This window comes from Neopsephotus bourkii, unplaced genomic scaffold (assembly GCF_033783945.1).
Source record: "Neopsephotus bourkii isolate Nb327-2 ecotype Australia unplaced genomic scaffold, CSIRO-AGI_Nbou_v1 NB_1417, whole genome shotgun sequence".
NCBI lineage: Eukaryota > Metazoa > Chordata > Aves > Psittaciformes > Psittacidae > Neopsephotus > Neopsephotus bourkii.
Window position 1 is genome coordinate 466833 of NW_026901894.1, and position 141108 is coordinate 607940.

The window sequence follows — 141108 nt, forward strand, 5'->3', positions numbered from 1 at the left end:
AAGTTAGAAAACTAAATACAATTTGGGGCCTCAGTGACGTGGCTGACTCAAGCTCCTTGTGTCTTCCCAAAACCTACCATGACAAATGAGGTGAGTGAGCTCTGGTTTAGGGTAAAAGAGGCAATATTCTTTGCAATTTATTTTTCTAGATTTCAAAATAAAAGGAAAATAAGTGTGTCTTTCATGCACAGAGAGCTCCCCACAGGAATCTGCATTGCAGCAAGTTCAGAAACTCACATGAAGTCCAAGTGTGACAGATGCACCTGGAAGACCACATGCTTCTGATCATCACATTTCTAGTTTTTGTTGGTCTAATACTCAAGGCTAATCACCGTTAAACATCAAGGTGATGATGCTTAGGGTGGTTGCATTACCACAGGGTGCCCAGAGAAGCTGTGGCTGCCCTATTCCTGGCAGTGTTCAGTGCCAGGTTGGATGGGGTTTGGAGCACTCTAGTGGAAGGTGTCCCAATGCAGTGGTAATGCTTGATAGCAGCCTCTGAAGCTATCCAAGGACATGATCTCTGAGCAGTTCAGGGCCCTTTTGTCATGGATATTTTGCATGTACTCTGAGACATAAACCAACCCAAACTAAACTTCATATCCCCTTTTTTACTGCTTCCCTCTTGATCTTAAGGTCAAATGCTGCAACATAAGACATGTGGGATAAATGCTTTCCTGGTTATGTTGCAATGGGGAGAAGGGAGAGACCGAACCAGACTGTAATGCAGAAACCTTTTATTGCCACCATTGGCTGGTAAGAATTAAACCTTTGCTTTCAAGTGGTATTGTACAGCCCCATCTCCACACAGCACAACTGCCCAGCAGTTCCAGGCAGGCATGAAAAAGAGCTGTGAAGCTGTAGCTTCTTTGATGTGGCATAGGCTCATTTTTAAAACAGCTTTGAGCCCTCATCCATATTTCCTAGTGTTGTTTTAGCGGGTCAGTAGTTTCCAGATCTCAGGGATGGATGGTACCTCGGTGGGCTGCCTAACCCATCTCTGCTGCCCCACCGCTGGGTCAGCTCTATCCACATTATTCCTGGTTGGTGCTTAACCAGTCTGCTCCTACCAGCCTCCAAAACTGAAGACCTCACTTCTTGCTTTGCTTCCCATGCTCTTAGGAGTGCCCTAGCTGATGAGTAGCACACAGTCATTGGTCTTACCCTGTGGGCTTTGAAAAACGATCATTCCCTTCACCACTGCAGCAGCCTCTCATGGTTTGGAAACCTGTGATGTCCCTGCTTAGCCATCCCTTTTTCACAACTGAATTCAATCTGTCTTCAAAGACTGTGTTTTCTGCTTCTGCTCTTTGTCATTTGCTGCTCTGGACTCTTTCCAAGTAGTTATGTCCTTCTAAATGTGCAGTCCCCCCCCCGGCTAGACACAGAGCTGAAGCTGCGGCTGTGCTGTGACACAGTGGTTGGATTTTTCCATCCGTGTGCCTTATAGGTCACTCTCCTGTTTATACAGCCCAGTTTTTGCTTTTCTTGTAGCTCTACAACTTTGTTGACTCATGTTCAGCTTGTCGTCCATTTCCTACTGCTGTGCTGCCTGGCTAGCTGTTACTCAGTGTCTGCGCACCCCACACGTTTCCCTGCTGAAAAGGGCTTTGTTTGCATCTTGTTTCTGTAATATAGTTCCAATCTGGCAAGATTTCCTTGAATTCTGACCTTGCCCTCCTCTCCAGCTTGGTGTCATGTGCAAGTTCAATGCAATGCTTTATCATCAGGTCACACATGTAACGCTGCCTTGTATCAATTAAACCCCTGTGAAACCCTCCTTGCTGCATCCCTCTGACTTTGCGGGTGATGCCATTTTCTAGTAGCTTCTCCTCTCCCAAATGCTTATTTCATCTTGACCAATCTTCATTCCTCAGCTTATTTATGAGCGTTATATGAGACATGGCTAAGGTGTATGACACCTACTGCTTTTGCTTTACTCACATAGCCTATGACAGGAGGAAATGCAGTCGGTGTGAACGGTAACCAGTTAGACCTTCTGCAGAAGGACTATCTGCACTGCTATGTCAGGTTGGAAGTGAACTGAATTCCCAGTCATGGACCCTGACAGTAAGTAGCCAATTTTCGGCTCAGTGGCTGCAGACCACCCTCAGTGGACCATCAGCCAGGCTTAAATAAGGTCATTTGAACACTCACACACAAATGCAAGGAGGTTATTGCAGCACATCTTGAAGTGGGACAGGGCTGGCAGTGACAGAGAAGAGGGTAAGTGCTCTGGCAGTCACATTTTTGACATTTGTGGATTTTATGCATGTGCATGAGCCAAAATGAAACCACTTGAAGTGTCTTAGATGCTGGTAGCTGTTGTGGCACAAACAGGTCACGAAACCCCAAACCCCAGAACCCAAGTCTTGTTTACCCAGTAGTAGACACATCTGGTTTTGAAAGGTTTTGATGCTGGATTTTTGGTGAAAGCCCAAAGTACCAGAAACACGACACTTCTCTTCAAACATTCGGCTATAAGTGATGCTTAATTGGGCAAAGAAAATGTTCCCAGGGCTTCATTAACCACAAGTCAATGTGGATAGAGAGGCTGCATTCCTCGTTTTGATGGAGCACTCTGCGTTTGAAGCTACAAGTGTTTTCCTCACTCATTCACTTTACAGGCATCCTTTATAATGTAGCAGAATGAATTTATTTTGCCCTATATGGACAAGCAGCTTTCTTAAGCTCACCTTTCCCATGGATCAAGGGAGCAGAGGGTTTCTTGGAGCACCAAGGCTAGGTCCTTTTGTTACCACGCTTCCCTTTCACAAGCACAGGGTTGCTCCATCTTTAAAGTACTCACGTTGGTTTGCCTCCTGCTGCTCCTATGAATAGGATGTTGCAAGGTCTCCCTGCTCCAAGAGTTAGACACCTTCTACTTGAATTTATTCATGCCTACTTTACCCTCCTGTGCTGTATCTTGTCACAGAGCACTAGCTCAGCTGTGGGGGCCCATATTGCATGAGTCTGTCAGTGCAAGCATCCTTTCTGCTTCCACTTCGGCCCTACAAAGAATTGATATTTGGTGAAGTAAACCCATGGGGAAAGCCACAAGGGTTGTGCTGGGATCTTGCGAGCACTGAACGTAACATTAACCGAGCAATGTCTGAGTCAGTGAAGCAAAGCATTCACCCTAGCACTGATTATCTTTCCCATCAGTGTCAGCCACTGAAGCTCTCTCCCAGAAATTCATCCAGCTTGGTTAGAGTTTCTGGGAAAGGAAGGTTTGCTCCGTTGCCTGTCCAAGTCCACAGCTCTAGGAGTGGAAAACAGAAGGACAAGTCACTTTCAGAAGATGGGCAATAAAAGTTGTGTTTGGTTTTGATTCTGTAAAACCTTTTTTTCTCCCATATGGGGTTCACATGCACTGTGCTATCATCATGACCATGGTGTGTTAGCACCCTTCTATGTCTTTCCCTTCTTAAATACAACTCCTTAGGTCAATAGGGAGAATCAATAGGTCTCCACTAACCCTCCTGAAGACACCCTTCCCCTGGGCAGTCAAGAGTAACAGTGATATGAGACCAGAGGGAGGCATGAATGACCCAAAGGCAGGGGAACTCTTTGAGTGTCTGTGCTCTAATGCTGCCCAAGCCTTCAGTTGGATGGCGCTGCCTGGCTTGGCTGCTTAGGCCATACAACCTGTCAGCATCATGTGCAGGACCTCAGCCTGGCCTCCTGGGGGCAGGAGGAAGTTACCAAGGTAAGGTCATCACCTTGGAGGCTTTCAAGACCCAAGTGGACAGAGCCCTGTGGACACAGCCTTCTGCAGCGTGGTCTGAACTCAGCTCTGGCTCTTCTTGGGCCAGAGACCTCCTGAGGTCCCTTCCTGCCTGAGGGACCCTGTGAACCCACATATATAGAAGACATAGATAGGTGATTTAATCCATGACCAGCTCACTGGCTCATATCCTTCATAAATATAAGCTTCCAGGTGTTAGCCGCTAACAAGCCCTCCAACTGAGAGCTGGAGATGAAGGAAGGTAGGTGATCCAGCACTGGAAATATAGAAAGCAAGATGAAACAGCCATGGTTGCTCCAAAGCAGGTATCAGGCACTGGAAAACATCATCATGCTGAAAAGCTGTATGAAATAAGTTGGCCTCTACCTATGGTTCTAGAAAATATGCCTTCAGAGCCCCCGACTGAGATTCTGGCAGGCATTGCTCCTGGACATCACCTATTGGAAAATGATTGAGTCCTCTTTGACACAGCATCAGAGCATCCTTGGAATCTGAGTTTCCTTATGTTTGGCAAGCGCTTCGGATTATTAAGAAATGGAAACATCATAATGGAAGTGTTCAGTACTCAGTTTTATGACTACATTGCCCAAGTAACAGATCTGTGCAAGATTAGAGACCTGTTAACGCTGTCTATTTTTAAGCCTAGAAAAGCATTTTCTTTCCTCACACTGCTATTGTTCTCTGCCAAGTTACCCAACAGAATGTCTCGAGATTCCAGACTTCTCCAAAAAGCTCTTTTCACATGCTGCATGGCCAGTTCTGAAGCTCGTCATTTCTCTGATCACTTTGGCACAGCAGCACTTACATAAATTACTGCAGAATTATTCCTTCATTGCATTCAGTCGTGCAATCAGAAAGCGAAGCCTAATAGGGTGTATGTACAGTGAGTGGCCCTTGCTTAAACATGCAGCCTGCTAGCAAAAGGCAATGCACATCATTACAACACAGTGCATTTGCAACACTCCTTTGGTTTGTTCCAAAACTCTCATGCTAATGCCTCCTCTGAGCAGAATGGCTGATGTCTTATTCTGCATTGGTTTCATACAATTCATCTTGGTATGTTGATGAGGCATAAATATTTAATGAGGGTAGGCTATTTCCCTCAAACAAAAAGCAAATAAAAAAGATCCAGAAAATGCATTGCCTTCCCAAACTAAACATCACACCATTGTCTGTCTTTGCTATCTCCGTTAAAGACTTCAGACTATAATGTTATGGAGCTTTTAAGCCTCTCACATGCCTGTGAATGAATAAAGATTGCATATTTGTTTCTGATTGTAATGAGTTACCTCCATTTATTGTATAAGGGGTATCGAAATATTTGGTTCAAAGTTCTTGTTTGGATAGAAATGATCTATTTCCAGTCCTTCTTAAGTCTCTATTTGGGAGGTCTCAGTTACGCTTTCCATCACCAGCCTTCAGTCCATAAGCACACTTCCCTGCAAGGCTGTTGCAAATTAGGCTTCCTCAATTACTCCTCCACTGAAAACCTGCCAGAAGCCTGTTTTCCTCTTTCTTTCACTCAAGCCAAACACTGTTTTGTCCTGCCCTTGACTTCTCCAAGCAGTTAACTCCACCAGTCACCACTGGATCTTACTTCAGGCCATTTCCACTCTCAGTCCCAAGCCCTCCTCCTGGGCCAGCACTGGGAGACCCTTTACAATGCCTTGTATTCCTGAATTGTTTCCCTCAAACCACACACCAGCTGGAGGGCACAGGACTGTCTCAGCCTCACAGGGTCACCATTGCTGCCCACAGCACAAAGACTATGAAGACACTCAAGCACAGAGGGTAAGTCCTAGGATAATCTGGCTCTGCCACAGCAGTGTGTTTGTCTCAGTTGACTTCTCTGATGTGTATGTTCTCTGGTGGCTGAGCAAACTTGTGGTGTGAATAGCAACACACCTTTCTGGAGCTTTATTTAGGAAGGTATTTATTGACCCTCCTTGTCTCTTCTTTGGGTGCCAGCAAGACGACAGCTTGCATGTGGCTGCTCCTATTGCATCCTGTCTTTTCACTACAGCTGGGTTCATATGAAACACTGCTTTTCGTTCTTCAGGCATTAATTGTGCAATCAAATTAATCTCTGGTACTTCTTTAGCTGCAAAAAGCCTGTCTACGGATTTTAAAAGTGCAGCTGCAGAAGAAGCACATTTTCCCACTAGGGAAAATCCCATTAGGATTTACTTACATACCCAAACTTCAAAAGAAAAGCTTTTAAAGAGCTTTACTTATAAGGTACAAAACTCATCCATAGCATGGCAGGACATGTATCTCAAGGAAGTGCCTCAAGGGAGGTGATAGTGGTGGTGTAGATTTCTTGTTGGCAGCTGGAGAATGAAGAAGTTTCAGTTGTAAATAACCTCCAGGCTTCATGTCCTAGCAGCAATATTGTCCTTCTTCAAGTAAAACCAGATTTAACATATAAATCATACCTTATCACTTATTCAGTCAGTCTGATTTATAGGAACTGCTCTGCTTGATGCTGGTCATTCTGACTGCATCCTTTCTACTTCATATGTTACTAACACTGTCTCGCATTGTGGCAATAACACATGTTGGGGTCTAACACTTCTATTAGGCTTTCCCCCTTTATTGGGGAAAAGCTGATTATAACTAGTCCCTTGAAATCACATTCTCTATCATGGATGGCTGCTCGTCGGAAACATGTTTATGTAGATTAGCCATTAACTTCTACAGTACTGCACATTACCTGTTCTTTCTATGCATCCACATATCGGTTAGACGAAAACAGAATAAATGCCACTTTGTCATCATCATCCTTTCCTTGGGCAAAAACTTCCAGGGATAATATAGTTTCCTGGACGGACTAAGTGGGTTGATCCAGCCCTAGTATGAGATTTTACATACAGTACTGGTTGCCAGGCAGTGTAGATTGCCAGCCTGTAATCCAGTTATGGGAATCTTATTTTTTCCCACCTCTTCTTCCAAGAAGGTGGAGTACCCCTGTGTACACAAGGAGGATTTCAACCCAGCTGTATTCCCAGTAGTCCGGGCCTCATTCTTGTCATGTGCTGCTGAAGAAGCAGCGATCATGTGCTTAGTTTGTCTGGGAAAAGCACTGAAGCACAGGGCCTGGGAGAGATGGGATGTTTTGGAATCTCTGGAAAAGGACAGTGGTTTGATTTGCATAGTTTTGCTGCTGACTGATGGCATGAAATTCAGACAGCATCTGTTTTATTGCATCACTGTTACTGGACATCACGTGATGTGATAAGACTGACCCACCCTGGCATGACTAATCCAGTGGGATGCTTGAAAAGGTTTTTTTTTTCTCTTTTACAACCCTCAATTAGAGAAACCACATTTTCCAGGGGAAAAACAGTAACTTTTAAGCATGTGTGAATGTGTGTGTGCGTTGTGCTTTTTGTTTTTTAACAAAGAACACTCTCCTGCCCACCGAAGAACCTGGTCAGGGAGCCTTCTTGTTTTTAAACCTGTCGTGAATCAACATGAATCATCTAATTTTAACCAGCACCTTCATAGTTTGAAGCAAAAAGTAAGACTTACCCCCTAGGCAAGGCAAAAATGGATTTCCTGGCTCATGCAGCTTGTCGCCCCATTTGCTGTGAGATATACAACTGCGTCCCATTCCCTCTTGCAGCCATCGGAACTGCAGCTGCGCCGTATCCCAAGAATATGCTCGGTGCGTCAGCTAACCTTTAAATATTAAAAATGGAGAGTGGCTTTGCAAGCTTATGCCAAAAGGGAAAGGTGTAAGGAAACCGCAGTCTGGAACACGAGAACTTGACGTTCCTCATGCTGAGGCCCCTCTGCATCTTTCAGCACTTGAGGCCATGGGTGGTTTCTAGAAATAATATTGTGTTTGCAGCTGTGCACTGCTAGAAAATGGTTTTCAGACCTACCTGTTTATGAGAGAGCCCCCAGCCATAAGCAACAAGCAACTGTCTTTTTCTTTCCTCCTGCTGAACTTGGCATGATTGATCCCTCAGTAAGGGCTATGCCACATTCTGCCCCTCTGTCCCCTTGCAGGATATGTTCTACTGACCTTGGTAGGGCACGCAGCAGACTGAGTGTGGGCACCCACCATTCATTTGAGATGTTCAGCTCTATTTACATCTCTTTGGTAGTTTTCTAAGTGTTTTAGAGTGAAAGGTGCCATGCATCACAGTTGAGGTGGGGCTCATCCATCCCCTGTATAAGTTTATCACGGAGCAGATGGAAAAGACATCCTACTGGCCACCACAGTGTAATAATAGCTATCATTTCAGCCTGGCTGCTGGCTGTGTAGGCAAAGTAGAGCCTTTGGTAGAACAGGCAAACCATTGCTGACCCAGCTTTTGGACTGCTGAGTTTGGGGGAGATAACTGTCTAGCAGGCATCCTATGGAGAACTCCCAGTCTTCCACAGAGATTGAGATGTCCAACATCAGATATGGCAGAATCCGTGGTATCTGGCCACATCCATAAAGAAGTGCTGGGCTTTACAAAATATGTTCATATGTGGCATGCATGGTTGGGTTGGAGGGGTTTTGTGTTATTATTTCTTTCTCTTCAATGAGGTTTCAATCTACCCAAAATGGGGATGTGGGGGAGAGATGTTTCTTCATTTAGAGCATCTATCCACTATGACTGCAAAGACACATCTCCATTATAGTTATCTGCCTATTGTAGGAGCTTCAAGACTTTTCCTACATGTTTTGGGAAAAGAAAGAGCTTTTAGCAGTAGTGTGACAATGGCCTCTGTGCTCACAGCCTCCTCAGCCTTTCTCTGCTTGAACGTACTGGGATGACAGAATGTGGCATTGGGGTCTTGCATTTTCCACCGAACAAAGTGAAGGAATGGTCTTCTTCCTGTTCAAACGTATCTTAAATTCCTTCTAGCTGTGTTTTTTAGGAAGTGTTCTTGGAAGTGAAAACAGAAACCTGAGAGAGCTTCAGGGATGAAACACCCTTTCTATCATTTCCCAGCCTGCCTCATGCACTCTTTCTTGATATTTATGGGGTGGCAAAATAGATTTTCTGCCTCTTATGGTACCCAAGACCTCTTATGGTACCCAAGTTACTTTAAAGGAGTACAAAAGACCCTCCCCTCCTCTGAAAACTTCTCCCTCTAGATACCCCAGAGGTGAAGGCTGCAGCTGGAGATGCTGCCATCACCTCTAGGGATGCCAAAATGCGAGCAAGCTCCTCCAGGCAAATCCTGGGTAGAAAAACCTCCTCTGAAATGCAGGACAGAAGCTGGGAAAGCACAGCCAGGGCCTCCAACGCTTGTATTCCCGTCAGGTACATGCTCTAACGCAGTGGAGAGGGGTTGTGGTTTGCAGCTTGTAGTGAACTGGTGGATTTGAGCTGCCTTCAGGGCCCCACAGGCCGTCAAAAGAAAACAAACGGTTGCTGCTGCGGCTGCAGCCCAGGGAATCCCTTGGGCCTCTGGTCACGGTCTTCACGCCCCGAGCTTCAAACTCCCAGCAGCTAAAGAAAACACTGCTAGGAACTTCAGGAGACAGCAGCTCCCAGCCCAGAGCGCTGAAGTGAGACAGGTCCTATAAAAGCATCCCGATACGTTATGGGAAGGATCCCAGCCCGTTGCAAAGGTACCAGTCTGTCCGCAAAATCCACTGGTATTTTAGGGAGTTTTCCTGCTCCTTTTGGATGCACACAGCCAGGGCTGACAGGGAGCAGAGCAAGTGTGGGTCACCTTCCATCTCCTCCTGCTCCAGATGCATCTTCTTTCCAAGGTGCACCTTCCACCAAGTTGGGGATTTTAAGGAGGCAGTCATAAAAACATCCCAAGCCTTTATTCATTTATTGAAAAGGACTGAGCTCCAGGAAAATAGCTAAAATACCCCCAGAGCAACCTGCAGACAAAGCACAGGTTATTGAGCAAACCCTCCCCTCTTCCTTTGCTTCCATAGAACACATGGTGCAGCTGAGATTGTAGCTGGAAGGTTATAAAGAACTCAAGGAGAGCTACATAACCTCTCTTCTTGCTGCCTAAGCCTGCAGAATAGTCTGAATTCTAAAGCCTGGGGGATGAGTCAATGTTTTAGGACAACTGAAAGACCAGTCTGTGCCTTAGCACCCTGCCTTGATGGGCCAAGCAGGCAAAGTCCTGCGTCCAGGTCTACCCACAGGACATGGGGCTGCTGCTGTCCCTCTGCTCCTGGTGACACCGATGCTCTTCAGGTCTCAGTGGGACAAGCAGGCTGGGCTGCACTTCCAAGGGCTCTTTGGTTCCTATTTGCAGCTCAGACAGCTGCCTCGCAGCAAGGCACCTTAGGGGCTGCTCACGGATTTATCAACCACAGCTTTTGTCTTTCTTATTCTTTAGGACACGAAAGGAGATAAAAAAGGAAGAGGTTTGAAAAATTACTTCTTGATGTTCTCGTAAAAAATCTGACACATGTTTGGAGATGCTAATCGTGTTTTTGTGCTGGCTTTTCAGTTTATGCTTTACCACAAATTTCCTATGGCTGTAAAGGCAAATACAACCATGTAATTATCATGGTTTTCATCGTTCAGTGGCATTAACTGGCTGGTTACGGTGGCTTTTATACCCCAGTTCCTAGCCACATTCTAACATTCACTCATAAGTTTGGTCCCTGAGTCAGATCCACAGTTCATGTCTTATCGTGGTAGATTAATGTTTCCTCTGGCTGTTTTGTACCCTGCCAACTCTGCCTGCTCACAGTTACTGTATACATACCCTTAAAAACACTAGAGCAAAACTTAGGATAAACAGAGAGAAAACTCAGCATGGATACTGGTGAATGACAGATTGAAAAGAAATACGTGCTTTGATTAAGAATGTTATTACATGAGCTTCTAAAGTGTTGGATACAGTACAACAAAACAACCATTTTCAGGGAAATCACAGTTAAATATCCACATGTTTCTTAGCAGACATGGTCTGGCTGTGGGGGTGGAAGTGGAGCTCCATAGCTTTGCCTCCTCAGTGGGGACAGATGACAACCACCACGGATAAAGGGGAAAGAGATATTTTCCTACAGTGCCCTGATACTAAACAGCATCACACAAGAGCTGAGTGACACGACTGGTGCTCCCACACTGCCCAGTTTCCTTCCTGAACAGATAATTGTCCCCTGGGCAAGGCTGGAAGTCTGAATGTTACAGACTAAGATATGGGAGCACTATCTGTCTTGGTGCAGAGGAGCACAAGCCAGTGGGACAGAGAAAGGGTCTTAATCCATTGTGGGATAAGTAACATCCTCCTTTATCCTCCAAAGTCTGACACAGTGCTACAGGATGATCCACACTAACCAGGACAAAAATGCCAGGTAATGCATGACTAGCAGGTGAGTGGTCCTCCCTCTTTGCTTTCCATCCCTGCCTTTCTTCCCAGGTCCAAGAGGTTTTAGCTGATTAGGGACCTGTAACACCACATATATAACTTCAAGTACTACTGCAAGAAGTGAACAGATCTACAGGCAGTGGTGTAAGCCAGCATCTCTTGCTCCATTTCTCAGGCTCTTTGTTTGCAATGAACAATCATAACTCAGCACCAGGGTCACGCAGCTGCTTTTGTCCATAAATCTGCTTAAACTCAGGCACTGGAAGCCTTGTTCTCCACCTGCACATCTTCGTTATTTACTTCTTAACAGGTGAAGGGGGTTACTCTGATGTGCAGCGTGAGGGGTGTTGAAGTACTAGTGAAAACCAGGACACAAAAGGGTGTTGCAGGTACCAAAGGCACCTAGGAGCAACCCCTGTTGTGCGAGCCTGTTTTCTGCCAGAGCATTGTGCAACACTAGAAAGCTGTGTATTTTAACTTCCACTCAGGTCTGGCAGGTGGAAGAGTTATTAAAAGAAAGGCCGCAGTGCCTGGAGGTTTCGTTTCCTTGTACAAACAGAAGGGTACATTGGAGCATGTGGTGTTGATGGTACTGCGGGGACAAAGCACAAACTACTGGGGCCATTAAAAACCCACATCCCAGACTGTGCCACATGGCAGCGCAGAAGAAAAGCCACGCGTTTCTTGCTAACACAAACCAATTAAGTTATTTTTAGCTTCTACACAAACAAAAAACAGAGCAGAGAAGCAGCCACGCTGGTCACTAGGACAATAAGTGTTCCTAAGATTAGGCTCAACATTCTCTATGCACAGCCCTCCACACCTCCCAAAAGGAAAATCATAGTAACCATCAGGGTGTCTGCGTTTATGACTAAAGCACATAAACCAAAGATTTAGATGAAATGTTGGAGTTTCTGCTTTTCCTTCTGCTCTGCAAAAGGAGCGGGTTTGCTCTTCTTTACTTCCCATGCAGTGATCTCTATGGCCATTTTCTGTGACTGCATTTTGAGCAGAGGGAGCTCACGGATCCTCTGATTTCCTTGTCCCCATGTTATGTTCACCAAGCATAATAAATTGGGGAACTGGATGATCTTAAGGTCCTTTTCAACCCTAACTATTCTATGATTAAGTTGTCTACAGTCTTTGCATCTTGTTGGCTTCACAAGAGCCATTCCTGCAGCTCAGTTGTCCTAGGTTTGCATCGCTCTCCCCCTTCCTTTACCATGGAGTGGCTTTGCCTTCTGACTTTTATTGAAGATTATTATATAAGAAAATAATAATAAAGCCAAGCATTTTCTAGGTATGCTCAATTTCCTTGGGAAACAAGTTACAGTGTATTTCTTTGCATGTCTGCATACAGACATGCATACATACATACGCTTTACAGCAGCCCTAAGGATTTTCAGAGGATTGCAAAGAACTGTGGAGACACATATGGTAAATATACCCACTAGAGGTGCCATGGTAATATTCATTAGAGAAACATAACTTGTGGAAGACTACAGTTGGTTATTGTAACTCCCAGAAACAACAGAAGAGAAAATAGTGGGACTTCAGCTAGCACGTGTCAGTGTTCTTTGAGCATCCCCTAATACAACAAAAGGTGAGCTTGGTATTCCTCTTGCCTGACGTGCAGTGACATGAGCTGGTACTTTCATCACCTGAAATTCAGCTTGGCAGTGGTTGCTGTCACTTTTGTAGCCATAAACATACAGGTATGTGGTTTTAAGGTCTGTGCATCCAGCACCAACGTGTGATCTTCCGAACGGCTGGCTTAAGCAATCCCCCTTTGCCTTGCAGAGCCCTGGCTGATGGCCTGGCACAAGAGCAGCTCCCCTCTGAGAGCTCAGGGTGGCTGGTGGCTGCCTCCACCCAAGCCCTGGCTGGCTCACTGAGGAGCTGATGTGCATAGCCTGCTGGGCAGCCCGATAGAGCTCCAATTCGTGTCCCACTTACCGTGTTTTGGGATACTTCACTTAGAAATCATGGAGTTCCTAAAGGTGGGGAAACAGGAATATTTGCCACCCCATGAAGAAAACTAGAGGCAACTCCACTGTATGCAAAACGCCTGGAGTGAATGGCCACCCTAATTAGAGGCTAAAGCCATAGACTGCTTCAAATCCAAATCTCCTACTTGGCACCCCTGATGCTTTGCAGTGCAAGTACTTATTTTTTCAAATGACAAGGTTTTAGTAATTATGAGAACACTTCGACTAAAGGAAGTGCCTTCTGGCAGCAAGGAAAACATGGCAAATTCACTGCATGGCATAAACACCACATATCGTGGCACCGGTTACAAGACTGCCCAAGGAAGTTCATAAACACCCTGTTAAAAGGCCTTGTTAGCAAATCTCTTTGGTCAGACCATTGGCTTTGAAGTCTATTTCCATGGAACCCGAGCAATCACTTCCTTAGCAAAGCTTAGCCAAAGATGGCAAAACCCAATAGCCAGTCCACTGAACACACCTTATGAAGACACATAATACTGATTTGTTTAAAAAGGTTAATTCTAATTAACCCACTACTTTAATGCTTTAATTTCCCCAGATTTTAGCTGTGCCTATCGACCAAATTTTACTACAGAGAGTTTCAAGTCCCCCTTCAGTTTATGCCAAAATCTGGTCTAAAATCCTGGCCTGACCATTCGAGTTGCTGACTCCAGGGGAAATGGAGCTTCTCATTTTAACTAACACATTGTTCTCTAGCCTGGGTTAACAGTGATTTCCAAAGACCAGCGAATTCACAGATTTCATCTTCCCTTTGCTTAAAACGCAATGATGAGTGCCTGTCCCTGCTCTCCCAGTGAGTCCTTTCAGAAAGCTGCCCTGCAGTTCTCTGGGATACTGCCTCTAGTCCTTATCTGTCCCATGGGGCTTCCCTTTCAAGCTGGGAGAAGAGATGTGAGCAAATAATGCTCCTCATTCCTTTCCCTCCACATCTGGTATTTGTTCCTAGCTCAATGGGGTGGAGTGAACTCAGCAGCCCGAGGGCCAGGGATGCTCTCTGGGGATGACATGTCACCTTCCACAATACATGATGCTGCATTTAATGCTGTGATTAGCACGACTGGTAAAGGATGATGGCTGCTGGCATTTCTTTGGTATTTAATGTGCTGATAACAGTTTGCTCCTCTGTGACGACAGTCCAGCTACCTGCAGTTGGGCTTAACTTCACCTTCCAGGGTTTTTTCTTAGCTGTGCTGTGGGTGCTGAGGGGTGTGTAAGCATAATGCACCTGGAAGCCTACCTGCCCATTGAATTCCTCACTTGCTCTTCACCCTTGCAACAGCAAACTGGGATAGACTAGAATGGGATTTATTTTTTCAAGATCCTGACAGCTTCTAGTTATATGCTACTATTGCTTCACTTGTACAAGTCCTCCAGGCAGGTGGAGCAATGTTCACTGCCCATAGACTAAGGAAGACTTGTGACACCTTGACACTCCTACTCTGAAAACACCTTGAGGGTATGGAGACAGCCTCTTGGCACCAGAGCTCTGCAGGATCTTTATCAGTGCATGGGAACATGAAGATTCTTTAAGACTTTAGACATAGCCAGGGGGAAAAAGCACATCTCTCTTCAGATGTACACAAATGCCTTTAATCATGGGGAAAAACCAAACAGTTTCAAGCCCCTCCACTTCCCCTTCTTCTGTGATACAGACCCACAGCTAGCATCCAAACACACAAACAAAGGAACAATCCCTCCAGAGCTGTCAGCTCAGTGTGTCTACCTTTGACTCCTTCACCAGTCACTCACAAGGTTCATTTCCTGCTGCTGAGGCTATAGCACTTCACAGGCTGCCACAGTCCTCATCCTGGGGCACAGGTTTTGTCCAGGGGGCTAGCGATGCCTGCAGAATTCAGTGCCTAACATGCAACAACTGTCCCAGAAAGAGGTCTACTGCTTCCCCTTAAAGATGACATCTTTAGCAGCAGCCCAGGGGTCTCGCACTGCTGCTGCCTAAACCGTGACTTGGAGCTCTGCTCCTCTGGGGACTTTTTTCATCTGCAACTCGAACCACTACAGCTCACTTGCATGTTAGTATGATAAGCACTTCATAGAATCACAGAACCACAGAATCCCAGACTAGTTTGGGTTGAAGAGACCTTAAAGCTCATCCAGCTTCAAATAGTGCCACAGGCAGGGACCCCTTCCACTGGAGCAGCTTGCTCCAAGCCCCTGTGTCCAACCTGGCCTTGAACACTGCCAGGGATGGAGCAGCCACAGCTTCCCTGGGCACCCTGTGCCAGCGCCTCACCTCAATTCTATCCTGAAAAGCAGCTGCAGAAAAGGTCTGGTGTGCCTGATCTCTCAGATAACCAAGTCAGCCTGAGGAAAACATGTACTTAGCTGGCCCATGGCTGAAGACTTACTGCAGTGAGTGTTTTACATAGCGTCAGCATCTTGGCTAGCTAATAACTAACCTGTAATAACTATCCTGCTCTTCCCACAGGATGTGCAGCCTCCTAATTTTTGTGGGGTAGATGATCAGCTTTCTCAGGATGGGTATTTCCATGAACTGGATCCTGTTTTGCTGAAGTATGCCTGTGTGAAGAAAAACTCAGTCCTTTCCCAGGCTTGAGATCTGCATTGAGCAGGGAGACAATGCTCACTCTTCTGAGACTAATGACCAAGTGATTTTTACTTTCCTCAGGCTATTATTTAGCTAAGACTATCAGTCTGATTCTCCAGTCACTCAGTCCTAGCATTAGTTTGGATGCCTCTTTAAGGAAATCAGTGTTCACATTACTTTAAACATAGCTTTATAGAGGAAATGCATATTTCAGATATCATCTACGTATTGTGGCCATGCTATATTGTGGATGTATTTCTCTAAATTCACCCTAAAATAACCCAGAGAAAGAACATATGGAAAAGATTTTTAAAGCCTTCATAACAAATCCCAAGCAATTTCCAGAAACTATGTCTGTTAGCATAACAATAATTGCACCCACAGTTCTTCCTTCTCGAAAGACTTGATGCTGTATGTATAGGACTTCATGGCCCCGTATTGCATTTCTACAGCTTTTCAAGTCCCATTTAAAGCTTGGAAAGGGAGGCTATTGGAAACTTGGCTATTCGCTAGTATTTGATGGCCAACCAAAACACTGGCTATGTCTTGTCAGATGTAAATGACAGGATAGTATGTCATGATGTGTGTATTTTAGAGACCAAATCCTTGTTTGTAGAGGTTTCATGTTGACATGGGAATCATGCGCCACTTCATCAGTAATTTCACTCTCAAACCAGTGTAATTATAATAAAATACAATAGAGTAGAACCAAGCCACAAGTGAAACATCAGCTTTCTGCCCCGTCCCATCACTTGTGAATGAGATGTGAAAAGTTCAAGCTTACCGTAACTCCCCGCTAGTGCCCAATACACAGGATTTTGATCAGTAAACCCAAATATTTTCAAGTTCTTATGGGTTTGTCTATTTTCTTTAGCTTATAAGCAAAACAGTCTATGAAAACACTGCCATAATTCTCCCAGCACATGGCCTGCTTGGCTTAGTCTGCTTTAGTAGATTCTACTGATACATCAGCAGGACATTTCTGGCTTGGCCATCTCTTTTAAAGCCTCCTTTCCTGACTGTCCTTTTGTATAGCACCTGTCTGATGAACCATGCTTAGCCCAATTCCTCTTCTAAAGCACCTATTAAATAGAACAGTTTCTGACACGTTTCCACCTACCCATACTGTCATTTTTTCTCCACTGATTTGCTGCTTTGTCTGTACTTCTGGCAGCCTTGCCACCCTTAACTAGCCTCTTGGCTGTATTTGTTAGCCTTGTGAGTTTAGGGCCCAGATTACAAATTTGCTGTGATGCCTTCATTCTTAACATCAGAATGATCCTAACAATAACCTCTGGCAGATCTCTGTACAACTCAAAAGCCCGTAAGTCAGTTATGAACTGATTTTGAGCTATTGGTTTAGTAGCTTGCTCTGGCAGTGGCAGCAATCCTTGGAGATTTATCTTGCTCTCTGTACCTTGTATCTCACCTGCACTTTCATAGCTACTGTTCCGCTCTGCCAAGTGTGTTGCTGCACACCTGATGCAGTCAGATCCCCCTTCCAAAGCAACAGCACTGCCATGGTCATGGCGAGTGAGCTCTTCTCATTGACTGTCTGAATTAACTGGCGTAATTCAGAATGCAAGGGGAGTAGCTCACACTTCACCATCAGCTCAAGAAGCTAACACTTGAGGAACTCCTCCAGGAACTAACTGGCTCTTTGCTACCTCCTGAACGGGAGCACATCTACAGGTATTGATGAAAGCACTTGCTGGTAGGAGTGGTGTACATCTCTGCACCTTTCCCTCCGCAGATCCTTATGCATCCGCACTATAAAAGTCTCTAAGACATTTAAAGTTGCAGCACCATTTACTGCAAATAAACTACAGCTGAATGCACCTTCTTCATTAAAGTCTGCTGCTTTTGCATCTGTCTCTATACATTACTTAGCTACTATTTGTACACTGACCTGTGGTCTGTTAGTTTCTCTAACCCCCTTTTTGCATTAATCTCCTTGAACTGCCTTTCCATCCCCACATCTCAGGCTCTGTCCTGTAGTCTTTATACGTAGCCTTCAAATTGAATATTTTATTTGATACAAAAGTAAGTAAATCATTCTGCTCTTCATCCGATGCCTCACTTCCTAAATTGTCATTCCAGGAAAAGTCCAGCTTCAGGAGGCCCTATTCCAGCCCCCTGTGAAGTCTAGCTGCCACGCTCAAACACAGTGAGCTTTAACAGCTTGACAAAGTGGCTTTTGAGTCCTGTATCCCTGAAGAAGGTCCTAGGAGTGGTCCCTGCTAACACAGTGATTAACAACACAGAGGTGCAGATGCTTTCCAAAGCTTTCCAAGACCTGGAATGGGCCCAGGATGAATGACCCCACGCATCCCTTCTGCACCTGCAGAACCCCGAAGTCCTGGTGGACCTGAATGCCCACCAAGCTTCCAGCCTGCCACATGTGCCACAAGTCACCAGCTTCTGGCAGAGCCTCTGCCCAGTGTGGGGCAGGCTGAAGCTGACAACACCATTGTGCAGGAAGAAGTGCCAGCTTGGAGCTGAGTAACCACCCATGAATTGCGTGCACATTCCTCTCCCTTAAGGACAACTGCAGGAAGAGAACAAGACTGTATTTCCCAGCAAGGAGCTAAAATCACGTATCTGCAACGTGGTCCTACTGTAAACGAGAGGAAAGAGGTCAGTGGAGCTGGGCTGAAGCAATGTTTTCCACCAGCCCTCCCTTTGGGAGCGATGTACCCACCAGATCTCCCCCGGCCTCCTGGTGTGCATCAAGACGTAACTCAGATGGGGCAGGAGGGTTTAGGTATGAGTGTGATGAGGTATTGCTGAGCAAAGGAGGCATGTGTAAATGAAGGCACCAACGCCAATCACGGATCAGGTGCGAGTCCAGCATCAAAGCCTGTCCCCACAGGGGGCAAGCTTTGTGGGCTCAGTGCCACAAGATGACGATTCATGTGTGCTGGAAGGGGAATTGGCTGTGTTACCTGAACGAAAACACATCGCAAAGGTCAAACCCAGCTCCCACAGAGCCGGTGACTGAGGTTGCAGCCCACAGCTGCCTGCGTGCTCTGTGCTCTCTGCCCAGCAGATGGAATCTCCTACCATGACCAGGCTTTTGCATCACACACTGAAAACCATGAGCGTTTCCTTCCCCATCCCTGGGGGCCGTGCAGGCCAGAGTTCCATACATCAGAGTTCCACACAGCATTAGAGCAGCAGCCTCTCTCCCTTTCTAAGTAGCTCTACCAAGCACATGAGTTTGCAACTGAAATAAACATCTTTAACGCAAAGCGTCTCAAACTGCCAACACTTTATGTTCACTGCCTCTTTAAACTCCAAGTAGCTTCTTTTAGGAACCTTATTCATCATTCAGGGTGAAGAAGTCTTAATCAAAACCAGAAATTATTATAATGATTTCCTTAAGCTATAGAAAAGCTTCAAAGCAAAGGTTAGATGTTTGAAGCTGATGATGCGGTTACCTCTTAAGTTGCATTCCCTTATGCATATAGTGTCTATATAAATGGTGTTGTCTCATGTGTCTTACTATTGACATTATACTATACGAGTATAAGATTATATAAATTACATCAATATAAAAATCTGTGTGATTTTAAAGTTTCAGAACCATTTACTGCAAGTAAATTACAGCTGAATGTAACCTCAGCATGCAAAGGAATAAAATGTGGTCTCTGCTCTTATATACAAAGCATCTTTCTTTGTTATGCGTGTGGAGGAACAGAATACTCTCAATGATGAAATAATTTCTTTACTCAAATTAATCTACATGGGTACAAGTTATTATGAGATGCGATATGCTTCATTTCCACATTTCACCAACTCAGGAAGCCTTCCATGTCTCTAATGCACCTGACCTATTGCATCCCACCCTGTATTCTGAAAGCTGCAGTGCTACACAGAGGATGAAAATGCCTTTGCTGATTAAAAGGTGGCTGCACAAAACAAGGGGTTTCCCCTGCAGGAAGTTATTGCCTATCAAGAGGGAAACCTTCCTGAAAATAAACCCAAATCAGGTTTCTTGTTCTTTCTTACAGCCTCTGGAAGCAGCAGCAGCTCAGATACAGCTGTACTGGGTCAGATGCTGCTCTTTACATTTGTGTTGATTCCTTTCTCCTCCTCTCTGCAGTGCAACAGTTCAGGATTGATAGCCTGAACTCCGGGAACAAGAACAGCACAGTGTTTTAGCCTGGCTGGCAACCAACTGGATGCTGATGATAGTTCGTGCATCTGAAGGCCTTTTGTCAGCGGATGATGCTCTTGCACACCTCTGACGCAGAGGGTTGATCAATGTACAGTCAGCTCCATCTCATCTCCAGCATCCAGCTTCTATGCTTTCAGGATGAAATTGATGTCTGACTTTCACCCTTCCTAGGATATCTTTTGCTTGATGACAGAGGTTGGTTTTACTTGCAGGTTAGTTCTTATCATGATGCTGAGACAGAGATGTCTTTTACAGTCCTTTCCAACCATGGACAAGAGAAACATATTGCAGTCCTGATGGAGCTCTGGGGAAGCAGCACAAGAGGGACCTGGAGCTGTTGGAGGGAGGCCAGAGGAGGCCATGGAGATGCTGCGAGGGCTGGAGCAGCTCTGCTCTGGAGCCAGGCTGAGAGAGCTGGGCTGGGTCAGCCTGGAGAAGAGAAGGCTCCTGAAGGGGAGACCTCAGAGCAGCTCCAGTGCCTAAAGGGGCTGCAGGAAACCTGGAGAGGGGCTTGGGACAGGGGCCTGTAGGGACAGGCCAAGGGGAATGGCTTGAACCTGCCCGAGGGGAGACTGAGCTGAGCTCTTAGGCAGAAGCTCTTCCCTGTGAGGGTGCTGAGGCGCTGGCACAGGGTGCCCAGAGAAGCTGTGGCTGCCCCATCCCTGGCAGTGTTCAAGGCCAGGTTGGACACAGGGGCTTGGAGCAAGCTGCTCCAGTGGAAGGGGTCCCTGCCCATGGCAAGGGATGTGAGCTGGATGAGCGTTAAGGTCCCTCCCAGCCCAAGCCGCTCTGTGATTCCATGTCTCCGAGATACAACACGTGGCTGCCGAGAAAGCGCCCATCGCCGCGGCTCTCACGCGTCGGGGCTGGCAGCAGCCCGAGGTGCAGAGCTCCCGCTGCCCAGGAGATGGCGCTGCAGCCCCGGCCCCGGCGCTGTTCTCCCTTAGAGGCGGAGCGGCACCGCCTGGGGCACCGGAAGGGGGGCACCGGAAGGGGGGCCACCGGAAGGGGGGCCACCGGGAAGGGGGTCCCCGGCCGGCCCGCAGCCTGTGGCCTGCAGCCGCGTGATGGAGAGCTGTAAGAGCCGGGTCCCGGGTGTGCCCATCCAGGCTGAGGAACCACCAGGGCTCTGAGCAGCCTGCACTGTCCTTGCTGCGCGCCTGGAGTCTGGCTCTGTTACGCTCTGTACCCAGTCGGAGCCGAAAGGGGCTTTGCGAGGCACTGATCCGAGGTAGGTGCTGTGCCAGCACAGGTCCGGAGCTGTGGCTTCAAAAAGAGCATCTCGGTTTGGAGCAACTCACCTAATCAGATTCAGGTGAAAATGCATCCAGCATGAGGTCCATGGATATGATTTTAGAGAAAAACCCTGAACTGCATAGGAATTCCCTAAGGAACTCCATTAAAAGAGATGGGAAGGAACCCATGACATCTTTTGAACAGGAGTGGGTTGAAAGAACAGAACACACAAACTTCACAGGTGGATTTGGCAGTTTATTCTGTATATTGTTTGGGGAGAAAGGGCTGCAGATCTGTTAAAACCTGGTACTCACTGATGTGACCATGTGCTAAAGCATGAAGAGCACAATAAAGTGCAAGGTTGTCATCTGGCTTTTCCAGGTTTCCTCACCGCTTGCGCGGTTCTGCGTGGCGCGGGTGTTATTTGCATGGTTTTGTGCTTTTTCATCCACTTGCTCGGAATTCCCCACAAATGTTACTTCAGAAAAATGTATTTGTCATTGAGGCAGGAGGAATGTCTCTGGAATTAGTGGTGTTCCTGTTAGAACAGCCTTAAAGCAAAAGACAAAGAAGGAAGAGGGGGGAGGAAATAAGGGGTAAAGGCACCTACTCTGTTCATTCTTACGCCATGTAAGATGAAACAAAGTGGACGGCAGCTATTTCAGTGCCTCTTTCAAATGGGTTTGAACAGCTTTAGTCAAACAAGCCCTTTTGCTGAAGCAGCGTGTTAGCATTTTAAGCCTTTCTAGAACTGATAGTGCTTGAAATGTGGAATCATTGCAGAATCACACAGTCCCAGACTGGTTTGGGCTGGAAAGGACGTTAGGATCATCCAGCTCCAACCTGTGCCATGGGCAGGGACCCCTTCCACTGGAGCAGCTTGCTCCAAGCCCCTGTGTCCAACCTGGCCTTGAGCACTGCCAGGGATGGGGCAGCCACAGCTTCTCAGGGCACCCTGTGCCAGCGCCTCAGCACCTTCACAGGGAAGAGCTTCTGCCTAAGAGCTCAGCTCAGTCTCCCCTCTGGCAGGTTCAAGCCGTTCCCCTTGGCCTGTCCCTACAGGCCCTTGTCCCAAGCCCCTCTCCAGGTCTCTTGTACCCCTTCAGATATTGGAAGACTGTCACAAGGCCTGCCCCAAGCCTTCTCTTACATTATGCTACTTTAAGTACACATTTCCTTAGAGTTCAGTATATTTATGTTCAGAAAACGTTACTGAACCTAACAGGAGGCAAAGGACTTTGCACAGATGCAAGCTATCCAGGAAACAGTTAGATCTTGTTAGTACTACATTATTAACCACGTTAAGTCTAAAAGCTGACAGGTATTGGCTGTCTGCTGAAATGATGATAGCCATACTGATAACATCCTAACTGAAAATCTGTTTGTTGAAGGTTGCAGCTGTACTTAGCTCTGCTGGACTGCTGTCTCAGGCTTTGCAGAATGAGCCCTATTGATACTGCTTGGGTAAAGTCTGATTTTAAACCCCTGTCTTGCTTATAGGGCAGTTTCTGTACAGTAATCTTGACATATATCCTCTTTGAGCAGAAGAAACTATAGCAAAGGGTCACACTTCAAACCTCTGGCCTGGGCAGTGGTTTTTGTCTTTCTTTTTTAAGTTTCAGTTCTCATTTTTCTCTTAAACATTTTAGTTTCACTAAATCTGGTGACAGAATGACAGAAACAATGCCTTCCTTTTAATGCTCCATGAAACCACCAGATGTTTATTCGGCCCTACCAGCATATACACATATTCCTAAGGCTGACATTACTAGATATATTTCTGCACACGAAGGGAGTTGTTTAGGTGGAAACCATGGACAGTTAAACCCACAAGTACAGAAAAGTAGATTAAAGGTAAATAACGCAGATCAAGAGTCGAGTGTATATATGATAGTTTATGCACAAAACTATAGCCAAAAAAGGGCAAATTATTGATGCATATGAGGATTATATATATAGAAGGGTTTTATAAAGATAGCGAGATAGTTTTAAGTGGAGGTAGAGTGTTTATCATCAGTTTCTAAGGAAAAAAAAACCTCTAAAAGACTCCATTAAGGGTTTGAAACTGCTCATTTTTGCTGTCATTAAACTCATAAACTTTAACTGTGGGTGAAAGCACTTTTCCTGGGGCAAAGGAACTCACTATGAAAGAAAAAGGAAGCAATATCTGGAAAAGACATTTATAGATACAGGGTGTCTATAGATGAAATGGAGAGGAATTGGTGAGAGAAAATTAACAGAACATTGTAATACGCATTAGAAAGATAAGGCAGCAGAAGTGGAAAAGACAAAGAGGTGGCAGAGAGACAGAGCATGAGTGTGACTGGCCAAAAGATGGGAAATCCGCTGTGAAACGGCTTGGGAGCATGGTAGAAATCTGGGAGCTTTTAGCATGTGGGAAAAGACATGCTTGTGGGAACACAAACACATTTCCTGATCTCAGGGCGTGCAAAAGTGGCACGTTGGCCTCTTAACGTAGCATTGTTATGAAATATGCTGAACAGTGCCGCTCAGCTGAACCCTAAGCAGCAATTACTGCTTGCACTAATACCAGCACGTCATCCTGCCAACCCCATCTGAAAAAGGTGTTTTGTTTCAATGCCTGACAAATGGTCAGAGTTTGGCTCTCAGTTTCACTTAGTCATTTGCTTGCCACAGGGTGTGCTTACAGCTCCTGCACAGGGTGGCTCATTCACTTCAACTGAACCGCATCATGGAAGAAAGCATTAACATCAGCTTTGACACTGACGTGTAATAAGTAAGCTATGTGGGAATCCTAGCTCTATACTCGCTTCATAATTCCTTAGTCAAGAGAGTTTTAATTTCTTCCTGCTCTATTGCAGAAATCCTTAATCAGATCCTACCCGTATTATCTGCTTGAGAGGCAGCAATGTGATCGCCCCCCGTGCAAGCTGCTTCACTTCTCTTGAAGGAGAAACAGATACTAAGAGCTCACCAGCTAGAGAAGTAAAGGTGTGCACTCAGCTAGCCAGGGATGTCTTTGGTCATAAAATCATAGAATCACAGAATAGTTAGGGTTGGAAAGGACCTTAAGATCATTCAGTTCCAACCCCCTGCCATGGGCAGGGACACCTCGCACTAAACCATGCCACCCAAGGCTCTGTCCAACCTGGCCTGGAACACCGCAAGGCATGGGTTTGAAGCTTGAGGTCTGAGAGCCAGTCGCACCCAGGAATATGAACCTCCCATCATACACTTCAATGTATTTAAGCAGATTCCAAAGCAAATTTGGCTGTAATGGCTTTATATGTCTTAATGTTTATCTTTAGACTCTGTGTTTAACTACAAGATTATTTGTGTTGCAGGAACCATCTGACTCATTTTGGCCATTTACCACAGCATGAAAAAGCAGGAAGAAATGCTTGGGACTCTTACATGAGAAAGGGGCTCATCTGACATCCATCTGCTTGATGTAATGGCGCATGTTAGAGCTAACTGTTACAGCGCTCAGAGTTCACCATAGAGAATTAGAACAATTGGCTGATGTCCCAGAGCAAAGAGTGGTGCCCTGCCTTAATGGAGACACTGCCTTCAGACCTACGAACTGCCCTGGGTGAGGGATCATGCTGAAATCACAAGCCATATTCCATTTCCAGGGAAGGAAGCTCTATACCGCAACCCATCCCCTGGGAAAGCCAAGTGACAAGAAGGCCTTCCTGCTCCTTCCCAAGGTGCCCTCCACCTGTGCTGCAGACTGACACATCCTCTTTCTAAAGAGCAGCATTAGGGAGAGTTCAAGTATATTTGCCTCCCTTTGGCCTCCCTCTTGGCCTACCTCTGCCACAGCTTACGGCGAAGGAATCTGTATCATCCAGTGCCCTTAATTAGATTTTACCTTTTAACTGTTAATAGGTAAATTAACTTGAATATGGAATTAGGATTCCTTCAGCCCTCAGAGGAGTCCTGAGACCTAATGGCCTTGCATGGAAGGAAAGAATATAGAGCTGAGAATAAGTATATTGAGAATACCACACAAATATGAACCTGTCCTTGTTGATGACTACTTATTCTGCTAAAGAACCTATTACTGCCAGATACTTTTACAGTGGGTAAAGACCTAAAGACTGAAAATAGGAACTTAAATAGAAGCAGAGGAAAACAAAATGAGGAAGAATTTAGGATGCAAATTATGAGGCCTGACCCAGTTTTTCTCTTTCCATTTCTCTTGATCCAGAGGATTACAGACACTCTTTCCTCAATGTGCTGTCATAGGCACACAGGAACCAAGTAACAATTTAGGTGGAATGTTGTCCGAGACCTACCTGCAATCTGTTCCACTCCTTTGGGAGGTGGAGCAGGCAATCCATGACCTGCACACAAAGCTCCATTGCTCACACTCAAACCTCAGTGTCAGGACAGAAAGACATGCCTCTGTTAGTAGAGCAGTATTAAAGAAGCTGTGGTCTAATGTTGTCTGTCCTTTCCTCTGTTCAGAAGGTTGGGAAAACACTTGCACAGTGTGGAAAAACACCATTAGCTCAGTGATTTTTTTCCAGGCCTGCAGTAAATGCCCTTGCTTTGAACAGCATCACAGTTACAAGATTGCTTGGTTAAATTTGTTCATAAGGACTTTCAAAGCCAACTCCTCTATCATTATATACAATATACTGTGTGCTACCTGAGTGGTTACTGACTGTAAACTCATTTCTCAGTGTCTTATCCAGCAGCAGAAGTTGAGGATCACTCCCCAAATCGGGGTGTCACTGAGATGATCTGCAACGAAGGCACCCATTGGTAACAGTGGGATACAGGAAGCGGGTGGGGGGGCACTGAGCTAAGCCCCGCCCCCTGGCCAGACCCCGCCCCTCCGATTCATAGCCCCGCCCCTCAGATCAGCCCCCGCCCCACCAGTCCCTGGGGTCTGCGGCGGTTCTGCACCGCGGTTGGGGCCTTCTCTCGCGGACCGGAGCGGTTCGCTTGGGGTAAGTGTCGCTGCTGCCCGTGGTCCGGCAGCGGGGAGCGAGGGCAGCGGGAGCGCCGGGAGAGATGCGGGGCGCGATGCGCCGAGGGGCGGCCTGGCCGTGCCTCCGGTGGGAGCCAGCGCGCCGGCGGGGAGGCCGCGGCTGAGGGGAGCGGCCCATGCCGCGGTGTGTGAGGGGCAGCGCGCGGCGCCGCCATTGCGGCCCTGCCTTCCCTTCCCTCCGCTGCCTTCCCTTCCTCCCCTGGCCTTCCCTCCCTTCCTTCCTCCGCCTTCTTCCCCTCCTGTTTGCTTCCCGCGCCGGTGCCGCCGCTCTCCCAGTGGAGTGGGGCCCACTCCGTCAGGGTGGCTTTGACCCCCCCGGTACGGCGGCCGCTGTTGTGCGGGGCGGGAGTTGGAGCGGGAGTGGGGTGACAGAAAGGGCTCTTGTCGGAGACGGGGAGAGAAGGAAGAATGAAGGAGAGCGAGGAGGAGGAGGTCAGGTGCTGGCCGGTCGGGGTGCGGGTCCACTCTCCGGGGACGGGGTGCCTGCTGCAGCTCGGGGGATGCTCAGCAGAAGGGCCGTGCATGGTCCCTCCTCGGCGCCCCGGCGCTTCAGGACCTGCGGGGCTTGAGGCTGGAGGAGGATGGCGGCTTTTCCCCTCTTGTTGAGATCTCGGTTCAGTAAATACCATCTTCGCGGAAGTGCAATGACCTGTTTGCCCTGCTGATAACGGTGTGAGCAAATCAGGGTGTGCGAACCCTACTATGGAGACAGTCTGAAGGAGCTTGGGCTGGGTCAGCCAGGAGAAGGCTCCAGGGAGATCTTAAGAGCAGGGGAATGGCTTGAACCTGCCCGAGGGGAGACTGAGCTGAGCTCTTAGGCAGAAGCTCTTCCCTGTGAGGGTGCTGAGGCGCTGGCACAGGGTGCCCAGAGAAGCTGTGGCTGCCCCATCCCTGGCAGTGCTCAAGGCCAGGTTGGACACAGGGGCTTGGAGCAAGCTGCTCCAGTGGAAGGGGTCCCTGCCTGTGGTAGGGGCTGGAGCTGGGGGAGCTTTAAGGTCCCTTCCAACCCAAACCACTCTGTGAGTCTGTGAAACCTCTGGTTTTCATTAAGGGAAAGGGTTGTGCTGAGGTTTGGTTTTAGTGTCAACTTTTGGAGAGGCATTGCCAGATTTCAGCATCTGAGTTAAAAGCAGGTCATTCATTCTTGAGTTATAATGTTTTGGGTGTATCTGAAGAGCTACACAGGTACGATTGCAGAGCAAGCTGGTTGAGCTTACAGCACTTTTATCTGCAGTAGCAGTTCAAGTTACTCATTGATGAAGGGCTAACAATGAGTCAGCCCCCAATTTTGTGGTAGTCAGGTGTAAGTAGATACAGTGTTTTGTCTTCAACATGGAAAATACTTTGCCACAAATGCAATGTGTGTGTATTTGTTTTAAGCATGTTAGTGAGCTCAGAGGTATAAGGCCAACACAGTATTGCTGTACCATGTTGCCAGTACGTTTTATTATGTCTGTTTGTCATCTTGGCATTTATAATGGGATGTAGGATTGTGCTGAGCATTAATTGTTATGAGAGCTGTCATTTTGTTCTGGGAATCTGAGGGTTTTGGGAGATTGTTAGTCAGTGCAGCATTGTGAGAGGGCTCATTTCTGTTCAGAAGCCAAAAGGGTTGTTATTATTTTTGGTAGATGTTTTTCAACAGCTTTGCAGTTTCAAGTAGGCCAGATGCAGAGTAACTGGGGTTTTGTTTGTTTGTTGATAGCATTCAGGGCCAGATACTTTGCATAAGACAACCAGTGGTCTTCTTGTCATGACACAGATCCATAACATGAAGTGTTTTTCTGTTATTTGTGTGTTAGAGTTTCTCAGGATGAAGGTTGTTCTTTATAGGCTTCATATGTGGAGAACAAAATAACTGACCTTTCTAACAGTGCTGAAATTTGTGAAATGCCAACTGTAGTTCAGATGGATTAGGTGCTCATTTTTGTGCATTTGGGCTGGAACGTGGTTTTCTGGAGGTGATACATTCTAATTTTCAAGCATTCTCAAGTTCTTTGCTGTGAACTGTTTAGCACAGTTGTTGTGGGCCTTCATTCGTACAAGGTAATATAGTTGGACTTTACAAGTTTAAACTTGTGTCAGACCATCCTATTAAAACATAGGTTTGAATAACTTGTATTTTAAAACATGTTTTACAGCACCAAACCATTCTGCTAAGCGGGATGAATGGATTTTATTCTGTGAATTAAGTCAGCACTCGCAACATTAGCAGTGGCTTTTGCAGAAGGGATTGGTGATGTGGTAATGGTAACTCACACTTGTGACAGCAGAAACTGGGAGTTGGTGTGGTTAGCCAGCAGCAGCCAGCACCTCAGCTGAGTCCCTTTAAAGGATCACACAGGTGTGGCTTGTTAAATGTTCTCCAATGTAACTGTTATCTTCTAAAAATCTGTTCTGAATTTGAAACACTTGGGGTTTGTGTTAAAAGACAACTTGTATATTACCTCTCTGCCTCGCTGTGTTAAACCCAGCTAGAAGTAAGATTCAGCAGGAAAGTTTGAGCAAAAAGGATGGTCTTGGTAAAGAATCAGATGAGTATCTTGTAGTGCCATCACACTTTCATGTTAAGATCAGCTACTCAGTCATCAGCTGGAAGGCCTGAAACAGCATCCCTTCAGACATCAGGAGTTAATTTCTATCTAGCGCTTACAGAAAATCAGGATGAGTTACGTGCAGGGGTGTTAGAATAAATATTTTATGCTGAAGGTTCAGATGTTCTTTGCTGCTGCTTGGGCTGGGTAATTATTTCATTACAATGTTTTTTAAACCTTGTAATAAAGAGAAAAAATTGAGTAAACACCTGATATTTCCTGAAGCATCTTCAAAAGCATTAAAATAAGAGTTAAAAGTGAAAAATCTAACAAAAGTTTACCCTGCATTCTAAAATGGATGTCAGCTTCTTTAAAATACTGTATTTCTTAAGATCTCTGCAGAATTTCCAGGGCTTGAGTTTGCCTGGAGAAATCTTTGGCATCATTTTGCTGAATGGTTTTTGAGGGAGTGCTGGAATCCTGATTGTTTCCCACTGAGGGAATAAATACATATTATACATATACATAAGATACATAAAATGACAAAAATGACGTATTTCAGGAAGGAGTCCCACAGTTCTGTGCTAGCTAAAGAAGAAGTTTGCTTGTTCCAGTAGTACCTGGCTAGCAGCTCTGGGGCATGTTGTTGAATTGAAGAAAACGAGCAAGCATGTACGAGTATCCTATGTAACAAACTGTTGTCATGCTTGATGTGCAAGGCTATCTATCACTGAGATGTTTGGGCTCTTTAAGTAATTGTATTCTGTATTTAGAGAAATGCTAACCTGATACCTGAAAGGTTTATTTGGCCTGCAGTTGTTTAAACTGAGAAACTGAATGGGTTATAAGCCCTTGTTGCTTATTCAGTTCTTAGTGGAGTCAGATTTGCAGTGAAATCTTTATTTCTGTGAACTGCTGTTGGCTGGGCTACAAAGCTGGCTTCAGGGACAAGGGAATAGATGTGAAAAAGAGCTAGGACCAGATTTGGCAAAATTTTTTAAATTATCTCTATCTTTGTACCACTTCCCTTTTATGCCCACTTCTCCCTCACTCTTTTGCAAGAAATCAGTGGTTTCTTAGCTTTTCTTCTATTTTTTTGCTGCATGCAGCTGTTGCATATTACTGGCACACATACATGAACATGAAGCATATAAAAATACAGTATGCATACATTGTTAATTGAACTGTAGAGAGCTGATTGCATTTAGTTTCAGGTTTTTGGCATGACTACTCTAGAACTAGTCTAAACCAAGAGAGAGATGTTTCCTTAGAAAATAGCTTAATTTTGGTAGTTGATTACAGAAGTGAATACCGTGAGATAACTGAGATACTTGTGTGTTCTGAGGATTTAACAGTGATAAAACCCACGCATTTCAGTTTTGTTGCTTGCAATAGTTAAATGTCTTAAGTGCTGCAGCTGAGATCTGAGGCACACCTTTGGCATGTGTTATGGTGCATCTGTTTTGTGGGTTAGTTCTTTGTATTTTTCTTAGAATACAGTTATGTATTTAAAATCACACACTCCTGGTTAAATAAAATCTCAGTTCCACATATTTGAAGTTCTGGCAAGTGTGTTTTCACATGTCACAAATTCAGCATGGAGTATATTTTCAAACTCACTTTGGTTTAGCTGAAGAACTGTTCTTTGGTATGTACTTTCCCTGCTGTTAAGAAGTAACTCGGAGGGGAAGGTGACTATCGAGGTAAAATCAATGAAATGCAGACACCGAATGTAGAAGCTGTTTGCTCTGTAGAACAAGAAGTGAAGTGATTGTGAAAGGAAAGCAGCATTCTGCAGGACACTGCTCAGCAGCAGGGCTTCTTCAGTGCAGGGAAAAATGAGTCCAAGGTCAGAGCAGTTTGTTGTGAGCGTTTGGATCTGTGATTCTCGCTCTTGGGATAGGGGAAGATGTTCTCTCAGATGTCCTACTGACCCTAAATATTGACTTTTTTACTTTCTCCTTTTACCCTGCATACTGTGTGTAGCACTTTTCAGCACCTTCTTCTAAGGTTCTGAGCACAGTATTGTGCAGCATGAATGTTGGGATGTGGGCGTCTGCACTATTACTTTTGTTAGATCACCATTAAAGCACAGGAAATTGGAGAAGCAAATTTTCCCAAGGAAACTTAACCCCCAAACTAGTGATTGTTTTTTTTAGGGGGTGGTTGTTTATTTGCTTTTGTTGTTGCTGCTGTTGGTTTTGTTTTTTCTTCTCCAGGAATAAGTTACCTAAATATTTTTCAAGTACAGTGCTTACTCAAGGGATAAATAGCCTGACTTCAGAAATCAGTTGTGTAATCATTTTGTAAAAATTAACTTTAAACACCATGTGAAAGAAATTACAGGAAGTAGGCAAAACAGCATAACTTTAATTTGCTAGCAAAAGTGTGTTACCACTCACTTTCTAATCATGGCAAGTTCATTGCTCTTCTTGCATTGTTTTCATCTGACATTGGCCATCTGCTTGGTGGTTTATCTTTCAAAACCTTGGTGATAAGGTATTTCAGGGTTCGTTTATACTCGTTAGTATAGAATCACTTGTGCATTATAAGAGTAATCTGTATGCTGTACAAGATGTACTTAAGTCTACCCTGTGTATTCATCATTTGTGTTGGATGAGAGATGTTCTTTTGGCCTGAGGGATAGAGAAGAGCTGCTATTTCAGGGACAAGCCGAAGCTACTCTAGTTCTGAGTACTCGGGATAAAGCCACTGTGTTGGCATACTTTAATTTTGTTTTGTCTCACTTCTTTGCTCTTTACTGCTGTTTTTCTCCCACTCTCACCTGCGCAGATCCTGAGACCTCTCATCCCAAGTAGGGTAAATAGGAGGGTGAAAATAAGAAGTAATGAAGATGCTCAATTGTAAATCTGCTTGAAAAGATCTTGAAACAGGAGTGAGTGCAGTACAAAAATTTGTCTATATTTTTATTCTGGTTAATGATGAAACTGGCTATCTCAGTCTCATATTCCCACTTCTTAATTTCCCTGCTCATGTGTGCTCTGCCACATCTCTTCAAAAGAGATTAGGCCCAGCAAAAGGTCTGTCATGTCTGTCATGTTTCTTGGTCTTGTGGCTTACAACTGAGAACCAGAAGACATATGCCTTGTGTTGTCTTTGGAAAGCCATGGGCAGGAGCATCCTGGGGTGATTGCCAGGCAGGAGCAGGATGGCAGTAGCCTGCCTGTGCTTGTGTTTAGTTTGGCCCATAGCCATGTCCCAGAATGAGATGGTGATTGACAGTGGCTCTGATTGGTTGTTCCCTGCAGGCAGAGACCCATCTGTGTGGTTTCTCTTTGTGTGGGTCTGTTACCATTCTCATCACCTAGCCCAAGAAAAGCAGGCTTTGAGCTACTTGAAGGCTGTTAATGTATTACTTGATATAGAAATCGGCCACGCCTGGCTGGCCTGCCTCTTCCTCAGCTGCAGTGTGGGTGCACTGGCAACTCCTTGCCTACCCTTTTGTTTTCCTTTGTCCTTGTATCCTCATGTTTGTTTAGTGGTGCGTTACGCATCCCCTGTCTGCTTTTCTTGTTGTGCTTTGATTGTGTTCTTGCAGGCTTTTAATTGGAACATTGTTGGAGTAGAAGAGTGGGCAAGGTTTCTGCTTCTGACAGCCCACACAGGAAGAGACAAAGAGTTTTGTTCTTGAATTTCAGAAAGTATTCCCCCAGTGTTACAGAAGCTTGTCTGATGGGGTTGGTATTGTAGGAGGCATAGATTAATCTTCCGAGTATTTTGCAGAAAATGAAGTTTTCTGTGACCTCCTTAGTTGACACTTTCTAGAAGCTTTAATTGCAAAATTTTCTCATGGAGCAGTGGAGTGAACTGTACATCAGACTGCTCCACTTTTATAAGAAATTTAACCTGATTTTTATTAAAGTCTTCCAGTCAGAAGAGATTTATGGTGGCTGCATTACCTTAGCCACTGAGTTGCATACAGGTTTTTTTCAGAGACCCCTTGGCTGCCAGTGCCATTTGTCACAGCAGAACAAATAGCAATGTATTTGCTTTATAGAATGATTACTACAGTATACAGGGGGTTTAAAGGACTTCAATCTTGTGGCTGTGTCAGCTCTGCATGTGCTGGTAGTCAATGGTGCCATTTTTCAGGTAGTATGTGGAAATTTCTTTAAGTTGGCCTCTGTTGAGAGTGTTTAAATGGGAATTGGAAACCTCAAAGATGGACAGCACTGTGCTTGTCTTTCATTCCCGTTTAATGGTTTCACTCTAACAACACGGAGGACAGAGCCTTCTAAATCTAGACAGTGCTCCCTTATTCCCACCAGTCTAATTGAACATTAATTTTCTTGTTTCACAAACCCCCCAAGAGATGAAGAGAGCCTGGCTAGATCTCATTTCAGAAACAAGTTTTTGAGCCTACTTGTCAAATTCTGTTAGTTGTCAGCTGAGCAAGAAGAGAACTGACATGTGTAGGTGAAAATACCTATGGGAATTCTGGGGCTTTGGTGACTAATGTTATGGTTTTGTTTGTTTGTTTAGAGGTTCTTCCTGTATGGATCAGCCTTCTAGTGATGGTGAAACTGGAAGAAGACCACTGTAAGCAAACCCAGGATGAATCGAGTGCCAGGTGATACAGACAATGCTCACAGTAGCAGCGTGGAATCCTGTCCTTCTTTGCGGGATGTCCACTCCATCAACCCAGCGCAGCTGATGGCAAGGATTGAGTCATATGAAAGCAGAGAGAAGAAGGGCATATCAGATGTCAGAAGGACTTTCTGTTTGTTTGTTACATTTGATCTCTTATTCATAACCTTGCTGTGGATAATAGAATTAAATGTGAGTTGTTTTTTCAGTACCCTTAGACTGAATTAATTTATTTGTTCACTTCATGAGTGGTTAATAAGTTGCTCTTTTCTATCCCAAATCATATGCTATTTTTACCTATTTAAATTAAAGCAGCTTTCATGAACATAGTATCTACTCAGCTGCATCTACTTTATTCATTAGGGTACCTGGCTTATTATCATCTTATCATTAAACCTTTTGATGTTCTGTGGTCTGTGAATCAGAAACCACTGGAAATCCAGTGAACTTTTCAGGCAGCAAATAACCAAAAATGTTACTGTATGTCTTTGAATTTGGCAAGTGTGACTTATAACAGGATTTGAGAGTTCGCCTTCTGAGAAACTTCAAGTCAGTTGCATTTCACCGAGGTGTCAGTCCCTGGAAAGACTTCCAATGACCAAACCCTTGTTGTTTGCTGTGGTGTATTTTCTTTGACACAGACTTAGTGTACTGTACATTGTGTATGGCAGGGTGCATTTAAACAACACAGAGTCCTATAGTTGCCATATTTTAACTCCAGCATTTGTAATTTGGAAAATGAGACAGGTCTCCTGAAATTGCCAGAAAGCAATAGGACAGCTGAGTTATTATTTCAAAAGTAGCATCCCGGTTCTTGAGCTGGGTTTTAAGCTATGATCCTAAGTATGTATTAAATAAAGGACACAGGGAAAATGGGAGGAATCCCTTTTCTAGGCAAGAAGGATCTTATGTAAACCTTTTTTGTCAGGATTCCTTTACGGGATAAATGACCTTGGTTATTGAGCTGGCTTTCTGAAGTTTCATTGTTACTGTGAAAAATAACACTTTAATTTGAGAAAGCAGACTGCTCAGCTGAATGCTGCAATCCTGGGACTAGATTTCTGTTGTCTCTCTAGGTGGCAAGACTGTTGTATCCAGTGGGTAAAGGTAGCTTCTTTCAGAAAAACAGCATAGGGTTCCAATGCATGTCTTCTTTTAGGCCAGTTTCTCAGCAGCTTGTTCCAACTAAGAGGAGCAGAGTCTGGGGTTGTGTCGCTTGTTGAGGACTCACAGTCCAGATTTTCATATTGGGGACCACAGAATATTTAATATTCTGTATAGAAAATGCTACGAACTCATAATGTTTGTTTGAATGCTGCAGCATTAAGGGACCTCAAGATCCCAGCAGTTTCCTTTGTGAAAAAGCTTTGTTTTAAGGAGAACATATTATGAACCAGAGTCCTGTACAGCCCAGAGTGAACAAAACTGAAAACCAGTTTTTTGTCTTTGGAAGTTATAATATTAGAAGCCATCATTTGATATCTGGGATCTCACACATGATTAGCTTCTTTTGTTCTGTTGTTTTGAATTGTGTTCTTCCGGTAGTCAGATAGCCCTGTCTGCCACTGATGTGGGACTTCAGAATTGCTGCCAGAGGTGCTGCATTGTTTTCCCTTTGTCACCATTATCCAGTGTGCTTAGATGTAATTTCTGTTTAAACACTTCAGGGAGTAGCTCCATGGCAGGTTGAGCAAACCTCCACTGTTCATCCTTACATTAACATGGTGCTCATGCAGCCATGTGTTAAACAGCTTGAAGGGGGGGAAGCTGAGCTTCCTTATTTGTGCTGAAGAGAGATGATCACACCTGATGCAGTAGAGAAACCAAGGGGAAGCTCTATTTAGAAAGTTGCCAGGTAGCCGTCGAGGGAAGGGAGAGGAGAAATTTGGAGTTGGAATGAATAGTCTCAGGAAAACTGTGAGGGTGCTGAGGCGCTGGCACAGGGTGCCCAGAGAAGCTGTGACTGCTCCATCCCTGGCAATGTTCTAGGCCAAGTTGAACAGGGCTTGGAGCAAGCTGCTCTAGTGGAAGGCGTCCCTGCCCATGGCAGGGGGTTGGAATTGGATGAGCTTTAAGGTCCCTTCCAGCCCACACCATTCTATGGTTCTATGAAAACTGCCCAGCAGTATAGTTGAGCTGAGTGTGAAAGTGTATTATGAGATGGTGAGCATATGCTGTTGGTGTTCCTTGGCATCCTTTCTTTAAAAGGATGACAAAGTAGTCAAACTCAGTATTAAAGTCTGATGTTGGCTGTATTTTCCAGTGCTTTACGTTTTTCCTGAAGTGCCTGATTGTTGAACTTAACAACAGTAGGGTACGGACACTAGGGGGTTTTGTTTCCAGCTGAGATACATACTCCTCTCACTCTGACGCAATACATTGTGAATGACTTTCTCACTAACCCAGTCTGAACAGGAAAGTGCCGAATCCTCCCACTGGAAGGAAACACTGGCTAAGGAAGATGTTATTTTGAATCCCCTCAAGCGAATGAAAGATTTAACTTGGGTGTTAGTTGTGGGGAAACGGTCTAGTTGCAGCTTCTGTGTGTTTTACAGGTTTGGGGTGTTTTTCTCAGCTCTCTCAAATAGTGTGTGTGCTGCTAAAGACAAGATCTGGAGTGTGAATTCTGTAACTGTTTTGTTTCCTGTTTGCTAACATGTGACTAAGACCAGCTAATTTCTGAGAGCTTTTTGATCAGCTATTTTGGTTCTCCTTAAGAGACATAAAATGCTTTATGGATGTGTGTAACAGACCTTACCTTTAATCATATCTTCTTCCATCAACAACTGGTTTGCTTTTATTTTGGGACAGCTTGCATAGGCCAGGTGATAATCCTAAATGTTTTCATTTTGAAAGTTGTGTATCATCATGAAAAACAAATAAGGACACTAATCTTGAAATTGATATTCGTAGGCTATATGTCATTTGTACTTAGTTTAGTGATCTTTTTGTACATCAGTGGGGAGCTGTTAATTTTGCCCTTCACGGTGGTATGTATTTTGGGTTCAGTAACTTCTGTTCTAAAGTAGCGTGTGTTGTTTCTTTGTAGGTAAAAGGAGGCATTGAGACCACCTTAGAGAAAGAAGTCCTACAATATGACTACTCTTCTTCATATTTTGATATATTTGTAAGTGTTCTTAAAACAAAGGAGAAAAAGCAGCAGAAGTGTAGTTTTCCCATGTTCCTCCTTCCACACGTTCCTTAGTTTGAGTCCTGTGAAAGGGATGATCTTTTCTTGATGCTTTAAACTGAAAGGGCTTGTGCCAAATTTCACCTGGCTAGAACTAACTTATTCAGAAGACCAATAGCCCTCCAGCTGTAAAATCAGGTTGTTTAAACCAACGTTTTTGTCCTTCCACAGAAATCAGTGGGTTGCAGTGAGGAGACGCTTGTTCCCAGGTTGGCCCGGTCAGATGGTTTTTCAGATTTCTGTGTTTTAACTCCAGCAGGGTTTTTTAACATTGAACTAAAAAGAAATGACACCGAGTTTGATTCTCCTTGTAAGCACCTAAGGCACATGAGAGGAATACTGCTGCATCAGGAAATTCCTCTTTAAGCCATGCTGTAGCTCTGTAGTTGTGATACATTTTGCACTGCATGGACCAAGTTACTGATCTCCAAGTAAAAGCTGTTTCTTCATGGTTCTTTCAATGTTCCCATTCCCAAAGGCCCCATGTTCCTCCAAGATCATTAATACTACCAGATCTTGTTTGCCTGGAAGCGATGAGTTGGTTTGGTATGTACTATACTATATCCAGAATCTCTCTTTGAAATGGAGGTACTGTGGAATGGTATGGAATGAGGTACCAGATACAAAAATGTCATAAGCGAGCAAACTATGCTACTTCCCCCTTTCTTGTTACTTTGCTGGCAGGCTGTTTATGATACAGTTTACTGCAGAAAGCAAAATGTTGATGCTCTGGAAATGATTTTGCCCTCCAGTTTAACCAAGGGTTAAAAACATGTAATGCAAGATAATAGACTTTTATTCCCTGGGAAAGGATGAGGTCATTGAATTCTGCAAAATGGTTTATGAGCTTATACAGGATTTCTTCTGTTTCTGCCGCATAACACTGAAACATATATATTTACATGAGATTAAATGGGTTCATCACACCTGGCCATGCCTATCCTTGATGTCCCTTAATTTTTAAGCATTAGTTTCACGTTTTTCTAGATTCTGAATGCATCTTTTAAAACAAGTTGGAAGAAATCCAATAGTGAAGAATAAATGGGGAAATAGAGGGTTAGCACCCCTGATTCAGAAATATTGTCTGCTATCGATTGAATTTTCTGGCCCAGAAATACCATACCTTCCCTTTATTTACTGCAGAGTATTTGGAACAGCTTGCTGTTGCAGGCTCCTCCATAAAGAAGAATTGATTGTTGCAAACCTAATATTGCAATAAATACTTAAACTTTAGTAAGTAGAAAATGGTTTAAAACAATTCTTCCCCTTTTCTGATTGCATTTGTGAAGTACTTACAGTTTTTAATGCTACTCTTGACCGGTACCACACCAGTAAGATCAGTGAGATGTACAATGATGCTCGAGCTATTTGCTGGATTAACTGCATCTAGATTTAACTGCTTATGTTCCAGCCAGGTAAAATGATTATGAACATACTTTGTGTAGCTCTCTTGTGTTTCTTACTTACTTGTATAATTGCAGATGCTTGCATGTTAGAGCCTAAGTAGGCATATGAGTGGTGCCATTTGCTTTACAAATGGGAAATAATGTTCTGTTTTATAAGCACATGTTCAAATTTGTTTCTCAGTAACAGAGCTTGGATTGTCCTAAGTTTTGTAAAAAATTAGTATTTTCAGTGAGCTGAGAATCTTGTGGTTCTGCTGTGTTCTGCATTAACCAACAACTATTTTTTTCCTTTCTCTATAGCTACTGGCAGTCTTTCGATTTAAGGTGTTAATACTTGCATATGCAATGTGCAGACTGCGCCATTGGTGGGCAATAGCTGTGAGTAGTAGCCAAGCATAACGGAGTTTTAACTAGAATGGATCAAACAGACAGAATTTTAGATGCCTCTTAACACATGTATGTTAAGAATCATCTTGATTCATCTTGATATATGAAATCATCTTGATACAATTAATCTCCTTAAAGTTTGCTGTACAGTAACAGATTCAAAGCTTCTGGAAGATTTCCAGCCTAAAGACAAGAATTTAGTAGTACAATGAGTGTGCAGCTCCACTGTGTAGATGAGAGAGAATGCAAAACTTGATGATAATCCATACCAGTCAGTATGATAGTCCATACACAAGTCAGTGCTATAGATTATAAAAAGTGGGCAGGTTGGTGGCTTGGTGCACTGTACATATTTTCCCTTACACTGTGGTAAGTGCCTGTAGAACGTGCATGTATAACTTTCTTCAAGTGTTTAACATGCAGCTTGTTCAGTAGTCTGAGATTACATGCCATGATCTCTTAAGATTATTAGCATGGCAAAAGCACACACGATAGCAACTGCTACTCTGTGTTTATTTTTAAGTGCATGCCTCTCAAAATCTGTTACTGTTGGTCATGTAGCTGAAGAGTACTTCCAGTGACATCCTTCAACTTGAAGCAGTTGTTAGTGAGATGGTGGGAGTGAAACCATCATGGTAATAAGCAGTCAGATATATAAAGCTCCACTGAAGGTGTTGCAGAAGCTGTTAATCTTAAATTCCTACCTGTGCTTTACCAGAAGGTTCTGCTGTTACTTAAAGAATTGCTGGACCCAAATGCACTAGTAGAGTTATAAGCCTTGCCTGAGTGAGTAGTACTTGTTCACTACTGCTTTGTTTTATGCAGACTGCCGTTTTTTATGGCAAGGACTATCAAGTCTTCAAGGGAATTAATTTTTCACAATATCAGTACATGAATTAAAATATGAATTCAGATTTACTCCTGTAAAGATCTTTTACCTGAAATAGATACTTTGATTTACATGGTAGCTTAAGAAGCATTAGGAGCAATTGCTGTTTTCTTTTTCCCAAATACAGATAGTTTCTACAGGGACTTTGTGGGAAAAATCCTGGATCTTCATTATATGGGAAGATCACAATTTATATAGCTCAGCATCTGTGTAGCATCTAAACTGCTTAATTGCTGTGTGGCAATTAACGTTTGGAGATGCCAGTATTAAAAGTTACCTTTAGGAAGGAGGTTATTTTAATAGCACTTTATTTGTATCGCGCATGTTATGTTTTATTAGCCTATGATCTTGCTGTTGTTGGTAAATATTTAAAGTTGCAACTGATAGGTAATGGCAGAAATGAGAAAGTAAATCCATTTATTAGCCTTAACTGTTCTTACCCTGTCTCTTTCAGTTTACAACAGCAGTGACCAGTGCCTTTTTATTAGCAAAAGTAATTATTTCACAGGTATATATTCTACTCAACTGTTTGGTTTACTTTGTTTTCTTGACAGTAAAATTCTTCACGGTAACTCCTGTAATGTTGTGTGGTTTTCTTCCCTTCAAGCTGTTCTCACAGGGTGCTTTTGGCTACGTGCTGCCCATCATATCCTTCATACTTGCCTGGATTGAAACTTGGTTCTTGGACTTCAAAGTGTTACCGCAGGAAGCTGAAGAAGAAAACAGTAAGCTTTTGCTATTTCCCCTCATTTTGGCAACGTTTGATCCCATGTTATCTGGCAGAAGAATGATTCTTTCAGGTTCTCATAGGAAGACAGGCTGAGAGAGCTGGGCTGGTTCAGCCTGGAGAAGAGAAGACTCCTTAAGGGAAGACCTTAGAGCAGCTCCAGTGCCTAAAGGGGCTGCAGAAAACCTGGAGAGGGGCTTTGGATAAGGGCCTGTAGGAACAGGCCAAGGGGAAGGGCTTGAACCTGCCAGAGGGGAGACTGAGATGAGCTCTTAGGCAGAAGCTCTTCCCTGTCAGGGGATTGGAACTGGATGAGCTTAAACGTCCCTTCCAACACAAACCAGTCTGGGATTCTCAAAGCTTAAAGAGCTGTGGGAAGAATTGAATCACATGGCACAATTTTTCTGTGAAGGAGCACATGCGCTCAGAGAAGTGGGGGTTTCATTAGTTTAAGGAGGCAAAGTTAGAAGTTGCAAGGATTAGATCAGCAGTTTGTCAGGCACTTAGGAGCATACATCATTTTTATTCTGAGCACCTGAAAATTCAACGGACTTGGGCTTGTACAATTTTATTTTCTGAGCAATGCATAGAATAATCTCTGGTTCCTGTTTCAGGAAGAGCAGACAGAATCTAATTCAGTGTCACTGAGGTGGAAAAGGGCAAGCAAAGAAGTACTGTGGAAGGACTGCTTCATGCGCAGGCAGAGTGAGACCAGAGCAATGGTGAATTGTAGTCTTGTGAACGTGAGGCAGCAGGGCACCTGACACTCAGTGTATTCAGCTGAATGGAGGAAACCCATTGGTGTAGCTGAAAGAGAGTATTGCTTGGGTGGTGAAGAAAAGAAAGCCTAGATTTCTGCTACAAGTGTTTTGTTAATTTCAGCAGCAGGAGAGTGATTATACAGTGAGCTGCAATGAACTGTTTCATTACCTGCAACTGTCTAAAACTCTGCTGCAAGGGTATGTTGGCCTGTTAGGTAAAACCGAAAACTTGGGGTTTTTAGTGCTCTAAAATGCAATCTTTCTACTTAGATCCTTACCCTCTTCTTTTTTACCACTCCAAGAAAGAAGTTGGTTAATAGCATGCACTGGGTTCTGCCTAGAGAAAGGGAAACTGAGGGTAATTATATTCCTCTTTTGAGGGGATGAGGAAATGCAGCTGCACTACACTTTGATGTCAACAAGTAAGAAATGTAACTAGTTCAGAGACTTTTGTATTTTTATTATCCTGAATATTCATAGACAAGGTATTGGATACATGCACATGTAAGTACTTGATCCTGTTGATAAAATTGAGGTTGTATTTCTAAATCCCTGTGGAATTCAAAGATACTTTGTTTTCCTTCATTCCTACTGTGCTTGAAATAGATAGCATTTGTGTAGAAATAGGTGCTGCTATTTTGAAAAAGATGGGGTTTCACTGGAAAACGCTGATTTGAAGCAATTAAGTCAGGCAAATGATGGGCACATTGTGTTGGGTGGTGGTATATACAAAGTGCCTCATTTGCTTGTAAATCTGAGGCAGATAATGAAAACTGATTTTAGTAGTTACTGCTTTTTGACCAGGTGTTCTTCTCTCTTGTCTCTAGTGAGGGTAGAAGCTGACTTTCTCCATCCCAACCAACCAAAACCTTCGACCACAGCAGTTTTCTGCCTACTGCAGCAGTGCTCATAAATTGGAGATATTTTTTCTGTTACTTAACAAATAAAGAAGAAAAAAAGGGGCAAACCCGACTGCTTCCACTGAAGCTAATTTCCAGCTCTGAAAGTTTCCTTCTGTGAGAAGGATTTAAAGCTGAAGTCCAACCCCTGTGTGTCTTCTGGTATCTTGTGACTCATTGTTAAGTGTAGAGATTGATCTTCCTCTTTTGGACAAGTCAAACAGAGAGTTTAACTTTTTCATAGGATAAATTGGGATGTAGGAATAAAGTCTGAGTTGGAAAGGGATTTATTTATTGTTAATAAGTGGCCACCTCAGGTAGCTCTCCTGATTCAGGAAAACATCAGGGGTTTCTTTTTTATCCCACATCAGTCTTCATGTGGCAGAGAGTAAGGGATGGAAGCTAAATCCCCTTATATTGACCTAAAATGCCATCTTTGCCCAGTTATAACCAGACCTGTTGATGGCAGTGAGGATGAATTAGCTTCTCTCCCAACCTTATTTGGGTTTATTCTGTATTAAACACACCAGAATAGCCCCATGTCATTTCCAGATCATTTTCCTGATTTCAGAGGAAACTGAGCCAAAAGGAGTGGAAGGTTGGAATAACTCAGTATGTTGACACAGACAGGTGGAAGCAAGCCATTGATGAGGAGTCTTTGCGTGGCAAAGGGAGACAATGACTTGGTGATGTGTAGCAGCTCCCTGATCATTAAAAATAGACCTGACCTTTAAGGTGCTCTGTGGTAGCACTGAGGATTGATTTGTTTGGGTCTTTTTGTCCTTTTAGGGTTTTTGATAGCACAAGATGCTTCTGAACGAGCAGCTCTTCTTCACCCCGGAGTCCTCTCTGATGGGCAGTTCTATTCTCCTCCTGAATCTGTAGCAGGTATGTTCATGAGTTTTCATATTGATGTTGAAGTGCTACAACTCTGACCCCTTCAGAGGGTAAGGCAGGCGAAGCGGCCCTTCTAGCTCGAGATACTCTGCGATCTCTTCTTACCTTTTGGCAGTAGTGTTTCTGCAGTAGTGCACTATTTAATCTAGCCTAAACTTGGAGCTTTACAGTAGCTTAAGATAGACAGTGAACCTGAACCTGCTTTAAAGCAAATGTTTTCCTCTCATAACAAAAAGAAAAAGCCCTCTCTGTTACACAAAGGCTGGTTCTGTGGGTGTATTAAACCGGTCAAGCGCTAATTGCACCTCAACTCTGCATATCGCGTGCTTTGCTGTAGTTGAGGTATAAGCCAAATAAGCCCAAAAATACATGTAAATACAGCGAGATTTAAGACTGTGTTTGCACAAGGAAACTAGTGATTTATTTCTAGGTTGAGTGGTTTTGAGTTACTTGAGGACGTAGCATGACCCCCCAAATACTGTGCAGTCTTTTTGTACCCTAAACTGCAAATTTCTTCTGTAAAGCTGTGCTGTATTATGCAATACATTGAAAATATGAATACCTGCTAATGGCCAGAGATACCTTTGCGTATCTTGCATTATGGAGTTCTGTATATTGATGATACTTTGTCTCTGGTTGTTGAGCATCTTGGCATTAATGCATAGCTTAGAGCTCCATCTAGGGTTGACAAAGCATTAGGACATGGGAAATCCTTGCTTTGACTTGCCTTTTAATAAGCATTAGCAGTGGGAGTCTGCTTTTTATTCCCCCCTTCCTTCCCCCCTCTTTTTTTTTTTTCTTTCCAGTGCTCTAATAGCATTTTTATCTTCCTTTTCAGGATCTGATGAAGATTCTGAAGAAAAACAAGACAGTGAAAAACCAGTTGTATAGCAGACAGGAAAAAGCAGGTCAGTTCCTGTGCATACAGCCTGGATATTCCTAAAAACACCTTTCTTCTTAGCTCCTTCCCAAATCATTTCAACAGTGGGTACCTCTTAGCAGTTCATCACCTTGAAGCCAGACTGTCCCCTAATGGCTGCCAGACCCTTGAGAGCCTGGCCTTGAGTTCTCATTAACCCAGGCCTACAGGGGCTGAGTGCTGTAGGGAGCGGGGTGTAAAAGGCTGCAGGGTAGGGAAAGAACCCCTCCAGCATTTCTCTGTTGGCTGTGCTGAGAAGAGCAGTGGTGGACTGCATGTGTAAAAGCTCCTTTTTGTGGGTGTGGGGAGAGATGCTCCTCTAGAGATGGCAATGCAAGAGTGCAAGGAAGAGATTTAGTTTAGGTCTAGGACAGATGTTCTCACTTTGAAGACTGAGTGGACAAACCACCTTGGTCTTTCCCCTCTTCAGTCCGTTTAATACTATGAACTAGTTACACTGGAGCACCTGCACCTGAAGGCTGTTGTTAGTGCAGTTTGGTTAAATATGAATGGTGATTTCCTAATTTTGGAAATGACTTAATTTACTTTTGGAATTCTCTTGCCCCATGCTTTTACTTCACCACGTGTTTTAAAGCTCAAGCTAGGGGAGATATTACATGTTCTTGAGAAGCTGAAGCTTCCAATCTGAAACCTTCTAATAGTCCTCTGGAAGAGTAGAAAACCTTTTCCTTGTCAGTATCTGTTTCTTTGACTTGCGTCTTCCTTTACCCGGACTTCTGTCATCTGTTACAGAAAGAAAACCTCTGAGGGAAGTTGTTGGGGTTTGGAAACGGGCAACAACGTCCGTGACTGACTTGCTGATGGAGCTGCTGCAGGATTTACTCCTTAGAAAGCAAAGGGAACGGTTTCCATGTACTGTAATACCTCACAAAGGTGTACCTTGGTGACATATGTATATTAGGTTGCCTCCCAGGTGATATGAAAATATTTGTCCATGATGTATTTTATTATTCAGTGATTCCTGAAGTTGATCTTCTACTGACTAGGTAATTACTGGAGCGTGTTGTTTTGTGTACCTAATCAAGAGACTGGTAATATAATGAAGTAAAACTTCTCTATGGTCGAAGTCTATTTAATGATTGTTGGGACTCATGAGTAACATTATTTTATGTTGTTGCTAATTTGTCATTAGTTTTACATTTGCTTTTTTTTTAACTCCACGTTTGCTTTTTTAACAGACATGTTCACTTTCTAAAATAAAACTGTTAAAACAAGGGTGATGTGTGATGAGAGTTTGTTGCTTTATCAACTGAACAGCACCATGCACCACCCCCTGGGTTCTTGGAGGGTCATGGGGATTCTGGTTTGCAGAGGTCCTGCGCAAGATGTGTGCTGCTGCTGGCTGGCTGCTGGTTGGGATGCAGTGGTACATAGGTGGTGTCAAAAGGATGCAAGGAGCTGTAAATATACTAATATTGTATAATAATATATATTTTATGTAGTATTATATCAGTATATACTATATGTTTTATATAAAATATACTATCATATATTTTACTTTTATGTATATTCTAGAGTCTATATATATTATATATATTTATATTTTATAAAGCATATATATACTAAGACATAAAAATATATATATTCTAAAAATAAATATACAAAATAGATTATATATAAATTTATATCAATATAAATGCATATATAATATATAAACACATATAAGTATATATAAACAGATTTATATATTTTTATATAATTTATATAAAATGTAGATAAATACATATATGAATATACACAAATACATATGATTTATATATAATATATATATTATATATTTATATGTTACTTTTTTCTTTTCCTCCTGCCACCAGGCGGCGCTCTCCGCGACTGCTGGTGCTCACGGCTCGCTGCCCTTCCCCGCAGCCAATCGCAGTGGAGCCTCGTGCTCCCACCGTCTTCCGGCCCCGCCTCCGTATTGATATTTTGGCCTCTGATGGGCACTCACGTCAGCCAATCAGAGCACCGCCCGGCCGAGGGGGCGGGAAGCAAAACCTGGCGGGAGTTGCGCCCTGAGGCGTTCCCCACTCTCCGCCATTTCCGTGCTGCGGCCGCGCCGCCGGCGCCCGTTATCGGCCTCCCTCCAGGCTGCCCCTTCAGCTCCCACCCCCGGCAGGAGCCGCACTCCCGCCTCTCCCTTCAGAGGCCCGTGTATCCGCTGACCCTGGCCGCGCCGCCGGCCTTCCCGAGGCCCCTTTTCAGCCCAGCCGGGCGCCTATCACGGCGCCGATGGCGGCTGGCATCATCCGGCGGCTGGATGAGGCGGTGGTGAACCGCATCGCGGCCGGCGAGGTCATCCAGAGACCGGCGAACGCCATCAAGGAGATGGTGGAGAACTGGTACCGCGGGGGTGCCCGGGACCGGCCGTGGTTTGGGTGCTGAGGGGAGGTGCGGTTGAGCGCGGTCACAGGGAATGCGCAGGAGAGCGGCAGGTCGGAAGTGACTCTGAGTTAGTGCCTGGGTCCGCTGTGGTGTTGAGTGAGGCTGTGAATGATCTGCTGCCAGTGGGCAGTTAATGGCTCATCTGGAAGATAAATGGCGGCCTGGGGTTAAAATTGCTGCTGTTTCGGTGGCGAGTGTAGCTCGGTGGGAGGAGCAGAGTCTATGGTGGGTTTCGGTCATGAAAGCTGTTCAACCTTGCTGTGGGTGGTGTTTGGAATCGCTGTAGGGGGAAGGAGGAGTAATCAGACTGTTAAGGATTTATCTGAAACAGGATGAATTCTGATATCCCTGTGGGGGTGCTGAGGCGCTGGCACAGGGTGCCCAGAGAAGCTGTGGCTGCCCCATCCCTGGCAGTGCTCAAGGGCAGGTTGGACACAGGGGCTTGGAGCAAGCTGCTCCAGTGGAAGGGGTCCCTGCCCGTGGCAGGGGTTGGAACTGGATGAGCTTTAAGGTCCCTTCAACCCAAACCAGGCTGGGATTCTGAATGGCAAGCAGAAATAAACCATCACTTGTGTGAGACAAGTTTTGTATCAAAGCCGTGCAGTCCTGCGTTCTCTGGGATTGCCGCTTTCTAGAATGCTGTCTTGTTTCCTGCAGCTTGGATGCTAAATGCACAAGTATCAACGTGATAGTGAAAGAAGGCGGTTTGAAGTTCATCCAGGTGCAAGATAATGGCTGTGGCATCCGAGTGAGTACACAAAGTTGCTGATGTTTAATACTGCCTTTTAGAATGTATTTCGATTTACAAATGTTCCTGACCGTGACCTGGGGATGGAAAGTGACTGCTGCTCGTCCCTGTCCCATAGAAAGAAGATCTGGACATTCTTTGTGAGAGGTTTACTACAAGTAAACTGCAGAAATTTGAAGACTTGGCTAGTATTTCTACCTATGGCTTTAGGGGTGAGGTAAGCTCTTTATCAAGTTTTGACACGGTTTGCTGTTGGTTGTTACCCTGTTGTAGCAGGGTTTACACATACTGTTTCTTTCCCAGTGGCCTTCACTGGAGCTTCTGCTTTCTGAGGGAATCTGCCATGTGAATACAGTTTAAAATACGTTTCTATGTCTTTATGGATGACTGGTGAGAGGTGTATGTTCTTTTTGCTTTCTGGAGTAAGAGTTGGTTGGTTCAGTGTTCTGGGTTTTTAAGGAGAACAAGGCCTGTCTTCTGAAATGCTGCTTCAGAACCCTGCAAGTAGTAGACAATGAAAGGTTTGCGTGGAGGGTGCCTCTTACATGTGAGACATTTGTCTAAATATCATATGTAAAGCTAAATGTTTGAAATGTCCATTTGTCTTGCTTTGCTTTTGGTGTTAGTCAAAGTTAGTATCTCTGATCCCTGAGATAGTTGTTCTCCACGTTCTCCTAGGCTGTATCTAAACTTGTCTGAAAGAACAGTCCAGGATGAGTTCCGCTTTCCCATCCAGATGAACAATGAGATATTTAAGTATGCTGCCTGTGCTCAGATACATAGATCATCGTATGCTAGAGAATGGACTGATGAGTCCTCACATAATACCACCATAATCAGCTCCACAACCAGTGGACTCTGGTCCTCAGGCTGTGTGGGAACGTCCATCGAGTCTTCCAGGAAAACCACTGTAACCAGGCTTTGTAATCTTGCATATGGTCAGGAGATGAATTTGGACAGGGATAAGGAAGTAATAGCTGAAAGCTTTTTGTTAATGTGAAAGAAAGGGCACAGCTGTAATAGCTTTGCAGATGTCTTTTAGCTATGTTACATGCTTGGCTGCTTGCATTGGCAGAGATAATGAAATGTGAGAAAAGCCAAAAGAAGGTCATGGATAAAAGTCAGTGTTGTATGTACTAAAAGCTGTTAAAGCCCTGCTGACCTGCACTTTCAATGCAAGGGTGTTTACTTGCAAGCAGTATATCAAAGTTTAGTGATGCTGTTTAAAGTGTGGACACTCACTGGTGGCCAGAGGAAGGTTTACAAAGGTGCTTTCTCTTTCTCCAGGCATTGGCTAGCATCAGTCATGTTGCCCATGTTACAGTAACAACTAAAACAGCTGATGCAAAGTGTGCATACAGGTAGGCTACCTGTTAATTATCCACCTGGCTGCTGTGATCATGAACAGATGCAGTTAATTATCTTCAGTGCCCTTAGCAAGGAGGAGGTAGTCAGGTGTAGTCAATTGTCTTTTCAGTGACCTTAGTAAGGAGGAGGGTGGGGTGAGAAGTTGAGTGGTTCTGGGGTAATTGCAAGAAAGAATGTGAGGAAACATAGTTTGAGCGATTGTTTTGTTCTGTTTTGCTTTTTCTAGATTGTAAAGGTAAGCTTTAGCTAAACAGTGGGTAACTTGCTGAAAGACCTGTGTGTCTTTTGTGCTCAAAATCCTGTCAAAAAGGAAACAGATCTTGTATGTGAAGTCGAGAATTGCTTATAGCTGAAGAGTAAAGTGTAGTGGAAGGAGTTTTATTAGTCTAGGTCTAGCTATTAAAGAAAGATAAAATGCAATAATCCTGCCATTACAGGAAAAGCCTCAGTAACACAATTTCAGAGCCCCTTTTTCTCTGCTGTTATTCTCACTCTTCTGCTGCCCCTCTGGGATCCAAGGTCAATGAACAGTTTTCCTCCAGCACAAAGGTAGTGGCGGGGGGGGATTGCAACCAATTCTCAGTGTCCCGAGTTCCTTGCTGGGAGGAGTGTGGTGATGATGTGATTTCTTTTGTCTTCTCCCTTTTGCCATCCTGGGTCTGTCTGCCCACTGTAAACCTGGGTGTCTGACAACTTCTCCTGTTCGTTTTTCTGCCTAGAGCTACTTACAGTGATGGAAAAATGAAAGCTCCTCCAAAGCCCTGTGCTGGGAACCAAGGAACTCAGATCACGGTAGGGTTTTGTGCCTGTTCTCTCTTGTCCCTTCTCTGTTCCCTGCACCACTCACTAGTATGTGTTGCATTATCAGGTACATGACAGCATCACCTTGTCGAATGTTTTCCAAGTAATGATGTGGGGGTTTTGTTGGGGGTTTTGTTTTGTTTTCTTCACCGAAGAGAGCAAGGTAGATGTCAGAAGTTGCTGGGGTGCTATGGTTGGTTGGTTCTGGTGGGCTTTTTCCCCTCCTTCTGAGGGTAACACTGTTACTTGCTCTGAAGTATCTCAAAATCCTTCTGGACTGCTGAAAGCCTCAATGAACAGTTTGAATTACAAGGAGCTCAGAATATGGAGGAGTGGTGTGCATTGTGTGAGCCAGAGTGGGAAGATGAGGGCTGGCTCAGGGAACTGCAGAGAGCCACTGTTTGTTGTTCAGTTGTATCTTTCCTGTATCTTCCCAAGATTTTAATGCAGTTTGGGATTAGTGCCGGCATTATGATTAAGAGGAATAAGGAGCTCAGAATGGGAAGGAGCATGTGTGTTGCACAATGCAGGGTGGGAAGTGGAGGCCTGGCCTTGGAGTCCACGGTGGGAGTGCATCCAGCCAGCTTCCCACGTCAGCCTTTAGGATGATGTGTCTTGAAAAAGAAACTGAGCTTTAAACTTCTGCTTTCTCAGTATAGCAGAGAAGTAATTTGCATATTGCTTAAATAAATAGTGCCAGTGAACAGTTTAAGCTGCTGTTTTAATGACATTAACAGCCTTGATTGCAGCAACTGTTTTAATGCTGACTTGCATTTCATTAGAACACACTGTAATCTTAATCTGTTGTCAGAGAAGCTGTGGCTGCCCCATCTCTGGCAGTGCTCAAGGCCAGGTTGGACACAGGGGCTTGGAGCAAGCTGCTCCAGTGGAAGGGGTCCCTGCCCATGGCAGGGGCTGGAACTGGATGTTTTAGTTGTTGCTGAGTGGTGCTTACCTGGATCAACGGCTATTCAGTGTCTGGTGCTTTGTCAGTGGTACTTAGTTGCCAACTGGTTTAAACCACAATTGCATAGCAAGAGAAGATTTTGAAAGTTAGTTTTAATTGTGATCTTTTTCTCCATAGGTTGAAGATCTCTTTTACAATGTAGTGACAAGGAGAAAAGCTTTAAAAAATCGAAGTGAAGAATATGCAAAAATACTGGAAGTTTGTGGCAGGTAAATCGAAACAGGAGTTTCCTATTCTTTAATCTGCCCTGGGGAATGCTGGGGACTAGCATGTGTGTGCCTGGTGTCATTTTTCAAGGGAAGTAACCTTCTGCTTCATATACTGCAGTATTTGGCTTTAAGCTGACAAAGGAGAGATTTAGGTTGGATCTAAGGCAGAAGCTCTTCCCAGTGAGGGTGCTGAGGCACTGGCACAGGGTGCCCAGAGAAGCTGTGGCCGCCCCATCCCTGGCAGTGCTCAAGGCCAGGTTGGACACAGGGGCTTGGAGCAAGCTGCTCCAGTGGAAGGGGTCCCTGCCTGTGGCAGGGATTGGAACTGGATGAGCTTTAAGGTCCCTTCCAACACAAACTCATTCCATGATTCCCTATTTTTCAGGTATGCCATCCATAACTCAGGCATCAGCTTTTCAGTTAAAAAGGTATGAAAATAAGTCTTTATAATTTCACTGTGTGTCTGTATATGTGTATGTATATGTAATGTACATGTCTGATAATGCTAGGAAGTGTGCACTGCATCTTCTGCAGTGGGGGTAGCGTATAGAACCTTCACTTGCATTGAAATGCTGAAGCGTATTTGATGCTGTTTGGATAGGAAATGCATCAGTTAAAAGCAAACAAGGCACAAATATATTTGTCAGGAGTTTGGTTGTTTTCCTGTGTGGCCAACACTTTATTTCACTGTAGCTTTATGAGCTGTTTTAGCTTCTTTTGAGAGTCTGGTCATTAATTGCTGTATGAAAGAGGATGGGGTTGAGAACCTTCTGTGCCATTCTTAATTATTAGCTGAGCTGCTCATGTTCCTTGCTTTCAAACTGAATTTGATTGAATTGATGATGCTCATTTCTGCTCTCTTCAGCAAGGTGAAACCTTGTCAGATGTTAGAACCTTATCAAACGCCTCAACAGTGGACAACATCAGATCCATCTTTGGGAATGCTGTTAGCAGGTATGTTGATGCCGTGTTTCCTTCTCACATTTTCTAGTAGATCTTAGAGCCCTAGAATGGAATGCAAATCTCCTTCCCCTTTCTCTCCTGATGAACATGGGCTGTGCTACCCTCTACTTCTTCAAGGTGAATTGCAGAAAAGAGGCAGTGTTGCAGTATCAGAACTCTCACCAGTCTTGCAGAATATGGGACATTCCTTCAGGATGTCAGAAGGAACGAGGGAGGTTGCAAAGCTGTTCCTGTGATGTGCTAAAAGAGAACTCAGATTCTCTGTTCTGGATTCCTGTGGTTTGCTATGCTGACAAAAGCTGTGTAGCTGAGGCTGAGCAAACAAGGCAAAGCATTTTAAACCAAATACATTTTCAAGAGAGGATTGGGTTTATTTACCACGCTAGGGAAAATTCTAAGACTTTCAGCTGTGAAGGATCCTTTGAATGGACTCATAGAATGGATTTGTCCCATGAATACATGGGTGTCAGTTTGATTCAGTACTAGAGTCTCATTTGAAGGGAACGTAGCTTTTAATAAGGGCTAACACTGTTATGAGACAGCAAACTAGAGAGGTTGTTTAGTGACAAGGTTTGCGGTGTTTGTGTTTCTTTCTTATGTGTTTGGTTTTTGTCTGCTGCTAATGCTTCTTGCATTTCCTTTCAGGTTTTCCTTTGTGCATTTCAATGTAAATGTTTTGATCAGATATTTTCAAGCAACACTTTCATTGTGTTGAGCCTGGCTTCTTGTTCTGAATTACAAAATGAACACAGATAAAAATGGCATTCAGCAGATACCAAGGTTGAATTGGAAATAAGTATCCTGTTAACCTTCTCTCTGCCAGCTTCTGAAGCTGGCCCAGTGCCTTGCTATTGAGCTGTGCCCACAACCTGCCAGAGTGCGTTTCCTTGACTAACGAATCATGAAAATCATAAAAAGTTATGACAGTGATTTTGGTGGCTCACCAATGAATGTTTGAGCTCTCAAATCATTCCTGAGGGCTTCATGGTACAACTGTGAGATGAACACAGAAAAGTACAGTGCTGCTCATGAGGACTGCTTGAAATGTGCATCAGCAGAGGGAGTCATTATTTGTATGTGTCTCTGAATAGGGAACTGATAGAAGTGGACTGTGAGGACGAGAGCTTGGCCTTTAAAATGAAAGGCTACATCACAAATGCAAACTACTCTGTGAAGAAGTGTATATTTCTGCTCTTCATAAACCGTAAGTTTTAAACAAAAAGGCACTGTTTTGTACATTCACAGGCTGCTCATGTAATCATCAGAAGAACAAAACTTCCTGAAGAGCTACAGAGTGTTTGAGCCTTCCTAAAAACCTGAAGCAATAAGTGTTACAGTTCATTGTAGATCTGAAGGTGCTTCTCTGTTTGTAGTGTGCATCATGCTTTGCACTCTGAGTAGTGGGAAGCAGCAAAGGCTGGGCCTAAAGACACTGAAGCTTGCAGAGTATCAAGGTTGTAATTGTGTCCTGCCAGCTTACATGGGGTGGTCTCTCCATTCTGTAGCCATGTTGGCATGGGGTGCAGCAAACATTGATGGCATGCAGTAATGAAAAGGTAGTCTGGTTATTTTAGTGTCTGTGGGAAAAACTCCTTCTAAATATAAAACATCCTAAGCAGATACTGCCTATTCCTGGGTTTACATGACGAATAAATAAGTCTAGGGGGGAAAACCACATGTACCAGGTGCCCTCTGAAGATAGCAAGGGTGAAGGTGTTGGTCTGGAGAAGCAGTGGGGTGCTGTGTGCTGTGTTGTCAGTGAGGTTCTTTAGAGCAGTGCTTTGTTGTGTGTTTCAGATCGGTTGGTGGAGTCGGCCGCTCTGCGGAAAGCCATAGAGGCTGTATATGCTGCTTACCTGCCAAAAGGCACACATCCCTTCCTGTACTTAAGGTAAAGTAACAGGAAGAAGTAGCCTTTTAATACCACCTTGTAGGATATAGCTGGGGTGATTCGGTTTAGAAGGGCATTTGTGATCCTGATAGCATTAAGCATTGCACCGAGGTAATTAATTGCCAGACAGGAGGTAATTAAATCACATTAAAGAAATCTTTAGAGAGGTCTTGTTTTCAGAGGTAGTGAGTGTCTGTAGTTTCAGGTTAAGTCCCCTCATATTAAATCATGAGACACTGCAAGCAAAAGATATTTCTGAAACCTCTTTTTAGTCATAGTACAGTGGAGAGATTGGTTTGAGCTTCCTTGTGAAAGCTGGTTTGGGGAGTTTGGAGTAGAGTTCTGCAGATCGGTTATTAATACACCCAACAGTTTGACTGCAGTGTAACTTCAGGAGGCTTCAAGACCACTTTGTCATCTTTGTTATGAAGTGACAGCCCCACCTTTTGTACTGAACCACTCTGTGCCCTCTCTGATTAGGTTAACTTCTTTTCCACTGTTTTCCAGCCTGGAAATAGCCCCCCAGAACGTAGATGTGAATGTGCACCCTACAAAACACGAGGTCCATTTCCTTCATGAAGACAGTATTCTGGAGCATGTACAGCAACACATAGAGAGCAGGTTACTGGGCTCGAATTCCTCAAGGGTGTACTTCACTCAGGTGAGAGCACGTTTGAAGTGACCATGGCTCTGCACTGTTTGAGCTGTGGTGGATACGTTTACTCTGTTGAAGAGCACTATCTATGCAATGATTTACAGTCATCAGCTTTGTACTGGTATCTCAAGATCTTTGTGTCTTGGGGCTTAAATTGCTTTAATAAGCCAATGTTAATGTGGCAAAGGAGACGAAAAGCATACAAAACCATTGTCGGTACCTTCCTGTCAGGTATCTGATCGGTGGTTTTGGTTTTACAAGTGTATTAGCCTTGATAGGTGGTAAATTGGGTCTTTTCCTGCCCTGGTTCATGTCAAAGATGTGACTGAGGGAACTGTTCCATGTATTTGACAATGCTTTGGGTGTATTTGACACCACTTTGGGCGTATTTGATGCCACTTTGGGCTTAATCAAACCAGAGGAAAATCAGGAAGATTCCCTAATCTCTTGTTGTGTAGAACGTAAGAATTACAAGTGTTTAAAACTACAGATTTCTTTGTGATATTTTATATATTAAAGATTTTCTCTTTGAGGCAAAGGAATGCCAATGAACCATTTTCTTAACTGCCCGGCCAGCCACATTCCCATTATGTGGATTGCAAGTGCAGAGCCGGTGGCCTGTTCCAGCAGCTGACGGTGTGTCCCTGGGGTGTGAAAGCTCCTCCCCCGAGCAGTAATGTGCTGTGGGAAGCGTGGCTGATCTTTGTGTCCTCTTTCCTTCCAAGGCCTTGCTTCCCCGGGCTGACTGCTCGTCCAGCAGGGTTGTGAAACCAGCGGCAAAGTCCTCGGCGGCCCCCAAAGGAGCCGGGGACAAAGTGTACGCGCATCAGATGGTGCGCACCGATTCCCGGGAGCAGAAGCTGGATGCGTTCCTCCAGCCAGCAAACAACCCCCTGAGCACAGCCCCCAGGGAGGCACCAGCCCAGGGCAGCAGCAGGCCCGTGGAGGGGGCAGTGGGGCTGCAGGATGCTGAGATGGCAGATGTCAGTGCTCCGGTGGAAGCAGCCCCCCATGTTCAGGACCCAGCGGTGCCCGGGGGGCTGAGAGACAGCGAACACTTGTCTGCTGAGGCAGCACCGCCTCGGTAAGTGTCACCTTTCCGGGGGGAATATCCATTTATTTCATGGCACGGCCCTGAAACTGAGGAGTTTTGGACTTTCTTGGAGGATTTTTCCTAGAATAATTCCATGGCATTTTGTGGAGAAGTTAAACTCCAGCTGTGAATGGCAAATCAGATGAGTTGTGATGGAGTTTGTACCTGGGATGTCTGCGCATGCTGAAAGGCAAGAAACTGTGTAGTAATGACATGAACTTCAGCACAGATTGATCTTTGGAGACCCTCCCTTTTGGAGGGTATAGAAACCCCATCACTGAATATGGCAGACATTGTCCTAGTAAAGATAAAAATGCTGGAAGGTTTCCATAGCTCCTGCTGTTACAAGAGGCCAGAGTCTTCTGAGGGAACCTGATGTCAGTGTCCCCCACTGTGATCATTAAACACGAGAATGGGAAAAATCATTAAAGACTTCCACATTTTCTTTGATGTGACTTTAGAGGTCAGCTTGTTTTGTGCTGCAACACGTGCTTGTGATTGGTGTTAGAGTCAGGAATTCTCTTAAGAATTACCTCTTCCTATGGAATTATGCCCAGGAAGTAAAAGAAAACAGGCTTTCTTCCTGGGAATCATTTTGTGTCAAGGTACCTCACGTGAATTGAGCATCCCATCTGTTGGTGCGGTGGAAGAGTTAACATAGGCCCTTTTGGTTTGCTATTGCAGGAAGAGACCACGGGAAGACGAGGTTCTAGAAATGGAGGAAGATGACAGCGGCGAGGACATGACTGCTGCCTGCACCCCTCGAAGAAGAATCGTCAACCTGACCAGCGTGCTGACTCTCCAGGATGAAATCAGTAGCCAGGCACATGCAGGTAAGCAAGGCTTCTGCTGCTCCGGATTAATGTTGTTCCAGCAACTGTGTTGGAACTGCTGAGGAAAAAGGTATTCAAGAGCTGGCCCAGTCAGCTCCACTGTGCTGCTGAGTGAGCTTGTAACAGAGATGTGTCTTGACCACCAAGGGCCAGGGTGTGAAGAGGCGGTGTCCAGCCTGGGGAAGAGAAGGCTCCTGAAGGGGAGGCTTTAAAGCAGCTTCAGTGGCTACAGGAAACCTGGAGAGGGGCCTGGGACAAGGGCCTGTAGGGACAGGCCAAGGGGAATGGCTTGAACCTGCCAGAACAAGGGCGACTGAGCTGAGCTGTTAGGCAGAAGCTCTTCCCTGTGAGGGTGCTGAGGCGCTGGCACAGGGTGCCCAGAGAAGCTGTGGCTGCCCCATCCCTGGCAGTGCTCAAGGCCAGGTTGGACACAGGGGCTTGGAGCCAACCTAATCTCCTGTGGCTGGAAATGAATTCTGAAAGTGTTCAAGTCAGACCCTGGGATTTATTCAATGTTTAATTGGCACTGTGGGTTAACTGTTGTGTTACATCCTAAGGGAGAACTATGTATGTTCTTGCACACAAACGAGTAACACTTCAAAACATGGGTAATCGGTAGTACAGACCGTTAAGTGGCAGCAGGGCTGTAGCAGTGACTGAGCAGTCATCCGAGACTGTAATGCCAAAACCCCACAATCCACTCAGATAAATAAACTAGGGTAGGGTTGCAAATAAGAAACTATACCTTATTGTTTCTTCCCCCCCTCCCCTGCACTGTTTCAGGTCTTCAGGAGATGCTAAGGGACCACTCTTTTGTGGGCTGTGTCAGTCCTCAGTGGGCGCTGGCCCAGTACCAGACAAAACTGTATCTTCTCAATACAACAAAGCTCAGGTAAAGCTCACGTCAGGCTTGTCAGCTGAAGTAAATACCAATTATTAGGGTAATTAGAAGAAGGAAGGAAATAGTGGGGAAGACAACATCATTTACTTGCTGCCTGTCTGAAAAGTCATGAGGCAAAAGATGGAGCAGGGAGTCCAGAACAGTGGGAAATGAGCCTGGTGTGCTGGGGAACAGTGACAGGGAATCAGCAGAACTGCCATAGCAGCTGTGCTGTGTGCTCCTGGGCTGGGGAAGGGAATAGATGTTGTATGAGTAAAGAGGTTGAAATACAAGGTATCAGGATTAATGGATAGTGGCTGCGTGTGTGAGTGGGTACCAGTGTGGCCCATGTCAGAAACCAAGAAACAAGATTTACTTGTCAGCATCTGCATAGTGCATGTGAGTCTTTAACTAAACTGTTCAGGTCTGGGGTAGTGTTACCGGATGTGTACATCTGGTGTTTCCAAAAGGAGCCTCACTTTCCCCTCTTAATAATGGGAACTGGTTGAGACATGATCCTGTCCATATAACTAACTTCTGTGCTTCCAATTTAGCCAAGAACTCTTCTACCAGATCCTTATTTATGACTTTGCAAACTTCGGAGTCTTAAGGCTGTCTGTAAGTACAATTTTCCATTCTGTCCTATGTAAAGTGATTTTTAAAGCATTTCTTTACAAGAAGCTTCTCCTCCCGGGGAAATGCGTGGTTTCAGCCGTTGGGTTTTGTCCACTCCAAGACTGCTGCATTTCTTCTACAGTAAGAATAAAACATAGACTTACCAGTCTGCTTTGGAGCTTGGCTATGATAAGCAGAACTGTTTGCTCTGCAGGCCGGAGATGGTAAATGACAATTAGCTGTGTGTGTAAGAAACAGCTGCTGATTTCCATTAGTGCATGTTGATCACTAACAGGTTTTGCCTCCTCCATTTTTAGGAGCCAGCTCCTATATATGAGCTTTCAATGCTTGCTTTAGAGGACCCTGAAAGCGGCTGGACAGAAGAAGATGGCCCAAAAGAAGGGCTCGCCGAGTACATTGTGGAGTTCCTCAAGAAGAAGATTGAAATGTTGAAAGAATATTTTTCTCTTGAAATTGATGAGGTAACTTCTGCTCTTACTGCTAACCGTAACTGAAAGGTGGCCTTGGCAGTGCTGGCTTTATGGCTGGACTCCATCTTAAAGGTCTTTTCCAACCTAAGTGATTCAATGCTTCCACATTTGGGTAGATACCTGCAGTAGTCTGCTTGCAGTATCACCAAGAACTGTCAGGATTTAAGCTGCTTTTAGAAGGCTGCTACACAAAGTAGTTTTACATTCAGTTAGTTACCAAGTCAAATGCTTTAGTCGTTGCTTCTATAGCTAGGATGTAGATACATTATCGAACAAGATGTGCACCTGGTTACAGTACCCCCCTTGCTCTCAAGGTGCCTTGCCTTTGGCCTAACGCATATCTTACTCTACAAAACTGAATTGCTTCATCGAGGGTCATATAACCCAGACACTTCACGGGGATTTTGGTGCAGTTACTGGAAGAAAGAACATTCGGGGTTTTTTACTGAAGCAGCAGTGATTTTTTTACAGGGAGGAAACCTCGTTGGGTTGCCACTTTTGATAGAGAGCTATGTTCCACCGCTGGCAGGGCTGCCCATGTTCATCCTCCGTTTGGCCACAGAGGTATGCTCTTTCATGGTTTTATTCATTCATAAATGACTCTTTCTTTTTAGGAAACAATGAAGTGAATCAAATTAATTCATTAGAAGCTGCCAAGGCAAGGCTAGAGTTGGTTAAATGCACTGGTTCATGCTCCAGCCACTTGAGCTGTGGTTACTGATGGGTTCTGCTTTGCCTCTGCATTCACTACTGATGGAATGAGCATGTACTGCGAGTTGAAGGCCTTCATTGCTACATTTCTTTGTTCTATACTTTTACCTTGTCAGCACAAAAACGGCCAAGACATTATGATGACTTAAACATATTAACAGTCTCTATCAGGTCTCTGCTGCCCAGGTTGTACTAAATGACTTCTTTTTCTTCTAACAGGTAAACTGGGATGAAGAAAAGCCATGTTTTGAAAGCCTGAGCAAAGAACTAGCACTGTTCTACTCCATTAGAAAGCAATACGTAATAGGGGAAGCCAACCCAACAAACTCTCAGGTACATGAACATGTAACTAGTCCTGTGAACAGGTAACACCACAAAGCAAACTCCTTCTCTTTCAGCTCTGGACTTCTGGTCCCAACACTGCTTTTAGTGAAGTGAATCAAGCAGCAGCGTGGCAAGAAGAACGTGGCTTACATTTGTGATTATATGTATTGAAAGAACCTTTTAACTCTGGGTATTGCAGGGTACTTGGTATTACAACAGTTCTTGGCCTCTGAGTTGGGGCTGTATGTTTTAATCTACTGAGCCATAATAGATCTCTATAGAAGAACAAGGATGCATAGAAATTATAAATACAGCTTGCTTCCATCTAAATATCTGCTTAATCATTCAGTAAGAGTCTTGACCTTAGCTTGACTGTATACAGTGAACTTCTCTAGTACTAGGAAGAATTTTACCATCATAGTCATATGTAGTAAAGGCGTTTAAGGAATACTCTCCTCTTGTCAGTTTAATTGGTTCTCTTTTTCCCCTGTATTTCAGGCCGAAGGTTCTGACTCTGGCTCAACAAAGTGGAAATGGACTGTGGAACATGTACTTTACAAAGCTTTTAGGACTCATCTTTTACCTCCTAAACACTTTGCAGAAGATGGCAGCATTTTGCAGCTTGCTAACCTGCCTGACCTGTATAAGGTTTTTGAGAGATGTTGAGCAAGTTATTGTTAGAGACTGGGGCATATCCAAAACCACTCATGCTGCATTCTGTTCTACTGTGTAGAGGAGAAAGCTGCAAACTTAATGGAGGAAAGAAGAAGAGGAGGTTTAATATCATACTAATAGGATTGCAAATCATCTGTTTGTTTCCCATCTGTTGATAAAAGAAGGAAAAGAATAGTTTTAGCCTTGTGTAAACCCAACTGTAGTGCCTAAAATCAAATCCACTTAAACTCAGTGGCACCGTTAGGCAGTATGTTAACGAAATACAGCTCTTACTGAAGAGAAATCACTGGGTTAAGTAACGGGAAGGAGACATCTATTGAAATGCGAGTGCTTTTTGCTTCTTGAAAACAATACAGGTTATCCACCTCCTTTTCGTTTGTTTGTGTCTGTTGTGTGACAGTACCTACCCTGTGGATCTACACGTGAAGTGCTTAAAATCATCTGTTGCTGTAGGAGCTTGTTCTGCAATATTTCAGACCTCTGGCTGAAGTAGGGCCAATCCCTCCCCTTTAAATCAAGCAGTCAGCATACACACAGGACATGGGTGCATTATAGGATAGAATGTGTGTCACATATTGATATAAAGATAAAATATAGAAGAACATATACTTATGTATCAGTATATGCTTTTCATATAAGTTTATATTATGCTTTTTTTAGGATCTATAAATTTCTAATGTGTGTAAGTGCATAAATGATATACAACTTAAAAAAAATCTGTGTACTAATGTATATACTATATTGTACATACAAGTACAATAAATATTATATAAAATATATAGTAATATATATACATATAGTGTGTGTATATATACACTATACTTCAATATATTTTTAAATTTATTTTTCATAAAATATATGTTATATATCAGTATATATGTTTTATAAAATTTAAGTACCTATGTTTTTTATTTCCTTTTCTGTTTATGTACAATATATATTTTTACACATATTTTATAAAATATTTCATATATTAGGATATAAATTATGAAAAATAGGTATATAATATATATAGTTATATACTATTTAAATATAATGCATATTATGAATAATGTATTTATTTATACATACTTATACATAAAAATTATCTCAATTTATATAAAAATCCATTTATATATTATTTAAGTTTAAGGATAATATATGGATCATATACCTTATAAAAGATATATAGTATATTCTAAGATGAATAATTGTTATATAAAATATAAATAGTGTTTTATAAAATTTACATAATAACGTATATATATATGTGTACAGACATGTACATATACACACCCATGCATGTATGTATGTCTGCGTATATAATATATAGAATACGTTTTATAAAAAACTATTCTGCTGAGGTGATAGGAGGAAAGTGCTGCCTAGGAGCAGGAGCAGAGCGCCCTCTAGGTGACAGGAGGAAAGCGCCGCCTAGTGGCAGGAGGTAAGTGCCCCCTGGGTGGCAGGAGGACAGTGCCCATGGGGGGCCGGAGGAGAGCGCCCCCTGGGTGGGAAGAAGAGAGCACCCCCTGGGTGGCAGGAGGGTGGCGCCCCCTGGGTGGCAGGAGGGTGGCGCCCCCTAGGTGGCAGGAGGGTGGCACCCCCCCTAGGTGGCAGGAGGAGAGCGCCCCCTAGGTGGCGGGAGGAGAGCGCCCCCTAGGTGGCAGGAGGAGAGCGCCCCCTGGGTGGCAGGAGGAGAGCGCCCCCTGGGTGGCAGGAGGAGAGCACCCCCTAGGTGGCAGGAGCAGAGCGCCCCCTAGGTGTCAGGAGCAGAGCGCCCCTTAGGTGACAAGAGCAGAGCGCCCCCTAGGTGGCAGGAGGAGAGCGCCCCCTGGGTGGCAGGAGGAGAGCGCCCCCTAGGTGGCAGGAAGAGAGCACCCCCTAGGTGACAAGAGCAGAGCGCCCCCTAGGTGACAGGAGCAGAGCGCCCCCTAGGTGGCAGGAAGAGAGCGCCCCCTAGGTGGCAAGAGCAGAGCGCCCCCTAGGTGGCAGGAGCAGAGCGCCCCTTAGGTGGCAGGAGGAGAGCGCCCCCTAGGTGGCAGGAGGAGAGCGCCCCCTAGGTGGGAACCAGGAGCAACCCCCCCCAAAAACCCCCCAAACCCCCCCCAAAACCCCCCAAACCCCCAAACCCCCCAACAACCCCCCACAAAACCCCCCCAAAAACCCCCCAAAAACCCCCCAAACCCCCCAAAACCCCCCACAAACCCCCCCAAAGAGCGCCCCCTAGGTGGCAGGAGGAGAGCGCCCCCTGGGTGGCAAGAGGAGAGCGCCCCCTAGGTGGCAGGAGCAGAGCGCCCCCTAGGTGGCAGAGAACGCCCCTAGGTGGCAGGAGCAGAGCGCCCCCTAGGTGGCAGGAGGAGAGCGCCCCCTAGGTGGCAAGAGAGCGCCCCCTAGGTGAGAGAAGCGCCCCCTAGTGGCAGGAAAGAGCCCCCCTAGGTGGAGGAAGAGCGCCCCTAGGTGCAGAGCAGAGCGCCCCCTAGGTGGGAGGAGCAGAGCGCCCCCTAGGTGGGAGGAGCAGAGCGCCCCCTAGGTGGCAGGAGGAGAGCGCCCCCTGGGTGGCAAGAGGAGAGCGCCCCCTAGGTGGGAGGAGGAGAGCGCCCCCTGGGTGGCAGGAGCAGAGCGCCCCCTAGGTGGGAGGAGGAGAGCGCCCCCTAGGTGGCAGGAGCAGAGCGCCCCCTGGGTGGCAGGAGGAGAGCGCCCCCTAGGTGGCAGGAGGCAAGCGCCCCCTGGGTGGCAGGAGGAGAGCGCCCCCTAGGTGGGAGGAGGAGAGCGCCCCCTGGGTGGGAGGAGGAGAGCGCCCCGTGGGTGGCAGGAGCAGAGCGCCCCCTAGGTGGCAGGAGGACAGCGCCCCCTAGGTGGCAGGAGGAGAGCGCCCCCTAGGTGGCAGGAGGAGAGCGCCCCCTAGGTGGCAGGAAGAGAGCGCCCTCTAGGTGACAAGAGCAGAGCGCCCCCTAGGTGGGAGGAAGAGAGCACCCCCTAGGTGGGAGGAGCAGAGCGCCCCCTAGGTGGCAGGAGGAGAGCGCCCCCTGGGTGGCAAGAGGAGAGCGCCCCCTAGGTGGCAGGAAGAGAGCACCCCCTAGGTGGCAGGAGGAGAGCGCCCCCTGGGTGGCAGGAGGAGAGCGCCCCTAGGTGGGAGGAAGAGAGCGCCCCCTAGGTGGGAGGAGCAGAGCGCCCCCTAGGTGGCAGGAGGAGAGCGCCCCCTGGGTGGCAAGAGGAGAGCGCCCCCTGGGTGGCAGTAGGAGAGCGCCCCCTAGGTGGCAGGAGGATAGCGCCCCCTGGGTGGGAGGAGGATAGCGCCCCCTAGGTGGCAGGAAGAGAGCGCCCCCTAGGTGGCAGGAAGAGAGCGCCCCCTAGGTGGCAGGAGGAGAGCGCCCCCTGGGTGGCAAGAGGAGAGCGCCCCCTAGGTGGCAGGAGGCAAGCGCCCCCTGGGTGGCAGGAGGAGAACGCCCCCTGGGTGGGAGGAGGAGAGCGCCCTGTGGGTGGCAGGAGCAGAGCGCCCCCTAGGTGGCAGGAGGAGAGCGCCCCCTAGGTGGCAGGAGGAGAGCGCCCCCTAGGTGGCAGGAGGAGAGCGCCCCCTGTGTGGGAGGAGGAGAGTGCCCCCTGGGTGGGAGGAGGAGAGCGCCCCCTGGGTGGGAGGAGGAGAGCACCCCCTAGGTGGGAGGAGGAGAGCGCCCCCTAGGTGGGAGGAAGAGAGCGCTCCCTGGGTGGCAAGAGGAGAGCGCCCCCTGGGTGGGAGGAGCAGAGCGCCCCCTAGGTGGCAGGAGGGTGGCTCCCCCTGGGTGGAAGGAGCAGAGCGCCCCCTGGGTGGCAGGAGGGTGGCGCCCCGTAGGTGGCAGGAGGAGAGCGCCCCCTGGGTGGGAGGAGCAGAGCGCCCCCTGGGTGGCAGGAGGATAGCGCCCCCTAGGTGGCAAGAGCAGAGCGCCCCCTAGGTGACAAGAGCAGAGCGCCCCTTAGGTAACAAAAGCAGAGCGCCCCCTGGGTGGCAGGAGGAGAGCGCCCCCTAGGTGTCAGGAGGAGAGCGCCCCCTGGGTGACAGGAGGAGAGCGCCCCCTAGGTGTCAGGAGGAGAGCGCCCCCTAGGTGGCAAGAGGAGAGCGCCCCCTAGGTGGCAGGAAGATAGCGCCCCCTAGGTGGCAGGAGGAGAGCGCCCCTGGGTGGTAGGAGGAGAGCGCTCCCTGGGTGGCAAGAGGAGAGCGCCCCCTAGGTGGGAGGAAGAGAGCGCCCCCTAGGTGGGAGGAGCAGAGCGCCCCCTAGGTGTCAGGAGGAGAGCGCCCCCTGGGTGGCAAGAGGAGAGCGCCCCCTAGGTGGGAGGAGGAGAGCGCCCCCTAGGTGGGAGGAGCAGAGCGCCCCCTGGGTGGCAGGAGGGTCGCGCCCCCTGGGTGGCAGGAGGAGAGCGCCCCCTAGGTGACAGGAGGGTGGTGCCCCCTAGATGGCAGGCAGGAAGAGAGCGCCCCCTAGGTGGCAGGAGGATAGCGCCCCCTAGGTGGCAGGAGGAGAGCGCCCCCTAGGTGGCAGGAGGATAGCGCCCCCTGGGTGGGAGGAGGATAGCGCCCCCTAGGTGGCAGGAGGAGAGCGCCCCCTAGGTGGCAAGAGGAGAGCGCCCCCTAGGTGGGAGGAAGAGAGCGCCCCCTGGGTGGGAGGAAGAGAGCGCCCCCTGAGTGGCAGGAGGAGAGCGCCCCCTAGGTGGCAGGAAGAGAGCGCCCCCTAGGTGGCAGGAAGAGAGCGCCCCCTAGGTGACAAGAGCAGAGTGCCCCCTAGGTGGCAGGAGGAGAGCGCCCCCTGGGTGGGAGGAGGAGAGCGCCCCCTGGGTGGGAGGAGGAGAGCGCCCCCTAGGTGGGAGGAGGAGAGCGCCCCCTGGGTGGGAGGAGGAGAGCACCCCCTAGGTGGGAGGAGGAGAGCGCCCCCTAGGTGGGAGAGAGAGCGCTCCCTGGGTGGCAAGAGGAGAGCGCCCCCTGGGTGGGAGGAGCAGAGCGCCCCCTAGGTGGCAGGAGGGTGGCTCCCCCTGGGTGGAAGGAGCAGAGCGCCCCCTGGGTGGCAGGAGGGTGGCGCCCCGTAGGTGGCAGGAGGAGAGCGCCCCCTGGGTGGGAGGAGCAGAGCGCCCCCTAGGTGGCAGGAGGGTGGCGCCCCCTAGGTGGCAGGCAGGAAGAGAGCGCCCCCTAGGTGGCAGGCAGGAAGAGAGCGCCCCCTAGGTGGCAAGAGCAGAGCGCCCCCTAGGTGACAAGAGCAGAGCGTCACCTAGGTAACAAAAGCAGAGCGCCCCCTCGGTGGGAGGAGGAGAGCGCCCCCTAGGTTGCAGGAGGAGAGCGCCCCCTAGGTCGCAGGAGGATAGCGCCGCCTGGTGGCAGCAGGCTGCATCGCACGAATGCCAGCGCCTCAGCACCCTCACAGGGAGGAGCTCAGCTCAGTCTCCCCTCGGGCAGGTTCAAGCCATTCCCTTTGGCCTGTCCCTACAGGCCCTTGTCCCCAGCCCCTCTCCAGCTTTCCTGCAGCCCCTTTAGGCACTGGAGCTGCTCTGAGGTCTCTCCTTACGGGGCCTTCTCTTCTCCAGGCTGACCCAGCCCAGCTCTCTCAGCCTTGATGCCCCGTCGCAACCCAGCACATCCCTGTCTGCATTTGGACATGGAGCTGTTGACCACCAGGAACCATCCAGGCAATTCCTTATCCATCCTTCCATCCCATGCCACTTATACAGACCCGAGGATCAGCCACCTCTGTGCTTTGTGTTCACATTCCTTACCCTTCTGTCCACTTTGGGATGAAGAAAGGAAGTAATGCTCGCGTTAGAGAGGGTGTTTTATCACTTCTATCACTGAGTGCATCCAAATAATGGGGCAAAGCCACTTTCAAAGACCAAAGCGTTGTCAGAAGCACAGGCGCGGTTGCTGTGATGTACCTATCGATACCAGATGGGAAAGCAGACTACGTGACTGAAACAAGTCAAAGTCCATGGGTGGGATGTGGCAGGTGGTACCCAGGCGCCAGTGTGTGCGTGAACCAACACCAGTGCTCGGAGGGACAAGCGGCTGATGGGGACTAATTGTTGCACGGCATGCAACCTCTGAGCCCTCTATCTCTGCTGTTCAGGGCTGTTCCCTTCAGCGCAGACACTGAGGACACCCCCTCAGCTGTGGGGCAGGGAGCTGGCTATGCTGCTGTTGGCTTGGAAGGGACTCTGACCCCGGCCCGGCACAAGGGTCACTGCAGCGCCGGTTTGCAGGGCACGGCTGTGCTCGTGGGGCCGGTCACGGTCACGAGGAGGAAATGAAACCGTCGGCTTCAGGAACGGTCCCTGGCGGCTGGGGAGCCTTTGGTGTGCTTCCTGCTCCTGGACCGCGTCCCTGCCACGCACACGCGCTGCCGGGGTCACTGAGGCTGCACAGCACTGCGAGTCCTTGGTCCTAAATGAGGGGAAGGGAAACCGGAACTGGGAAGGGTGAGCCTGCTTGTGCAGACAGCGCTGCGAGTGAATGGGATGGGGTCAGGAGTGCTGGCTGGTCTGGGATGCTCGGGAGCAGGTGAAGGAGCGCTGGGAGGAGATGCTCGTAAAGACCAGTAGGGCAGCATGACGTGATGTATAAGCCGTCTGCGTAGCTCCTGCACCCCTTCAGTTGCAGCTGTAGAGGCATTGGTGTGGGTACATTTCCAAGGGAAAACGTTTATCTTGGATGGGAGAGTGAATACCAGGTCCCACCACTTCCTTGTCACTCCACAGAGGAACCCACACATCACAGCTCAGCATGGAGGTGCATCCATTGCGTGAGCAGGGACACCTCACACTAAGCCATGTCACCCAAGGCTCTGCTCGACCTGGCCTTGAACACTGCCAGGGATGGAGCATTCACCACTTCCTTGGGCAGCCTGTTCCACTGTCTCACCACCCTCACAGTAAAGAACTTCTTCCTCATATCTAACCTGAACTTCTCCTGTTTCAGTTTGAACCCTTGTCCTGTAGCTACAGCTCCTGATGAAGAGTCCCTTTCCAGCATCCTTGTAGGCCCTCTTCAGATATGGGATAATTTGATTTCACTGGAACACCAATCCAAAGTTTTTTTTGTCTTGGGATAGGAGGTTTTGTGTCATTCTGGTTTTTTCTTTAGGTAGACACTGCATTAACTTAAAGCAGCTCCTTCTCTCTGAGTTTAGTAATGTATCAGTACCAGCAGTGCTATTGCGTCTGCTGTTGATACACAGCCAGCCACTGAAGCACAGATTCTGTGTTAGTGTTTTCTCCAGCATCCTAAAGCTGCGTGAAACCCACTGCAAGACGAGTGGGGTCTGCACTCAGCCATGGTAAGTGTTCCAAGAACTGCACAGACACTGGGGGTGCCTGCCAGGACAAGCTGAAAAGCAGCAGAGATCTGTGAATCCAGGTTCTGTGGTCTGCATTCTTCCAGTTATCTCCTTCCAACCAACTGGATAAACTGTCCTAAACTTTGCTGCAGTAAAAACTGCAAGAAGGGTGAAAGATACCATTTCCCATTAACATGCATATCAAGGAGACTTATTTAAGGGTAAATGAGAAGACCTTTGCAGAGACTGCTGGATCAGCTATGAAAATGCTTTTTCTTACAAGGAGGTCTATAAAAGTACTACGGTAGGAAAAATACCTGGACTGGAATGCTGCTTAGCTTGCTTCTCCTTACAAACAAACACAAAATACAGGCTCTTGTTCTCAAGCAATCCCCACCTTTTAAACTCCTATTCTGCTGGAGCTGCAGCCTGAAACCCCAGTCATTTAAACGTTTTGAAGTGATTTCCTCACTCTTCAGTGTTTTCCTCGTTGTAGCAGGTTTTTGCCTTTCTGTAGCCTTGCCTCATATTAGAGGGTATGGTCTCTGCTTCTTGTCTTCTAAAGGAAACTGTCCGCCTTCCAATGATTTCTTAAGCCTTATTTACTATTTCTAAATCCTCTCTTTTTAATTGCTCAAGCCAAATAAAGCAATTGTTGACTTTCAGTGGGTCACTGACACCTCACAAGTAAGTTTAAAAACTCCATGGGCTTGAGTATTCATTTGAGTTGGAACAGTAAGTACATGCCACAGACAAGAAGACTTGAAACTCGTACTCAGGAGAGTAGCTTATCAGACCCCAAATTAGGCAGATCTTTGCATTGAAAAGATCCAAAGATTATAAACCCCAAAGGATTCAAAACTCGTTTACTGGCACCTGGGGCATCTCTTCTCAGCTGTGAGAAGGACTTTGGTAAGACCGCAGTCCCACTGCCTTCTCCTCTATTTCTTTTTAATTAACTGGTGCTCCATGTCTCCAAGGGAAACCCTCACCACTTTCCTGTGTATTTACCACGACACCTATGTCCCTGGGGAATTATTTCTAGGGATTAAGCTGTTCCTGATGTTTCCCTTCTTTAACAGATCGTCACCCAAACCAACCCAGTTTAAAAGTGAGTGTGTCAGGGCAAAGCTTGTAGGGTATGAACAGGCAGGGCTGACCTCCACTTGGAGCAACTATGAGGGTCTTTTGATGGCTACCTGCAGCCAAACAGAGAGGCAGACTTATTCACATCAGCTTCAACAGGGAAATGAGGAGCTGGGCACAGACCACGTATGATTTTAAAGCTGCGTGCACCCAGTAAGATGAACCCATCTGTGTGACACAAACTGCAACGCAGGTGGAAATGCTAAAAGGTGGAAATTTCCCCCGGGGATGCTGACAGTGCACACAGGTGTCAGCGGCAACACGGATGAGGAAGAGATGGAACGTGTTCTGTCCCAGGCTGCGTGCCCAGGTCCAGCAGATGCCTTCTGCTTTCCCACTCCGGTCACCAGCTGCTCGTGGCAGAGTGCCCAAGGCCACTGAAACCGCATCCCTCCCCAGAGCCCAGATCCTGGGGAGACCCAGATCCATCTGCTCTGGGACTCCCCATGCTCCTGATGCTCCCCAGGTGGGTGCACAGTCCCTCGCCCTCTCTTTGTGCCTATTAACCCTTTGCTACCTGCCCCGCTCATGATAACACGGGGACTTGTATCAGGATCCTGACCCCTTCCTGGTGAGTCGAAGCAAACGTATGCAATGGCCCATGGGGTTGTTACTGCAGTCCGGTGCAGGAAGACAGGGCTGGTGAGGGGATTCTCTCCTGCTCCGAGACCCCCCTCCAGTCCTGATCCAGCACAAGAGGGACGTGGAGCTGTTGGAGTGAGGCCAGAGGAGGCCATGGAGATGCTGCGAGGGCTGGAGCAGCTCTGCTCTGGAGCCAGGCTGAGAGAGCTGGGCTGGGGCAGCCTGGAGAAGAGAAGGCTCCTGAAGGGGAGACCTGAGAGCAGCTCCAGTGCCTAAAGGGGCTGCAGGAAACCTGGAGAGGGGCTTGGGACAAGGGCCTGTAGGGACAGGCCAAGGGGAATGGCTTGAACCTGTCCGAGGGGAGACTGAGCTGAGCTCTTAGGCAGAAGCTCTTCCCTGTGAGGGTGCTGAGGCGCTGGCACAGGGTGCCCAGAGAAGCTGTGGCTGCCCCATCCCTGGAGCACCGCAGCAGTTCCCTTCCCTCTGCACACACCTCGGCGGCCACACGGCCCCTCAGGGTGCCCCCCCCGTCCCATTTAACCGGTTACACGGAGCTGCTGCCCCCCATAACCCCTCAGCCCTCCCCACTCGGCGGCGGCGCCTCACGCTCCCCCCGCCCGGCAGGGGGCTGGATGCGCGGTCAGCTGACAGCTGCCCGGAACCCGCCCCTCATCCGGGACACCGGGGGGGGGGGGGTGGCGGAGGACCCGGTTTCGATTCCCCGCGCTCCCGCGATGACGCGGCGGGGGCGCACGCGCGGGGGGGCGGAGCCTGGCTCCGCAGTGTTTAGAGGCAGGGGAGGAGGAGGTGGCGGCGGCGGCGGCGGCGGCGGCGGCAGCGGCAGCGGCAGCGGCAGGAGTGTGGCCCAGGGGCTGCGGCGGGCAGGTGGGTGCGCGCGCGTGCGTCCGGTGGCACCGACCCGCGGGAACGCGCGTGAGGAGCGCGGGGTTTGTGTGTCCGTGTGCGTGTGTCCGTGCGTGTGCGCGGGTGTCCGTGTGCGGGTGCGTGTGCGTGTGCGTGTGCAGCCGCCTTTCCCCCCTACCCTCCCCCTCCGTTCGCGGCGGCGGGAGCTGCACGGGCTGCGCTGTTCTGTGCGCGGTTCCGCACCGTGCGCTGTGCGGGTCTGCGCATCTGTACGGCTCTGAGTGCGGGTCTGCGTATCTGTAGGGCTCCGTGTGCGGGTCTGCGCATCTGTACGGTTCTGTGTGCGGGTCTGCGCATCTGTAGGGCTCCGTGTGCGGGTCTGTACTGCCCTGAGTGCGGGTCTGCACGTCTGTACGGCTCCGTGTGCGGGTCTGCACGTCTGTACGGCTCCGTGTGCGGGTCTGCACGTCTGTACGGCTCCGTGTGCGGGTCTGCGCATCTGTACGGCTCTGTGTGCGGGTCTGCGCATCTGTACGGCTCTGTGTGCGGGTCTGTACTGCTCTGAGTGCGGGTCTGCACATCTGTACGGTTCTGTGTGCGGGTCTGCGCATCTGCATGGCTGTGTGTTCGGGTCTGCACATCTGTATGGCTCTGTGTGCGGATCTGTACATCTGTACAGTGCTGTGTGCGGTCTGCACATCTGCATGGCTCTATGCACGGTTCTGCACATCTGCACGGATCTATGTGCAGTTCTGCACATCTCTGTGCATGGTTCTGCACATCTGAGTGGTTCTGTGTCCAGTTCTGCAGATCTGCACATCTGTGTGCGGTTCTGCACATCTGAGTGGTTCTGTGTGCGGCTCTGCACATCTGCACTGTTCTGCCATGAGAGATGTGGCGTCTTGGGGTGGTTTCCCACCTGGGGCTAGCTCTCCTCAGCTCCCTGTGGGCAGGAGCAGGAGGTTCCTGCAGTCCTGGGCAGGACCCCGTCAGGAGCGCTGGTTTTGGGGTGCGGGGTGTTTGGTGCTGAGGGTGGCTGTGCTGGCTGGGAAGCTGCCAGGGAAAGTTGAGGGAGGAGCAGCAGAGTGCATTCCTGCTCTGCCAGGCAGCTGGGAGCGTGCATTGCCCTGGTACGGTTTGCACGGGGGAGCTGGCGTTGGAAGAGCGCTCGTAGAGAAGAAAGAGAAACTCCTTTGGCACAGCGCCGAGCGGAGCAGTGTCTGCAGCGGGGCTTGGATCCTTTCCCTGGAAACCAGACCTCTGGTGCGAGGTCGTGGAGTGGTCACTTACCAAAACAGGGCATTCGGAAATGAGCCTGGGCGCAGCTTCAGGAGGAGGAGAGGCAAAAAGAGCTCTCACTCCCCCATTGTGTTTTATTCCAGTTCACGTAAATAAACCCCAGGCTGATGGGGTTTGTTGCGGAGGGGAAGAGGCTTTGCTTCCCCATGAGCACATGCGAGAGGGAGCGTTTCCTACCCGTGTTTTTATCAACACGCAGTTGATCTCGTCAAGCTCTGGCTGCCAACTGCGCAACCTTGAAAGCCTTCCTGGTCTGGGGTTGTTGGCGTTGTTGTGTTTCAGATGCAAGAACCATCTTGAGCTCATCTCTACAGTAAAGGAAGTACCGAGGCAGTTTGTTGGCATAGCCTTCCTACCCGGCCAGCCCTCTCTGATGACAAGGCTGAGCAAACAACTGCAGCAGTGTAAACATCTTCCTCTCGAGCTGAGCCAGCTCTTGCATGGCTGAGCTGGACAGGGATTTACAGATGGTGGTTGGTTCAGAGGCAACAAGGTTAACCTTTTTCTGCAGTTTTATGAGGTTTGGGGTTGGGTTTTTTTGAGTTGTAAAGCAGTAATGACACTGTTGATGGAATATTGGACGTGGTTTTTCATCGTATATAACACGGGAGATGCAAGTCCTGTCTTAGTTTACTGGAAATCAGAAGTATGTGTGTCATGGAATCATAGACTTCCAGGTTGGCAGGGATCTCAGGGATCATCTTTATAGGCAAAGCATGATCTAGACTAGGTGTCCCAGCACCCTGTCCAGCTGAATCTTAGAAGTATCCAGTGTTAGGGAGCCCACCACTTCCCTGGGGAGATTATTCCAATGGCTGGTGATTATCATTGGGAAAAAATTCCCTTTTGTGTCCCATCAGGGTCTCCCAGGAGTAACTTGTGCCCATCACCCCTTGTCTTCTCCATGTGCCTCCTTGTAGAAAGAGTCTCTACGTTCTTTGTAGCCACCCTTTAAATACTGGCACATGGTGATAAGGCCTCCTTCCCTGCGCCTCCATTTCTCCAGGCTGGACAAACCCAGTCCTGGGGCTTATCCCACCACGTTTCAGACATTGCTATGGTACCACAGCTTTGTGACTGGGCACAGAGCCCCAGTTGTTCCTCCTGTTTGTGTCCAGTTGCATTAGTACACATACAGTTGAGGTGACTGGCCTTCTGGCTTTCATCTTGGGAGGCAGTTACGGAGCCCTTGTGGCTGCTGTGGTTGCCCTGGCTTGTTCCCCAGTTAGTTGCAATGGTGGAAGCAAAACCACTTTGGATCTCATTCTGCAAGCCCTCCAGTTTAAAGCCACCTCATCAAGTTGGCCAGCCTGCTGCCAAAAATTCCCTTGCCCCTCTAGAAAAGGGAAGATGGATCCCATCCCTCCCTAACAGGCTATAGGAATCAAAGAATGTCCTGGTATAAAAGCCCAAACCCTCCTGATGGCACCAGCCATGAAGCCAGTAGTTCATTTCATGCCTATTTCTGGCTGCACCCTTCCCTCTAACTGATAAAATAGGGGAAAAGATCACTGTGGCACCAGTGTTTTTCACTTGCACCCCCAGGGCTTTATAGTCTTCCTTGATTTGCCCAGGTTCTGGCATGTTACATCATTTGTGCCCATGTGAGCATGGACCCCACTGGGAGAGCCCAGAGGAGGCCACAGGGATGCTGCAAGGGCTGGAGCCAGGCTGAGAGAGCGGGGCTGGGGCAGCCTGGAGAAGAGAAGGCTCCTGAAGGGGAGACCTGAGAGCAGCTCCAGTGCCTAAAGGGGCTGCAGGAAACCTGGAGAGGGGCTTGGGACAAGGCCTGTAGGGACAGGCCAAGGGGAATGGCTTGAACCTGCCCGAGGGGAGACTGAGATGAGACATTAGGAACTGGATGAGCTTTAAGGTCCCATCCCACAGAAACCATTCTGTGATTCCATGATGAAAGAGTGGCAGTGGGCAGTAGTAATCTGTGCTCTTGGCAAGCTGCAGAACCCTCTTGGTAGCATCTCAGACCATAGCTCCAGGGAGGCAGCACTCCCTGGCAGGATCCTCAGTGCTCCTGAGCAGGGAATCACTCAGTGTGAGCACTCATCTTTTTGCGGTGTCCACTGTGTGCTGCTGGGGTGGTTTCCCCACGCAGAGCTTGCTCGTAGGTGAATACAGCTGTATTCATGTACGTAATGCTTCCTGTCTGGTTGTGGTTGTAACACCGGAGGGTTGGGATGCAAGTAGTACTTGTGTGACTCCACACTTGCCTTAACCATCTTATGTGTACCCTGTTAACTGGTAGGTGACAAATGAAGGTTTGAAACTGAAAGCAGGAAAGGCTGTTTGGTTTCACTTAGGAAAACAGGATGCGCTGGGGAAGGAGGCCATACGTGTCACCGGTGCAAGCTGTGAAACAGCCTCCAACAAAAGCTTTTGTTGAGCAGCAGCATAAGTCCAGCTGGCGAGGGGAGGAAGAAGGGGATTCTGAGATGCCACCTCTCCTGCCTCCAGCTGGGATGGAGTTAATGCTCTTCCCAGCAGCTGGTACCATGCCGGGTCTTGGCTTTAGCCTGAGAACAGCGCTGATAACACACTGTGGGTTTGATGTTGCTAAGCAGTGTTTACACAAAGTCAAGGACTTAGAGGAGCTGGGAATGATGGGGGGGGAGCTGGGGGGAGGCACAGCCAGGAGAGCTGACCCAAACTATTCCTCAGGGCAACAGGAATCAACATTTAGCTTTTTAAACCTCCAAAACTGCTCTGCTTCCAAGGATGCTCTGACTGAAACAGTCCTGTGGGACGCTGACCATCACAGTAACATAAAGAGTTGGCAGCATGTGAAGCAAATGGGAATGTTGCCCATTGGCAGCAGTAGGGGTTGGATCTGATTGTTTCTGACCTAACTGTATCCTGTTTTGTTTTAATTCTTGGAGTAGGAATTGATATGCTTCATTCTGCTGTCATGGTCGTGCTGGTGGCTTCAGGAACCATAAACTATGAGGAGAGGACACCATCCTGTCTTTGGTTTTCTTTGACAAGGTCTCAGCAATACACTGGGAAGAGTCACTCCATCACTCTCCACTGTGTGAGGAGAGCATCTCTTTACTGTGTGTGGCTGGGATGGAGCTACTTCATAGCAGTCTAAAGGGTGCTGTGTCTTAGATTAGTGACCAAAACAGAGTTTTGTACTCTCCCCCCCAGTAAACAGATTGGGAGCTCACAAGGGGTTTGGAGGGGACACAACAGGGCAGATGGCTAACACTGACCCAAGGAATGGTCCATGCAATCAGAAGGGAGAGGATAGGGCTTGGGAGCTTGGCCTGCATGTGGGACATGGTGGATGTTGCCTTTGGACCTCTTGTTTTCTTTCTCTCTTCTTCCACTTCTCTCTCGCTTATTAAACAGTTCTTACCTTCACACATAAGTTTTCTTGCTTTTACTCTTGCTCTTTCCCTATCCTGCTGGGAGTAGGGGTTAACACACAGCACTCATCACAACCAAACCTTCCTTCAGATGCGGCTGTGACCTTTACCTGAGCCCACTAAAAGTAACAGACAACGGCACTGTTTAATGCTCACCATGCTCAGTAGACTTTATGTGTCTTCAGTTAATGCCCTGGTTTGGAGTTAAAGCTGTTTACTCTTCAGGAGGATGTTGGGCAATAGCAAGACGGGCTGTGCTGAGTCAGCACGGCAGTTTCTCTTGGATCATGAACTTCGATTTGCATGCCTGTGCATCTCCTGGGTCTGCAGACTTGGGTGTAGTTGCTAAAGCTTGCAGCAGGCATCCCGGTTGTTTAAGTGACCTATAGCTTGGAGTTTGGGATGGAAAACTACAGTGCTGGGAAAGGGTAGGGATCTGTGTTCTGCTGCCTGGAGCGGGAGGGGGATGCCACCTCCTGAGCACAAACAGGGAGCTCAGTTCCAGCATCTCTCAACACAGGATATGTTTGAAAGTCCCTTTAAAACTTCTGTTGTAAGTGGGCTCCTTTTGCTCTATTGTCCATCAAATGCCTTGTAAATACCTTATCTTTGTAGTGCTTTCAGCAGAATCCAGGGAAATTAAGGTAAATGTGGTTCTGGGTAACACCTTAAGCAGAAGCATAGCCATCTTAACAGAAGGAAAAAGCTTGGAATTCAGCTGTTATGCAGAAAACCACAGATTCACGTGCATTCCTACCTGAAGAAGCTCCTGTGTAGTTGAAGTGGTTGGGTGTTATTCTTGGTGAAAATCATTCATCAAACTTTCTGAAGCCACAAAGTTGAAAGCTGGGAGTTTTACAGAACTACGAGCTTAGAACTGTCTTTTAGCACCTGCTTTTTATTCTTTGCTTTGTTGCTCTGTTTTATCCTTTCCTTCTCCTCACTAGTGCTCATACTATGCAGTGTAAGAGCTTGTGCTGTGAGTACACTTGTTTTGCTGCCTGGAGAAGTAGTGGTTTTAAGGCACATAGTGTATGCACATTGCTCAGTGATGCGATGATTTAGTTTGCCTGGGGTAGACATCATAATTACTCCTCGAATGTGACTGATCGTTGAACTTCCCTGTGTAGGTGGGAACTATATTCATTCAGTTTAGTTCATAGCCTGGAATTCCATCTGGATTTGGTGCTTCCCTGGAATGAGCGAGGTGATGTTTGGGTTGCAGGCTTCACCGGGGTGTCTGTCTGTTTAATTAAAGAAGATACAACTTCCGACAGGCCTTTTCCCAGCCAGCCTGAAGCAGTTGGGATGTGAGTGCCTGGTTCTCTTGCTGTTGCCTCTTCATGGTTGTGGGCTGCTGCTTTCCTCTGCGCTTGGTGCAGATATGCCTGGATAAAGGAGGGAGGCACTGTGCCATCCATAGCGTGCCTCTTCATACCTCTGTGGTTGCAATGCATTCCTGATTCTCTATGTTTCAGGTTCATTGGGAGGAATACTACACAGTAAATGCATCAGTAATACTTCTTGGTTCGTTTGGAGGTTCATAGACTTAAAAATATCTAATTTGCTCTGTTGTGAAGTGGTCGTGGGCTGGGATAGAGTTAATGTTCTTCCTGTACTGGACCTAGTAGCTGGTACAGTACATCTTTAAGATGAGAATACTCTTGGTGACACCACTGGTTTAGCTGCCTGCCAGGTTAAACCATGAAGTTCTGTTGGCAGGTTGTGAAGTTTACAGATTGTTCCTGGCTTTGTTCCAGCCCTACTAATACCAGGATAATGAGTAAATCTGTGCATTCCTTTTGGGCAACTTACCCTCACTTAATAGTACTGAGATTTGCGAGATTCATGCAGGTTTTTGTAGGTAATGAAAATGGGTTTTGATCATAAAAACCCATCTGGGAAGAGTAATTCTATGCAAGGCTTTAGCACTGAGTTTTTTCCTCCTTTGTGATTTTGATGTGCTGTTTCTCAACATACATGTAGCTGGATTTTCCTCTTGTGTTTGTTCCCTTTATCTAGCTGCTTCACCAGGTGATTTGTTTGATGTAACAAACCTGATATTACAATTTCAATGATGAAATGTTTCTGTTCTTTCAATCTGTTTCAGTCAATGCCTCTTTCCACCTCTGTTTTCTTATGTTCGTTTTCATAGCTGTCCGAAATCTGACTCAGGGTTCTCATGCACTGCTAATATACTTAGGTCACACTATTGTCATGCAGTAATCAAGTTTCAGAGGTGCTTTGTGTCCACTGGATTCTTGAATGTCCAGGCAGACAGGCTGGGCAAAAGAAGTCATAAATAAAAAGCAAGTTTTGTGCTGGATTAATTAATAGCTTCATGTATTTCTTCAACGTACGGACTCTGTTTGTTCCCTCCGATATTTCCCTTTGTATTTAGTGTGTGTGCACGCATTGAAATCATTTGGGATCTTAATTAAAAGGTTTAAGACTTGAGGAAGAAAACTGGGAAAAAAAGCATAGCAGTGGTAGGTCTGGTTCATTAGAACATAGATGGGAAGTTGAGGCATCAACAGCAAAGATGAGGCTTTCACCTGAGGTATATTTTACTGTTCCAACAATAGAAAGAGTGCTTTTTTTGTCCTCCTTTCCAAAGATGCAAAAACTAAGCTGAAAATTTAAGTGCATTTTAGGGAAAGAAGTGTCTCATAAATCAATGCTTTTGTTTGATTAATGGATTTTCCTCCCCCGCTCCGTTAGCATGGATGCCATGGAATATGCGCAGTTCATGAAGCAAGCTGGGAATCAGGATTTCAAAAATGGGAATTACTCAATGGCTATCAGAAAGTATGATCAAGCTCTGCATATGCTCCGTTGTTTAATGCAGTGGGTCCCGTAAGTACTCTTGAATTGCAAGACGTAAACCAGTTGTTACATGGGTCATCTGATTTGCTTTAAAATGATCTATGCAAGTTACTTTGTTCACTTTTTTGGGTCTTTTTTAATATTCTTTGGTTTGTTGAAAATAATTCTTCAGCAAAAAGGTTTTTTGGCCTTTTCTTTCTAAATGCTAAGTGCTTGATTTCATCAGTTAACATCTGTTGCTAATGTTGCTAATGATTAAGTGGTTGGGTATTGTACTAACTGTTAAACATTCCTTTCTAACATGTATTAAAGCTGCTGTTAACCTAATTTCACATCAGCTCTCAGTTTATTTTCACTCTTAGCCATTTATACCAAGCAGTAAAGTAAGTCTGGAGGATGTGCAGGGAGTAGGAAGGAGCGAGGGCAGATGTCAGAAGGCTACCTCTAGCGCCTGCCCCTTGCCTGATCCCTTCATCATACTGCAGGGATCTGCTCCTCAGCATCTCTTTTCCCCTTGCTGTCAGTTGCCTCATCAGGATTTGTTTGCATGCAAGAGAGTGCTCTGAGCATATTCACTGTAGTTGAAACAGCTTTCTTGAGTGTAAGTAGTAAGTAGGAATAAGGTGAAGGATGCAGCGTTGTGGTGTACGCTGTTTGTTTGAGTGCAGGCAAGACAGGCTTTCCAGGCTCCTCAGGAAAATCCCCCAGCAGATGGCTGGACACTAGAGGAAGAGTTTTCACAGTGAGAGCAACCAGCCATTGGAATAATCTTCCCAGTTGGACTTCCCAACGCTGGGTACTTCTAAGATGCAGCTGGACAGGGTGCTGGGCCATCTAGTCTGGGTCACAACTGCCTAGGAAGGTTGGACCAGATAATCTTCGAGGTCCCTTCCAACCTGGGATTCTGTGATTCACTGCCCTGTGGACTGTAGTTTGTAATCTGTGTGCAGCTCTGTCCACAACCTGTCCTAGATCCAGCAGATGCCTTATATACTCCGTATGTTCTGTTGTATAAAAGATATTTCTTTATTTCTTAGCTGATGTAAATGTGGATAATTCTGTTCACTTCATCAACTGATGATACAGTAAAATGCATTTAAGTTGTTTATTGGTGACCAGAATGTATTTAGCATTCTTCCCGCTTAGTAGCTTCTGTTTTTGTGCCTATTTTCTCCCATTATTGGCACCTGGCTTTCACCAAGCCTTATCTAGGTGTGTCGAGGGGATCTTAAGTCGTTCTAAATCCTCATACTGAGTTATTGCAGTGAGTTGGCTTTCTGCTTCAGAAGAGATCAGGATATCACTAAGATAATAACATTTACAGAGTCTTTGATGTTCAAATGGTCTTTACTTTCTACAACTCCATTTCTACCTCTAACTTTGTTAAGTGGGTGATGTATTTCTAGTTTCTAAGTATAAAATACAATGTGCCCTTTTTCAAGTGAATAAACAGTTATGCTAAAAATGTATTTTTAGGTGTACCAGGGACATTGCTGTGTTGTACTGCAACAGATCGACTGCCTTGTACAATCTTGGCAAATGGAGGGAAGCAGTGTTTTCAGCCTACCAGAGCTTACACTCGGATCCACAGTATGTTAAGGTACTGAGATTTTTAAGATGGCAGTTTTTGCATGACTGACTTTGTAAAGCAAGTGTCAATATGTGCTTTTTGTTGTGTTTTGGTTTTGAGGCCTGATAAGCAAATATAGCATAAAAGTCCAGAATCAGTGTCTAATTGCACAAAAACATCAGAATTACTGTTGTGATAAAATGAAGTCACTCTCTTTGGCACCAGGAGATGCTGGTTCTTTCTGGCTCCCAACAGGAGAGGCACCAATGCTTTTGTTACTATCCCAGACAAGGTGATAGTAATAGCATCTTATGTACCCTTGTGATGCTGGAGACCCAGGGATGATGCAGGTCCCTGGCCACGCCATGACACCGTCCATGGTGAGGTTCACCACCTCTGTCTTATAGAGCCTGGCTCACAGTACAGATTCATCAGTCACTGGCAGCAGTCAGGTCTGGGATGGGAACTTTTAGCTTTGAAGTCTCCCTTGGGCAGTGTGCCCTGATATTCTTTGCATGTTAACAAGCCTGAGGTTCCTGGGAACAGTGTGTGGTGATCGAGGTCATATTGTATTTCCAGTGGACAGAACAATGCACTACGCATACTCTTGTGATTAAGTACACATGGATTGAGTTACACTAAGTTACACATTGACCCAGATATTCATCTGTTAGGAGTAAGCAGTGGTTATACGGTGTTTATGATACAAAAGCATACACTTGGGTTGGCTTTTACGTGCAGTAGTCTTCTGGACCAACAGCTACAGCATCCCAGAGACTTCAGGAGAAGATATTTGGTTTAAACACAGTGAAATAGCATGCAAATGCCAGTTTAACTTGTGCTGTATTGCAGCATGTGAGTTATTGGAACAAATAGACTCCACTGTGACTCAGACAGTTCAGTGGCTCAGACTCAACCCAATTCAGTGGTGAATAGAAACATGTTCAGGTGCCACTGACTGAAGAATAGATGAATTTCAGTAAATACTGCAAAATGCAGTGACATGGGGACATAAATGTATATTCTAGACTTTGTGAGGAGGTTAAGTTATAGTTACTAATGGTATGTCTTTCAGCTTGTAGTTATTTTCCAGTTTTTATATGTCAGGATTTACCACTTGTAGTAGCTGTGATCACATCAGTAGCACACTGTGAATGTCAAGGGGTCTTTATTGGCCTCTGTTGTAGAACTGTGTGTAAGAACCTGTAAAAAGAGTCCGGGTCACTTTTCTAACATAGAGAATTTAGGAAAGAATTGCAGTGTTTTGTGATAAAGATCTCTGAGTGTTTTCTCAACAGTGGTCTTTTTTGTTCTGTTTTTTTCCTCAGGCTTACTACAGAGCTGGCCACTCACTGATCATGTTGTCAGACTCTTACGAGGCAATTTCTATGTTTCATAAAGGTTTGATTCTCCTGAGTACTTCTACAGATCGCACTCAGATCGCTGATTTCATAGCAGGAATCTTCATAAGTGTCAACGGTAAGCTCAGCTCGAGAGCTTGGTTTGCCCGCTTTCAGTAGCAATCACAAGTCCTTGGGCATCCTTCATGAGATCATTCATTTAGTCCTTAGTGCCTCAGGTCTGTTTGAAGATGATGAGCATGGCAAGTGGCCTGACCAAAAGCAGTGTGGTCCAGTTTATATACAGCAGATGCCAGTGATCACAGAGCGCTGTGCAGGGGAGTGTGTTGTCTCATAAGAACACATCAGTTGTGGAATAGGTAGAAAAGGTTGAAATTCAAAGCCAGGGAGGCAGGATTGGGTATCTGGAGCTCCAGACCCAAGGGGCTTTTCATTGTTTTTTGCCCAAGCGGCTCAGCTTCTCTTTTAGCTAGGTAGATTTAAAACTAATGAGAAAATACTCAGCTTAAACATGATTTTACAGCCAAGTGTATTCCAGCATGGGGTTCTCCCTCAGCTACTAATGGCCAGCAACAAAAAGAGGGAATTTGGCTTTTCTTTGGCATTGTGTGGTGGATTTTTTTTGAGCAATATCCATCTATCCCTGACCTCTCCTCAGTTCCCCAGTCTATTTGCCTGTTTGTCCAGTTCACAGGCTTTGTATGATGGGGCCTGCAGCCATGCCAGGAGGTTCTGGGTTGTGCCCCGGTGCATTTACTTGCACTTGTAGCAAGGTAAGGACCTTGCTTTGCTTTAGCAGTGTCTGTAGCTGAGCTCACCCACAAATGGAAGAACTGCCACAAGCTTCACAACATCTTGGGACTTAGAGGTGTTTCTTGAGGGCAGGGATTAATATCTTTTCACCTTGTTTAAGGAAGACTGGCCATGGATAACAAAGTGCTGTATCAGTTGGGTGGGAAGGGATAGTTAACCCTCCATTTGGCATTCCTCTGGGTGTAAATCACTGCTAAATTTGTCACTGTGCAATGAAGTCGTTTAGTTGGAGACCCAACTTTAAAGGGCTGTGTATACTGAATGGTTTTCTCAATTGCTTATTCTTGCAGATGAAAGGGTCTTTCCATCAAATTTCCGCCCTGCTTATGATTATATTTTCAGTGCAAGGTTTGATGCACTGATTTGGCAAGCAGTGATTGAAAGGGTGGCCCAGAAAGGGAAGTGGCGGGTAAGTCTGTTGCTGCGTTGCCTACAAAGAACCTGAAATCCCACTTGTCTCTTGCTGCTCTCTCTCTTGTAATTGTGGTGCCATCTAGAGCCAGTATTGTTAAAATAAACCGGAGGGGAAAACAATACATGTTTATTTGTCGTCCCTTCTGCTTTTTGCTTCTGTGTGCAAGCTGGATTTTTGAAGCTGTCTGTGAAAGATACCCAAATAAAGGAGCATCTCAGTCCTCACCTTCCCTTAAGTGCATCAGCTGTACCACACAGGTTGGTGCTGTCTGCAGACTTGCCAAGTACAATCCCACTGTCTTATGTCATTGATGAAGATATTAAATAGTACTGGTGCCAGTATGGACCCTTAAGAGACACCGGTCGTTACTGGTTCCCACTTGGGTACGGAGCTGTTGTCTGTAACTCTTTGGATGCAGCCATCCAGCCAATTCCTTGTCCATTCATCAAACCCGTATCTTTCCAAATTGGAGCTAAGAATGTCGGGGGGGGACAGACTGTATCAAAGACCTTACATACAGAAGTCCAGATAGATGATATCTGTGTTGTTCCCTTGTCCTGTGGTTAAGCTGTGTGAGTTCTCAAGGAACAAAGTCTAGTTCTTAAGGAAACTGAAACCAGAGAAGGATACGATGTGCATTTCTAGCTTTCTGCTCAGGATGACAGTGCAGCTGGGGAGTCTCATCCCTGTGAATGCAAAGGTCCATTCCTAAAGTGAAGGGTCACTTCCCAGGTGTATTGGAGAGACTTCTAGGGTCTGACATTTCTACATGGTTTTTATTTCAGAGGGAACTCCCATCAGTCATAGCTTCCCACAGCCCGGTGCTTATTACATTAACTCAGTTGGAAAGTGGAAAGGGAGACTCGGTATTTTGTTTCAGTCTTAAGCAAAGATCTGTGATGTTGTTGGCCCTTGTTTGCTTTCCTACAAGGTCTTCTGAGGCGGTGAAAAACAAAGTTTCTGAGTGAAACTCAGGATTTTAGGAATTGTGATTTTATTTTTATCAGTTTTCTGAGTGATGCTTCGAAGATCACCATCGTTTTGGGTTTTTTTCCTAGTCTTGTCTGTTGCTGTTGTCTGAGAAGAAAGCGTTGCCCCCCGATCTCACGGTCAGCCAGGTCTCACTGAAGAACCTCTTTGAGGTAAAGTAGCATCCTTCTTCTTCGTTTGTCTTGTGTCTGTTGTTTCCTGTTCCCTTTTATGAGAAGGATTTTACCATCTTGCGTTCAAGGCTAAAACAGATAACAAAAACTGAAATGGATGATAATACATGAACTTTATGTGATTCTGTTAAATCAGCTGTTCTGTGCCTTTTAATGGGAAATTGAAACATCCTGATTCTGCAGAATTTCTGTTTGTAATGTAAGATTTCCTTTAACTTGATCAAAAGAAGGCATCTTCCTCTCAAGTACAGCAAACTGTTCATGTCACGCTTGTAACCAATTTAATGCTGAAAAATGACTGACATCAGTTAAGCTGGATATGTTTTCCAGCCAGGAGAACTTACCATGTACATGGGATACAGTATTTTTATACTTTGCTAGCATGTCTCTGGACTGCTTTCTGGTGCTGAGCATGATTATAAGGAGCTGAGCTGGATGCAGTGTTGGCATTTTCTCTTCCCTGAGTGCCCCACGTTGTTGATAGGTTACTTTATACCTGGGCAGCAACTGCTAGAATTCCTCCCTAAAGGCTTTGACACCCTCCAAATGACAGAGGGGATTTTGGCAAGATGCAAACAGGCAGTTGTAGACCAAGGAGCCACAGGTTCTAATGCCTTTCACAGAGATTGATGGCATCTGCAGACAGCAGATCTTTATGGTGTTCTTCTGCAACTTGCTCTCTTCTTCTCCTTCCCCTGCTGCCACTGCGTTCTCCCTGTAATCTGTTGTATTTCGAGTCTGTAGCTGTGCGCAAACAGTAGTCCTTGCCAGTCAAAATCTGGCATGAGGTGTTAGAATAAAGAATGTATTTGTGGATGCTGGAAGCATGTGTGAAGGCTGCTATTTAAAAAGATAACTGGCACAAATGGAGAAATGATGTCTGAACGCTGCTTCCGACCACCCCCTCATGTCCTGATCCTTCTGGCACATTGTCTCAATTTCCTTCTGAGCTTCCTCTGCCCACCTCCCGTTACCCAGACTGCGGTACCCCTTGCAGGCTGTGCTTCGTGTTCATTAAGTCCTCATTAGAACATCCTTTTTCAGTTCAGCTGCTTTCTGCTCAGGTTGCATGCTTTTAGAGTGGGTCTGTAAACTTCCCTGTGAATGACCTGCTTTTATCTGATCATCTTCTAGGAATTTATCTGCCCAGAAATCTGTCTCCCAAGGTTTAACACCTTTACTTTGTGTGAGCGGTTGTATTATCATTGTTGTCTTGATAGTGCCAGATGCTTTCTTAGCTGGATGAGAGTAGGGCTTTGCCCTTCTCTCCACCCAAGGGCTTCCTGACTGGTTGCTTGAGTTCCCTATACCTCTTTCTTTCAGTCTCTAACTCCCTTTTCCCAGTTTCAAATCTTTTGCCAGTCTTTTCTTACTTTGAGGCAACTGCCTGCAAAAGCTGCCTCATCAAAGCTTAAAAGGCCCAGCATCCAGCCACAGCAATATGTGCACTCAGAGGAAGTACATTTAATGGGCAACTCTAAGGCAGAAAGTTGCAGTCAGTTACAGCAAAGAACTATAGAAATGTGTATTGTAAAATAGACCTTAGGTTCAGTGCTCTTCAGAACCAGCCAAGATGCTTTTTTTTACTCAGAAGAAGAGTATTTTGTTTTGAGCTTCTATTGGAATTGTTAGATCTATAAGTGTTCCATTTTACAGTGGACATGACTGTTATTGTTCCACTGATTCTTGTCATAAAAGACATGAAACTAGGATTTAAAAAGCAATGCCCTTTGTGCATGTAAAGATAATGTGTTATAATTGTTCTCTTTGTTATCAGACTTCTGAATTGTATGGCCATGGGGAGAAGATGCAAGAAGTAGCGGAATTAGTCAAGTGGCTAATCTCCATGGGGGCGAAAGTGGAAACCATTGGAGCCTGTCTGCTTCATGCTGTTATCAGACTGTGTATCAAAGCAAGTGAGTGACATCCACAGCTAAAAAAGCCTAATGGTGGCCTTCATCAAAGAAGGAAAAAATGAACCAGAGTATTTTGAGATACTGAGATGAGCTCTTAGGCAGAAGCTCTTCCCTGTGAGGGTGCTGAGGCGCTGGCACAGGGTGCCCAGAGAAGCTGTGGTTGCCCCATCCCTGGCAGTGTTCAAGGCCAGGTTGGACACAGGGTCTTGGAGCAAGCTGCTGTAGTGGAAGGGGTTAGAACTGGATGGGCTTTAAGGTCCCTTCAATCCCAAGCCAGTCTAGGATTCTATGATTCTATCTGTATGTGCTAAAGAGTCATGAGTCAACCTCAAGTTTGTGCTTGCTGGTAGTCAGCAGCAGCATAGCATCCTGTCTCCCACAGTGCAGCTGGATTTTACCATGATTTCTTTCTTCTCCTCCTCCCTGTCTTACAGAAGGGGTTTCATACAGATGCATCTTGCCACTCCATAGGGGAAAAACCCAGGATGTGTTTGTGCAGTATCTCTGTTTACCCTTTATAACAAGTGGGGGTTTTATCATTTCAGGAAAGAACCATCTCTTCAGGTGGTTACTGACTCAGAGGCCAGACTTGAAGGACCGCATCAACCAGAAGGACAGAGAAGGATGCACCCTCTTGCATGTTGTGGCATCTTCCAATGAATATTCCCAGAAACGCAGTAAATACAATGATTATTTTCTTCTCTGTGTGTGCTGGTTTGTTTTCATATAGAAAAACAAGTAACAGAAGGATGTTTGAAGCCCTGGGGTTTACTACTTCATGTGCTTCCATTTCCTAATGAATTATAATGAAGAGAAGTGTTTTAATGTTTTGAAGGGGTTTCTTCTGGGGGAAGAACACCCAATAATTCCTCCTTCTTATGAAACTAGAAAAGTTTAGATTTATATTTATATTAAAATTATGCTAGAGAATGTGCCAGGAAATTAAAAATACAAAGGGAAAACAGAACAAAACCCCTGAACAATGGGAACTCTTCTTCCTCTGATGTTTATTCGTGCAATGTTTTAGGCCAAACAGAAGACGTGATAATGCTCCTGAATTTTGGGGCTGATCCCACTGTTCCAGATGCACGCTCAAGATACGTCATAGATATCTTGAAGAAGAACAAAAACTTCGATGCTGTAAAAGCGGTCAGCAATCACATTGAGAAACGCATTTCCTCTGAGAAACAGACAGGTATTACATGGGTACACTACATGGACTTTTCCTGGTTTAAAATGACATCCTTTAGATACAAAATTACTTGGGGAATAGTTTTGTGTAACATTTCTTATGAGTTGTCACCCTGATCTCCTATCACTTTGTCCTTGCCTGGAGGTAACTGTTGTCCAACTGATGGTCTTAGTATATCATCCAATAAGTAACTACAAGTTGCTTAAAGTTACTACAAGCCACTGGTTTTTATTCCCTACCTTAATATGAGGCTCCTCCTGCCATAGAAACTGCTTCTTTTTGATGCTTTTTCAGTCTTAAGTACTTATCTTCACGGGTTTTGTAAAATGAATGTTAAAATATTGGTGGCATATTTGGAATATTTTATAGCAAAAAAATATTGACAAAAAAAGGAGAAGCTCTGAAATGGTGAAAATGTGAGTGAAAAGTTGCTGACACTTAAAAACCCAAATTGTAGTCAAAGCTCTTTGTTCAGAAGGATTTAGCCATCTTTGATCTATGTCCCTGCCCATGGCAGGTTGCTGGAACTGGATGAGCTTTAGCGTCCCTTCCAACCCAGACTATTCCAGGATTATGATCACTGCAAGGCAGTGGTGTCCTGCCTGTGTGCAGATCAACTTGTGAACTAGTACAGTTTCCAACCTAGTGTATTTCAGTAAAGAGTGTATTTGATGAGGGTTCCCAGTATCCTGTAGGATTTTAAATCCACCACGTCTAGCTATTGCACTATGAGTTTCAGCCCTCTGATTTAACCTGCCACTGCCCATTTCTTAGAGACCCAAGATGTGACATCTTCCAATCGTGCCCTGAAAACATACCAGCAAGGAGCTGGATTTTCAATCTCTAAACTGTTTTGCAGGGGGGAGTGAGAGCAGAGCCGTAGCTGACACAGATTCTCTCCTGGATGTTCTTGAACAGTTTGTCCAGTTCTACAGGTTAGAAGATGGAGCACATCATAAGAATGTATTGAAGGAGGATGCAGTTAAGCGGTTTCTGAAACTGCTGTCTTCTGTGAAAGGTACAATGAGTTCTCGTTTCTCCTCCTCACAAAACCTAATTGCTGAGAAAGGTGTGTTCGATGCTACCAGACAGGTTTTGCCCGCCCTTCTCTTCCCTGTTTCTGTGACTGATATTAGCAGAACAGAATGGGCTCTTACTTATTTTTCTGTTCTGTTCTGCACTTAGAACCGCCACAATATGCACAAAATTTCAGTGTGATGAATCAAAGTGTTCAAGCTTAATTAGTGTCCAGCATAAGGACAGAAAGATGCAAGTGTTGCATTTTGTACTTTGAGTTTAGGGGGCTCATTACTCTGAAAGCGGTTTACAGTGTGATGGATTTTATTATATGGCTTTGACTGAGTGGTGTTGTCTTCACTGTCTTGCAGAAATCCCTGAAGGGGTGGTTTGCAACATCTCCCAGGCCTGTGCTAGCAGCTTCATAGAGCAGTTGCTGGAGAAGCAAATGTGGCATAAAGTTTTGCTGCTGCTAACAGGGAAAGCCAGTGGGGAAGAGCCATCAGGGAAAGGACTCTTCAGGAGCTGCAGTCTCGCAGATGTTGACATTGGTGACGTTATCCAGCGGTGCGACAGATGGGATAAGCAAGTGCATCTCATAAGATGCTTGATCGAGCGAGGAGGTGAAAAACTGTGTGATATGAATCTGTTATTAAAGATCCAGTATTTTATTTGGCATGCTTGGAGCAATGTAGTTTCAGAGATACCATCACATGGCTTTTGTGGTTCTCTGTATTTGGAGCAGCTTGTTGGAGTGCATTGGCTCCGATGCCTGCATCCGTCGTGTGTGACATGGGGAAGCCAATAAGGCTATATGGGATAGAAGATGTTTTCTCAACTGGAATTTGGCTGTTAGGGTTGAAAGGCCAAAGAACCAAAGCTCCTTTGTTTGTAGTTTGTCGTTTGTATTTTCCTTGGGTTTAAATTCCTCTGTCTTTAGGTACAGTATTATCCTGATAGAAACTGCAAGCCACAGTCTTTGGGTTTAGTCTGTTACAAGTCATTGACTGCTTCAGTGATCTCAGAGGCATGACCAGATGTCTTTCTTCTTTCAGCTAGTAGACATCATCGTTTTTCTTGGTTTGCATGAGGTTTATTTCTAGGATTACTCTGTCAATTTGCATTTCAGCTTATAACTTGGTGGTCACTATAAATTATGGGCACACAGCCCTCCTTTAGCCTTGCAGGTGCCAGAAATGCAAGGAGGCTTCTTGGGTTGGTCAGTGACTGACTGACTTGAAGAAGGTACGTTTTGGCCTTCCCTATCACAAGAGTAGGATTGCTTGCTCAGCTTTATGGGAGAGAACAGGAGACTTTGAGGATTTTCATAGTCAAAAGTTCTTTAATATGTAAAAACCTGACAAAAAGATGTTATCTGCTCAGCAATCAGCCTGTGCCTTCATCTGTTTACAGCTATCTGTAGTTTGCAGGTCTGGTGTATCAGATTTAACCCCTGTATTTTCGTGTTCTTCACCCCAGCTCTGCCTGATGGGATTGGAACGAGCTCTGAAATACCACTGCAGATATGCCTCAAAAATAATTATTTTGAACTGGTATATTTGCTGCTGACCAAAGGTGCAGATCCTCAAAATGTCTCCATTGCACGTGGAGATACCCCTTTGCACGCTGCAGTTTCCATCTGTTTAGATAATAAAGGTAAGGCTCTTGTGTGCCTTGGTTTGGAGGACATAGAAGGCTCCAGCAGATGTGCACTGTTCATTTTTACAACTGTTGGAAACGTCCCCATTTCTTACCTGTCCATCCAGCTGCCCCTTCTGCTGTTGTTCAGGTGACCAGGGGGAATCAAGCAGCTGGAATGTCTCCACCAGTTACTGTTTCATGAATATATAGAATCACAGAATGGTTTGGGTTGGAAAAGACCTTAAGATCATCCAGTTCCAACCCCCCTGTGGTGGGCAGGGACAGCTCATGCTATTCTTTACAATGATTTTGGTTTGCCACTGTTTTACCGTTTGGAAGGAAACGTTTCACATACATTATTCAGTTTAAATCTCATCTCTTACCTGTGTTTGTGGGATGTCTTTTCTCTTCCCCCCTGCCCCCCCGCGGTATTGGACTAATCTTATTTTGTAGGAAGTTGCTTTATGAACAGTTGCAGTGCTAGGGATTTCTAAAGCTTTGCTGCTGTAGTGTTGGTTTCCGTGAGTACTACAACAGCTCAGTTTTGAACCATTTCAAATGAGCAAGTTTTACAAATCTAAAATGGTTTTTTTTGTTCTTAGGAAAGCAAATTGATTTTCACTTAATAGCTGCAGGAAAAAAAAGTATTAACAATTGAAGGCCTACAAAGCAGTCTTGTAATGCAAGTGATGATTTTGGTTGTTCTCTCGCTTTCAGATGGCACTGGTTTAAACATCCTGAACTACCTCCTTGACCTCTTTGCTTCAAGACCTTCCGACTTCCCATATCTTAATCCGAACGTACAAGATGAGAATGGAAATACAGTGATGCATGTTGTTTTTCAGAGAGGCTTTTCAAAACAAACTAAGAAAATAATAGAGTCGTTGGCAAAATTTGACATTAACTTCAATATAAAGAACAAATTAGGAAGAGATGTGAGGCATAGAATTAAAAAAAATGACCCACTACTGCTTGCCTGGAATAATGCTGCACTGGAGAAGAAGAAGCACCGTCAGGATATAGCAGGGCAGTCGGTTAAAGCATCCAAGCTTGTTCCAGCCTCTGAGGTTTCACAGCCAAAGAGCACAGGGCGTTCTTCATCTGGGTCCTCCATAAAGGCACCATCTGGCAACATGGTGCATAATGATTTAAAAACCCCGTGTTCTGTGAAGGCAAAAAAAGATCAGCTGGCAAAGCAGGAAACAGAAAGAATAAATAGCCCTTTAACACTCCAGGAGAGTCTAGTGCAGGCAATCACAGCTCTGATTCAGCAGCTGAAATGGGGTGACACCCTGAGAAAGGATCATCCTCTGGTGCAAAAGCCATCTTCATCCCAAACTAATTTGGAAGAGGGAAGAAGTAAGTTCTTGCAGCCTTGTGGTAACATAGCTTATCCTGAAGGAAAAGGGAATGACTGGGAGAAAAAGAAGGGAGTAGGGGATTTTAATACAGCCCTGCCTAATGGAGAGAAGGAAGAACGAGAGGAAGAGAAGGGGAAGATTCTGGATATTGAAGCATATGTGCAGGAGTTTGACAACATGACCTGGGAAATAGAGTGCACTCCTGAGACGCTGAAGACATTGGGCAGCAAAGCTGTGCCTCATTATCTGAAAACTAAAACTATCATGACAATTAAGCAGCTTGGCAATGGGGAATGGACCAGGGGGCTTCAGAAGCCACTGAAACACTTGAAAGCTGATATCCAGCTGTATGAAGCCAAGTTGGGTAAAGGTGCAAGGATGCTGTGGGAACTTGCAATTGACTTTTCTCCTCGTTGCAGCGAGAGTGCGGAAAAGATCATGGAGACAGAACAGGCCAAGAGTCTTCCAGAAAAATCAGGTAGAGTTTACACAGAAATAATCAGAATTTGGGCCATCGTTCTTGACCACTGCAAGCTCAACCGCGTCTTGGATAATATCTGTATTTCCTACAATCGTGGCTTATCCTGCATCTTGAGGAAGAAGCTGAAGGACATAAACGAAGGGCATCAGAACCACAGTGTGACAACACAGAGGCGTGTCCCACGTTGTTACATTGAAGACCTAGAGGCAGAAAGGTCCAAAGAACGTACCATACCTGAGTATTTCCCTCCAGCCAGCGCAGCAGAATTGGAATACAATATCATGAAATTCCACAGCTTCAGTACTAACATGGCACTTAACATTATAAATGATGTCCATTCTTCTGTTGAATACCCTTTCCGAGTTGGGGAGTTGGAGTACGCAGTGATTGATCTCAATCCAAAGCCCATGGAGCCAATCATTTTAATTGGGCGAAGTGGGACAGGGAAGACGACTTGCTGCTTGTATAGGCTTTGGAAGAAGTTCTATTCGTACTGGGAAAAATCCACCTTGGCACATGGTCCTCTGCTGGAGAGGCAAACATGGCAGCAAAGACAGTGCAGTGAGGCTGAGAAAGCGAGCTTAGAGAAGGAAGAAAGCGAACTAAAACAGGACAGTGATGATTCAAGTGAGGAGCAGGTGAGCGACGAGCAAGACCAGGACAGTGAGGATGAAACTGTTGCTGCAGGCACAGCTGGGGCAGAGGTGAGCTCATGCGGTGACCATGAAGAAGACCAAATGAGTGGCGCAGAAGCATCAAACAGGCTGGAGCACCTGCACCAGATCTTTGTGACAAAAAATCCTGTCTTGTGCCAGGAAGTTCAGAAGAACTTCATTGAGCTTAGCAAGTCTTCCAAGGTCACCGGTCACTTCAGGCCTCTGGAGCCAAATGTGCACAAGCTACAGGATGTTAAAGATGAGAATTTCCCGCTGTTCGTCACCTCCAAGCAGTTGTTGCTGTTGCTGGATGCATCCATGCCTGATCCGTTTTTCCCAAGGAATGAAGACGGGAGCCTTAAGAGAATCATTGTTGGTTGGAGTCCTCAGGAAGACATGGTTGTGCCAAATTGGCAAGATGAGGATGAAGAAGGGACTATTGAAGCAGAACGTGGTGATGAGGAAGGAGCTGCAGATGCTTACTCTAAGGAGAGTGATCCTCGGACTTTTGTGACTTACGATGTATTTGCAAATGAAATATGGCCAAAAATGATAAAAGGTAAAAGCTTGTACAATCCAGCGCTGGTCTGGAAGGAAATCAAATCATTTCTGAAAGGGTCTTTTGAGGCCCTGAACTGCTTTGGGGGTAAACTTACTGAGGAGCAGTACAAAAGGCTAGGCCGAAAGAGATCACCGAACTTCACGGAAGACAGGAGTGAGATCTATCACCTCTTCTGTCTTTACCAGCAGATACGATCGCAGAGAGGTTACTTCGATGAGGAAGATTTGCTATATAATATATCTCAAAGACTCTCGAAGCTCAGGGAGCTGCCGTGGTCCATCCATGAGTTTTATGGTGATGAGATACAAGATTTCACCCAAGCCGAGCTAGCACTGTTAATGAAATGTATCAATGACCCTAATGCCATGTTTCTAACTGGTGACACTGCCCAGAGCATCATGAAAGGAGTTGCTTTTCGCTTCAGCGATCTGAGGTCCCTGTTCCATTACGCAAGCAAGAACTCCATCAGCAAGAAGCAGCGTGTTAGAAAACCAAAAAGGATCTACCAGTTGTACCAGAACTACAGGTCCCATTCAGGTAGAGTAACAAATGTGTTTATGATCTGAGTCTCTGCTCTTCAGGTGTCACTAATGATTGAGGGTTTCTACTGGCCAATTCCAACCATCTTCAGGCAGCCTGTTTTCTTAAGAGATCAGGTATCTCACATGCAAATTCTGGCAAGATGTGTCTTATTTCCAGGCTTCTAACAAAGTCTTTTAAAAGTGTGTTTGTGAGAGACTATGCGGCAGACTGAGGTTTAAAACCTGTGTTCTGCTCATGGCAGGTATTCTCCGTTTAGCATCTGGAGTGGTGGATTTGCTGCAGCATTATTTCCCGGAATCTTTTGATCGGCTTCCTAAGGACTGCGGTCTCTTCGATGGACCAAAGCCTACGGTGTTGGAGTCCTGCAGCGTCAGTGACCTGGCAATTCTGCTGAGGGGCAACAAAAGGAAAACACAGCCCATTGAATTTGGAGCCCATCAGGTTTGCTTTTCTTAGGTATATGGGTTTTTGCAGGTTCTTCCAGCTCTGATGCCAGGTTATCATTTATGGACTGCCTGCAGTTTGAGCCCTTTTATCTCACTGATAAATTATGCTTTTTGAACTTAGGAACCTTTATTGTGCTGGTTTCTGTTTCTTCTTAATATGTCTGGCTTCTTCTGTTATTTTTTCGCATCAGGGGTTGCCTGTCCTGTTCCTTTCTAATTCACATTTTCTTACACCAGATCTACAACTGCCTGCACATGCCATGTATCTGTCAGTCTTCTAGTGGCAGCTCTGTGAGCTTGTGCTTGAATGTCTGTGTTAAATGTTGCCTGGTTTTGAGAAGGCTCTCTTGCATTGTCGTGGCGTGTCTGTATGCTTTCTCTATGCATCTGCTACCTATTTGTTTCCTTCCTAATATGTTCTTTTTGTGACTGTATTTTATGGCAGGTGGTTTTAGTGGCAAATGAGGCTGCGAAGGAGAAGATACCCGAGGAGCTTAGTTTAGCACTTGTGCTGACAGTTTATGAAGCAAAGGGCTTGGAATTTGATGATGTTCTTCTTTACAACTTTTTCACCGATTCAGAGGTATTTAATTCTTATCCATTTCCTGCGTTTTTTCTGAAGTCTTCATTTTGCACATGGTCCAATTCCAGCCGGGGAAGGACTCCCTCTCACCTCTGAACATGGGTGGTTTCACTACAGCAGAAAACGGGTTTATGAATTGAGACCATTTTCCCTTAGTGCTGCATTTCCCTTCAGATCGGCTGTTGCAATTCAAGGGTGAGCTCTGGGGTTACCACAGCACAGCAGTGCACACACACACACACACTTCTGCTGCATACCAAGAGTACTCTGCTAGCTTACAGCATGTTCCTTCAGGCTGCTCCCTGTTCAGGTCAGAGGAGGTGGTGAAGGGACACTTTATCACCTGCTCATACTGTTTACCTTATACTGGAGTTCTGGGTCCCCCAAAAGCACCTGAGATCCCCTGCTTTGCATCACCACAGAACTGAAAAACAATTATGTTTGGAATGAAATAGTGTGTGTATGTGTTTGAGGGGGGTAGGAAGGGGATGCTTTGTAGCCATCCTCAGCTTAGCTCCAGAAAACTCATTCTGGCTTAGCTCAGGAGTTGTCAGAAACTTAGGAATGTCTCACAGCCTGTAGTGGAAACCATCGCCCATAGAATGGCCTCGGATAAGTAATATGTAGCTTGAAGCCACCTCAAGTCAGTTGCACTCTTCCACGTTAGTATGGTTTGCTGCTCAGTTTTTACCACTTCTGAGCTGAGCCATGTGTTCACCTTCCCCCAGGTTGGTCTGGGTGGCTCAGGGTGACATTATTCTTTTCTAGCTATTTAGAGGGCAGTTGTTTGTTGGGCTTGATAACAGCCTGGTGCAGACATGTACCTCAAGGAAAGGTTTCCCTCCAACCTTGTTTGCACTGGGATGAAGTTCAGCTTTCTTGGAGAATTGAATGTTCTTTACATTCTTCCCAGAGATAACTTTCTCCCCCCACTCATCTCCTCTGAGCCTTCTTCAGCTGTGGGGGTGAATTTGTCAATCGCATCCCAGAATCCCAGACTTGGTTGGGTTGAAGGGACCTTAAAGCTCATCCAGTTCCAATCCCTGCCACAGGCAGGGACCCCTTCCACTGGAGCAGCTTGCTCCAAGCCCCTGTGTCCAACCTGGTCTTGAACACTGCCAGGGATGGGGCAGCCACAGCTTCTCTGAGCAACCCATGCTAGTATCTTACCCTTATCCTTTGCACATGTGGGGAGCAGTGATTGCTGCATACAAGTAAACTTCATTCTCTTGACATTTTAGGCTAGCAAAGAATGGAAGATAATTTCTTCTTATACTCCTGGTTTGGATGTGCAAGTAGGAAACAAATTGCTAATCGAAATGCCTTTAGAGGATGCTGCTGGTATGCAGAAAAGAACTCCTTTCAATGTAGAAATGTACAAGGTGAGGTTTTTTTTGTGACATTGGGATTAGGAAAGATAAACTCAATTTTTAAATCTTAGAAGTAGGGGAATTTCCTCAAGAAATCCTTTCAGCCTGTATTTGCGTGTGTTATTGAGGTTGCTTTTTTTGGTAGTTGTTCACGTTTGTATAATACAGTCCTGATTGTAAAAGACAAAGTGTTTTGCAAATGCAGTTTGATAAGGGAAGGAAAACTATGGGTAAGAGACTTTCAGGTGTATTTACAGAGCAGCTATGGTTAAAGGAAACTGCAGATCAGCTTGCTGATGCTATTGCTTTAGTCTGGTTTCAGATCAGCGTCACTGCCTTAAAATGAAGGAAACTTCATAGAGTTTAATGAGTCAGATATTTTTTACTGTGCAGTCTTGAGAATGAGTAATTGTGTGTGCAGGTGTTTAGGAGGAGAATGGACTGTCACACCTACAGCTTCCTCAGCTGCAGTAGCTGTACTTTCATGCAAATTATCTGGACAATTGCTTATGTAATTGAAAAAAACCCCCATATTTAATATTGAGAGTTCCTTGAAGATACTTTCTTCTTGGTTATTAATTATATATATGTGCAGTTTTCTTATAACTGCAAGTACATTTCTCTGTAGGGGTTTAGCTCATTTGGCATTTAATCGACTTTATTTGGTGTGCTGCCTTTTGTTTGGTTCTGCTTCAGATGCTGAATGGAGAGCTGAAGCAGTTGTATACTGCCATTACAAGAGCCAGAGTCAATCTTTGGATCTTCGATGAAGACAGTGATAAACGGGCTCCAGCTTTTAAGTATTTCATCAAAAGAGAATTTGTTCAGGTTGTCAAAACAGATGAAAAGAAAGGTAAAGTTATCCTAAAGCTTTCTTTAAGAGGCTGTCAAACAGAACAGCCTGCTCATGCTTCCTTACGCTGAGGCTGTGTAGTAAAGAAGGTTACATTCTGTGGTCCCTCTAACAGTGCTCATTGATAACAGCCCTTGCAAATTTCCACTGATTTCTTTTGGCTCTAAAGATGGATCATGTATGTTAATACCTAACTTCATTGCTCATTCATTAGTGTGAGTTTTCCTGCTGTCAGAGAAGAGTCAGAGTTCATTCAGGCAGATCTGACCTAGTAATTAGGTCTTTTTGAGTTCTAACCAGTCAATTTAGGTATGTGAAATACTTGATGAGTACAGATGGATTGGCAGTCAGTGCTGTTTACTACACTTATGGTATGGAGTACAAAGATAATTGCTTAAGCTTACTGTACAGATCTTAAATGTTACATGCATGCAAGTGTTCCACTTACCAGCCTATTGATATCTGGTGTCAGGTAGGGGATCTCTCAGCCTCGAGGGGTAACCTTGACAAGCACCCCTGATCAAGGGGAGATCACCTCCAGATCCACTGCTATGCAGGGAGCAGGCAGCTCAATGGACCCTGATGGCTAGAGATATGTATAGCATAAACTACTTGATTTGTAGTAAGGTTTCTGCTGTGTTTATACAGTTTCAGCCACTTGCCAGCCCAGTCTGCAGCCAGACTGTTGGCTGTTTTGGGTTTGGTGCTGTGCTCTCACTGATAACCTCACACAACAGGATTTACTTCAGTAAGGCCTACTTGATGAGCATCTGCCTGGACCAGAGCTCAGTTAGTTCAAACAGAAGGAGTGCATCCATCACACCTGCACAGGGGCTGTTCACAGAAAACCATCCTAGCTAAGAGAGGTTTATCAAATGACAGCATTCGTTTGATGTGATTATCATTACTGGTGTCATGTTAATTCTTAGCTTTGAGACATGATAGGTGGTTTCTGTGGGTTTCCCATTCTAACATAAGGTGATTACCCCTGACCTTCTAGACTTAGACGACAGCATGTTTGCTAAGACTTCAACTCCAGAAGAATGGATTGCACAAGGAGACTACTATGCTAAACATCAGTTCTGGGAGGTAGGAGCAAATGTTTATCTGAAATAATGGTTATTGCCTGTTCTGAAACCTCCTGGGCTTTTCCTTTCCATCTCTAAAATTATCTCTGAACCTTCAGTTGCTCATAGCAGCCTATGTCAGACTGTGCTTTGTAGCTGTGTAGGTGTCTACAGACTACTTGTTAACAAATGGCAAGAAGTAAGCAGGGATAGAGAGCCTGTTGTCTGTAATACTGAATTCACTCCTCTGAAATCTGCACTTTAGTGAGGGAAAAACATTTTAATGTGCACGAATGAAAGATGGTTGAAAACCCTCAATTGTTAGCAGCGACTGGAATTGACTGGAACGTGTGACTCTAAGCCATGTGCAAAATTAAGATTGGACGTTAGAAAATGGTTGTTCACTAATAGGGAGGTTGGTTGCAGGAACAGGCTCCCCAGGGAAGTGGTCACAGCACCACATCTGTCAGAGTTAAAGACGAGTCTGGATGATGCTCTTACTCCTCCTTGTGAGGAGGAAGGAGTTGGCTTCAGTGATCCTTAGGAGTCCCTTCCAATTTGAGATACTCTTACAATGCTATAGAATCATATTCTGGACACTTTTTTTGATTGTGGCAGAAGGAAAGGTTCCGTTTTTGCTGATGGAAAACAGTTATTTACAACAAGGCAAAAATCAAAACAATCAGCTGCCTCTGTACAGTCTTTATCTCCCCTTGCAAAAAAGGCAATTTCCTAAATGGACAGCCAAGTGTTTAGATAAAAACCACGCAGCTGGAAAAATGTCATCTTGTAATCTGAAATGCATTAGCTATATTATCTGCTATTTTGTTTCCTTTATAACCCTTGTCTTTGCTTATCATTGCTACATTAAGAAGAAATTATCTGGTGAGTTTGGCAGTTCTAAGGGTGGTTTGCAGTGTGCAGTCTCCGAACAGAAGCAAATACTAAATCAATGGATAGATTAGAGAAATAATGGCGTTGCAGAGTGAGTGAGGTGATAAGGAAGGAAACCTTGCTAGGAGCATGGCAGCTTCTGCTGTTTCTCTTTAGCTTATCACAGAAAGGGCCTGGTGTGGTAAAAGCATGAATAAAGGATCCATGCTTTTTCGTTGACCTTTGAATTGGTTCTCCTGTCAGTAATACAATTTATGTGGTAGATGCCTGGTGACTTCCCAATTAATGGTTGAGGACATCATTCAGATTGCATGTGCTGTTTCTTCTATCAGCCTTCCAGGAGGGTTGCTTTCACTACCTCCATGTAAAGCCCTTTAATTAAAACTCTAATTGTGATGGTCACATGTAGACTGACTTCAAAACTTTTCTTTTTGTCCTACAAATAATCTGCAGTGTTTCACATTTTTCTTCCTTCAGGCACCCTGCTAGTCTTTCTGTTTTCCATCACAGTGACTATAAAATAAAGGCTTCCTTTTATGTGCTAAGCCATGGGCTGGATGCTGGGGTGTGAACGCTGTGTATGCTTTCACCCCAGGTGGCAGCCAAATGTTACCAAAAGGGAGGAGCAGCTGAGAAGTCAAAACTGGCCCTGGCACACGATGCTGTTCTCAAAGTGCACTCCAAGAAAAGCAGCCCCAGGTAAGTGTCACTGCAGTGCCAGACCTCATGGGTTGTGGGACCACACTGGAGACACTGGGGACCCACGCAGGTGAGGTGTCTCCACATCTGTGTCTGTGGGTTGCAAAAGAGATGAAACAAATTGGGAAGTCTAGCATAGCTCCAACAGGATCTAGGGCACTGCTCCCTTTGGGGAGTACTGAAAGCAGTTGTGCTCCATAGGCTGTCCAAAGCAAAAGTAGCCTTTGAAAGGGCTTACTGGTTATGTGAGAGAAAAGCAACAGGTTCTGCATTGCCTCAAGAGGCTCTATATTCTTCGACATAGGTAGAAGAGCGTATGCCATCAGCAGGGCTCAACTCCAGTTAATCCCACTGCATGTTCACTTAACAAAGAAGAAGGAATGGTGTAGTACATTGCTTCCGCTAACAAAAAGTGGGCTTTGAGGTAAAATTCATGTTAGACTCAATCTGAATTAAACAAGCAGCGCTAGGTCTGAACCAAAGGGGCAGATTTTGAGATGAATCATTTAGTTCCTGCAAAACAACTCAAGGGTTTGACAGGGGAGAAAGTTTGCAGTTTCCTGAAGAGGCTGAAAAACTGCCTGGGGCTTGTCTCAAATAAGACAGGAAAACACTTCATGGGGAGGACTCTAAGTGAAGTAATTTCTTCTCATGCTGGGGAGGCTGAAAACAAGCAGTGATAGCAGGAATAACTAGAGCAGAGCAAGGTAGCACTGAAGGGAGAAGGGGAAGGTCTGGAGAAGTGTTATTACTGGATAAAATGAAAGGTTTACCTTTTTTAATTGCCTGTTGTATATTAGTGGTCCAGCCTACAAGTAGGATATCCATAGGATTTCATGATCATAGAGAATTTGTTCATGGGATTGAAAAAAACCTTCAGTTGGCTGTAAACTGGGGTGCTTGTCAATTAGATACAATCTGAAGAGAAGAAATGGGTTATCTTAAGTTGACAGAACATACGTCATGATGAAGCTGTGAAAGTGGTGGCTTTCTTTAGTAGAGGTATTAATGCCAGTGTACGAAGCATAGGTAAGATTCCTTTGGGCTGTGTAATATTAAGTGCTCTGTACCGTTCTGATACTCCAGTCTGAAGGATGATGAATTCAGACTTGGTCTGGCAATGATACCAGAAAGGATGGGCTTAGGAACAAATCTGATTGTTGTCTTTAAAGGCATTGGGGCTAAAGAGCAGGTAGGAAGAAGGAGCAAGTTCAGCTAGAAAAGAGAAGCAGCACAGAACCACACTAAGTGTACCTGAGTTTGAGAACTTAAAGCTCTTTACTGTCAGAGCAGTGAGATTCTGGAACAAACTTCTGGACAGAACAGTGACAGCCCAAAATGCAACTAATTGTAAGCTTGTACCTCATCGCTTTATGTAACAAAAAGAATGCATGTCTTGTGTTGGTTGGATTCAGTGACGGATCATGTGTTCCTAAATGTAATTTGGAAGTAATTAGTGATTTTCTCTTTGTTTTCCACAGGGAAAAGCAGATGGAATATATGACATTGGCTAAAACTTACTTGGAATGTGGAGAACCAAAATTATCACTCAAATGTCTGTTTCAGTCAAAGGAGTTCCGGCTTTGTGCAGAGCTGTGTAAAAAGTTAGGCAAGGTATGAAGTCCTCTAAACTATCCTCTCCTTATCCCTTTCCTTTTCCTACAGCCTTTTTTCCCCGCTTATTACTGACAGGGTAATAGTATTTTTCAGTGACATGGTAGTAGCTGAATTAAACCAGGTCTTTAAGGTGGACTGCTCAAGGGAAAGCACTTGTCACAGGATAGCCAGAAGAGGAATGAAGAGGACAAGGATGCACTTACGCAGTCGAGGTCTATTTCTTTGGCTTTCCTGGAATGTCACCACCAGTCACGTGTGCTTTGCAGTCAAAAGTTAATTAGTGACTGATTTCATGAAACTGTGAAGAGCTAACCTGTTACTTCATCCAGGACTGTGACCATAGTGAAACTTCACTGATTACAGCTGTCTCCGTGGAATCATGAGACTTGTAAGGGCTAACAATGGTTTTCCACGTGCAGGAGGTTTTAACCTTTTTATTTGGAGTGCATTTCTGCCAAACGGAAGGGAAGTGATTGCTCCCAAATATGTAAAGTTTCAGAAACAAAGTTAGTTCTGCATCCATAACTGTTTCAACTTAATCCTGATGATTCTGAGTAATTTGCAAGTCAACAGAAGCATCTGTGGTGTTTTTTAACAACAGGCAGAGCTGAGTGAATGAAAAGCACTTTGCAAATCCTGTATAATACCTTTAATTTTACATTCTGTTTTTTTTTCCAAACACAAGTATTTTGAAGGTTTCAGTTCAATTTTAGTGGTGGTTACTTTAATATGTATTTGATTATATTCAGATACTTTAATTGCAGTTTATTGAAGTGTGTTTCTCCATGAGACACCTACATGATGGAATTAGTAAATCCATTCTATTTGTGTAATTTTGACTACTTCCGTTTCATTATTGACTTCTGCATTGCAGATGAAAGATGCTGCCCTTTACTATCAGAAATGCCAGTGCTACAGAGAGGCATCCGAATGTTATGAACAAATTGAGGAGTTTGATCTGGCAATTAAAATGTATTGTCAGGAAGAACTCTATGAAGAAGCAGCAAAGGCAGTTGAGAGGTATGTCTTCCAAGTTGGTTTTGGAATACAATTCCCTTTTCCATTTCCAAATTCCAGATAACACAGTTAGCTCACCTCAGATTGTCACAAGGGTTCTGGCTGGTGACTTTGTTGTGTATGAAGTTAAATTAACTTGGTCAGAATTCTCACTTGGGTAATGGTAACACAGTGGGAGCATCCACTGCATTCTACTGCAGCATTCTACTGCATCCACAGGTGAAGCAGTGACTAGCTTCATTTTCCTGGGATTTTTTTCCAGTCTCTATTTACTAGTTGTGCAAGTTCTCCTGCAGCCAATCCTCTGAACTAGGTTCTTCTGTTAAATGCAACAAACACATTGATTTGAAGCATTAAACACTTCCCTTTTAAGAGGGAAATAGTAACAGATTTAGCTTAGTGCCACCTACTGCCACTTAGGCAGTATATACCATTAGATGTATGGTGGCAAATGAACTATTAGATGTTGTGGCAAATGAACTATTTGTCTATCAAAATCCATGTAGAGAGCAAAGAACAGTAATTTAAATGAGCAGCTTGGGCACATTCTTGGTCCCAGTCTCTAAGGTGAACTTTTCCATACCATCTCCCCTGTGCTGGCCTAGGGCAGTTAAGAACTGCCTCTCACTGTGCTTGATAAACTGATTTTATGAGTATCCCTGTGACAGAACTTCGCATCTGGCACCAGCCCTGTGACCTCCTTAGCACATTCTTGCATAAAGAGTACATTTACTGGCTGCACCTCTCATTAAATCCACCTAAATTACACTTTTAAAGCATATATACACCAATTAGAATTCTAGGAAGGCCTGTAGTTGTGCACCTTCACTGAAATCCTTTGTGATGTCCTTTTAATAATGACAACTGGTTTTTGAAGGACTAAAGCTTGTTTCATATGTAAAGATAGTTTGATCCAAAAATGAGAGCATTAAAGGCACCAAATAACCATGTTTTAAGTCAGCCTCCCCAGATCATTCCTACGAATTCATCATCAAAGGTACCAAAATTTGCACTCCCACATTCGTCATGAAAATATGATAATGAAAGGCTAATGATAATTTACTCACCCATCAGGAGAAAAATTACTCATTCTCAGCATGCAGGAGAAAATAGTCTTGCAAGGATGGCTTAGGGGATATCTTAATAATTTCACAGCAGCCAGTGATAAGAACTGAGTGGTTTAAAGTGCTTGTTTTGAGAGATGCAACCAGGTACTTTGCTTAGGCACTGGATAAGCAGCACAGTATATATACGTACATGTGACAGAATTGAAAGAGTCCTCTAAACTGAGTGGTTTATGTAAATTTGACAGACTGTTGTCTATATTAGCCTTGGGGAATTCATGGAAATTTGCATTAATTCCATTCTGGCTTTTGTTCCTATAAACAACCATTCTAGCTTGAGGTTTACTTTAATAAAGAGAAGGTTGCCACTGGCAAAATGTGGTTAAAATAATTTGTACAGTGATTTGACAGCATGAAGAAAGATCTCCTAATGCTGTAAAACACCTCGTGATCCCCTTTGTACCAGAAGTTGTCATGATCTTGCTTCAGACAAGCCTTACGTTGTAACTCGATGTTTTTCAGTAGGTCTTTTAAGATGATGTGATCGTTTTTCTTGCATGACAGACATCACTTAAAATACTTGGCCTTTTGGAAGGAAGAGCTGCTGGGGACAGCTCTTTCCTAGCATCATAGAATGGTTGAGGTTGGAAAAGACCTTTAAGATCGTTGGGTCCAACTGTTACACCAGCACTGCCAAGGCCACGACTAAACCATGTCTCTAAGTGCCCCGTTGTCCTGGGTTCAGCAGCAGCAGTCATTTTTCTCTTTCTTGGTAACTGGTGCAGTGCTGTGGTTTTGACTTTCGGCCTGGGAACAGCGCTGATAACACCGATGGTTTGGTTTGGCCTGGCCAAGGACTTTGTGAGCCTCCTGCTCTGCCAGGGAGGAGGGGAAGCCGGGAGGAAGCAGAGACAGGACCCCTGACCCAAACTGACCAAAGAGGTATTCCATACCGCAGCACGTCATGGCCAGGAGGTAACTGGGAGTTTCCTGGAAGGACACGGGCTCTTCTGGGTCAGACTCATTTTTCAGTGAGTGTGGGGCGCAGCGGGCGGGCTGCACAGCGCCATTTCGCATGCGGTGCGGGCAGCCGCCATTTTGTGTGCCGCGCGGTGCAGGGCGGCCGCCATTTTGTCATTTGAAATCATTCTTCTTGCGGGTCACATGATAGAGAGGGCTTACAATCAAACCGTAATTTGGGATGTGCAGTCTCCAGAACCCCATTGCACCCAAGAAAGCTTGTGTTTCTTTCTTATTAGTTGGTGGAGACATTGCTGTTATCTTGTTGATCACATCTGTGGGGACCTGCCTCACGCAAAATGGCGGCCGCCCCGCACCGCATGCAAAATGGCGACTGCCCCGCACCGCATGTGAAATGGTGCCATGCAGCCCACCCACTGCGCCCCACACTCACTGAAAAACGAGTCCGACCCGGAAGAGCCCGTGTCCTTCTGGGAAACTCCCAGTTTATATACTGGGCATGACGTGCTGCGGTATGGAATACCTCTTTGGTCAGTTTGGGTCAGGTGTCCTGTCTCTGCTTCCTCCCGGCTTCTCCTCCTCCCTGGCAGAGCATGAGGCTCACACAGTCCTTGGCCCAACCAAAACATCATTTTTATCAGCTTTGTTCCCAGCCCAAAAGTCAAACACAGCACTGCACCAGCTACCAAGAAAGAGATAAAAATGACTGCTACTGCTAAACCCAGGACACCCATCTACAGGGCTTTTAAATACCTCGAGGGATGGTGACTGTTTAATGCTTTAGGGGCTTTTTAAACCTGAAGTGGGTTTTTTTTTTTGCCTAGGTTAGTCATCTATGTTAGTAAATTGATGTATCTGTTATTTCAGATATGAAGAGATGTTGAACACAAAAGGACAGATGGTTTCCAAACTCTCCTGTACGGCAAATCAGTTGTATTTGGAAGCAGCGGCGAAGTACCTGAGTATGAACAGAACCGAGGAGATGATGCGAGTGCTCTCAAAACTTGACGTAGAGGATCAGCTCGAGTTCCTGAAGTCTCGTGGCTGCCTGCGCCAAACAGCAGACTTGCTCAAAAGGGAAGGTCGAGAGGAGGAAGCTGCCAAGTTAATGAAGCAGCATGGCTTTGCTCTGGAAGCAGCCAACCTCACGGCTATAAAAGAGTTCCGTGCATCGTGTTTGCTTGCTGCAGCTCGCGCCGGTATCGCTCGCTGTTCGGAATCGGACCCGGTGGGAATGGAACTCATCCTAAAAGAAGCCCTCGAGCTTTATGAACAAACTAAGCAGACGTCAGGCATTGCTGAGGCTGTGTTCTTGCAGGGGGTTCTGAAGGGAGACTTCACAAAGCTGAGCAGCGCCTACTGTCAGTTCCTGTCTCTGAATCATGCCGCTGGTGCCGTGGAGGCTCTCTTTGCGTTATCTCGCTGCAGCGCTCCTTGCCAGAACATCCTCTTTATGGCAACCCGTGGCTTGACGGCTCTGCTGAATCTGGTTAGGAGTTTGAAGAAAGCAGCCACCAATGCAGAGAAAGATATGGTGAAGTTATGCTTTGCCTACTTTGGGATTGTCCCGACAGGTGACAGTTGCCTGGTGTCCCAAAACGAAGGTGAACCCATTCTCAGGTTTTTGTTCGGCAAACAATATCTAAAAGAGACGAAGACAAAAGGTGGCTTCTCAGTAAGCATAGAGGAGGTGAAATCAGCTTTGAAGTGGCACTTGTTAAGCAGATTGTGCTCAATCACCCATGAGTTACTGAACAAGCATTACCCTGATATTTGTATGAAGTTCATTGTTGGCCTGAACTGTGAAGATAAAGCCTGTAAGGATTACCATAAGCCCTTGTTGCGCCATGAAGCAAAGACAATAATTCAGTGTAAAATGCACCTGGTGGCAATAAATGGCCTGCTATTGGAAGCCACGTCTGTTTTTCCTAAAGAGCTACTTAATCAGTACAAAGGCTTTGCAGACGTTTTGACTGCTGACAAATATGCATCGTGTAAAGCCCTCCTGGATATGTTATTTCCTAGCCATTTCCATTTGAGAATACTGTCTGAGAACCCAAAGGCATGCAAAGAAATCCTGGAGGTCAGTCACATTATTTCCAAACCCTGCAGAGCAATGCTGAAGGCGTACCTCACCTTTAAGTTTAAAAATGAAGAGACTGCAGCCAGAAGAGAATCGACTGACTTGTGGCTACACGTCATGCAAGTCCTCATCTTATCCTCGGGGTATCCTGAGGAGTTTGAGAAACTGCTTTTTAAGGAAGAGGACGATTATAACAAAGAGCTCAGCCTTGCTTTGGCAAAGGCAAAAAATTCCCCAAAGGGGAAAGGCCAAGGGGGAAAGGCCAAAGGAATAGAGGGCAGATACGGTATGTTGCTACCTGACAAAAATGCTGAGAACGCGGGAAGAACACACTTGTGCTTCATTCGCCTCCTTGAAAACTCACTGGAGCAATTCTACGTTCACAAGAACCCGGAAAACTGTAAAAGGTTTTTTTTCCGGTTTATGAATGTCTTGGTCAAGAAGTGCACGAGATACCTGATTCCAAGCATAGGAAACACGGTGATGTTGTTGGAATTCCAGTATATTCTCTGTTGCGCTGTCCTGATGCGTCTCTCCAAGAACATTACTCTCTGCTTTCCAAAGAGCTACATTGCTCTCCTCCATTACTGGGAGTTCTTGTTCAAAAGCAAGGACCGTAACAAAGAACCTAGAGACACATTTTCTATTATACAGGAGTACAGGCCAAAGGACACCTATGTGGCTGTACAGAAGTTCATGTTTCATCTCTATTATCTGGCAGAGGTTTTGTGTGGAGTTCATGGAAGGTTCAATGTCCTTCTGGATGCTTTTGAGGACCCTGACTGTATAACTTCAGGGGAGGCTGAGCGGACTGTAGTGCTGTGCTTAGTGATGCTACTGAATGCTGACCAGGTGCAGAGCTTGAAATACAAATCCCTTTTACACCACCACTTCCCCGAAATCAAGGCAATGCTGAAATCTCAGCACTCTCCCTCTAAAGTGCCTAAAAGGTTGCTGAGGGTTGTGGAACAAGTGAGTGATGCTACACACGTCAAAGAAATCGCTGTGGGCCTGCAAGAGCTGCTGACAGAGCGAGATGAAGAGTACTTGGTGGACTGCCGATGGAGGTGGGACTCTGCGTACACTCAGGGGCATCCACCCATACGGGGCATCCTGTACGAAAACATAAACCTCGAGAGGTTTGTGACCTCTTTGGATAAGACAGAGTATGCTGATGAGCTAGAAAAGGAGCTTGAAAGGGTTCATTGCCTAGAGGACCAGAAGGATCCCCTGGAGGTCATTGCACTCAGCAAGCAGCAGAAGCAGGAGCAGAAAGCATCTGCTCAGCGCCAGCTGCGTCGTGTGTTCCATATCGTTTACCTGTGTGTGAAGTGGAAGAGGAGGGCCTGCTCCAAAGCCGAGCCTGTTGCAATGGAAGGGGAGGAGTTTTTATCAGAGATCTTCAAAAGAGCAGATATCGACCAAACCCAGTGCGACCTCTGCGGGGTCAGGTTTATCCAGAGCAGCGAGAGCTATTTCAGCCGGTCAGAAAGCATGGAAGCAGACACTGCTGAACCTGTGACACCAACAGAGATCAGTGGAGAAGAAAAGCTGCATGCAGAAGGAGATGCGAGTTCTGTGGCCAGCGAGGCTTACCTAGAGCACAGAAACACAGAGGAACACAGGAGTAACAGTGCTGCCTACAAATACTACGCCGACTTTTTCAGGAGGAAGATAGATCCGATCATACGTGATGGACTGGAAGTAGTGGAGGCCATTATGGAGAAGAGTTACACCCAAGGCCATTTGGCGTATAAAGAAGGTTCCAACTTACGCCAGAGGAAAATCAAAGAAAATATTAAGAAGATTTCAGATGCAGTAGAGGAAATCTATGAGAGAAAAGCCTGGGCTAAAGGTAGGAACTTTGGTGAGTCGTTTGTGGCCAAACTTCTAGACCTGGCAAAGCCCCATTTGAGGATCTTGATGTGGTCAAGAGAAAGGTATTTCAGGTAGCTGAGGAAAAAAGAAATGAGACAGCTGAATACATCAAATGCATTCTAACCTCTTCCAAACACAAAGTAATCTATCAGATAGTACAAGTCACAGAATCACAGAATCAGCTAGGTTGGAAAAGACCTTTAAGATCATCGAGTCCAACCATTACCCCAAGACTGCCAAGACCACCACTAAAGCATATCACCCTCATCTACACAAATGAGTATGAGAATATGTTTCATGGATACATCATTCCCAGGTGTCTCATTTCAATTCAACCATAAAAAAAGTGTAATGAAACACAGCCTTTTGAACCTGATAATAAACCCTGTGGAAAGGAAAACGAAATATACCTGATGGGAAATCAAATACACTGATATGTACGTACCACATTTCCTGGTAAGCCTCTTAGACCTGGGGGTCCTGCTGGTCCAGTCACACCAGTCAAGTGGATAGGGATGAATTTTAGTGAGTTTTACCTACATGAGCAGATGTGCCGTGTCCTCTGCATTTATCCATCCTTACAGCAGTGTGTTACATTAGCCCAGGCAAGCTTTGCTTCTTTTTCTGCTGTTCTCTACTCATTTCGTTCTGCCAGGCGTAGTAATTGGGATATGCAGGGGCCGAGCTTTGGGAGTACATGGAGTCTTTGGTGAAGGATAGCTCTGACTAGGCTGCCCTTGGACTTGTAATTTTGCTGGGGCTGAACAGAAGTGGATACTTGACTACAGATCTGCAGGCTGTCAGACACTCAAAGGCAACCCTGGTATTCAGTCCAGGAAATGATGGTACTCAGGAGATACACATTTTGAGTATCTTTTTTTTCACCCATATACTTAAGCATTAATCTAAGCTGATTTTTGCAAGCAGATTTGAATGACTGAACAGCCTAGGAGCACAATTGTTTGGAGTGTTTGCTGTGGGAAAGTGACATCTTAAATCAAAACATTGTTACTGGCTTTAGTTGTGGAAATCTACCAGACCCATCACGTTATCACTTTGCCTGTGATGTCTGACAGGAGTGAAAAGCTGTAATATTTGGTACGTTCATCAGCTCTGATTAGTGAGCCATGGTAAATTTGTACCTAAACGTCAGGTTGTGATCTTCATGTGTAAGCTTTACCTTTACTCCTAGTGGAAAGCTTTACCACAGGGTTGAATTCTGTTAAGTTTTACTTACTATTTAGTTGGCTTTCTGCTCAGTGAACCACGCTAGTGATGAATATGGTGGATGCAGTAAGCTTAATTAAGTAATAGTTGATTTTGTTACGACAGTTTGCTTGATGAATGTTACCTTGTTCTTCCACTTGGTGAAAATACATTTGCAGAAATCATTTGCCTTTGAGGTTAATTTTTCCTCACTTTATAACAAGTGTTTTTCAAGTCCCTGATGGTGCAGTTAATGAAAGGCTGCAACATCTTGGGGCGATGTTTGACTTGTGTAACGGAAACCAGGAACTTTAATACCCCTAAAACAGATAAACCAGGATAGTTTCAGGAGTTTCAGATGTACCTTAAAAGGGACAACACAAGGATGCAGAGCATTTCCTCTGCTAGTGCTAGTGAGGTTAATTGGAATGGGGAGGAACACATCCAGCACCTTCATCCCCGCTAGCGAATTTCCCTGCAGGTGAGATCAGTGGTGACTGAGACCTCTTCCTTTGCAGCAGCATCACAAAGGCATCTCTGAGTAACTTTGTTCTGTGCTTGGCTTTTAGCTGCTCTCCATCTCTTGGCTAGTTCTTACACGGTGTTACCTGTGTTCCATTTCAGCTGAAGAAGCAATAACCAAACACACCAGCAAATTGGTTGCCACCATCGATGAGGCTCATAAGTGGCTGAAGAAAATGGACTCTCATCAGATAAAAGAAGAAGGTATGATTTCAAATTACACAGGTTTCCAACAGATTTTTTTATGCAAAAATTAATTACTAGTGCAGCAAGTGACTTGGCAGGCCCTGCTTCCTAGCAGAGCTCTTAAATACTTGTCATACTAAGCCCAATACTTCTTAAACATGATTATATATTATATATGAAGCTATATTGCCCACATAAAAGAGCAATGACAGCTTGGCATACTATCAAGAGGAAAAGGTGTTGGGGTTTTCCATACTTCATTCCTTTCTTGTTTTTAATACAGGCTTTGTGCATGATAGAGACTTGGAAAATGAAGTGGAAGATGAAAGCATGGCTTTTGAAGAACTCGTCTATAAAAAACCCTCCAGAAAAAAAGGAAGATGTGGGAAATGGTGATGAGAAGCAACATGCAGGTGGCTGTTCTCTCCTCCTAACAGTCTAGTGTTAGAATGAAGAAGCAAAATAGAGGGATGGAGCCAGAAATGGGAAGAGTCAGGAAAAAAAAGAGCAATTTATGCTATTGTGTTTATGTCACTTGTATTCTGTCAGAATAATTACCTATGTGCTGATGATGTAGTTGTTGAGACAAATTTCCTTGCAAACCTCTATGGTAGCTTGAAAGTAGCGAAAAGCCAAAGAAGCAGCAAGTAGGAAGAAATAAGAACGTTTCTGCCTTACCTCAGGGTATTTTCCCACTCTGTCTTCTTTTCCTTCTTCCCTCTTACTTCACATCATGCATTCTTCTGAGTTGGAACACTCAGAACAATAGGGTAGTTTCTCTGATTTTAAGAGGTTTTAATCAGTGTTTTTAGGTTACCATTGTAAACCAGCTGTGCTCTGAGTCTCTCTATGGAAACTCTCGAGTCTTCAGGTGAGATGCTTGCAGTATCTCTCTTCTATTTTTATAGGCAAAACCAGTAATTTCTTAACACATTCCTATTTTTGTCAGTGTACATACTTCTAACTGGCTTAGTATGAACATTATGGATTGTCCTCCATTTCATCAAGTTTTGATATAAACTGTTTCCTGTACATATTGAAATACAGATAATCTGTCTTTAAAAGAATATTGGCATTTTAAGTGTTTTGTAAGGTTTAATTGATAAAAGGCTTTTTGTAATGTATAATAATGTTTTTATAAAACCTGTAAGATTTTTGGAATCACTCGAATCTTGTCCTGTGTTTCGAATGCTTCCTGAAAGCTCTATGTGACTGCCTGCATCAGTGAGCGCACAGAGCATCACGTCATACTGATGCTGGTTTACTTGTGGGATTTTGGTGGCTCCAACATAATGGAGTATCCTTGTTTGGGCTGGGATAGACTTAATTTTCTTCCTAGTAGCTGGTACAGTGCTGTGTTTGGGGTTTAATAAGAGAATGATGCTGGTAACACCCTGATGTTTCAGTTGTTACTGAGTTGTGTTTATCCTGATCAAGGACTTTTCAGTCTCTCATGCTCTTCCCAAGAAGCCAGGAAGGGAGCACAGCCAGCACAGCTGACCCCAGCTACCCAAAGGGATATTCCATATCATAGAACATCATCTCGGTAGAGAAACTGGAAGCGGCGGGTTGACTGGAAGGCACTGAGAGCCCTGAGAAGTGGTGAGTGCCCCATCCCTGCCAGTGCTCAAGGCCAGGTTGGACACAGGGGCTTGGAGCAAGCTGCTCCACTGAAAGGGGTCCCTGCCCGTGGCAGGGGTTGGAACTGGGTGGGGTTTGAGGTCCCTTCCAACGTAAACCAGTCTGGGATTCTATGAAATGGGAACTTTAGTTGAATCTCCAGTCCAATATCAATACTTAAAGGTTTTTTTTCCCCTATCATGGTATGCATAAACAAACATAAACCTTTCTTTTCCATGGCAATCTCTTCAGATACTAATGCTCTGTGTGCATTAATCCTATTGGAATATTTACTTAGCAAGAAGGGGTTGTCCAGATACACCCTTGGGAGTGGTTTTGTGTTGTTTAAAAGCCTTTCTCACCCTGGTGGAAGCTCCAGTGTTTTGGCATAGGCAGAGCCTTTGACTCAAAGGGCTTAAGAGCCTTGGTACATGTGAGATGCGTATTGCACTGAGACCTTGGAACTGAGTAGTGGTGGCTGCAGGCTGTCAAGCCCATCCACCCACCTTCTGCCTGTCTAAGCCATGCTGTGTTCAAGAGAATTAAGAAGAGGCTTCAAAATCAGAGGAACTGGTGACTTAAAATCTCTCTCCCCGGTGGTACAAAAGTGACACCTAAATGAAAAAGAAGACTGAACTATTTGCTGTAGTTGGAAGATGGGGATGTGCTCTAACAGACGCTTGATCCTCCTACTGATATGAAGGACTGTGTGGTAAGTGGTGGGGTAAGTGATGGGTATTTTCCACCTTTTCACCCTTATTTCTCTTAACAGCATTGTTTCATAATACTGCCCGTTTTGATCGCAGAATGCTTCCCTGACAATGAACTGTTCTAAACTGACCAGCAAAACATTTCAACGCTTGCTGGTTTTTAAGTATTTGCTTTCATTCCAAAAGGGAAGCCTTTGGTCTTGATGCTCACTGAAAAGGAGGGAAGAAATTCTCTTGTCTCAGTGTAAATAAAACAGAGCTTTTCCTGCCAGCGGTCCCCATGACATGACTTGGTGACATCCACTTTTGAAGCACCCTTCCCTATATGAAAGGGGACCATGGATGTTGCTGCTGAGATTCTGCCTTTGCTGTTGGAGCCTTGTGTTTTGGTGAAAACCTTCACACCTGCACTTAGTGTCTCAGCAGGTGAGTGCAGTCTGTGGGGATGCCCATGGTGTGCAAGAACCCTGGGGATTGCTTTACTGGGCTAAGGCAGATCATCATAGAATCACAGAGGGGTTTTGGGATGGAAGGGACCTTGAAGCTCATCCAGTTCCAATCCCCTGACAGGGAACAGCGTCTGCCTAAGAGCTCAGCTCAGTTTCCCCTCGGGCAGGTTCAAGCCATTCCCCTTGGCCTGTCCCTACAGGCCTTGTCCCAAGCCCCTCTCCAGGTTTCCTGCAGCCCCTTTAGGCACTGGAGCTGCTCTAAAGTCTCCCCTTCAGGAGCCTTCTCTTCTCCAGGCTGCCCCAGCCCAGCTCTCTCAGCCTGGCTCCAGAGCAGAGCTGCTCCAGCCCTCGCAGCATCTCCGTGGTCTCCTCTGCACTCACTAAGAGAAGGAGCTGCCTATTCTCTGGATCCTGGTTGCACTCACAGGCAGGTAACACACTTTGCTGCTCAAGCGTGTCAAAATACAGCAGTTCTGGGTGGATAATAGAGGTAAATAGATACAGGGTCAGAGCCGGGGTGGTGCAGCCAGGTATCTCGGTATTGGCCAGTTGCTACTATTCCCACCATTTTCTTCTGAAGCCTCTTCCTTCCCCCAGTCTGCTCAATTACACGGTCAAGTTCAAAGTGACATGACCTTCAAGGCAAGGAATGCTGTTTCCCAGGCTACCCCCATGCTGATAAGGCTGCTTCTGCTCTTGTGTCCATCAAATGCAGCTATCAGTAGTGCTTAGATAACCCCATCCGTTTTTAGAGCTGGGGGATTTTAGGACAACTGGTGCTTTGTGCTCTTGTGTGATGATTCTGCACTGTATGATAATCAGTGCTGGGGTGAGTTAGCGGTGCTGTTGTATTTATTGGAACCATGATTATTGGGCACATACAAAGCATTTAAGTACTTGACCAAATCATTTAGAACCATGTTTTCCACAGCTCTTACATAAACCATGGTCAGGTTTCCTCAAAGATACTTGGAGCACTTAACAAGGAACTCTTGGCTGGAGACCTGCATAAAGAAGAGAGGCGTCAAGCTGAAGCGAATGAGTAAGTAACAGAGAAAGCTGTCAGCTTCCAAGCTGCTTTGCCTGTCTCTGTAAATAACATGCGTTGAGAACCTCACTTCTTCCTGACCCTGTCAGTCCCAGTGCGTCTGCTCTTCAATCCAATGCTGCTCAGACAAGATTAAACACCGCCCCAAGGGAAGGAATTGCCTAATGTTGCATTCAGTTTCTCACCTCACTTCACTTTGGCTGGAGGAGTCTGACGTTTAACAAAGGGGTAAACTTCGAGTGCCGTAAGCTGTACCTGTGACATGGGGTATTTATAGCTCCCTGCTCTGCAGCAGTCTGGGTGTAGGGGGAGAGAAAAGACTTTGATTGCTCTGTGGAATAGTTTTTGTGTTGGGAATGAAGATTAGATTTTAATAGATTAAATTAGCTGTCTGTTACTGAACAGTGACCATGGGTGTGGAGGGCAGCTTGTTGCCTATTTCCCCCAGGTTTTGCCTCAATGATGAATGAGGCAGTATCTGCCTTTTTCATCTCATTACTCTTGTGCTTTCTTCTCAAGTAGTGTCTCAAGCCCAGACCTTGAGATCTGGCCTAGAATACTGTCTGAACCCAGGTTTTTATAGTCCCTTTAGTTCCATGCGGTGGACAACCTTGTATTCATAAGCAGAAGCTTTCCCTGCTCCTCATAGTGCCAGTTCCACAGATGTAGAAGTGTTGCACACTGGCTTAAAACCAAAAGACTGCATTGTGTGTTTAATGATTTTTGATGCTTTCTGCCTTTATGTCCTGAGTCGTTTAGAGTGTCCTCATCAAAACCTGATTTTCCTCCCAAGCCAGGAGTGCTTGACCTACAAAGAGACAGCAAATCTCAGGTGAGCACTTCTTTCTAGGAGCCAGGTATGAAAGGGAAGTACCAATCGGTCACGAGACTTGGGATTAAACCTCAAAACTGGGGAATGTGGCTGAGCTGGACTACTTGTGACAGGGGAAAGAGAATCAGTCTTTAGTGTCGGGTATCCCCTGTTCGGCGTGGCAGCGATCAGCAGTGAGCACCACATGGGATTTGGGGGCAGCTTTTTAGTCAGCACCTAATGAAGAGCGCTGGAGAAGCCTCTTCTTCCACAGGGCGCTAGCGAAGAGGAGATGTCATAGCTCGGCATGAAGCACTTGGGCAGTGGGTGTGTGTGGAGGAGAGAGTGGGATCGCGCTGTAAAAAGTGCTCACATTTTTAGCCAGACAGCACTTGTGCAGCAAATAAAATCCCTCCCTCCGACAGATGGAGGAGAGGGGAGTGGGAGGGAGCTTTGGAAGCGCACGTTGTCATTTCTGCCTCGGCTGCAAGGGAGGGAGCACCAAATACCAGCCGACAACAGAGGGTGGATTAAAAAGTGCATCAAGGAGGGAGAGGCGACTCCCCATGGAGCAGCTTAAATGGGACTGTCAGGATGCTGTGCAATCATTAGGCAGCCGAGCTTTGTGATCGCCCAGTGGACGTGTATTGATCATTCCTGTTTAGAGATGGGTACATTCAGGAAGAGAGAGTGCAGGATGAAGGATATTGCTTGTAGGGCTGGAACTAATGCTGCCAGCATCTTCTGCTCCCAGTCCCTATACGTTGTTCAGGCTTGGACCAGCTCCCTGGCATTAACATGGATAATCCCGTCCATGTCTGACCCAGCCTTCCCCTGGAATACACTGTCATTTACTTTCCTTAATCAGGATTAATTTACCTGTCGCTTCCATTAGAGCCAAGGAAATTGAAAGCTCACCTGGAAAAATTCTCATCTGAGAATGGCAGGGAAAGGATCACAAAGTGACAGTATCTGCTTCCCCCTGCAAAACCTTACTAATGACCTCAATATTTGCTTTTAAATGAGAAAAGAAGCATCTCTGATGGTTTCTTGCAATATAAATAAATGAGCTTCCCACATCTCCTCAGGAAAGGGCTGCTGCTTTAAAGCCACGCTTCCATGAAGATACTTGGGTGAGGTGTTTAAGCATGAGCTCATAGAGATCTGTAAGTTCTGCTCTCCGTGTCCTGCAAGTGAGGCTGTGAGTGTGTCTGCACCCAGCACAAATGCCTCAAGACACCTTTTAATCCTCACCCATATGGGAAAGGGAAATAAATCTGGTAAAAATCAGATTAATTTCACTGGTATAAAAGCAAACCAAGCAAAACCAGTCAGATCCTTGAGTTCTTACTGCAGGGCAGGCAGGTCTCAATGTGCAAGCTCAGTTCAAGTGGACCTCCTGAACTCCTCTGACTTATTCATCCAGTAGGAAATCAAAGAAAGGCTGCTTCAATTGGATGTTGGTAGCACTGACCTGCTGGTGAAGGAAAGCTACAGGGCACTGAACCTCTTGCTTTCCCTCTTGGGTTCTAGACAGTGTTTCTGTGGCTGGGAGGACTGCTGGAGCCAAGGTTCTGGAATGTTGGGCTTCTTGGCTGCTCTTTGTGAGGTGCTCTGGGTGCCTGATCAGGGATCCAAGCCATGGATTCGTCTCCTGGGTTTGTGCTTTTTAACGGCAGTGTCTGAGACCAACCAGTCCTGTTTGTTCCTGCTGGGCTAAACCAGGCAGCAAAATGCATTCTGTAAGGATCTGGTGCTCATCATTTAGCTATTTTTATAATTGCAGTTTATTTGTGTCTTTGGTGCTGACTCATAAAGCAAGGTATTGCACTGGAGCTAGGAGGGAAATGACCCTGCGTCTTCTACAGCTGCTTTGTAATCTGACTTCTTTGTCCCTCTTTGGGGATCTCTCCTACGTGCTGTCACACGTTGGTTGATTGACAGGAAGGCATCAAGAGCCTTGAGCAAAACCAGCTTTATAGGCAAAGCTGGAGAATTCTTGTGTTCCATTTAGAAGAAAAGTCTCTTAAGCAGAACGCAAGAGGATGAAGTGACCCATTTCTAGACCAACTTAGGGGTAGATGAACAAAGAAACTCACATGCAGGTTTGATGGTTAGTTTTTCTATGTGAATCGACAGAATAAAGCAGTGGTGGCTTCAGGACACACAACTGGGCCCACTGTCAGGAATGTTTCCTACTAAAACGCATTTACAGCTTCTGACCTGACCATTGCCATGAGAATGTACACTGCAGGTCAGACTTAGGTATGAAATACTCGTCAATGACCTGGGAGAAGAAAATGTATGAGCCAATTTAGTGTGAGGTGTCCCTGCCCATGGCAGGGGGTTGGAACTTGATGATCTTAAGGTCCTTTCCAACCCTAACTATTCTATGATTCTAATGACAAAACCTTGAAGAGGAGGAGTTCCACGTCCCCAGCTTCCAGGTGTCATGAAGGACAGAGAGATGGCCACATAGAACTCCTGAGTCAGAGAGTTTTAACTCCAAATTAAATGTTTCGTTATTATTCAGAGTATTTCATGTAATTATGTTTAATTGATTAAAGTGTAGCAAGTGTTTGCCTTTTATATGTAATTGAAATTTCTATCCAAATTAGCTTAACTCCAATCATGACTAAAAAGGAATCCCCTTAGAAACAAGAAACATTATCTGCGTTTTTCTATTAGAATAGTCTAAAAATTCAGTAACCTCATTACACGTTCTGCTGGTTCCCAAAGCAAAAGTACCAGATTTAGTAAACCCACCTCACTTACTCGCAAAACAGCAAGTCTTAATAACTGCTAAAAGCGAGGCTCAATCTCCAGCAAAATAACTAAGTATAACAAATGTGAGATAAGAATAAAGCTACATTTTGAATCAGGATGTGTTCTTTGCTGAACTAAAGCATGTTAAAATTAGCTTTTCCAGCCTTACCCATATGTTACCTTTCTCTTTGAGCTCTTGGAGGCTTTGAGTGCATTTGCTGATAGCTGTGTTTGTGAATTTGATTTTTTCTTTGGCTTTTCTTTCTGGTACCAGTTGAGTAACGACCAGTTAATAGATGACCTCAAATTATGCGGTGGCCTCAAAGGTACATCTTTCTCTTTCTTTTATTTAGTGTAAGCATATTAAAGCAAGTGTGTCCAGTAAATGTGCTATGCACTCATATGCAACTCTAGATGCTTGGCTCCCCACTGAAATCCAAAATCCTCTGTTCAGAAATGCATGCGGTTCATGTAGAGAATAAAACTCTCTGGGATGTGATCCAGTGCAACCATTACACTGATTTATGAGATCAGCTCAAATGTGCAGCTGCCTCAAGCCAGGCATATGGAAACAGCAGAGAGAAGGATGAGTCTCTCTCTCTGAGGTGCCCTGGTGGTGTCTACATGAGATCCATCCCTCCAAAGTGTTTCCTGAAGGCAACACTGAAATGGTGGGAGCGTTTGGACACAGAATGGGAGCACAGTCAGCCTCTTCCTTACCCAGAATACTCAGACCAGCCTCTCCCACCTTGAGACCATGACACAAAGCTGAGCTGGAGGCAAGGTCCCCCTTGGATCTGGTCCTTTCATGCAAACAGTCATTTAGAGACTTATTGGGTGAGAAAGAGAGGTGGTACAGGGACCAAGATCTTGCAGCCTAGCAGCGTGGTCACTGGGTGATAAAGCCTGCTCACCCCTTGATGGTTATGCATTGCACAGTAGACACCTTCTGGCAGAAACAAAGGCACAGAGAGCATTCAGAGATGGGCAAGAGGAAGGTGTCATGCTCAGGGGTGTGTATTTGGTTTGATGAAATGAAGTCTCACTTGTGTGGCTTTAAACTCTTCCTTAAATCTAGCTCTTGGTCACTCCTCCGAGAGCTCAGAAGTGAGAGCCAGCGCTGCTTGTCTCTCAGTACAGGGATACTAATTGTTTCCCTTTGGATTTATGCCATGTCAGTTTAAGCAACACGCAGTGAATAAACAAAGCTGTAAGTCATGTGCAGTCATCCCCAACCTACTGGAGTTATTAACAGCACCCACTCCTTGACTTCATAACAGAGAGATTCAGCTTCCCTTCGAATTCTCCCCTGGAAAAGTAGCCATAAAACCCCAAAGGAGGCTCAGGCAGGCTCTGTTCTGAATGAATTCTGATTGAAAACTGCCAGTATTTACCACAGCGTGATTCTCTCTAAATTGTCCTCCTTTGGAGTGCTCACTGAACATTCAAAACAGCTAAGCCGCTAATCTTGCCTCCAGGTATTTCCTATGCCCTTGCACTGACGATGCGTGCATCACTGTAGCACAGAAATTCGCTGGAGGTTTATTCTTTCAAATGTCTGAAACAAGTAAATTCCCATTCCTGCCTTAAAAAGAGAAGTTTAGAGCACGAATCTGTTCACATGGTGCTTTTCCTTCTCTTATCAACTGGTTGGAGAGGTAATCTTTGCTTACAGTCTTGCTTTTCAAGTTCAGTTCATGCTTTTACAGCAGGACACGAAGCCCTGAGTAGAACAAAATAATGAGTGCAGCCTCCTTAGATCTCCCAGTGGAAAGGGCAAGGAACAGCAAAGCTGCACCCTTCTCAGAACATACTGTTCAAGGCAGCTCTGCACAGACTGCATGCAGCTCCTCAGCTCCTACTCTGGGCACTGGACAGTGCTGATGTATGACCAGCGCGCATCGGCACATGTATGACCTATGTATTTAATGCGTTTTGTGTTTAAAAACACCTGAAACTCCAGATAGCTCCAGTCAATTACTTGAAGGAGGTGAAATCTGCACAGAGAGCACCTGTTTTCTCTTTAAAGAGGGGAGTCTTTGTGTTTGCCCCTAAATGAGCAAAGTTACCTATCAAAGCATCTCATCCGTTTGATTTCAGCAAAGGGACTAGGAGGTTTTGTAGCTTTAGTTAAGTCTGACTCACTCTTCTGTTCACCTCTGCTGGCAAAACTCAGCAGCTCATTCTGATTACTCGTGGTACAAAGATGGTGTTTTGAATTGCATCTTCAGTTTTGCATGGCATGCCACATTTCAGCACCAACTTCACCTAAGGGAAACGCATCACTGGAGTGAGTTTGATGCTCTTATGGTGATCTTTAGCACAGGCTAAAGGGAGGATAAAACACTAGCTAACAACCCCAGTCAAGTTATCATTGCAAACTTCACCCCTTTCTTTACAGAAACCCCCAGACAGCTGCTGTATTTGTACCTTGTTAAGTCAATACATGACATAGCTGTGGGGATGCAGGACTTTTCATTCGGATTAGTTTACAGACACCATCCACAGGGCTTTACTGATGTGAATAAGTTGCCTGGGTAGCAAACTATCGTCCCCAGGCTCCCAGGCTGTAAGCAAATACTCCACTCAGGCCTGTTCCTAACAAGTGTAGAGGGAATAGAAACCACTTGCTTACTTTGAACTGTTTTGCTCCTGCTTCCTTACCTGAGATTGATCTATGGATCATTTAAAGGATGGGAAAGTGCTGTTTGCAGAGGGCATTTTTGAAGCGAGCTTATATTTTTGGGTGCCTCATTTTCCAGGCAAATATATGGGGTTTTGGGGAATGGATCTGCAATGGATTTAAGATGGGTTTGAAGAGAACAGCCTTTGAAACTGCCACCTGTTTTTCTTTTCTCACCTTTTACCATTGAGATGCCAAGCCTGGTTTTCCTTGGTTTAGACAGAGACTGTGGAGAACACTGGCAAATGAGAGAAGTATCAGTGAAAGGCTGTAGTCATCAGTCTCCGTAACAGTAAATAGCATCGTCTGTAAGCTTAATACTTCATCCATGATCTGACTGTGCTGGGAGGGGGAATGAGAGATTGTGCCCATACCATCTGATGTGTAACATGAATGGGTAGAAGCAGGGAAAGGGGATTGTTTCCTTCTAAAGGAGCTTATTGCAGTGTCTGAAGGGCACATAGCAGAGGAAAGGCTATACTAGGCACATTCCTCTTGGCTGAGTCGCCATGGTTTGGGAGGCTCCTCAACTTCTCCCCTTTCTCCACACCATGAAGTGAAGGGCAAAACCAGAAAATAACTGGCTTACTGACATGTGGCTGTGTGCTGAAACACCCTCTCCATCAAAATCCCAGTAAAGCACTTAATTGCCTGCTCTTGCCTTTTACAGCTTTCTCCTTCACTTGGGTGGAGGTAGATTGGCAGCTATATAGAAGCACTTTCAGCACTTCAGCTTCCCCTTGTGTTCCCTGGGGTTGAGCACAGTTCATCAGGGCCAGTGGAAAACCACATACTTTCTCATGATTTTCTGCCTTGCCCAGTTACGTGCATCTCTTGAGCTCTGGTTTTGCAAGGCTGAGTCAGGAAAGCAATGAAATCAATGCATGAAGAGCTCAAAAGCTTGCAAACCATGTAATACTGCATACTGGCACAGGAAGCACAGGGAAGTGCTGTCACAAAAAGGTGGCAAGGCTTTTCAAGTGCTTCCCTGAGGGGTCAAAATGAATGCCATGTGCTCATTGTACTGTGTTCTTTTAAAACTGACAGCGTCTGTGCTGTGGCCCCTGTCTTAAAACCAGTGATATTTAAGCAAGTCCTTCTGGTTTCCTATGACTTGGGCTTTGCCTCCAGCTTTTTATCTGCCCCTTTGCACATTCTTCTGATTTTAATAATGTCAGCTCCCCACCATGAGCTCTTGCAGCAGCAGTTACTGATGTTAGCCCTGAAAAACAGGGCTAATGTGAAGCTATCCATGGATGACTACCCATGTTCGACTGTCAGTTGGTTGTCATCAGCTGCATATGTGAAGAGCAGTTCCATCCTAGTTGCTTTGCCCTCATGAGAGAGTATAATTTGGCTTCTTGTGTGTTTTAAGCTTTATGTACAAGAGAGTTAACATTTCAAATGCCCACTCTCTTGTCAGTTTTGGTAGAAATTAGGCAGTGGTTTCAAAGTTACTAGGCGAAATTATTGGTCTTTCTTGCTTGGGAATTCAGGCTTGAAGCAGTTTATTGCGTATTTGCCTGCTCCTTCTTCAAGCTGTAAGGTTGATACTTTCAAGATCACTCTTTCTCAATCAGCAGGACTGAATATTCTCTTCTGGTAGCACAAACTCTCATAGAACTGGAACTAGGGCTTTGAAAAATCACTGCTACATAGTGAGATGAACTCTAAAAGGAATAAAACCAAAGAACAGATTCTTCCATTTTGGCTCTCTTGCTGATTTAGTGTCTTGTCCATCACAGTCCAGTACAAATAGCTAATTTTAACCAGGGCTCCCCAAAGTTACGGAGTGGCACCAGTTGTCCTAAGCATGCAGCAAAGGAACAGCTGGTGACTGTTTTTAAACACCATCTTCCTCTACATATTAGAGGGTGCTTGGCAGTGTAATATTATTATTCATACTCCAGTAATACTGCGCTGAAAGTGGAGCCCGAGGCTGCTATGTTTTCTATCTACATGCTGTAGGAGATAATCCTGTCCCCAGTTCCCCTCTATCCCTTCCCACCAAAATATCATAGCAAAGAGTGGAAGAGGAAGGACTGGCGCCATGAAATGAGGTGCCTTGTGCCTGGCTCCCCAGCAGATCGGTGTTGTCTGTGCTGAGAATAGAGCTCAGTCTCCTGCCTGCCCATTGGAATCTCTTCCCCGAGCTCCCCGGCCATATCACAGGGTCCCAAATAAGAGATTGCTTTTTTTAATGTGGTGTTATAAACCTCCAAAGTTTGAAGGCAACATTAGAGATACTTCACAAAGAGAGGAAACTGTGCAAAACCCATGCAGTTCGCTGTGTCTTGGTGTATTGCTGGGCAGTATTCATTCACTTTCATGCAAGGTTGTTAGAACCCTCATTGAGACAAGGGCTAAAAAGGGGAGAAAAACCTAATTTGGTTTCAAGGTTTCATCACAGGCTTTTCAGACACTCATGAATGGTCAGGAGAATTATATGCCCTATAAATGTGTTTGCATTATCTTTAGCATAAATGCAGGACCACTCCATGCCGTTGCCATGCACAGGCTTGTCTTGTCTCTTGGCCTTGTCAATGTAGTACGATATTCTTCCCCACAGCATTCTTTTATTTAATAGACTTTTCTCTCTTGTAGGACATTTCTTTGTCACTGACTTGGATCCCAAATGGTCTTTATTTCCCTATTCTTCTGGGCTAAATAGCTAAACGCGGGTTCCTGGGGATATAAAAGGAAGGTTTGTATGAGTCATACAAACAAAAATATGTTAACTTCTTGTGTGGGTTGTGATCCATTAGAAACATTCTCATTCCATATGTTTTAACCTTGTCCTTTTTTCCTATTATAACTGTCAAACCACAGCTAATGAAAGTGTAATTTTGGACCCGGTTCATGAGACCGGTAGACCTGTGCATCACAAAGCATTTATGTAATTCCAGGTGCAAAGATATGCCACATTACATCATTGCCTCTCAGTATTACTGTGGTGTGAAAGGATTCAGTAACTGGCCATCTTTTGGGGGTAAGGGTAGTACAAGTGAAGGCAAGTTACATGCTCTGAATTTTCCTCTCTATTGGGCACAAAGCAGCAGATAACCTCCTGCTGCAGGAGCTTCATCTTGCTGTGTAAAGACCTGGCTCTTTCCAGCTCTCATGAGGATAAAGCAGGAGTAGGCTGGTCCCATAGCCTCTCTTCCCAGATGGTTTGACCTGCCTGCTGTGATTGTGGACTGAAGTCCCTGCCTATGGAGGCTTATCCCTTGTGTTCTCCTTGGGGAGAGGTGGTAAAATGCTGAATCCCTGTGTGCCCCAGTTCCCTTTGTGTCATACACGCTGCTTATGGAGAAGGCCATCAGGAATTCCGCTGCGGTCAGCACTGCAAAAGCACAGGGAAGCAACAAGTTCTGTCCTGGGGAAGAAATGGGAAAATGCTATTGCAAGCAAGCACAAAGCAACCATGATAGTGCCCTGTTTGCTGTCTGCATTTTAACTGCAGTGGAATGCATTCATGAGTGAGGTGGAAAATATGGATTCCTCATGCCTCTTCGCTAAGAAGCATAACCTAAGTCATCACTTATGATTTAGACTGGATCTTGAGCAAAGGACAGGCTTCAAGTGTTCTTAATGCAGGCACAGAAGATGGGGTGTTTCTTGTGATGGTGCTAAAGCCCAAGTTTTGAATTATTTAGGAGGTTTCTCAGATCAAATCTTCATTTTTCAAAGTCCTGCTTTTCCCACCAGCCACGAGCCAGGGCATTGTCTGTGTGATGAGTCTTTATTACAAAAGATAAGCTTTAAGTGAGAATAAATTTAAGGTCTGCGAAAGCGTGACTCAATCAACGAGTCCCTTCCTTTTGCATGTATGGACATGAGAGGCTGTGGCCTTAGACCCCAGAGATGCAGCAGAGGCTGGGCAATTTAGCCCTGCTCACTTTCCTTGTTCCATCCTTTTCATCCAATGCAGCAGTGAGGAGCTGAATTGATTCAGCTGCTGAACATGGGGAGAGAAACACATATTGCCCATTGAGTTAGCTGGAGAGGCACCCAGAAAATCAGTGATGCTTCTCTTACCTTGTCAGCAGCAGCTGCCTTGCTCCGGCAGCACTCAGAAGCCAGGCTCGTTCATTAGTACTGACCTGTGTTAGATTAAATGACCTTGAGGTCTCACACTGTTTGCAGTTACATTCTCTGTTTCCTGAGCCATTACCGGCAATGCAAATCAGTGTCTCCCATCAGCGAAGGTTCCTATTCACTTTACATGACGCAGGAAATAAGCTGATGCGTAGCGAATAGAAGTTTTCACAGCAGGGAGAATGTTCAAAGCATCCAAGGAAGGAAGGAAGGGAGCATATATTTAAAGCTGTGCTGTCAACTAGGGAATTCAGTTCCTTAAAAATCCACAAGGAGCTTGTGTGTCTGTAGGTGTCTGAATACCTAAGCTACTTTCAAGAAATGCACCCAGCATCAAATAATGTGATATCAATGCTAAATAAGTCTGGGTTGAAGTCTGGGTTCTATTCCCATTTGTATTCCTATTTCTATTTCTGTGACTCGCTATGTGACTCTTATTGAGGCTCTTTGTGCCCCGATCTTCTCACTTCGAATATTTATACAAGCTGCTAAAATAAAATGAAGTTTCTGTACATGAACTGTTTTTTCTCCAGCTCTAGGCTTTGATCTGGTCACCTCCTCATGAAGTTCCTACGTGCCTTAGACTGTGGTATGAGATTTCACTGAATTTGGACGAGCTTTGAGATACTTGAATGAAAGGCAATATTAATATGTTAATGTCAATATAATGTATATGAAAGGCATAATTAATATAATTTATATTAATATACACAAAGTCTCCTTTGAGAAGCATCTTAATGCCAAACATTCCCTTCTGTGAGTCTTCCTAGAAGGCAAGAGTCATAAAGGAATACAAATGCCTGTGTATTACTTTGGCATGGGTAAAGCATAAATCTGGCGTGTCAGGGGCTATCAAGCAAGCATCATTTCTAGTCATTGGATACCAATGAGTGTCTCTTAAAATAACAGTCTAAAACAAGTCATTAAGAATTATTGCACACCACCAAACACAGCCATTTATAACACACCTATTATCAATGCCCTTCTCCATTGCAGCTTCTAATTATCTGAATTATGACACTGATTAAGTGCATTTATGACTTAGAAACTGAAATAAGGCAGTATGTTAGAGGAAGATAACACAGCTTACCCTGGTAAAACTGTAGTGGGTTTTTTAGATCTAAATTTGTCCTTTGAATAATGGTTTGAATAATGCCTGTCATTTTTATTTTACTGATGCCTTTTGCCTTCTTTTTGAGGCCATCTGAAACATTTCCTTCTGGAGTTCCAACAGCAGATGACTGTTACCTACTATTACCTTTATTCAGATTAATTCCCTAATCTTTTTTCCCTTGTATTTCATATACTCAAGCCACAGAACATGGGAAAGAAACATGGTTTGGAGAGAACTCAAAATTATTTTTAGTCCTCTGTAAAGGTCAGGAGTTTTGTCTTTATTTCTATATGAAATGCATTTGGTTTCCTTTTTTAAAGGGAGCCATATTAAGTGTGTCTTATTTACAGCATCAATGCTTGCAATATCCCAGTGACGTGGAGCATTCAGATTCATCTGGAATGGAGACGCACTTTTCTTTATAGACTAAGGACAGATTATGTTATAGTGCTGGGCTTGGAGACTTTAAACCTAATTTGCCTCCTCAAGGACTGTGAGCAAGCTGGAAACTCACTGGATATGAATGACTTCCACATACAAATGACGAGCTAACATTTTTGTTATTGAAACCCCATTACACAACTGCTACCTTTATGCAGATTTCTTCAATATTCTTGATTATATTTCTGGGCATTAAAAAGACAGCTCTCCTCAGACTTTGTGAATAAACTGATAAAGGCTAAAGCAGCTGTTTATTTCTTGTCAACGGGCAATCATAATGTCTTTTACGTAAAACAGAGGCAAGCAAATATAGCTTCTTGTTCCTCTGCTCTTGCTACTTTACCCTCACTCGATATGGTAACTGAGTACAGGTGATTTATCATTTTCAACACAATGTGCTGTGGTGTTGGAAGGGATGGTTATACCTGCGGAACAACTTCATAGATCCACCCTGGAAAAATGTGGATTCTATTTTCATGATATCTTCTACAGAAGGTGACAAGAAGCGTACAAAATGAAACCTCGGTGCATGATCATCTAAAGACAATAATTCCTCAAGAGTATCAGTAGGATCTTTTGTTCTACACATCTCCTTTAATGTAAGTATAGTCCTTGAAAGCAAGCAGGTGCCAGCAGAACCCTGGGTCTCAAGGGAAGGGGAAAGCAAGAGAAAGAGCAGGTGATTTCTAAGGCAGAAAGAAATCACTGAGTTTAAGACAAGGTCAAAAGAAACTAGGGTTTCTTCCTACAAGATGCTGAACATTCATTTCCAACGGTGTACCAACACATCTCTTGTCAGCTGTAGGCATATGCAGATACTACTTTTGACCTGGGTGTGCAATACACAGATATGTGTATGTGACAAGTCTCCACTAATTAGTCATTAGCCTGTGATTTCAGGCTGTGGAATTAAGTGTTCTCACAGGTTTAAAGGCTATTATTGAGAAGCAAGTTCTTGTTTGTGCTTATTAAGAAGTAGTAAGGAAGTTGTGGATGATTAAGTAGAGGAATGGGATGGCTGAGATCACCACCATGGCTGGTGGAGAAGTGGATTGAAGGGAAATCAGCTTCACTCACTGTTTAAAAGAGAGGTGACAGATTTCCAGAGGCAAGTAGGAATGAGAAGTCTTCAGACATCTGTATCCACTCTTCATCTGATCTTCATTCTATGGTAAGAGATGTGAGTACTACCAATTTAGTGTTGACTTTTGAATCATGTTACAGGTCTTACTTTGGAAACCAGCTGCAGGGAGTAATACCAGATAATCAGGGTTGCTACTTAGCTCTCCTAAGGGTTTTGCACCCGTAGACAGCAAATCCCTTTAATTGGTGCCATTATCCACATTTCACAGGTGGAAAAGGTCACACAGAGCAATGTGGAGTAACCTGACAGAGGAGGCACAGAGACAGGAACCAAACACAGCACCTTCATTCTTAAGACCCTGTTAAGTCATCGAGATGCCAAGAACTGCAGGAATTAGTTGCAGCATTATTCAAAGAGCATGTGAAGGATGGGGTATAGCAGAAGACTCTTTTAGTCTGACTTAGTACATATCCCTGGCCAGTAGATTTTATCCAATTACACCTATGATTAACCCAACTATTTCCACTGGGATACAGTATATTTTCCACAAAGACATCTTGTTTTATTTGGAGATTTCCAGAGAATAAAGCACACCTTCCCTCTGTCATCTGTGCCAATGATCACTCACTCCCATTGATAAGAGTTATAATTTATATTTCTCCAACTTCAGCTTCTAGGCATTGACTCTATATTATTTTTTCCTTTACAAGATTAAAGGACCTTTTAATTCCTGGTGTTTTCCCTATGAAGGTATGTACATGCTGTTAGCAAACTGCATCTTCTTTGTGGTATGGTGAGCAGTCTGACTTCTTGTTATACAATCCTCCAACCAGCTCTGTGGCTTGACGCTTCACTCTCACATCTTTTTTCACTGTGCTCCTCCTATGTGTGCCACTTGTGTAGCCAGCATCCCATGGGCAGCCTGGACACAGCAGCATGGGGAAGATAAAACCAACTCCTCGTGCCTCCTTTCCTTCTCACACTTTACAAAGACATTGGGCAACCAGTTGTTCATGTGCCCAGCGTTTGTTTATGTCTTTTTAAATCCAAGACAAACGGAATGATTTCATTCCCTCAGCATTCTCCTGGAGGAGCTGCAGCATCCTGGCCTGGATCAGCACCACTGCGGCAGCAGGGTCAGGCACTGATTGTGCCCCTGCACTGGGCACTGGTGAGGCTGCACCTCGAATCCTGTGTTCAGTTCTGGGCCCCTCACTGCAAGAGAGACATTGAGGGGCTGGAGCGGGGCTGGTGCATGGCCTGCAGCACAAGTGTGATGGGGAAGGGCTGAGGGACCTGGGGGGCTCAGTCTGGAGAAGGAAGGCTCAGGGGGGACCTGACCACTGCCTACAACTGCCTGACAGGAGGATGGGGCCAGGAGGGGCTGGGCTCTGCTCCCAAGGAATGGGACAAGAGGAACCGGCCTCAAGCTGCACCAGGGCAGGTTTAGATGGAGCTGAGGAACAATTCCTGCCCCAGAGGGTGCTCAGGCATTGGAACAGGCTGCCCAGGGCAGGGCTGCAGGCACCATCCCTGCAAGTGTTCACACCCCATGGAGACGAGGCCCTCAGTGCCATGGGTTAGTGGTGGCCTGGCGGTGTCTGGCTGATGATTGCATTTGATGATCCTGGAGGGTTTTTCCCACCTATCTGATCCTCTGATTCACCAAGTCTGCTCAGCGCGGAGCGGCGTCCTCACTGAGCTGCGTCTCACATCCCATCCATCACCCATGGGTCCATGAGGCCCCCAGCACACAACCAACCCCCGGCTGGTGCCGACACAGCGACTCCAGGGTGGGCAGCGCGGCTCAGACGGAAGGGGGGGCCCTGGCTGGCTGCGGGGCAGCCCCGGGCTGGGCGGGCTGTGCAGGGGGTGTGACCGCTGGGGTGGCCGCTCCGTGGCACCGCCTCCCCGCCCGCGCACTGCCCCGGCAGCCGGGAGGCGGCGCGGGGGAGCCGCGCCTGCGGTGGGGCGCGGTGCGGTGCGGGCAGCCCCCGAGCTGAGCCCCGAGCGATGCCGGCCGCCGCGCCACCGCCGCTGCACCCCGCCGCGGGCTCCTGCTGCCCCTACGGCCACTGCGCGGGTAAGTGCCGGGCCCTCGGCACCCCCATCCCCAAAGGGGTCTCGTTGGGAGAGAAGGGGGCTGTGAGGCGGCTCCGGCGGCTGCGAAACTTCCTTCCCCCCCCTGTCCTTGCGTGTGTGTGGGTCTGGTGGCGTTTGGGCTTGAGATGCGAGTGGGGAGAGATGGGGAAAGGAGCGGTTCCCGGTGGGAGAGGGGTTGGGGAGGCTCGGTCGGTCTGCCTGTGCTCCTTCCCACCTCGGCAGCCCTGCGGGGTACGCGAGAGCAAGCTGTGAAGCCTGAGGGTGCAGGCGGTGTTTGTGACTCCGCACAGTGTCCCTTGCGATATCGGTTGAGGGTTAGAAGTAATTTGCGCGCTTGGTGTTAGCCGATGCGAGCGTGGATCACTTGGAACGGATGGATGCTCGTGTGCTGCTCGGAGAGCACCGGTGCTCTGCAAAGAAAGTAAACAGCACCCGGTGTAAGGAGCCTAAGGAGTTGCGGAGCCGTGTGTTAAACGCACTTAAAGGGGGTGAATTTTCCTTCAGCTGGGAAATTGCTACAGCTGGAGCTACGCGGGGTACGGGCTGGGTCTCAGGGTCCCATAAGGATGCTGGCAGCCAAACCTGTCTGTGGGAAAATGCTGGTTGTGCCCTTGTATGCCCTGGCTTGTGTAGTTACGCTGCTTATGTTTGCTCCTGTTTAATAGCAGATACTTATAGGAAAGCCGTTCCCTAACTTTTCACTGCACAGCGTTATTTCCTGCCTTCCTTAGGGGACATTGAGTGCACAGTGTCAGGAGGACTGAACAGGCGACTGTTTTGAGCTTAATGAGATGGTTTTCAGGTTGTCAGACACTGTTTGGACACCCTAAACTGAAACTTGCTGCGCTCTGTACTGAAAGGTTTCCTTTTAAAGCAAACAAACCAACCAACCCTTTGCAATAGTATAACGAAACTCTGCCTTCCTTCCTGAGCATTTCCATTGCAACCTGTGCTGTGTGAGGGGATAATCTTAAAGAGTTTATTGCCAAGCCTTCCAGTGAATCATGCACGCTTTTACTGCTAGCTTTATACAGAAATAGAAATCTACATCTATGCTTGTTTGCATGCAAGTTTGTCTTCCCACCTCCCGGTCTCCTTTCCCTATAGCCACCCTCTTTCTTCTTGACACTTCTTGGGTGGTTGTTGTATCTTTTATATGGTCTAAATGCAGTTTTGACTCTTTGAAGCGTTGAGCATCAGCAGAGTCCCGAAACAGCCAGCAAGTGAAACCAAGCTTACAAAACATATTACGGCTACGTGATCTGGTAGGAGTGCAGTTATTATAGCAACTCCGTCATGCTCTTCTCAGGAGGTGGCTGAGTTTTGTGTCTCAGGGTGGCATCCTGCAGCTCTCTGGATAAAGTGGATATTGCAGGCTTAGAGTCTCTTTCTTGTAGGGTAATGGGTGTGGTGAAAAGGCATGGATGGCCCTTGCCATGAGCATTTGTGTAGGATGTTAGGACACATCAGCTGGGAGCTGCTTCTAGGAAATCTCATCTGTGGTTCGTTAACCTGAATTGGTTAATTGGACTTAAACTGTCAGCAAAGATAACTTGGGTTTAATTCAAGATATTGGCAGCAGTTCAAGCCTGTGAATTTCAGCTGGGCTAAACTTACCTTGTCTTTATTGTGGGGTTTTTCTTGAGCATGTATTTATACTCAAGTTAGTTCCCTGGGGCGTGCTAACCTGCGTTTTGGCTGGATCTTTACCTGGTAGTGTCACTGTGTGCTTTGTATCTGTCTGCACTGCTGCTTTTTCTGTTCGTGTTCTGCAGAGCGTCACAGCTTTGGCATCTGTGGGACTTTGAGCATGTGGTGACGAAGGGAAGTTGTGTGGGATTCATTTCCCCATTTCTAAGATTGCTTGGCTTAGTTTGTTTTTTTCTTGCAGAAATATCTATAGTTGTGTAGAAATCACAGAAGCCGGTGGTCCTTCCTTCTCTTCCCGCAGCTCCAGGGTGAATTGGGTTGGTTTCTGTAGCTGCTTTTCCTCCTTTCCTTTGACTCGATTCCTGACCATTTAACAGCATTGGGAATCAGAGTTATATGGATTTTCTTGTCAATATGACTAGCATCAGAACATTATGGTGGCTTTAGCAGCCTCTGTTAGATCAGATCCAGATCTCAGTGAAAGTAATGTGAATCTTTTAACTAGCGCAGCTTGGTTCAGAGCTGAAAAAGTTGTAGTTGAAGGAGGTGAACGTGACACTTCACAGTATCCTGTTTTCCTGGTTTTCCTCATTTTTAGGGTATGGGGTCTCTTCTTTTTGGAGCATGCAGTAGATACTGGAAGCAATGGAAAAAAAGGAAAGGGAGCTACTGCCTTGATTGGCTTTAATGTAAATTTGGAGTTTTGGTAGTGCTTGCAAATTGTCCATCTTACCTAGCAGCAGTTTGTCTTCCCCACAAGGGAAAGTCGGGCTCGTTTGCCATCTTCCCTCTGTTGCTGGTATAATTTGCTCAGTCTAATTGTTGTAAGAATGCAAAACAAGTATTTGTGTCAGATATTCTCAGCAGAAGCACTCAGCAATCATTCTGAGAACACCCTCTCCCACTCAATCAGTATTGCTAGCCTGCACATACACTCCAATTTTTCACTTGTCACCCCAAATAGTGTCGTTAATGGAGACGCTGAGAAATGTCTGCTGATGTGAAAATCCTGATCTTTGCGCTTGTTATCGGGCTTTTAAGCCTAATTAGCACTGGCTTAGAGTTTTCCTGAGAAACCCATTCTCTTTTGTAAGTTCTGCAAACCAAGTTATTTTGTGATGTAGACTTTAATACATGAGTCTCTTCTGCAGAAGCGGTTCTGTAATAACGGGCTGGGAATTCTGCATTTACATCCGAGTTGGCGTCTCTTCAATGGACTAAATTTCCAAAGAAAACTTTGGGGTAATTGCCCCTTTTTGCAAACCAGATGGAGAATCAGACTCTGGCTGGGTCTTTCCTTTAGTTATGCAACAAGTTTATTGGTAATGAAGGTTCTGAAAGCCTGATTAAACCCTCAGTGACACCTCTGCAAGCTCTCCTATTTGCAGTGGGTTTGCTCAGTTGCAACTGATTAGTCATCAAGCTGAGATTTGGGAAGCGATGCAAATAGAATCTCCCACAAGAAGAAACAGAATCCTGCTCCTTTGACTGAGGCAATGTTGGCTAACGGGGTTAAAAAGCAGTGAAAGCTTACTTTGTGCTGAATCATGAATAATTGATCTGAAATGTATGGGAGCTCAGGAGTCAAGAGCATCAACGTGAAAGCGTACACTGAGCCTCGAGAAACACATGGAGGACTTTGCCAGATGGATCCTGGCAAATAGCATAGTTGTGTAAGAGGTTTTTGTTTCCCTCTGTCAGTTCTGCCCCTCTCCTGAAGGATTATTGATGGAAGGTCCTGGACTGACAAGCTCGCTTCCCTGGTTGCTGGGGCAGACCCTAAAGCTGTCAAGCTGCAGAAAGCAGCCATGGCTGTTCCCAACAAGACACACAGCCTGTCATCTTGGAGAGAAATGAAACAAATGAGCAGTTTCATAATACCCTTTTTTTGGTTTTATGCAGGGTAACAACTTAAAACTGAGCCTCACACCTCCAAAGGCACTGATTCATTTCACGTGCACTCTTACATTGCGCTTAGTCTTTACAGATTATGCAGCTGTATACTTCTTCAGAGGGCTTTCTTTATGCTCGCTTCTTGATTTGCTGCCCTTAAAATGTCAGGAGATAATGAAAGTGGGGTTCTGCTCTTAAAAAAAGCCCAGAAGAAGTAAAAACAATGACACTTGTGACTCATTGCAAGACTACATAAAAGCTTTACCTTCATCTGCTGCTCTGGGGGTGATCCAGCTCAGTTGAGCGCTGCCACATGGCAATAGCCATCTGTGTTTGCTGTAAATATTTGATTTTTTAATTACAAATGGCTTGATTTAGAAGACTTTAAACCATGCAGTGGGGTGGCTGTGGGCCCACAGGGGAGGGAGGTGAGCTCCCGAGGAGGTAGTTTTTGCCCAACCACTGTTGCCAGGTCGGAAAAGGGATCGTAATGCTGAGAGAATGAACCAGGCTGCCTTGCAGCAGTCTGGACCCTGCTGCTTCATCCATGGACATGAGAGGGCCAGGGAACGCTGCAGGGGGGCTCTGAACATGAAGCAAAGGGAAAGGGTTAAGAAAAGAGGCAAGGAAAAGCCAGGGTTTATCTTTGAGGAGAAAGAAGGAAAGGGGGCTGCTAAATGTCATTTATCCCTCATGATTTTCATACAGTAAATAACGTCAAGTGTCGCTACATGGTGAGAGTCCTACATGCATCTCACTGCAGGATGGCACCCACTGTGGAGCACAGTGACACAGAGGTGCCATGCATCCTCAGGTGGAGAAATCCAGAGCTTACTGGTCCATAGTGGAGGATCCAGTGTGGGCATCCCATAGGCTCCTGCCCTCTGCTGAGGTCCAGCCAGTTTTCCACCCAGGCTGTCCCTCCTGCCAGTGCTGCTTATCTGCCCATCTTTCAGCTGCTCTGGTGCTATTTGTCCCCTAGGATCTCCCATAAACTCAGAGGTCTGTGTCCTAGAACTGGCAGTGAAAAGGGAGCAAGAGAAATAGGCAGGGAGAAGAGAGTCGAGCGCCTTTTTCTTTCTGCAATGAAAGACTGGGGTGCAGTGGCAATGGGCAGTTGTGGAACTGAAAGAATTTGGAGATCTCCAGTTTCCATGATAGAATGCATGTTTACTTCATTCTTAAAGTAAAAAGCAGGCATGTTGAAGATACAGTGCACGATGCAAAGTTGTGAAGTCTCCTTGCCTGCCTTTGTGAGGGCAGGGAGTGGGTACAAAGGGGTGTATCTCCCATACTCTTGTACTCTAGAAGAAACCACTGAGGACATTTACTTTCCTCGCAGCTGATGCTTTGACACCTTTGGCCAGGAGAAACTTTAGTCCCGTTGATGACTTGTGGGACTGGAGGAACAGACCTTGGCACACAGCTGAGTTTGCGGGGCTCACAGTCAAATTCACATGCAATGTTATGTTTTCCTTTAAGCTTGCTTGCTGTGAGCATGTGAATGGTAATGAACCTGGAATCTCCAGTATGGCTGGAGATGCCCAGTAGGGCAGCAGAAATAATGTTACAGATATTAAACTGATCCCCTACTCCTTGTGACAGTGTTAAAACTGTTCTTAGGTGATGGTTTGGTTTGCCTTCTGCACCATCAGCTAGCTCAGATAAGGATTGTTGCAAATACCATGATGTTGGTTTTTAATGTGATTGGATAAAATACACTTTGGTCTTCTAAAAATACTTAGATTGTGCTTATTTCATTTTGGTTAGTAATACCACATATTGACATTACTATTTTATTGCATGGTATGTTTCATAACTGCCTTGCCATCAGATGTATTCCAGCCACATAAAATTGTTTCTGTTCAATGTGTTAAAATACTGTATTTCTGTGAGGCCAGGTGCTTATAATCTAACATTATTCAGGTTACAAACTCAGGCCTTTATGGCTATTGATTAACAGCACTGTCCCCCCCAGCGCATGTTCCTGTACATTAATATATGAACATTAATTACACCATCAGATGCTGCATTTTTCTCCCAGGGTCTCTGGCTCCATCAGTGCATATGATGGACAGAGCATCTACTTACTCTTTACCCTGGTTGCTCCTGGCCTTGCAGGCATGCTTTTTGAACCCCGCTGTTAACACAGGCTTATTAACTCATGGGCTTTTCTGTCGCGGTTGTTGCTGGAGCAGCAAACATGGATTGGCATCTCTGCGATACCTGTAAAGAGAGCACATGAACTGCATTCAGTGGGAGTCCAGGTCTAAAAAATGAAGTCAAAAGGGCTTTGACTTGGGGAAGAATGTAACTTGAGATGCCCGGGTCCTGACTTTTGGGAGGATCTTTGTGTTGTGTTGTATTAGCTTGTGCCTGAAGTACCTCTTCCAGTACATTCTCTTGCAGCTGTGAGCACTGAGTGGGTTTGCAGATCAGGTCTTAGGATATTGTTTTGGCCACCAGCATGTGATCCTGTCTGAGAAATACAGATTGACTGCCTTGAAACCCCGTGGAATTGGTTGACAGAAAATCCAGTTCTTCAGGTTGACATTGCCTTATGTGGAGAAACCATTCCTCCTCCTATATTCTTTCACTGCCCACTTTTCAGCTCTCCCAGTTATAGGTTTTTTTTTTATGGCACAGTCCTGATTCCAGTTTATCTGTAAAAGAGGCTCCACTGTACTTTGGTGTAGACACAAGACCAACTGTATGCACTTCTAAACTACCTTGTGTGCAGGGAGGAATTGAATTCAAGTCATGCTGATAACTTCTGATTTTTGTCTTGTCTAGATGATGACCTTGGTGATGTTCTGCAATAGTCACCTATTCATGTGCATGTAGTTTTTCCTGCTCTTAAAAAAACCCCATCAAGTTGAACTGATATGGAGACAACAAAATCAAGTAGGTTTCCTTTGTGAAGAACAGCAAAGGAGCAGACCATAGAATGATAGAATAAACTTGGTTGGAAAAGACCTTTAAGATCGCCAAGTCCAACCATCCTCAGCACTGCCAAGGCCACCGCTAACCCATGGCACTGAGGGCCTCGTCTCCACGGTGTGTGAACACTTGCAAGGACGGCAACTCCAGCCCTGCCCTGGGCAGCCTGTTCCAATGCCTGAGTACCCTTTGGGGAAGCAATTGTTCCTAATATCCAATCTAACCCTCCCCTGGTGCAGTTTGAGGCCGTTACCTCTGTGTGAACCTTTGGAGCTGGAACTAGTGAGGACTCTCCTGCTATGTTCATCACTGTCTCAATCCAGACCTCAGGAAATTTGACTTTCTACTCAGGGTTTTACCTGCTGCAGTCTGACTGCCTTTTGTTGTTGCTGAAATCACCAGTCCTGACTCAACCAAAGCATTTCAACCAAGAGACCTGGAGAGGGGCTTGGGACAAGGGCCTGTAGGGACAGGCCAAGGGGAATGGCTTGAACCTGCCCGAGGGGAGACTGAGCTGAGCTCTTAGGCAGAAGCTCTTCCCTGTGAGGGTGCTGAGGCGCTGGCACAGGGTGCCCAGAGAAGCTGTGGCTGCCCCATCCCTGGCAGTGCTCAAGGCCAGGTTGGACACAGGGGCTTGGAGCAAGCTGCTCCAGTGGAAGGGGTCCCTGCCCGTGGCAGGGGTTGGAGCTGGAGGAGCTTTAAGGTCCCTTCCAACCCAAGCCACTCTGTGAAACTCTGTGCAGTAAAACACTGTAAAGCATGGTGGGAGGCAAGGATGAGCAGCAGGGAAGGAAGGAGAGGATCCTGCAGCTCTTGAGAGAGAAGTTCACCAGTGGTGTTTTCCAACAGTAGAGCTGTAAATAATGCTCATGCAAAATTTACTTGCTGTAAAAGGATGCTTGTGATCATATTTTGTTTCCATGTAAGCAGAGGACTCAGGCTGCATCCTGAACCGAGCTGTTGATGCACACTGGTAAACCTGGGTGAACTACACACTTGGCTCCTCTGAGTTAAAGGCCAGATGTGTTCTTCACCCTCAACTTGAAGATACTTGTTGATAACTTTGGCATGAATTTAATGGTTTGGGTTCCATTTGAGGTTATTTTTATTCCCTATGGTTTTATTATTTTCCATGCCCTCAGCAGAAATTGCTGGGGCTATGGAAAAACCAGACAGTTTTAGTTCCCTTCTTTTCCTTCCCTTTTGAAAGTGTTCTGCTTATCCTGTATGGGCACCAATACGTAAAGAAACCTCCCAGATGCGCAGTTTCTGTTGTGTGCAACTTCAGTTGCCTGAAGAATGCTGCTGATGCTCTAGGGAGTTCTCACACTTGCTTTGTAAGTGGAGGCTTTTGTATTGATCCAAGGTCCTCTAAGGAAATTGCGGGGCTTAAATAACCCCACCTTGTTCACAGAAAGCAATGCCATAACTAGATCCTGTTTTAGTGTTGCCTTCTGGTTTCAGTTGTGTGGGAATACTCCTTGTAAAAGTTTAATTCTCTGCAGCCTGTGACTTGATAGCAGAATCGGCTGCTGGGTAAACAGTTCAGTTCGTTACTGCGATCTCACTCATTGGAGCCAAGGAGGATGCAGGATGAGCAGCAGTGTTTTAATGAATGAACAAGGACTGGTCAGGGGAAGGGAGAGGTTCTGAAGGATGAATAGCAGCAGGCCATTTTTAATTGCCAGAATAGGTCACCTCTTGGGAAACCCTGTTATTGTGGTGCTGGAGGGGGAATATCGAGGCAAGTCCCTCACTATGAAGATGAGGATTGGTTGAAGCTCTGTATGCACACCTTATTCAGAGCTAAAGTCTTCTCAGTTCCCTTTACTTTACTCCAGGTCCAGATAATGAGCCAAACCCCACAAGAAGTCTTCTTTTGCTGTTTCCCCGCTATGTCTTCCCCCCCCAGCACAGTGGGACTGACTGTGACTATCATGCAATCACACATGGTTTGTGAATTGGCTTTTAAAAATGAGCCACAAAAGCTATCCTCCCTGCAGCAACCATTTTCTCTCCGAGGACCACTGATGCTTTGGTCAGTAGATGCTGAATTTTGTGTTCCTGCTACCTGTTTGAGCCCCCAGATCCCTGATTGTCCCATCCTTCCTGCTTCCTAGGGACTTGCTGTGATCATTTCCCTTAAACAACCATCACATCTTTACCATCTGGAGCTCTGTATCACTCTGTAAATCCCAGTTTTATTTTGCTTGGGTGCCCAAATGCGCAGCTTAGATGGCATAAATGATGCCCGTGACCAGCTGTGCTGTGGCTGCCCCATCCCTGGCAGTGTTCAAGGCCAGGTTGGACTCAGGGGCTTGGAGCAAGCTGCTCCAGTGGAAGGGGTCCCTGCCCGTGGCAGGGGTTGGAGCTGGAGGAGCTTTAAGGTCCCTTTACCTCAAGCCGTTCTATGATTAGCTTTCAGTAAGACAGTAAAAGTATAAACGCATTTTATACCCTGATGTATAGTTTGCTAGGACTTAGGCTCATTGAAGTGTGTTTCTGATCCCACCTCCCTCTCCCACTTGTATATAAATATGGAAGCAACATTTTGAAGCAATATAAATTGTAGCTGGAGCATTTGTGTATGTGTGTGACCTTTGAAGGCTTTCGAGAAATGCTTGTTACTGCTTTAAGGGTGTGCACTTTCCTGACAGATTGAGGCTTGCTTGATGGGAATCAGTTCAATTAAATATAGCATCAGTGGAAAATAACACAAACCCTATGTAATGTATAGTCATTGTGGCCACCACTTTAACAGGATTTGACACTTCCCCTTTCTCAGGAAAAGGAGATTCCTTTCCACATGGATTTAAGCACTTATGTAACTTCCTCTTTCATCTTAGAAAAATATACAATATTGTTATTATTATTCCTAAAACAATTACATGTTAACTTATGGCTTGTTTCAAGCTTGCTCTTTGGCTAGGAATTTAGCCAGTTTAAAAAGGACAAAAACACATTCCTGTATTGTTCTTAATAATTACACACAACTGCTCTTATTCCATTAATTGTAGAATTAATAACTAAATTTGGGTTCTGTTTAGAGCTTAGCCCATTTAGCGAAGAAAGAAAACATAATTGATGTTTGAGTAATTGAAACGATCAGCAGTGCACCCAGGCACTTGAAATGACTGGTTTACAGCAAGGTGTGATAATGGCTGGGGGACACATAATCCCTGCGAGAAGTCATTATTAGGGCAGCATAGATTTGATGTAGTACCAAGACTGTGAGCAGTGCAAATGTCACGTGCTGTTCCGGTAAGCAAGATAGTGCTTTGGTGACAGTGGGCATCCAAGAACCTGGAAATGCTGGTTAAACTCAGGGCTTCAGCAGTTCCTGGTAACCAGGAATGTTCTGGAGTTGATTCAGAGTTCAGAGGACTATTATTAATCTAAATATGTTTTTACCAGCCCATTCACAGTAGGCTTTCTTCTGGATAGAATGTAAATATCTGCAGCAGAATCACTAGCACGCATGTAGTCATCTTTTGGTAACAAGGAGCTCATCCTCAAAAAGCAGAATGAAGACAGAAATAACTTGTACAACCACAAAGTATTAGTCACATGTAGCTTTTATATAATGCTTACGTCTTCAATCCCTGTGCTGGCAGTTGGGCTTCTTCGTAATATTTGTTTGGAGAGAAGTATCTCTCTCACTTGGTGGGGGGGGATAAAATGAAGCCAAGAGTTAAAGGACATACTGGGGGCACACAGTGCTTAACTGGTGAGAGTATTGCAACTAAGAAGCATCCATCATAGAATCACAGGCTGGTTTGTGTTGGAAGGGATGTGAAAGCTCACACAGCTTCTCTGGGCATCCTGTGCCAGCGCCTCAGCACCCTCACAGGGAAGAGCTTCTGCCTAAGAGCTCAGCTCAGTCTCCCCTCGGGCAGGTTCAAGCCATTCCCCTTGGCCTGTCCCTACAGGCCCTTGTCCCAAGCCCCTCTCCAGGTTTCCTGCAGCCCCTTCAGGCACTGGAGCTGCACTAAGGTCTCCCCTTCAGGAGCCTTCTCTTCTCCAGGCTGCCCCAGCCCAGCTCTCTCAGCCTGGCTCCAGAGCAGAGCATCTCTCTGGGCTTGTTTGAGCAGGTCCACATCCTTCTTGGGTTAGCAGTCCCAGAGCTGGATGCAGTACACAGAGCAAAGCCAGCAGCAGCATGGAGGTCTCTAGTGGTGTCGTCTTATGTGCTTTCCCCACTCAGCCACTGGCCTTTTGGATGTGCTGTTTTGGCAGCAGCTTGAGTGAATGCTGCAGCATTTGTTATGTTTTCCCTCCTGTTTGTTTTTCTAGGTGAGGAGGTGTATTTCCTCTTCATTCTATTACTGCCTTGGTGAAAAGGACAAATAAAAACACATAGCTTGAACTACTGAAAATAGCTTTTCAGCTGCTGAAATCCAAACTGTAGTAGGCTTAAGCCTGCCAGAATGCTTGAACGCCCAGGGGAAGGCTCATATGTGCAGATTTTCCTTTGTGGCTTTGTCCATGGCACTGTGACTGTGTAATCATAAGAATGTAGGAAAATGGGTGGATGCTCTGGGAGATAAGCCGTTTGTTATGGGAATTACCCAATTCTAGCTGCTTTCTTTTGTCTTGGTCCTGTTCATACCTATTGAATGTTTGCTCCTAACTGCACTACGAGACTGTTAAATGGAGTTGGAAGCACTCTGTGATCTCAACCTGAAAGTTTATTTCTCAAGGCTGAAAAGAGCTGCATTGTAATCAAGTTTTAATCTTCATGTGTACAAGAAATCAGAGTATTTAAGGGGACATTTTTATTCTTACCTTATTGTTGCGTTCATAGGCAGTGAACTGTGTTAAAGCTTGGTTTGTCCATAAGCATATGTGATGTTCTCAGTTCTGTTCAGAATTACAAGTAACAAATGGTGCTGTTTTCTTTGGTTGGTGTTCTAAGATGAAATACTGGATGGAAGATGTTTAATGTCCCTAGAGGACATTCAGGACTTTGTGTTATTTTACATAGTTTTTAGACTAAAAAAAGTCAAACCAAAATATTGGGCTCCAATCATCAAACAAACAAGCAAAAAGAAGGATGTCCTTTCTTTAAGGGAAAAAAAGAAACTTCACCGCTATTAAATGTGCTATAAAATTCCTGTAAAATTAGAGCAGAAGTAATGTTTTTTAAAAAGAATCTCATGTACTTAATTTGTTGTAGAAGTCTAGAAAATTAATGAATGGTCCAAGGAAAGTGGCGGTAGTTATTTATAGGAATGTAAGGCTGCACACACATTGCCATCTGGTAGCAATTGTGAACCAGAAGTAATTCATTTATTTTACTTCATGCAATGTAATTGTGGAACTTGTTGCTGCAGGGTGTACAGAGGCCAAAATTGTAATTGGGCTTAGAAAGGAACTGAGTGTGTTCGTGGTAGGTGGATTCGTAAGAGAATGCTGAACAATCTGGATGCAATCCTGGCACAAGTAACCCCATGGTTCTTTGAGGATTTCTGGAAGTTGGGAAGGATTTAGGAGAAGGATTTGTTTCCAGTATTAATACCTTTAAATAACATTTCTTTGTCACAAAGTGCATTTACGTTTTCTCCCAAACTTGAACGTGTTTGTATTTGTGCGTACGTGGAGTTACTCCTTAGTGGCAATTCAAGTTCTTTATAAGCACTGAACGCACCTACCCCTACTCTTTTTGGTCACATGCTTTGTCATGTAGAAAGCTTTTACTCAGAAAGCTCTGATGATGCAAAAGGAATAATACGCCTGCTCTTTGTTTGCTTTAGGGCGCCGGGCCTTGTTTGACCATTCGTCACACAACTCAAGCTCAAAAGTAAAAGAGAGGAAGCTACAAGGGACGTGTCCTCCTCTTGGTCGTGGAAGCTATGGAAAAGCTTGTTTGCACGAAAGCAGTCAGAGGTCCCCGCTCTTTAATCCCCGTAATGGTTTTCACACTTTACATTCAGAGCACAGTCCTGTGAAGCCAAGGATTATTACAGTGGTAAAACCTGGTGGCCACACGCTCAGAAGGATAACCTTGCTTCTCAACAGGAGATCGGTGCAGACCTTTGAGCAGCTGATGGCCGACATTTCTGAGGCTCTGGGATTTCCACGCTGGAAGAATGACCGTGTGCGAAAGCTTTACAATCTGAGAGGCAGAGAAATCCAAAGCGTTTCTGACTTCTTCAGGGAAGGTGATGCGTTCATAGCGATGGGCAGAGAGCCCCTCACTTTGAAGGACCTGGAAGTGGTATTACAAGAACTTTACCCTGAAAATCCATACGCTGCCAGTGCCGCCCTTCAGCAGAATGAGGAGCAGTCCCAGAAGCTGCTGAGCAGGCTGTATGACAAGGCTTCCAAAGTGGACAGTGGCTTTGATGAAACGGAAATTGCCAAGAACTGCAGCAATGGCATGTCTCCCAAACTGGCCGCTGGACATAAAGGGAAAAGTCAAGTCAAGACAAAGCAAGAGGAAAAGATGAGAACAAAAAAGAAGTGGAGTAGGGAGAGCTGGGACGGAGAGCAAGGGGTGAAGCCTTCTAGGAAGATCCGAGAAAGCGAGAGGTACTTTAGCCGTGAGAGGAGTCCTGAGGATGGGTTAGAAGAGAGCTCGGAGGAGGTGGTGAGATGTGAGAAGTGTGAACAGGAAAGGCAGGCCAGGCAGAAGTTAGAACGGGAAAGGCGGGCTGAGGCCTCATTAGAGAACAGAGACCTGACCACAGGTGCGTGCCAGAGGTACCACATAGAAAGAAATGCAAAAATCAGGAATTGCCGGAAATCCTCAGAAACCTGTCTGGAAGGTGAGGAAGTTGGTTGGAAGGATAATAGCTGTAGGAGGACGTGGAAGCCCCTGCTTAGGAATGTTAGTGAAGGGCTGGAGAAACAAAAAAGGAGCATTGAGAAGGAAAGGGATGTGGAAAAACATGAAAGCCATGGGAAGGAAGTAGTGAAAATCAAGAAGAATGCTGTGGAAGGGCTGCAGCTAAGTCGGGAAGCGAAGGAAGAGAATGGAAGTAGCTGCATAATGAACCAAAGTGGTTGGCTAAAGAAAGACCCTCCAAGGGATGCTGAGAAACCATCTAAAACACATAGGGAGGGCAGAGAGGGACAAAGAGCTAAAGAGGAGTGTGCCAGAAGAGAGGGGAATATCGCATGTAGAGAGAGTGACCTGGCGCGACGAGAGAAAACAGGGGAGCGCAGAGCCAATAAAGAAGAAAGCAAGGCCCAGGGGTTGGAAGGCACGAGCCGGAGGCATGCCATTAAAAACAGAACTGATGTGGAAAAACACTACGAGATTGGCAGAACTATTGGGGATGGGAACTTTGCAGTGGTGAAGGAATGTCGCCACTGTGACTCCAACCAGATCTATGCCATGAAAATCGTTGATAAATCCAAGTTGAAGGGGAAAGAGGACATGATGGAGAGTGAAATTCTGATCATCAGGAGTCTCTCTCATCCCAATATTGTAAGCTTAATTGAAGTGTATGAGACAGAAGCTGAGATCTACCTAATCCTAGAGTATGTCCCAGGAGGGGACTTATTTGATGCCATCATAGAGAGTGTGAAATTCACAGAGCATGATGCTGCTGTCATGATCACTGACCTGTGTGAAGCGCTGGTTTATATCCACAGCAAGAACATTGTCCACAGGGACCTCAAACCAGAGAATCTTCTGGTAAGTATTGGCAAACACATTCCTCGTGAGCAGGAGTTGATTTCATTTTCCTTTTGGTTGTGGATCTTTGACTATTTTGAAGCAAATACTTTGTAATGTGTTGTGGCAGCTCTGTTTGGAAGAACAGGTATAATTGTGAAGTGAAATTACCATTATACACCTCACCTAGATCTCCTGTGCATTGCAGATAGAAATGCTAATAGAAATGACCTCACTTTCAGGAGTGGTGAGCATTTGTGTCTTTCGAGAAGTCTGGTTTCAGGTATGAAAGATGGTTTTCCTTGTATGAAGCACACACTGAACTGTGAGGCCTTGCAGACCAAAATTCATCACAATTAGCTCATTTATTTGGTGAACCTTTTTTGTCCACTACTGCAGTGATTTTTAGCTTGTGACCATTTCTTTTCTTAGGAGCAGAAGGACGATGCAGCTGATTAAAATAACCTGACAATAAAATGTGTTTTGGTGCAAACCGGTGCTAAAGTCAGCTCAAATCCTAGCTTCATGCCAGAGAGAAAAGTTCTTTTTTCTGCCACATTTCTGAGGCTGCATTCTCTGCATCTGGCACTGAAATCGATAGAATTACTCACATGTGTGAACATGCAAAGAAATGTTTGTAGTGCTGGCACTTGACAGGACACTCATTGTAGAACAGCAACAGTTAGCAG

The 141108-nt window shown here is 45.5% G+C and overlaps 4 protein-coding genes across 14 annotated transcripts in view; all 4 read left to right on the plus strand.

Annotated features, from left to right (window-relative positions):
• Positions 1-25888: 25888 nt before the first annotated feature.
• On the plus strand, positions 25889-43225 carry STARD3NL (STARD3 N-terminal like). Of its 7 annotated transcripts, XM_061367957.1 has the most exons (9): positions 25928-25978; positions 31347-31449; positions 33057-33353; positions 36211-36288; positions 38058-38135; positions 39488-39541; positions 39641-39758; positions 42210-42308; positions 43156-43225. In XM_061367957.1, the coding sequence occupies exons 3-9, from the start codon at positions 33129-33131 to the stop codon at positions 43206-43208; spliced, it is 705 nt and encodes a 234-aa protein (XP_061223941.1). In that variant the 5' UTR covers positions 25928-25978; positions 31347-31449; positions 33057-33128; the 3' UTR covers positions 43209-43225. The 7 variants fall into 7 exon arrangements, with proteins under 7 accessions (XP_061223940.1, XP_061223944.1, XP_061223945.1 ...); XM_061367956.1 differs by lacking the exon at positions 31347-31449 and having other exon boundaries at positions 25889-25978; XM_061367958.1 differs by lacking the exons at positions 25928-25978; positions 31347-31449 and adding an exon at positions 27104-27152.
• A 2223-nt stretch (positions 43226-45448) lies between these two features.
• On the plus strand, positions 45449-59129 carry MLH1 (mutL homolog 1). 3 transcript variants are annotated; one of them, XM_061367968.1, is made up of 19 exons: positions 45449-45596; positions 46297-46387; positions 46506-46604; positions 47675-47748; positions 48475-48547; positions 49641-49732; positions 50118-50160; positions 50598-50686; positions 51787-51899; positions 52493-52586; positions 53094-53247; positions 53967-54325; positions 55019-55167; positions 55951-56059; positions 56602-56665; positions 56980-57144; positions 57625-57717; positions 58084-58197; positions 58687-59129. In XM_061367968.1, the coding sequence occupies exons 1-19, from the start codon at positions 45487-45489 to the stop codon at positions 58852-58854; spliced, it is 2253 nt and encodes a 750-aa protein (XP_061223952.1). In that variant the 5' UTR covers positions 45449-45486; the 3' UTR covers positions 58855-59129. The 3 variants fall into 3 exon arrangements, with proteins under 3 accessions (XP_061223952.1, XP_061223953.1, XP_061223954.1); XM_061367969.1 differs by lacking the exon at positions 47675-47748 and having other exon boundaries at positions 45481-45596; positions 58687-59128; XM_061367970.1 differs by lacking the exons at positions 45449-45596; positions 46297-46387; positions 46506-46604; positions 47675-47748; positions 51787-51899 and having other exon boundaries at positions 48473-48547; positions 58687-59128.
• Positions 59130-67701: 8572 nt separating this feature from the next.
• On the plus strand, positions 67702-108558 carry TRANK1 (tetratricopeptide repeat and ankyrin repeat containing 1). 2 transcript variants are annotated; one of them, XM_061367964.1, is made up of 24 exons: positions 67702-67746; positions 76127-76261; positions 77708-77831; positions 79130-79280; positions 80266-80384; positions 81449-81532; positions 83331-83469; positions 84015-84146; positions 84497-84664; positions 85521-85679; positions 86050-86301; positions 87158-87334; positions 88037-90916; positions 91164-91363; positions 91814-91951; positions 93193-93333; positions 94018-94174; positions 95175-95263; positions 96731-96834; positions 98316-98448; positions 99326-99471; positions 102381-105451; positions 107305-107406; positions 107672-108558. In XM_061367964.1, exons 1-24 carry the CDS (start codon positions 67727-67729, stop codon positions 107782-107784), a joined length of 8934 nt encoding a protein of 2977 aa, XP_061223948.1. In that variant the 5' UTR covers positions 67702-67726; the 3' UTR covers positions 107785-108558. The 2 variants fall into 2 exon arrangements, with proteins under 2 accessions (XP_061223948.1, XP_061223947.1); XM_061367963.1 differs by lacking the exon at positions 67702-67746 and adding an exon at positions 69923-70518.
• A 17577-nt stretch (positions 108559-126135) lies between these two features.
• Positions 126136-141108, plus strand: part of DCLK3 (doublecortin like kinase 3) — a 22500-nt gene continuing 7527 nt past the window's right edge. For both annotated transcript variants that reach the window (XM_061367966.1, XM_061367967.1), the window contains exons 1-2: positions 126136-126295; positions 138552-140440. In XM_061367966.1, coding sequence (XP_061223950.1) covers positions 126226-126295; positions 138552-140440 — 1959 coding nt within the window. In that variant the 5' untranslated portion in view covers positions 126136-126225. The remainder of the gene's footprint in view (positions 126296-138551; positions 140441-141108) is intronic.

What these genes read in the sequence shown, in the direction of transcription:
- STARD3NL (XM_061367956.1), top strand. Translation starts at nt 33,129, where the DNA reads ATGAATCGAGTGCCAGGTGATACAGACAATGCTCACAGTAGCAGCGTG. An exon ending in GCCATTGGTGGGCAATAGCT is followed by an intron (nt 38,136 to 39,487) that starts GTGAGTAGTAGC and finishes TGTCTCTTTCAG; the next exon opens with TTTACAACAGCAGTGACCAG. An exon ending in GGAAGCTGAAGAAGAAAACA is followed by an intron (nt 39,759 to 42,209) that starts GTAAGCTTTTGC and finishes TTGTCCTTTTAG; the next exon opens with GGTTTTTGATAGCACAAGAT.
- MLH1 (XM_061367968.1), top strand. Translation starts at nt 45,487, where the DNA reads ATGGCGGCTGGCATCATCCGGCGGCTGGATGAGGCGGTGGTGAACCGC. An exon ending in GCTGAGGCAGCACCGCCTCG is followed by an intron (nt 54,326 to 55,018) that starts GTAAGTGTCACC and finishes TTGCTATTGCAG; the next exon opens with GAAGAGACCACGGGAAGACG. An exon ending in TCCTCCGTTTGGCCACAGAG is followed by an intron (nt 57,718 to 58,083) that starts GTATGCTCTTTC and finishes TTCTTCTAACAG; the next exon opens with GTAAACTGGGATGAAGAAAA.
- TRANK1 (XM_061367963.1), top strand. Translation starts at nt 70,466, where the DNA reads ATGGCTGAGCTGGACAGGGATTTACAGATGGTGGTTGGTTCAGAGGCA. An exon ending in ATGCTTGATCGAGCGAGGAG is followed by an intron (nt 86,302 to 87,157) that starts GTGAAAAACTGT and finishes TCTTCACCCCAG; the next exon opens with CTCTGCCTGATGGGATTGGA. An exon ending in TCCAAGAAAAGCAGCCCCAG is followed by an intron (nt 96,835 to 98,315) that starts GTAAGTGTCACT and finishes TGTTTTCCACAG; the next exon opens with GGAAAAGCAGATGGAATATA.